The sequence below is a fragment of the Rhinolophus sinicus genome, chromosome 4 (genome assembly GCF_057876585.1).
Source record: "Rhinolophus sinicus isolate RSI-liver-muscle chromosome 4, RSI-T2T, whole genome shotgun sequence".
NCBI lineage: Eukaryota > Metazoa > Chordata > Mammalia > Chiroptera > Rhinolophidae > Rhinolophus > Rhinolophus sinicus.
In genome coordinates, this window is record NC_142504.1 from 62,105,742 (window position 1) to 62,208,143 (window position 102,402).

Sequence of the window (102,402 nt, forward strand, 5' to 3'; positions counted from 1 at the left end):
TTGGTTACCCAACTTTGCCTCTGTGATTGTCACATCCAATCCAACTTTAAAAATGTAAATACCCTTGACTTAAGTCCCCCTGCCCACTGCCCCCCGCCCAAGCCTGGCCCCTTATTCTAGAGACATGCTACCCCTGTGAGCAAAGGCAGTCACGGGGGTCCTCGGCACAGTGTGGCAGCAGAAGGAACACTCTTCCGGAGGGCTGGCATGTGATTAGTATTCCGCACAATGGAACTACCAGGGTCAGGAAATGTCTCCAGTACCCATATGGCTTTCTCAGAAAGATTGTTAAGTGTGTGTATGCGTTAGAATCCATTTTGTGTTGTAAGAACAACATGGTTTGTTTTGCTTAGCATATCCATGGAAATGGCCACAGCGAAGTAGCACTGCTGGAGGCAGAGGCCAGTGGGAGGGACACTGGCTCTTCATTGAACGCCCTTTTGTACTGTTTGGCTTATTTGCTATGTGCACAAATTATACAGAAAAATCTGCTACACTGAAAACAAACCCATGTGACCATTACGGGCCTCTGCACGTGCCCAACTCTTGGCCAGGAATGCTCTCCTATGACTCTTGGCCTGGCTAGACCCTCTCATCCTTCGGGCCTCCTCTTGAATGCTCTCCTGAAAGATGCCTGTCTTGACATTCCAATCTAACTATCCCTCCTGCTTCTCCGTCTTATTCTCTGACTGATTTTCTTTATCTCCATTACAGGTGAGCTTCTTCCCTGACAGGCATTTATATAAATAAATGTTGGAAGCAGGCACTGTGTTGGTCTTGCTCATTGTCCTCTCCTCAGCATCCAGAACAGAGCCTGCCCTTGGTAGCACTTGGTGTCTCCTTGATGCCCTTCCTCGCCCTTTCACCCTGTTTCTCACAGTTCCAGAGCCCAAGGGGTTGGATAGGTCCTCTCAAGGCTCTGGTCCACTGTCACTTCCTCAAGAGTACACCTCCCAAAAAAAATAAAAAAAAATAAAAAAGAGTACATCTTTCCTGGAAGCCCTCCCTCCCCAGTGCTTCCCCCTTCTTCCAACTCTGTCCCAGTGAGGCATCCCTGGGGATGGTGCTTGTGTGCATAGGTAGTGAAGAGGGCTTTGGGGCCCTGCTAGGTGGCCCTGGACAGACCATTCTCCATGCCTGGACTTCAGTGTCCTTATCAGTAAAATGGGGACAAAAACAGGCAAGGATGGTGCGTTGAGCCAGGGGAGGGGAAAAGCCAGTGAGAGAGGGAGAGTTTGTACAGGTCCCCAGGGAGCTGGACATCTGGGGTGTGATGTGCCAGTAGAGAAGAGATGTGAGGACCCTTGCGTGCAAATGCAGTGACTTCCCAATTCTCTTGTCTATAACCCAAGTTAAGGAATCCATTGTCTAGTGCAAGCCTAAAAGGAAGGTTTCACAGAACAGTACTTACCTTATCATCTGTGATGAACTCTGATAGTTTCTTTCCCTTCCTTTTTGATTTTGTCTTTTCTTTTGATTTTTGTTCTTAACAATGCTGATTGGGGTGGCCGGATGGCTCAGTTGGTTAGAGTGTGAGCTCTCAACAACTAAAGATTGAAAACGGTGACTGGACTTGGAGTTGAGCTGCGTCCTCCACAACTAGATTGAAGGATAACGACTTGGAGCTGATGGGCCTTGGAGAAACATACTGTCCCCCAATATAAATTAATTAAAAAAACCCACAAACAAAACAACGCTGGTTGCCCTTTACTAAATGGATTCCAGGACCCACTACTGGATTATAACTTGCAGTTGGCAATATCGATCAAGAGACTTGGCAAGTGACTGGCAGGAAAGCTCATTGTCCAGGCCTGGCCATGCCCCTGCCCCACACCCCTTCCCTGAGCATGTTGGGGTGGTAGAGGTAACAAATGTCACATCTTCCTCCATCCTACTGGGTTGGGGTGGGGAACCCTAATCTGAGCTCTGCCTCTGTTTTTGCTTCTGTTTCCAGAATATTTCAGCATAATCCCCCTTAACCCAAATGACACACCTGGGTGGTGACACACCCAAGATGCCCTGACAAGGATGGAGGAGCTAGGAAAATATTCCACTCTGGGTAAAGAGCGCTACCCTAGCCCCCCAAAATTTCCCTAGTCCCAGCCACTGCACTCTCCTAGGCCAGCTCTGAAACCCAGTAACAGAAGGGGGCACCTTACACTGCCAGCTTTGTTCCATTGTTCTGATGAGTGGGGGCCTGCATCCTTCCAGCCAGTAGGTATTTTGAATGTCATTCCTGCCCACATGTCTATGCTGGAGCAGGGCTTGGCTCCAGGCCTGGTTGCCTTGGAACCTCATATTTCCACTCCTCCCTACCCTGTCTCTTTCTTTGCCAGTTTTGCGTCTTGTTTTTTTCAAAGAGCCACCACACAGGAAACAAAATATTTAACTTACCCATGTCCAAACCACTGGTTAGTTCTGAGGTTCTGCTGTCCATATTCTCAAGGCCACTTACATCTCCACTCGCCACCTCCTCCTCTGCTCTCTGCTGTGCCCAGGAGGCTGACCTTCAGGGCTGTACCCTTTGTGCCTCACTGTGGGTGTCTTGTGGTTTGACCAATAGGAGGTCCTAAGAGGTAGGCAATGGGGGGCAGGTGTGGAGAGAGTTCAGGCACTTCCCCACTCCCTCGGGTGGGAGTAACTGGGAGCTACACTGACCCTCACCTGCCCCATCTCTGTCTTTAATTCATCATTCAGCCCCCTTGATGCATTGTCTTGTCCTTCTGGGAAGCTGGCTTACTGATATGCCCTCTCACAGCCCTTTTTGCATGCAACAGCAGAACAGTCATCTTAAAACCCTTAATCAGTTTCTCTGTTGCCAGAAAACTTCAGTGGACTCCCATTGCTCTGAGAATACAAACAAAAATCTTTATTACCATCTACAATAGTATTCTTTAAATTACCAGTTGCATTCCCTTAGTGGATCAGGAGGTAAATTGAATGGATTGCATTTCTTTCCTTCGCTTTTTCTCCCTTCTTCCAAGGACATTAGAGCAGAGCAGAAGGGGATGGAATAGAGAACATCAGCGCTCTCTGCCAAAGCCCAAGTTAGGGGCTATGTGGTTCAGGCAGAAGTGATGTCCTACTGTGGGCTATGGTGCCAAACGCTGGGAATCCATGGCTTCCCCTTGGTCATCTCCACAGCTCCTACCTCACCCCCCACGGCCACCTGGCTCACAGCCTTAGCCTCCTGTCAGTGCCTCAAACACGCTGGCTCTTTCCTGCCCCAGGGCTTTTGCATCTTCTGCTCCCTTGGCCTGGATGGCCTTTCCTTCTGCTCTTCCCAAGACTTCTTCTCACTCCAACATCACCTCCTTAGACAGGCCCTCACTGGTTAGCCAACCTGATGCAGCTTCCCTCCATCTTTCTGTTCTCTCTCATGGGACATTGTTGTATTAGAATCTCCAGGAACATACAAAGAATGGCTAGATGAGGAGTATTAACTATTCCTAGCACTTATTATCAGTGGTTATCATGTCTACTCATTTCCTTGCTTATGCCCACAGGAGTAAAAACTCCCAGAAGGTAGGCCCTCACTTTTCTTGTTAGTGGCTATATCCCTAGACCAGTATCTGTCACACAGTGAATGCTCAATAAACACCTGACAAGCGAATAAGTGGGTGAACTCTGTCTGTTTCTGGGAAAGGATTGAGTTCAGGGAAGAACAGTCCCAGGATACTTTGCATACTTGGTGACTTTGGGTAGGAGCTGGGACTGAGGAGTGGGTGCAGATGGGGACGGTTGAGGGCCCTTGCCTGCCCTGGGCCCTGTGTGTGCCCTCCCCACCTTCCCTGCCCTGTCAGCCCTGACAGCTTGCAGGGTCCAACTCCACCTGACCTGACAGCTGGAGCTCCCTGCTCCAGGCGACAGGTCTGTTCACTAGCAGAAAGCTCGCAGATGTGCACCAGGAGAGCCTCCTCCAACCTCTGCCAGCTGTGGGTTGTGTCATCAGATGCATCCCTCTTTGCAGCTCAGCCCCTCAGCTGAGAAAGCAAGATTGTAATACCTATTGTGAGGACAGAATGAGGCCATGTGCCGTGCAGTTGACCTGTTGAAAGATTGACATGCAGTTGACAATGATAATCAACCATTCCAAATCATGGGCAGAGCGGGTGCACATTGGTTGGCCAGTTGGAGAAGAAGCTCCTGGTCCCATGATGGCTTGTCCATTATGTGGGATGGTGGCAGTGCCCAAAATGCCATCGTCTGGACTCCTTTACATGGTAGCCTCTCCTGAATCATCTTCTGAATAGCAAATATTTCAGGGAAAGGCTGTGCAATAGGGCTCAGCCTTCAGAACAGGAGAGTTTTTCTCTTCTTGCAGGTTGGGAGCATGTAAAGGGTCGATATAGTATAGAGAAAGTGATGAGGGAGGAAGGGCATGAAGGGAAAAACAGACAGCCAGGGCACGCCGGGCCTTGAATTTAGACATAGATGAGGTCCTCATCTCAGCACATACCCATCAGAATAAATTCCAACTGGAGTAAAGAAGCTAATGATAACACTGAACCATGCATGACAGTACAGAGGGTGAGTTGTGACTATGCAACAGGGTGAAAATCTGACTAATCCATAGATAACCCCGAAAGAGGGGAATTTTCTAAACATGACATCACAGGTATAACCCATAACTGCGTTTGGCTATATAAATATAGATGAATCTTGCAACTCAAAAAACATGGTTGGCCACATATATGATGCCCAGAGTTCAATTCTTCCTCTGCAGGAGTTCATACACCTCAGTAAGGAGAAGATCAGCACCCTGATGCCAGGCAGATGACATAAACAGGCGGTCTGCAAAAGAAATACCTGCCAGTAAAATATAAACAAGCATATGAAAAAACACTCAACTTCACTAATAATCCAAAAAATACAAATTAAAATGATGGCACTTTTTTTTTTTTTACCTGTCACACTGGCAAAAACTGACCAGAAAAGGATCACTTTTATAAAGTCACAGTCCTCAGTGCTGATAAGGACATGTGAAATGGGGATAGGGATCTATCGATGGCAGGGATCTAGGTTAATATAATTTCTGAAGGATGAGTTGGTTACAAACAACAAATCTAAAAAAACGCTTGAATAGAAATCTCACTTTTCAAATTTATCTTTCAGATAGAGTAGGATAGGTATATAAAGATGTATGCACAGGGGAGGTGTATTGTAGTTTTTATATGATAGTGAAAAATTGGGAAAACATAAATGTCCTTCAAGAATGGATTTGCTAAAGTGATGCACCTCCCTCTGTGGAATACTAGGCAACTTTTAAAAACTATTCCTATCAACCTGTCACCATTGGCACAGGAAGAAATCCACAATATATTGTTCTGTTTAAAAAAGACTCCAGAAGCACCCCATGTCTATCAATGGATGAATGGATAAACAAAATATGGTCTATCAATGCAATGGAATACAATTCAGCCTTTAAAGGGAAGGAAATTCTGACTCCTGTTACAACATGGATGAATCTTGAGGCCATGATGTAAGTGAAATAAGCCAGTCACAAGAGGACATGTATTGTATGGTTTCACTTATAAGAGGTCGCTAGAGGAATCAAAGTCATAGAGACAATAGAATGGTCATTTCCAGAGAATGGGGAATTAGTGTTGAAGGGGTACTGAGTTTCCCCTATACCTCTTGAAAATTTTTGGAAATAAATAGTGGTGATGGTTGCGCAACAATGTGAATGTCCTTTACACTACAAAACTTAAAATGGTTAAGATGGTAAATTTTATGTTTTTAACCACATTTTTGTTTAAAAAAGGCATCAAAACAATATGTATAATGTGTTTCTATTTTTGTGATATAGCAAGAAAATGTTAACTACAATGTAATTTTGAATGAGTTTTTTAAATTGTTTTTTTATACTTGTCTGTATTTTCTGATTTTTGTGCAGTGAGAACATTTACTTTTATACTAATAAAGACTATTTCAAAGTAACATACTAAGTTGCACAATCGAAACAGACATACAACAAAACCATATTAAGTGTACCAATTTAACCACCTTCCAACAGTGTCAATTGGATGAAAAGTGTATCTTGTTTAAATTTGTGTTTCTTTGATCAGTGGTGAGGTTAGGAATTTCTCTGTGCATGCATTGGCCATTTGTACGTTCTGTTCATGTTTTTTCCACTTGGGTCGGTGTTTCCCTTACTGTGTTTTGAAGTGACGAGAAATTCCTTCCTGAATCTGGCAAGTGGCTAGTGTCAAGCTGGGGTGGTGGTGCCAGTTTAGTGATCTTGGTGATTTCATGTAAGTCCAAGACTCCTGCACAGACCCCTGCTTATGTGTGAAGCCTGCCCTGCGTGTGCAATCAGCAGTGACTTCCCGCCACCCTGGTTTCTTGTGGTTTGCTCAGAGCCTAGGCATAGCCAGCAACCCCTAACTCACAGGACAGGCACCCTGGGGAAAGGGAATGGGAAATTCAGGCTCGAGGTGGGCCTGAGAAACATGTGTTAAACTTTGAGGACTTTAACCAGGCAGGAGTGACTCATTAACTCACCCATCAACACCTGTCCACCTGAGCTAAGGAGGGGCCAGATTTCATTGGGAGGTGACTTTGATAAGTCTTCATTTCTGAATGTGAATTCAATTCCTTCCAACATACATTGTTGAGTTTTTCGCATCTGTTCTTTTGATTTGGTCCTTTTGATTTGGTTCTCAGGCGTGTTCACCCTACTATTCAATCTTGGTTGAATTTTCATGAGTACCATTAAGTATGGATTTTTCAAGAATTCTTTTTCTCTGAGTGCTCCTTTTCATAGTGGTTAGTTCTTGTTTTATGGATTCACTATCCCCGTGGTGATCACAATTGTGCCTATATCACAGAGAAGGTGAAAGTTATAAAGCACCTAGAACAGTGCCTTGCAATAGTAAACCTTTAGTAAGCTCCATGCTTGGTATATAATAAGCACTTAATATAGTTACCTACTGTATTAGCCAGCAGTTCACAGAAGCTTTTCTGGGGCTGTGTCAATGGCCTGGGGTGCATTGCTTGCCCTAGCCCCATGGCATAGTTGAGGGAGCCACACATAGCCTGATTTCACCTTCCCTTCCCTAAGGCTGTGCCTCAATTGCCTCAGAAGACCCGTGGTTCAGAATCCTCTACTCAGGTCCCCTTGGAGGCTGTTTTAGCCAAACTTTTGGTGCAGAGGAGAAAACAGACTCATGGAGCGTGGGGACTTGCTCTGATCTCTGCAGCCAATTAGAGATGGGACTGGACTCCAGATGTCTGGCATGCCCAGATCTACTGTCAGAGAGTCACAAACCCAGCCACGCACCTCATGCCCTAACTCTTGTTTTCTCACGGTAACAGTGGCTCCTGCATGGTGGCCTTGAAGGGTGAGGGCACATCCTCCCCTCCCTCTTTCCCACTGCCATGGGCTGGAGCTCAGATGTGGCTGTGAGTCACCAAGTGGGAGAGGGCAATGGCCAGTAGTGGAGGAGCCTGGGTCCCTGAAATTGGGACACACCATCCTAGTCTGACAGCAGCTTGGACTGGTGGGTGGGCACTCGACAGACTCCTCTCTTATTTACGACACTGCTATTCTGGGTCTCTGAGCCAGCATAGGCATCTTTGTCCTGACTCCCCACAGTGGGCTGCCTTGCTTGGCTCAACCCCAGGCCTGTGCCCACTAGGCTGTTGGTCACTGCTTGGACCTCTAGAACCATGACAGTTGTTCCTTGACCCCCGGGCTTGGGTGAAGCAGCCTTTTCCAGAGGTGCAGGTATAAGGACAATAAAGACCAAGTGACAGAAGATTCTGGACAAGTGAATGCCAGGAGTCACTGCCTGAGCTGTTGTGGGGACAGAGCCAGGAGAGCAGTTTCCAGGCTCTTGGCTTCACAAGAAAAGGTAGTGGCTCGGTTATTGGATGGCCATCAGCTGTAATCAGATGGCCATCTGCTGTGGCTGGGTGGCCATCAGCTGTTACCGGTTAGCCATTAGCCACTAATGTAACTGCTGTGGCTACACCAGCAGGGTGGTTGGTTGACAGAGAAGTGGATAGTGGATTGCAGCTAACAAGTGGTTTGGTTGGCAGAGAAGCGGACAATGGATTGCGGCCAGCAAGTGTGGTCAGCAAGCAGATTACATTGCGGATCGTGTTGATCCTACGTCCTGTGTCTCGCCCGGCCGCCAGCGAGACTGGGGTGCAGGAGGACCCCTCGTTGGGGTCCTGGCGGATGTTTGCTTCCTGTGTCTCCAACCCAGCTACCATCGAGAATAAAGTGGTGTGACTCCCCTTATCTATGGCTCCGTTGGTGTTCCTTGTTGGCCTCGTCATGTCCTGCGTTCTTGGGCGGGGAGTGGGAGCTGAGACCCTGCATGACAGCTGTGCTTCAGCCATTTCTTGCCTGGGAATTGCTTTGTGTCCCTCTGCCCCAACCCTTTCTTACAAGCTCCCATCTCTACCTTGTTGGGGGCCTCTTCTAGATCCTTCCTCTAACCTCTTCCAGGTTCCCACAGGCTTCTCCAGGAAGCAGCAGACACCACCGAAATTTTCACTACCTTGTTATTTTCTGCGTTGGAACCAGGGCACCACCTTCTGCCAGCTGCGTGATCCTTCCTGTGTAAATGACCTTTCTATGCCTCTGTTCCCTCATCTATAAAATGGACCCAGTAGGAGTGGTGTTATGAAGATTAAATAGAATCATCTGTTTAAAGAGCTTAACAGAGCTCTGGGCACTCTTTCCTGCCCTTCTCTTGTCCACTTAACGTTTGCCCAGGGGGCTCCTGCTGTTTCCAACCATTAAGTTCTTTCGGACATAAAGTTGCAGACTGTTCCCATCTTCTTCTACCAACTTGTGGGGCTAGCAGCTGGTTTTGACAAGGATACCCCCTCCCCCAAACTTTCTGTGACAACAGTTGTGGAAATACTGCACTGATCACCTTGTTGGTCTGATCAGAACTGCAGGTGGAATGAGCTCCGCCTTTGTTTCATCCAGCTGTCCTGGCTCCATCCTGACTCTAGGGGGAGGTCATTTGTGGGTAACAGGGGGGCAGGTTGATTGGGAAGAGCCGTGGGGTGGAGCAGGAATGTGTGCTGTGTCTGGAGCTGAGCTCCGCAGCCTGGTGATAAGAAGAAAAGAATGACCTCTGGAGTGAGGAGATCTGAGTTCTGGTTCTCCCTTTGCTACTGCATTTGCTGTGTGACCTCAGGTGAGTTGTTTCACTTCTCTGGCCTCAGTTTTCTTTTCTGTAAAATGGGAAGAGTTGAGGAGTACGTGGCTATCTTGTGTGTCATTGTGCTGGGCCCGACACACAATGGGTCCTGCCCTCTCCTTCTGTCTCACGTGGCTGTGAGATGCCCAGCATTGGCCTGGAACATGGTGACTCTAACCTTTCTCTGCCCATCTCTTCAATAACTGGGGACTGGGCAAGCTGCTTGAGACCCCTCCAATGAGGCAGATAGGGTCTTCCTCCCTCACTTGTGGTGGTGGGCATCAGCAGGAAGTGATGTTTAGGAAGAGCTGGCCAATGTGATTAGCACTGCTGCACTGTGACATCATTCCCCAATGTGACCCTCACTGAGGGGGCTTGAAGCCCTCTTCTATGTGGTGGACTGGCTTACATGTCAGGGCTGGGGCAAACGTCCACCTGATCTCAGCAGACCACCAATTCCTCCATTAGAGGACAGGGTTGCATTGCACTACATTCTCCTTAGACTTCCTACTAGCTCTGACGTGCACTATCCAATATGGGGGCCACCAGCCTCCTGTGTTACCTTATTGGACAACAGAGATATGGAACATTTCTTTCATCACAGGACATTCTACTGGACAGTTCTTTAGAAGAACTGGGGATTAGCCAATCCCTCACTGCAAAGGCTGAGTGCTACAGGAATTACTGAGATGACTAAGAAATGACCCAGCCCTCGAAGAACTCAATCATTCATTCATCATACATTAATCAAAGACCTCCTAGGTGCCAGTAGGATATTGTGATAACCAAGATGGACATTTTCCCTGGCTTCAAAGAACTTCCTGTCCTTCAGGTGGACAGTTGTCTGCTGTAACAGAGACTCGGTAATATTGGCTTAAACATGCTAGACTTTTGTTTTTCTGTCCTGGAAAGCCCACACTGGTGAGACAGTTCTGCTCTGGGAGGCTGTGTGGGCCTGTATTCCTTCTACCTTGTTGTGTCCACCTCTTCCCCACCATCCCAATAGCATTGTTCAGTCCAACCAGTAGAAGAAGGAATCTGAGAGGAGACATGCCTCTTACCTTCACTGGGAACTCAGCACAGCCAGCCAGCATTTCTGCACACATTCTACTAGCCAGCTGTAAAGGAAACATAAGCTTCTTTGGAGCAACTCTGTGCTCTGCTAAAACTGGGAATTCTGGGGAGGGGAGAAAAGATATCTGAGGACTGGCAATCTTTGACACAGAGAGACAAGTATGAAGGAAATGAACACACAACACACACACATGAATGGGTAACCTTGAAAAATGCTTTGAAGCAGAGGTACATGGTGTTGGGAGAGCATAAAAAGGAGGCTGGGAAGGCTTCCCTGAGGAAGTGACATTGCAATGTGATGTAGAGAACAAGTAGGAGCTGATGGGGAAGAATGGGTGAGGGTGTTCTTTTTTCCTTTTTCCCCTTTCTTCCGCCTCCCCCACCCCCACTCTGGTTCAAGCCATTGTTTCTCAGTCTAGTTGTGTAGGACACAGCTGCCTGGCACATGCTGGTATTATGAGCCTTGCGCTCCCCTTGGGCTGAGGCAGTTGGTCACCAGTCGTGAGTCGACCACTCACGGCAGCTCTCGGCAGCTCTCGCTGGCTGCCGGCCGGTCAAGTTGGCCACCAGCCACTCATGGCAGCCCAGCTCCAGGGAGAGCTGTTGTTCACAATCTTAGCTGTAGAGGGCAGAGCTCACTGGGCCATGTGGGAATCGAACTGGTGACCTCGGCATTAGGAACACGGCGCTCCAACCACCTGAGCCATTGGGCCCGCCCGGGTGTTCTCAACAAAGACAGCAGGGGTGCAGTGCTCTGTGGTCAGGCCAAGCATCGAACACTCAGGAAACCTCCTGGTCTCTGAGAGGACACACAGAAGTCTCCCTGAGACCAATGACTGATGTCCCTGACGATGGCACCAAAGAAGGGGAGCTCCATGGGGCTTAGAGTCAGAGATGTCAGCTCTTTTCCAGTAACTTGTCCAAAGTTCTGTGTGTATTAATTCGTTTAATCCTCGAACAACCTGTGAGGTAGCTGCCTGTGCCAGTTATTGTCTTCAGAGAAGTAGATGGAATGAGATGTGCAAAAAGCTAATGGGGAAAACACCCATGGAGGATGAGAGGAGGAAGTGTGATCAGGAACAGGGCTGACACCTGGGAAAGAAGAAGGTGGAAGGAGGGGGGACTAAGAAGAGCCTCAGACTGCAGTGCAGCCTGGAGACATCTTGTCCATGCTTGAGGGGAGCCCCAGAGCCCAGACTGCACATGGGGGCCCTGGGTCAGCCAGGAGTGGTGGCTCCAGCACCTGCTGTACCATCCTTGGCTTGGATCTAGAGGTGAGGTTGCAGGAAGCTGTCAGCCAGCACTGCTCCCCATAGCAGAACCTTAAGAGGGATTGAGTGGAACACCTCTGTGGCTGAGGCATTACAGCTGTTGTCCCATTTTATAGATGGGAAATAGTGGTAAAGAAGGGAAGACATTTCACCTAGTGTTGATCGGCCTTGATGGGAGGACCAGGCCACCATACACACAGCCCCATGAAGTTGAGAACCAGGATGCTTCCCAGTCTGGAAATTTTGGCAGGTCCCAGAGAGACCACTATTCATGACAGAGATGAAGAAAAGGGAAGCCAAGGGGGCCTCTGTCCCCCAGAGCTGCACCTGTGTGCATAGCCCTGAAACAGGGAATGCGGGAGCTCTTGCCCCAAATTGAGCCCCACTTCTGTCCCTGGGCCTTTGCCACTAGTCAGGGCTCAGGGGACAGGCTCCTGGAATTCAGGCCCTGTTCTGGTTTCTCCTTGACAATTATGTTCCTGGGGCCCTGGGCTAATGTCCCTCAGAGCTATGTGTACCCAGGGCCAGAGGCCTGGGGCCTGGGCATTAGCTATTCTCCCTGGAGTAGAGACAAAACTGGCCTCTTGCCTACACATGAACTCCAGGGACTGGCTTGATGGGGAAAGTGTCCAGGACCCCACCTGTGGACACCGCTGCAGTGTATTTTTTACCCAGCCTCTAACCACCTCCATGACCTTCTCCTTGTGCCTGTCCATTCCTAGCTCCTCAAGACCATTTCCTGAGCCTATAACAGATGGGATCTCCTTAGCACCCTAGCCCTTTACTGATCAGAAGAGATGGACATTGGCCAGAGACCCCTGAGGCTTAGCTGGGGGACATAGGAGCTCAGAGTGGGAGGATTTGTTGCTTCCCATCTGAGAAAGGGAAGGAGGAGGTCACAGGGCTTGATGGCCTTAGGTGGTCCCTTTGTGCCCAGACCACTGGGCCACTGAATGGGGTCCTATAACTGCTCCCTGGCTGAGGACAGGCTGATCTCATATCCTGGGGCAGGTGTGAGTTGAAGGAAAGGCTGGAGATCCTGATGGGGGCAGCAGGGGAGGTGTAGGCATGGGTATATGAGACACGATGAGGCCCAGATCACTGACTACAGTGCTGTGGGACAATGCCAGTCCTCCAGGAACTTTTCAAACACTCACTATCAATATATTAGAAGCTTTAGAAGGAGAGAGCAGAAATGATCTCTTTGTTCAGTTGACAGATTATTTACGGAGTGTCCTAGGTTCTGGGGATATAGCAGTGAAGAAAAAATGCAAGTCCATGTTCTTAAGGAGCTTGACTGCTAGTGGGAGGCATAGGCAATAAACAAATAAGTGAAGAATAATAAACAAGGACCACAAAATAAAATAAACCAAGGCCAGAGAACAGAGCAGTGGAAGTGCTTTTGTAGATGGGGTGATCCAGGACAGCATTTGTGATAAGCTGGCATTTGAGCAGAGGCCATAATAAGTGAGTGAGCAATCTATGCAGATACCTAGGAGCAAAGAAGAAATGATAGATGAAAATTCGCCTGAACTGAAGAAAGACTTGAGTTTTCACACTAAAAGGATACATCAAGCATAAAGCAGGAATAAGAAAGAGACAAGAGTCCAGAGTTAGAAGCATCTTGGTAAAATGTGGGAAATCTAAGAACAGAGAAAAGATCAACACCCTTCAAAAAACGCCAGACCCAAATGGTCTTATAGGCAAGGGCATAAAATATTTAAACAACATAGCTTATATCCTTTTAAGGCCCCTTTCTATGCATGATGATGTGGAAGTAGGGAAGGAATTATTAGGTTGGTGCAAAAGTAATTGAGGTTTTTGCAATTATTTTTAACCTTTTAAACTGCAATTACTTTTGCACCAACCTAATAATTTGGAGGGAAAGTATGTTAGAGGTTTTCACCATTGAAGAGAAATTATTTTTTTCTTTGCCATCTCTGTTTTGAAGAGCACCACCTGGCTTGTTTCTCTTCTTCTTGGCAAGGAATTTCAGTAACAGATTCTCCCCACTATATTGGAGAGTTTTTTTCTCCCTAAATATGGCCTGAGTAAATGCTTTTTCTAGCTGCTCAGGTGGACCTTCAGCTACTTAGGCTGCCAGTGTCCCTATTCACTTATTCATTTATTCATTTATTTACTCAACACAAGTTTATGGAGTCACTACTATATTCCAGGCACTGTGCATGAAGGACAGGCCTGATGTGAGACCTGACCTGTCTAGCCTGGAGGTGGGAGATACGGTTGGTATGGGACTATGCCCCCAAGAAAATTAAATGTGAGATGTTTTCTGAAGGATGTATGGAGTTAACCAGGCCAAGGTGGGTGCTGGAGGGAAGGGGAGAATGAATCAGGTAGGAGGCACCCTGTACAAAGGCAAGCCCTGGAAACTAGCTTGGGGGTATTCTGAGCTCTTTTGGGAAAATTGCTCTTCTAATTTCTCCAGTGACCAACTCCTTTACCTGTTTGGGGTAGGTTCCTCAGCCCTATTTAATTTTTCTCAAGCAGATCCTGTTTGCTTTAAGTCTTTCAGAAATTAATTAATTCAACAATTGAGCACTTACTGTAGGCTTGGTGCTGGAGACAGAGGGACAAATGGACAGAAATCACTGCTTTGGTGGAATTTACATTCTATTGGAGGAGAAAAAAGGAAATAAAATAAAGTGTAAAATATATAATACACTAGCACGGAATAAGCACCAAGAAGGAAAGTTAAACAGGATATGGGAATAGGAAATATTAGAGAGGGTGTTAACATTTTAGATTGGGTGGCTAAGGCAGCAGTCCCTAGAAGGTAATGTCCTCTGTGAAACAAAAGTCAACTAGGTATTTTGTCACTAAATGGATTTATTCGGGAAAAAGAAGGGATTGCAATTAAGTACATGCAGACATGTTGAGCCACAGGTACAAAGATGGACGATGTAATTCATAGAGGGGAAGAAGAAGTTAAGGGGAGGGGCTTACAACCATAGAGCTGTTGTAAACATAGACTTCTTCCTGGAGAGCTCTCACAATGACATAGGTGTGATAGCTCCTCCCACAGGCTCTCCTGATTCCTGTCCAGGTTAAGGTCTCTGTCATAATTTTATCATTTTCCCCTTTTTGATCAAGATCTTTTTCTGGAAGCATCACTGATCAACAGTCAGGTTTTCTGATTTCAGCAGCCTTTTGTCCCTCGATGTCCAGAGGACCTCTTCTGGGTGTCATGTCTCACATCAGAGGGGAGGTACATGAATAAAAAACAGCTCATATCCAGGGTTAAAGAGCATTAGGTACAGAACTTAATAACAAGAAGAATACAACACAAAATTTAAAACAACACAATAAACAGTCTAAAGGGTGATTCTAAATCAAGAGCTCAAATTTGTAGGTAGTGAAATAAAGGTCATTATTGCTTTGGACAGATCAAAGTTCTTGATGTCAGATCCAATAACTGGAAAAGTCTCCCCTTTCATATTAGATTGAGAACTGTAAACAATGATATTTTCCTTCTAGAAGAGAGAGAAATAAAATAAGAAGCAATACCATGTTTCCCCAAAAACAAGACCTCGCCGGACAATCAGCTCTAATGTGTCTTTTGCAGCAAAAATTAATATAAGACCGGGTATTATATTATAATAAAATAAGACTGGGTCTCATATTAATTTTTGCTCCAAAAGACACATTAGAGCTGATTGTCCAGCTAGGTCTTGTTTACGGGGAAACACGGTTGTAAGGAAAAGAGTTGTATAGGCCTGATCTTGTCTTTGGGGGAAAGCTGTCTCCTTCAGAGGCCACCTGCTTCAATTTTTTTTTTAAATTAAAGTTTGTGGGGGTGAAGTTGTTAGTAAAGTTACATAGCCTTCAGGTGTACAATTCTGTGATACATCATCTATATGTCACATTGTGTGTTCACCACCCAGAGTCAGTTCTCCTTCCATCACCATATATTTGATCCCTTTTACCCTCATCTACCACTGCCTCCCCCCGACCCTCTGGTAACAACTAAACTATTGTCTGTGTCTATGAGTTTTTGTTTCTTCATTTGTTTGTCTTGTTCTTTTGCTGTTTTCAGTTTTAATACCACACATCAGTGAAATCATACAGTTCTCTACTTTTTCTATCTGACTTATTTGGCTTAGCATTATAATCTCAAGATCCATCCATGTTATCACAAATGGTACTATTTCATCTTTTCTTACTGCTGAATAGTATTCCATTGTGTTTCGAAGGACATTTTGGTTGTTTCCATGTCTTGGCCACTATAAATAAAGCTGTAATGAACACTGAAGCACACATGTCTTTATGGATAAATGTTTTCAGATTTTTTGGGTAGATACCCAGGAAAAGGATTGCTGGGTCATATGGCAATTCTATTCGTAATTCTTTGAGGAACCTCCACACTGCCTTCCATAGTGGCTGCACCAATCTGCATTCCCACCAACAGTGTATGAGGGTTCCTTTTTCTTCACAGCCTCTCCAACACTTGTTACTATTTGTCTTGTTGATGATAGCCATTCTAACTGGGGTGACGTGATATCTCATTGTGGCTTTTATTTGCATTTCTCTGATGATTAGTGATGTTGAGCATTTTTTCATATGTCTATTTGCCATTTCTTTGTCCTCTTTGGAGAAATGTCTCTTCAGGTCCTCTGCCCATTTTTAAATTGGGTTGTTTGTTTTTTTGTTGTTGAGTTCCTTGTATATTTTGGATATTAGACCTTTATCAGAGGCACTGTTCCAAAAAATCTTCTCAACAAATGACAATGAAAATACATCCTACCAAAATTTTTGGGATGCAGCGAAAGCAGTTTTAAGAGGGAAATTTATCTCATTACAGGCCTATCTCAAGAAACAAGAAAACTCCCAAATAAATAACCTCATGTTACACCTTAAAGAACTAGAAAAAGAAGAACAAGTAAAACCCAAGGTCAGCAGAAGAAAGGAAATAATAAAAATTAGAGCAGAACTAAATGAAACAGAGAACAAAAAGACAATAGAAAAAATTAATGTGACAAAGAGCTGGTTCTTTGAGAAGATTAACAAAATTGACAAACCCTTGGCTAGACTTACTAAGATAAAAAGAGAGAAGACACTGATTAACAAAATCAGAAACGTAAAAGGGGAAGTTATCACGGACACCACAGAAATACAAAGGATCATCCAAGAATACTATGAAGGACTATATGCCACCAAATTCAACAACCTAGAAGAAATGGACAAGTTCTTAGAAACATATAGCCTTCCAAGGCTGAACCATGAAGAACTGGAAAATCTAAACAGACCGATCACCAGTAACGAAATTGAATCAGTCATCCAAAACCTTCCCAAAAGCAAAAGTCCGGGACCAGATGGCTTCACTAGTGAATTCTACCAAACCTTCAAAGAGGATCTAATACCAATTCTGCACAAACTCTTCCAAAAAATTGAACAAGAGACAGTACTCCCTAACTCATTTTATGAGGCCAACATTACCCTGATACCAAAACCTGGTAAGGACAGCACAAAAAAAGAAAACTACAGACCAATATCTCTGATGAATACCAATGCAAAAATCCTAAATAAAATTCTAGCAAATCGAGTACAACAATGCATTAAAAAGATTATTCATCACGACCAAGTGGGGTTCATCCCGGGGACACAAGGATGGTTCAACATACGAAAATCCATCAATGTGATACATCACATAAACAAAATAAAGGACAAAAATCATATGATTATATCAATTGATGCAGAAAAAGCATTTGACAAGATACAACATCCATTTATGATTAAAACACTTAATAAAATGGGTATAGAAGGAAAATACCTTAACATAATAAAGGCCATATATGACAAGCCCTCTGCTAATCTCATAATTAATGGAGAAAAACTGAAGCCCTTTGCTCTACGTTCAGGAACACGACAGGGATGTCCCCTATCACCTCTGCTTTTCAACATAGTGTTGGAAGTCCTTGCCAGAGCAATCAGGAAAGAGAAAGAAATAAAAGGCATCCAAATTGGGAATGAAGAAGTTAAATTATCACTCTTTGCAGATGACATGATGCTATATATAGAAAACCCTAAAGACTCCACCAAAAAGCTATTAGAAACAATCAACGAATACAGTAAAGTTGCTGGCTACAAAATCAATGTACAAAAGTCCATTGCCTTCCTATATACTAACAATGAAATCTCAGAAAAAGAAATACAAAAAACAATTCCTTTTGCAATTGCAGCAAAAAGAATAAAATACCTAGGAATAAACTTAACCAAGGATGTGAAAGACCTATATGCTGAAAACTATAAGACATTTTTGAAAGAAATTGAAGAAGACACAAAGAAATGGAAAGACATTCCGTGCTCATGGATTGGAAGAATCAACATAGTTAAAATGGCCATATTACCCAAAGCAATATACAGATTCAATGCAATCCCCATCAAAATCCCAATGGCATATTTTAAAGAAATAGAACAAAAAATCATCAGATTTGTTTGGAACCACAAAAGACCCCGAATAGCCAAAGCAATCTTAAGAAAAAAGAACAATAATGGAGGTATCACACTTCCTGACTTTGGCTTGTACTACAGGGCTACAATAATCAAAACAGCATGGTATTGGCAGAAAAACAGACACATAGACCAATGGAATAGAATTGAGAACCCAGAAATAAAACCACATAAATATGGACAGATAATTTTTGACAAAGAAGTAAAACATACAATGGAGCAAAGACAGCCTCTTCAATAAATGGTGCTGGGAGAATTGGATAGCCACATGCAAAAGAATGAAACTGGACTGCTATTTGTCACCATGTACCAAAGTTAATTCAAAATGGATCAAAGACTTAAGCATAAGACCTGACACAATAAACTGCATAGAAGAAAACATAGGTACTAAACTTATGGACCTTGGGTTCAAAGAGCACTTTATGAACTTGACTCCAAAGGCAATGGAAGTAAAAGCTAAAATAAACGAATGGGACTATATGAAACTTAAAAGCTTCTGCACAGCAAAAGAAACCATCGACAAAATAAAGAGGCCACCAACTGAATAGGAGAAGATTTTTGCAAACAGTGCCTCCGATAAGGGACTAGTATCCAGAATATACAAGGAACTCATGCAACTCAACAACAAAAAAACAAACAACCCAATTGAAAAATGGGCAGAGGACTTGAAGAGACATTTCTCCAAAGAGGACATACAAATCGCAAATAGACTTATGAAAAAATGCTCTACATCACTAATCATCAGAGAAATGCAAATCAAGACCACAATGAGATATCACCTCACCCCAGTCAGAATGGCTATCACCAAAATGACAAATAGTAACAAATGTTGGAGAGGCTGTGGAGAAAAAGGAACCCTCATACACTGTTGGTGGGAATGCAGACTGGTGCAGCCGTTATGGAAGGCAGTGTGGAGGTTCCTCAAAGAATTACGAATAGAATTGCCATATGACCCAGCAATCCCTCTCCTGGGTATCTACCCGAAAAATCTGAAAACATTTAGAGATAAAGACACGTGTGCTCCAATGTTCATTGCAGCTTTGTTTACAGTGGCCAAGACATGGAAACAATCAAAATGTCCTTCGATAGATGAATGGATAAAGAAGTTGTGGTATATATACACAATGGAATACTATTCGGCGGTAAGAAAAGATGATATAGGAACATTTGTGACAACATGGATGGATCTTGAGAGAGTAATGCTGAGCGAAACAAGTCAGACAGAAAAAGCAGAGAACCATGTGATTTCACTGATATGTGGTATATAAACCAAAAACAACAAAAGAACAAGACAAACAAATGAGAAACAGAAACTCATAGACACAGACAATAGTTTAGTGGTTGCCAGAGGGTAAGGGGGGCGGGGGGTGGGGGGTGGGAGATGAGGGTAAGGGGTTCGAATATATGGTGATGGAAGGAGAACTGACTCTGGGTGGTGAACACACAATGGGATTTATAGATGATGTAATACAGAATTGTACACCTGAAATCTATGTAATTTTACTAACAATTGTCACCCCAATAAAAAAAAAATTTTTTCCTATTCAGTTGATTGTCTCTTTATTTTGTCGCTGCTTTCTTTTGCTGTGCAGAAGCTTTTAAGTTTGATATAGTCCCATTTGTTTACTTTAGCTTTTACTTCCCTTGGCTTTGGAGACAAATTCATAAAATGCTCTTTGAACCCAAGGTCCAGAAGTTTAGTACCTATGTTTTCTTCTATGCAGTTTATTGTGTCAGGCCTTATGCTTAAGTCTTTGATCCATTTTGAGTTAATTTTGGTACATGGTGACAGATAGCAGTCCAGTTTCATTCTTTTGCACGTGGCTATCCAATTGTCTCAGCACCATTTATTGAAGAGGCTGTCATTTCTCCCTTGTATGTTTTTTGCTTCTTTGTCAAAAATTATCTGTCCATATTTATGTGGTTTTATTTCTGGGTTTTCGATTCTATTCCATTGGTCTATGTGTCTGTTTTTCTGCCAATACCATGCTGTTTTGATTATTGTAGTAGCCCTGTAGTACAAGCCAAAGTCAGGAAGTGTGATACCTCCATTATTGTTCTTTTTTCTTAAGATTGCTTTGGCTATTCGGGGTCTTTTGTGGTTCCAAACAAATCTGATGATTTTTTGTTCTATTTCTTTAAAATATGCCATTGGGATTTTGATGGGGATTGCATTGAATCTGTATATTGCTTTGGGTAATATGGCCATTTTAACTATGTTGATTCTTCCAATCCATGAGCACGGAATGTCTTTCCATTTCTTTGTGTCTTCTTCAATTTCTTTCAAAAATGTCTTATAGTTTTCAGCATATAGGTCTTTCACATCCTTGGTTAAGTTTATTCCTAGGTATTTTATTCTTTTTGCTGCAATTGCAAAAGGAATTGTTTTTTGTATTTCTTTTTCTGAGATTTCATTGTTAGTATATAGGAAGGCAATGGACTTTTGTACATTGATTTTGTAGCCAGCAACTTTACTGTATTCGTTGATTGTTTCTAATAGCTTTTTGGTGGAGTCTTTAGGGTTTTCTATATATAGCATCATGTCATCTGCAAAGAGTGATAATTTAACTTCTTCATTCCCAATTTGGATGCCTTTTATTTCTTTCTCTTTCCTGATTGCTCTGGCAAGGACTTCCAACACTATGTTGAAAAGCAGAGGTGATAGGGGACATCCCTGTCGTGTTCCTGAACGTAGAGCAAAGGGCTTCAGTTTTTCTCCATTAATTATGAGATTAGCAGAGGGCTTGTCATATATGGCCTTTATTATGTTAAGGTATTTTCCTTCTATACCCATTTTATTAAGTGTTTTAATCATAAATGGATGTTGTATCTTGTCAAATGCTTTTTCTGCATCAATTGATATAATCATATGATTTTTGTCCTTTATTTTGTTTATGTGATGTATCACATTGATGGATTTTCGTATGTTGAACCATCCTTGTGCCCCGGGGATGAACCCCACTTGGTCGTGATGAATAACCTTTTTAATGCATTGTTGTATTCCATTTGCTAGAATTTTATTTAGGATTTTTGCATCGGTATTCATTAGAGATATTGGTCTGTAGTTTTCTTTTTTTGTGTTGTCCTTACCAGGTTTTGGTATCAGGGTAATGTTGGCCTCATAAAATGAGTTAGGGAGTACTGCCTCTTGTTCAATTTTTTGGAAGAGTTTGTGCAGAATTGGTATTAGATCCTCTTTGAAGGTTTGGTAGAATTCACTAGTGAAGCCATCTGGTCCCGGACTTTTGCTTTTGGGAAGGTTTTGGATGACTGATTCAATTTCGTTACTGGTGATCGGTCTGTTTAGATTTTCCAGATCTTCATGGTTCAGCCTTGGAAGGCTATATGTTTCTAAGAACTTGTCCATTTCTTCTAGGTTGTTGAATTTGGTGGCATATAGTCCTTCATAGTATTCTTGGATGATCCTTTGTATTTCTGTGGTGTCCGTGATAACTTCCCCTTTTACGTTTCTGATTTTGTTAATCAGTGTCTTCTCTCTTTTTATCTTAGTAAGTCTAGCCAAGGGTTTGTCAATTTTGTTAATCTTCTCAAAGAACCAGCTCTTTGTCACATTAATTTTTTCTATTGTCTTTTTGTTCTCTATATCATTTCTGCTCTAATTTTTGTTATTTCCTTTCTTCTGCTGACCTTGGGTTTTCCTTGTTCTTCTTTTTCTAGTTCTTTAAGGTGTAACATGAGGTTATTTATTTGGGAGTTTTCTTGTTTCTTGAGATAAGCCTGTAATGAGATAAATTTCCCTCTTAAAACTGCTTTCGCTGCATCCCAAAAATTTTGGTAGGATGTATTTTCATTGTCATTTGTTTCTATGTATCTTTTGATCTCTCCTCTAATTTCTTCTTTGACCCAGTCTTTCTTTAAAAGTATGTTGTTTAATCTCCATGTATTTGTGTTTTTTCCAGCTTTGTTTTTACAGTTGATATCCAATTTCAAAGCCTTGTGATCAGAGAATATGCATGGTATGATTTCAATCTTCTTAAATTTGTTGAGACTGATTTTATGTCCCAATATATGGTCTATCCTTGAGAATGTTCCGTGTACACTAGAAAAGAATGTATAGTCTGATGTTTTAGGATGAAGTGCTCTGTAAATGTCAATTATGTCCATTTCATCTAATGTGTCATTTAGGGCTACTATTTCGTTATTTATTTTCTGTTCGGATGATCTATCCATAGCTGTCAATGATGTATTTAAGTCCCCTAGTATAATTGTGTTTTGGTCAATTTCTCCCTTTAGTTCTGTTAGTAGTTGCTTGGTGTATTTCGGTGCTCCCTGATTGGGGGCATAAATATTGATGACTGTTATGTCTTCTTGTTGTACAGTCCCCTTCACCATTATGAAATGTCCATCTTTATCTCTTGTTATCTTTTTCACCTTGAAGTCTGTTTCATCTGATATCATTATGGCTATACCTGATTTTCTCTGGGTACCATTTGCTTGGAGTGTCAATTTCCACCCTTTCACTTTGAGTCTATGCTTGTCCTTGTAGCTGAGATGTGTCTCCTGGAGACAGCATATGGTTGGGTTTAGTTTTTTGATCCAATCTGCTACTCTGTGCCTTTTTATTGGTGAGTTCAGTCCATTTACATTTAGGGTGATTATTGATATGTGAGGATGTCCTGTCATTCTATCTTTAGTTTTCTGGTAAGGCTGTGTCTCCATGGTTTCTTTGCCTTTTTGTTGTTGTCTATTATTTCTGTGTGGTGGTATTCTATGATGTTTCCCTCTGTTTCTTCTTTTATTTCAGTATATATTTCAATTCTGGATTTATTTTCAGTGGTTACCCTTAAGTTTATGTAAAAGAAAGTTTGATATTTAGAGTATTCCATTTTCTTCAGCACGCTTACTTTCTCCATTCCCATATTCCGGTTCAGGCCTTTACTCTCCCCCTTTTTGAATTGTGGTTGCCACAAATTGTCCCTGTTGATGGTGGTCGAATAGCCTCCTTTAGTATTTCTTGTAGTGCAGGTCGTGTATTAGAAAATTCCCTCAGCTTCTGTATGTCTGGAAAGGTCTTTATTCCTCCTTCATATCTAAAGGATATCTTTGCTGGATATATTATTCTTGGCTCATGATTTCTCTCTTTCAATAGTTTGAATATTTGGTTCCACTCCCTCCTGGCTTGTAGAGTTTCTGCTGAAAAATCGGATGATAATCTCATGGGCTTTCCTTTGTAAGTTACCGTCTTCTTTTCCCTGGCTGCCTTGAGGATTCTTTCTTTGTCGTTGATTTTAGACAGCTTCAATACAATGTGCCTTGGAGAAGGCCTGTTGGGATTGAGGTAACTAGGTGTTCTATTTGCTTCTTGGATTCGAGGGTACAGTTCTGTCCACAAATTTGGGAAGTTCTCATCGACAATTTGTTTGAATATATTCTCTGTTCCCTTCTCTCTTTTTTCTCCTTCTGGTATGCCCATTATTCTTATATTGCTCTTTCTGATGGAGTCTGAAAGTTCTTGTAGAGTTCTTTCATTTCTTTTAAGTCTCAAGTCTCTTTCTTCTTCTATCTGTGTCATTTCCAGGTTTCTATCTTCGATGTCACTGATTCTTTCCTCCATCTGGTCAACTCTACTACCTAAATTGGCTATTTCATTCTTAATTTCTTGTATTGAGTTCTTAATCTCCAGAAATTCTCTTTGGTTCTTTTTTAAAATTTCAATATCTTTCGTAAAATGCTCATGCTGTTCTTTGATTGAGTTTCTGAGTTCATTTAACTGCCTATCTGTGTTTTCTTGTATCTCGTTGAGTTTTTTCAGAACTGCAATCTTGAATTCTCTGTCACTTAAGTCACATATTTCTGTATTTTTAAGTGCCTTCTCTGGAGACTTTTCACTTTCTTTCTGAGCTATCTTGTTGCCTTGGTTATTCATGGCGATTACTGGTTTACTATTTCTCTTCCTAGACATCTACAGGAGTGACTTCTGCAACAGGTTGATAGGAAGAGGTCTTTCTTTTGTTTTCCAGTACTTGTTGGTAGAATGTCTTATTATTTCTCCAACTGCAATTTATTTTTCTTCTCCCACACGGTAGTGCTGTTTTCTCTGCACTATTCCTGCTTCTCACACAATGGGGGGATTCCCTGGGAGACGGGCTTGTCCTCTGTTAATAGTTCGTCTAGGTCACAGGGCGCAGTGTCCCGGTGGGTATGCGGAGAGCTTTTGATGTTCCAAAGCTCTTCCAGCTCCTGATTCAGAGCCCGTTTGTTTCAGCAGTTCTGTTTACTCCTGCAGGGATCCACCCAGATAGGTGGGGTCAGGGGCGGGGTAAGTTGTGAGAGGTGGCCCAGAGCAATGGCGGCCACCACCACCACAGCCGGTCCTGCTTCCACGGCTCCCTCCCCTTTGCCGGAACTAGTTGGGCTGTGAATTTGTGTCTGCGGCCCACAGTTCTCAAAACAGCATATATTCTGTTGTTTTGATCTGACACTCCTACTGTTTCGCTTCTAGCACCGGGCAGGTGGGGGCGGGGCGAGCTCTGGGAGGGGTGGGAGGGGGCGGCTAGTCTCAGTGCCTAAGGCTCCGTTCTCTGCTCGGCAGTGAGGCCTTAAACCACCGTTTTCAGCCTTTTTCCCTCAGTCTTTTCTCCGAGGTCTCTGCCGTGAGCGTAGGGTTCAGCCGTGGTATATGCTGTCCCCTCAGCCCTGTGGGCCACAAGCGGAGCCCTAGCAGTCCGAGTTCTTCCCTCACTCGCAGCTGTGGTAGTTTCGGGAAGCAGTGAGCTCGGAGCACTGAGCTAGGTCTGCGTCCTGCGCTCGCACGGCTCTGTCTCCGCGCACTTCTCCGTTTCCTCCTCCCCCCACTCGCGCGAATCTCCCACCTGTAGGTGATTTCAGTCAGTAGTGGGCCTCTTCGTCTTGCCTGTCTGCTGTGCAGGGAGTCCTTTGTGGAGTTTTTGTTTTTTGATTCATTGTAAATTCCAGGGGAGTTTTACAGAGGCTCACCTCACGCCGCCATTTCCCCATTATTCTTATATTGTTCTTTCTGATGGAGTCAGAAAGTTCTTGTAGAGTTCTTTCATTTCTTTTAAGTCTCAAGTCTCCCACGTCTTCCATCTGTGTCATTGCCAGATTTCTATCTTTGATGTCACTGATTCTTTCCTCCATCTGGTCAACTCTACTACTTAAGCTGGCTATTCATTCTTAATTTCTTTTACTGAGTTTTTAATCTCCAGAAATTCTATTTGGTTATTTTTTAAAATTTCATTCTCTTTGGTAAAATGCTCATGTTGTTCTTTGATTATGTTTCTGAGTTCATTAAATTGCCTTTCTGTGTTTTCTTGCATCTCGTTGAGTTTTTTCAGAACTGCAATCTTGAATTCTCTGTCATTTAAGTCACATATTTCTGTGTCTTTAAGTTCATTTTCTGGAGTCTTTTCACTTTCTTTCTGAGCTGTCTTGTTGCCTTGGTTATTCATGGCAATTAATGATTTATTATTTCTCTTTGTAGACATCTACAGGAGTGGGTTCTGCAACAGTTTGATAGAGGTTTTTTTGTGTTTTCCAGTAGGTATTTGTAGAATGTTTTATTTTCTTTCCAACTGCAGCCTTTTATTCTCTCTCACACTGTAGTGATATATTTTCTCTGTACTATTCAGGCTTCTCACACAATGGGGGTATTCCCTGGAAGGCAGGCTTCTCCTCTGTGAACAGTTTGCCTGGGTCATAGGGCGCCGCCACCGTTTGGGTTGTGGAGAGCTTCTGAAGTTCCAAAGCTCTTTCTGCACTAGATTCAGTGCCCCTGTGTTTCAGCAGCTCTGTTTACTCCTGCAGGGATCTGCCTAGATAGTCGGGGGTGGGGTGAGTTGTGAGAGGTGGCTCAGAGCAATGGCGGCAACCACCACCACAGCCAACCCTGCTTCCACGGCTCCCTCCTCTTTGCCAGGACTAGTTGGGCTTCAAGTCCATGTCTGCAGACCACAGTTCTCAGAACTGCAAATATTCTGTTCTTTTGATCTGACATTGCTACTGTTCTTCTTCTAGCACTGGGCAGGTGGGGGCAGGGCGAGCTCTGGGAGGGTAGGAAAGGGGCGGCTGGTCTCAGTGCCTAAGGCTTCCATTCTCTGCATGGCAGTGAGAGCTGAAACCACTCTTTTCAACCCTTTCCCTCAGTCTTTGCTCTGAGGTCTCTGTCGTGAGCGTTGGGTTTAGCTGTGTTATATGCTGTCCCCTCAGCCGTGTGGGCCATAAGTGGAGCCCTAGCAGTCTGAGTTCTTCCCTCTTCCACAGGTGCGGTAGTTCTGGAGTGCAGCGAGCTCGGAGCACTAGCTAGGTCTGCACCCTACACCCGCAGGGCCCCTTTTACACGCCTCTCATTTCCCTCTCCCTCACCCCCACTCGCACAATTTGCCCACCTTTAGTTGATTTCCATAGTGCGCCTCTTAGTCTTGCCTGTCTGCTGTGCAGGGAGTCCTTCCTGGCGTTACAGTTGTTCAATTTATTGTAAATTCCAGAGGAGATTTCAAGAGGCTCACCTCAAGCCGCCATTTTTGTAACATCCTCCCCTGCTTCAATTTTTGCCAGGTTTGATTTCATGTCACTAGACTGTGTTCAGTTCCAATGACGGTTTGGTGCCTTCTTTAAATGTGATGCATGTATCCAAGAGTCTACTCCTGGAGTTTAGCAGCACAGGAATTAGTCAACAGTACCTGATAGGGGCTATTCCAGAAAGGCTTTGTTTGTTTGTTTTTTGGTGTTTCTTTCACCCAAAAGGGGTGGATCTGAGATTTAAATGGATCAACAGCTATGCTTTTGGCAAAGTATTTGGAGGGTCTCTACAAATTTTGCTAACTGAATCTTAATAATGCAATTAGTACATTCAACTATACCTGAAAATTGAGGGTCATAAGTGCAATGAAAATGTAAAACTGGCCAAACAACACAGACTTGTTAAAGCACCTGACCAGTAAAATGGGTTCTTCCATCACTATGGAGTTTGAGAGGGGTTCCCCAGGGAGGGATGATCTTCTCTAACAGGACTCTAGCCACAGAGAAGGCAGTACCCTGTCTACAAGGGAAAGCTTCAGTCTAGTGAGAAAACATACGGATCACGATTAAAACATATTTATATCCATGAGATGGGGGAAACTATGTGAACTCTATTTGTCAAACCTCAAATGGTGCATTAGACAATTTAAAATATCCATGAACAGTGTGAACAGGCTTCCCTGGGTTGTACTTTGGACAAGTGGGACAAGTGAGATAGGCACTTTTCATGGCCTTATTAATATTCCCCCAGCAATTTTGATTCATGAATGTGATCATTTTGTTAGTGGGCCAATGGTTTAATGCATGTACAGTAGATAGAGCAGACACTTTAGAATCTCAGGTAGGACTAGGTTGTTATTGGATCTGAACCAGAGCTTTCTCTTTTTATCAAACCAACAATTGTTGGATTTCTAGTCTTGTTTTTCTTTTCCTGAAGACAAAACACTGGGTTCTCTGGGCAGTTTTTCTAAGTTATCTGTTAAGGAACTATCCCTTTGGACCATGACAGAGGTTTGACCTGCTGCTGGTTCTTTTAAGGGCAGCATTCCTTGCAGAAGTGTTAGCAAAGTGATTTCCCTTAGCTTCCAGAGAGTCAAGTTTAGAATACCCTGGGGTCTAAATAATAGCTAAAGCAGCAGGTAAAAGTATGGCATCCAATAATTCCTGTACATATTGGCCATTTTAAATTTTATTTCCACTGGAAGTAAGGAAGCCATGTTGTTTCCATAACATTTGAAAGTCATGAACCACTTCAAACGCATATCTACTGTCATTATAAGTGTTGGCAGTTTTGCCCTTGGCTAAAATACAAGCCTGGGTGAGAGCATAATTCAGCCTGCTGGGCTAAATTAGCCAAAGGTAAAGATGCTGCCTCTATGACTTCAAAAGGGGTTACAACAGCATAACCAGCACAGTGCTTTCCATTTTTATTTTGAAAATATGAACCACTTGTCATCAACTTAACCCAAAGGAGTCTCCTCTAGTTCACTATAAGGGGTCAGGAGGTGATCTGTCAGTGTCAATCAGTCATGAGAGTCTTTGTTGGTATCAGAGAGAAGAGTAGCTAGATTAAGGTTATCACAACATGAAAGAGTGATGTGCAGAGCAGTTAACAAAAGGACTTCATAGAAAATCAGGCAACTAACTGAAATCCTGGGTGTAATGAGACGGGAGAATTTCTACTGCATGGGGTACAAAGATGGTTAAAGGGGATCCCACAAAAATTTTCTCTGTGGCCTTAACCAAAGGACAATGGCAGTAATGGCTCTAAGACAAGGAAGGTATCTCTGTGCCACATGCTCCAGTTGCTGACTGTAATATTCCAAGGGCCTATGGTGGTCCCCAAGTTTTTGAGTGAGTACTCCGTGGCATTCCCTTACTTTTCATATATATATACATACATATATAAATATATATACATATATATGTGTGTATGTATATATATATATATAAATATATATACATATATGTGTGTATAGATAGAGAGAGAGAGAGAGAGAGAGAGAGAGAGAGAGAGAGAGAGAATGAATCTGATAATTGAGATACCCCCAAACAGGTGGATTTTTAAACTATCCTTTAAGACTTTAAAAGCTGTATCATCCTGTTCTTCCCATAATATTGGGTCAGCACTGTCATTCTTTAGTAAAACATACATATATAACATATACATTATGTATTTTATATATATATATATATATATATATATATATATATATATATATATATATATTATATAAGACCTGTCTTTTTTTCTTTTAATTTATTGGAGTGACAATTGTTAGTAAAATTACATAGACTTCAGGTGTCCAATTCTGTATTACATCATCTATAAATCCCATTGTGTGTTCACCACCCAGAGTCAGTTCTCCTTCCATCACCATATATTTGATTCCCCTTACCCTCATCTCCCCCCCCCCCCTTACCCTCTGGTAACCACTAAACTATTGTCTGTGTCTATGAGGTTTTGTTTCTCATTTGTTTGTCTTGTTCTTTTGTTGTTTTTGGTTTATATACCACATATCAGTGAAATCATATGGTTCTCTGCTTTTTCTGTCTTATTTCACTTAGCATTATACTCTCAAGATCCATCCATGTTGTCACAAATGTTCCTATATCATCTTTTCTTACCGCCAAATAGTATTCCATTGTGTATATATACCACAACTTCTTTATCCATTCATCTATCGAAGGACATTTTGGTTGTTTCCATGTCTTGGCCACCGTAAACAAAGCTGCAATGAACATTGCAGCACACTGTCTTTATGTATAAATGTTTTCAGATTTTTTGGGTAGATACCCAGGAGAGGGATTGCTGGGTCATATGGCAATTCTATTCGTAATTTTTTGAGGAACCTCCACACTGCCTTCCATAACGGCTGCACCAGTCTGCATTCCCACCAACAGTGTATGAGGGTTCCTTTTTCTCCACAGCCTTTCCAACACTTGCTACTATTTGTCTTGTTGATGATAGCCATCCTGACTGGGGTGAGGTGATATCTCATTGTGGTTTTTATTTGCATTTCTCTAATGATTAGTGATGTAGAGCGTTTTTTCATATGTCTATTTGCCATTTGTATGTCCTCTTTGGAGAAATGTCTCTTCAAGTCCTCTGCCCATTTTTCAATTGGGTTGTTTGTTTTTTTGTTGTTGAGTTGCATGAGTTATTTGTATATTTTGGATATTAGCCCCTTATCGGAGGTACTGTTTGCAAAAATCTTCTCCCATTCAGTTGGTGGCCTCCTTATTTTGTCAATGGTTTCTTTTGCTGTGCAGAAGCTTTTAAGTTTCATATAGTCTCATTCATTTATTTTAGCTTTTTCTTCCATTGCCTTTGGAGTCGTATTCATAAAATGCTCTTTGAACCCAAGGTCCATAAGTTTAGTACCTATGTTTTCTTCTATGCAGTTTATTGTGTCAGGAAAGACCTGTCTTATAATATAATGTTTGTCAGACTTTTGTGAGCAAGTGTGAATTCTCCAATCAACAGGCTTTGGTAAAGCTACTGTAGTTGCTTGGTGAAGTTCTCGAGAGAGTCCTCTAGCTTCTTTCCAAAAATTAGAGGTTTGTTTTTCTAAATCCTTCCTGTGATGTTCCCATTGGGCAATTCCTGCTGTACATCAGAAAGCCCAGACTGATGGGTCTGAATAACTATAACAAACTCCTCAGCAAATGTGTGAGGATTCTCAGTTACCTTAGGGAATTCTTTATGGCTTGTAATTCAACTTTTGTTGAGGGAACATATGAAAGCTGAAGTCTACTGGGATCCTCAGAGGGCTTAACTTTAAAGGACAGGTACTGATATATTCAGAGGAGAAGGGAATAAGAGTAAGTTCAGAGGAAGATGGCGCCAGAGGTAAGGCAAGGAAGCCAGATAGTGAAAAGCCAGATGGCTTTGGAGGTAGAGCTTGAAACAAAGGAGTTGAGGGGGAAAGGCAAGACAGCACTGGAGGTGGAGATCATGAGGCTTCAGAGGCCATCTTTTCTCTCTTTAAAAGTTCAGTAGCCTCAGTCAATTCTAAAACTTTATTTTGAAAAGAGGCAACTTCAGATTCTTGGTACCATTTGGAAGCCTCAAAATACCACTTGATACAGGCATTCCTTCCACCTTTGGCAGTTTTAGTGCTAATATTGTCCAATTAGATTTTAAGAAAAGTAAGTTTAGGAATCTCAAAGATTCCCCATGGTAGCCATCGATACTCTGAATTACTTTTGCTCAGATCTGTCAATTTAGTTCAACATGCCCATGAAGAGTAGCCATGCCTTTTAAACATAATTTCAACTGCAGTCCCTGGAGGATGGACAGTCTTGAAATATTTAGATAACTGAGATCCCATTTTTTAGAAACTTTTCTCTAGAGTAAGTGCTCAAAACAGCCTAAATATCTCAAGCAACCTGCAGTTTAGATACCAGCCAGTCTCACTCTAGAACAGCCTGGTCACAGAGGGATCAGGCCAAAGTTAAAAAGCCAGTTCTAGTAGAACAGCCTGATCTCAAGAGAGACAAGTCAAAAGCTGATGAGACACAGCCTCCAATGGAGCAGTCTGGTTCCAGACAGAATCACACCAAAACCTAGCCTCAGTTTCTGTGGAAAAAAACCCAGTTCCAAATGGAATCTATCAGAAAGCTAGTGCAGCTCAGTGAAGCAGCCTGGTGTCTCCGGGTAGTCAGGTCAAAGTGTCAACCGAGCTCACAAATGAACAAACAAACAAGCGAGGCCCTTTATCAACAACAACAACAACAACAACAAAAAACAACAACGAATCCTCTAAACAGTTCCTGAATAAAGCCTGGGAAGCTTCCGAATGCAAAATCAGAATCTGGGTTCCAGAAGACGCAGCCTAAGCCCCCAAGCTAGGGAGCAGTGAGCCCAAGTGACTCTGTGGGGTACAAGCTCCTGGTTGCTCACCTGCCTTAAAGCTGTTGGGGTTACTTCTTTGGAATCCCAAATGGGACCTCAAAATGTCAACCATGAAACAAAAGTCGACTAGATATTCTGTCACCAAAGGATTTATTTAGGAAAAGGAAAGGATTGCAATCAGGTACATGCAGACGTCATGAGCCAAATTAACAAACTGCTTTTAAAAAGATGGAGGTAGTACTTTATAGAGGGGAAGAGGAAGTTAAGGGGAGGGATTTACAATCATAGAGCTGTTATAAACATAAGAGTTCTTCCCATGGGGCTCTGAGGATGACATACGTGTGATAGCTTCTCCCACAGCCCCTCCTGATTTCTGTCCAGGTTAAGGTCTCTGTCATAAATTTTAACAGTAACATTTAAATAAAACTCTGAAGGAGGTCATAGAGCCATGTAATTTGTGGGGGGAAGAGATTATACAAGGAGCAGGGATGAGTCCAATGGCCTTGAGGTGGGATTTTGCCTGGTGTGTTTGAGGAACTACAACGTGGCCAGTGTGGCTGGAATGATGTGAGCAAGGGGGAGAGGAGTAGAGGGTAAGGTCAGAGAAGTAATGGGGTGTCAGATCCTGTAGGGTATTGCAGGCTGTGGTCAGGTGGGAGCCACTGGAATATACTGAGTCAAGAAGAGACATGATCTGACTTAGGCTGTAACAGAAGCGTCTTGGCTGTTCTTCAGGTTTTGCACCGTTTTATTGAGATATAACTGACATACATCATTGTATAACGTTAAGGTATACAATATAATGGTTTACTTATGTATATTGTGAAATGATTACTGCAGTAAGTTTAGTTAGCATCCATCATCTCATGTAGATACAACAAAAAGCAAAAAAAGCAAACAAATTTTCCTTGTGATAAAAACCCTTAGGATTTAACAACTTTTCCATCTACCATACAGCAGTGTTAGCTGTAGTCATCTGTTGTATGTTACTTCCCTGATACTTACATATCTTATAACTGCAAGTTTGTACCTTTTGACCATCTTCTTCCAATCCCCCCTCCCCTCCCCTCTAGCTTCTGGTAGTCACAAATCTGATCTCTTTTTCTATGAGTTTGTTTGTTGGTTCTTTTTTTTTTTTTTTAATTCTACATTTAAGTGAAATCATTCAGTATTTACCTTTCTCTGTTCCTCAGTTTCTGACCAGCCATATGCCGAAGATTCCTTGTGTGCCAAAGCTGCTATGAATGTATCTTTGTTTCCAAGCTTCTTCTGACATTTTGGTGTGGTTTTCACTCGGGATGGGTAACATTGGGCTGGAGTGTGTGAGGAGTGAAGGACTGATGGTAGGCAGGGCAGATGGAGAAGTACTATGGATGTGCTGGGCTCCCATCTGCACGGAGACAAGACAGTGAGTCACTGAACCCTTCAGACCTCTGTCTCTTCTATAAAAATGGGTGAATTCCACCTGTTCTGCCAGTGCTGCCATAAGGGTTCAGACAGTGTAGAGTGCCTCATCACCACCCTCATCCTCGACATGAATCTCTTCTAAACCCTTCCGCCAAGCCTGGGCTTGGCTCCTGGTGCTACCAGGAGCTGTATCCCTGCAACTGACTGGGTGCACAAGCAGGGCCCCAGGATCCAGGGGGCAAGAGCTGGCATGGACTTAAGAGCCCAGATCCCCAGCATTCCAGAGAGTTCTAGCTATGAGTTTCCACTCTCTAGCAGTCTCCTCAGAGAAGAGCAGGAGAAAGGCCTCCACTTTCCAGGCCGGGGGGGAAAGGATGTAAGTTCCATAGAAGGAGCTCTCTGCCCTCATGTCTCGGTTGTCAGGAAGTTGTCCACGCTTCCTTACCCTTTCTTTTCTCCTTACCAGTTGTGTGACCTGGGGAGGACACTGTGGCCCCTCAGAATCTGTTTCTTCATCTATAAAATGCCTGGCTGCGGATCCAGCAGCAGTATGGGTTACAGGGCATGAGCAGGGTGACTGGCACCGCAGGCTCATATGTTTCTCTTGGGCAAGTCACTCTGAGCCTCGCTCTTCCTATCTCTGAGTGGAATGCGAAGGCGACCCGAGGTTGCTGCAGACTACAGCAGTCTGTGACGGCCTTTGTGGACTGTAAAGTACTGCTTAATCTTCAGAGAAATGCCCCAGGGTCGGGGTGTCATTGATTTGAGGCAGGGTTCAGCAAACCTCCTCAAACCTCCTTGACAGCCCAGGTGGCAAAGCCCTGAGAGCCCACTTTCCCATGGGTAACTGATTGCTCAGTGGAAAGACTGTACCGTATTTCTCCAGCAATACATTCCCCAAGGCAAATCTCCTACTTTATCTGGCGCTCAACCGGGAGACACAGCGGCCAGTACGGACTGCAGGTGGAGAAGGGTTGGTGGGCAGACCTGGCCAGGGCTGCCCCACGCCCCCGTGTGTGTACCGCACTTCGGGGCGATCTCAGGGCTTTACTCATATCTCGAGGCCTGTCTCACCTTTTCACGTGGGGACCGAGCTTTAGACACGGACCCCTGCAGATGCCGCGAGTCCACGGCTATGGGTGGGGAGTTGGGAGGTGGCTGTGGGCCCGGATCCGGAAGACGACTGGCGAGCTCACGGAGCGGGTGGCTGAGGAACCTGGAGCGCCCGGGCAGCGCAGCTCCCCTTGCAGCTGGGGGCGGGGCGGGGCGCGTGACGCGCGGCGCGGACCAATGGGGCGCGCGCCCGAGGCCGAGCCTCCTGCGAGCCTTCGCAGCGCTCGTGGCGTCACGTGAGCCGCCCGGAGAGAGCGCAGAGTGAGCCGCGGCCGGCTATAGCTCCGCCGCAGTGACCAGCCGGCCAGCGGGCGAGTGAGCGAGCGCAGGACCCGCGGCTCGGCCCGCGGCCACCGCCGGACCGGGAGCCAGGCCGCTGCCCCCCGCCCAGACCGCTGGGCCTCAGGATCACCGGTGCCTGGCCGCGGGCCGGGCGTGCGCCAAGTTCAGGTGGGAGAGGCGCGGCGAGGCCGCACGACCGCGTGGACGCGGCCCCGGGCGCCCAGTGGGCTGGCCGGGACTCGGGGTGGGGGGCACTGGCCGCCTTCTGGGCATGTGGCCGGGCGCCCGCGCCGCTGTTCTTGGCTCCGCGCGCGTGTCCAGGGAAATGTCGGAAGAGCGGGGCAGGGGTTCAGCCAAGCACTTGGGAGAGTAACCCCCAGTTGCCCACCCGCACTTTCTCGGCGCAGGTCCGGGCCGCCTCCTCGGCTCCTGGCCCCGCGTGTCCCTGTGCACTTTGCAGGCCTGCCCTTCCATATGGCGGGCACTCGGCGGGGCCTGGCCAGACGAACGGGTAGGCGGACGCACCCGCCTGCCCAGGCCGGGGAGGCGGGGGACAGAGGGACCTGTGGCGAAGGGGTTACTGTCGGTCAGCAGCCTCGGCCTCCGGGGGAGGGGGCACAGGCCGAGGACATGGTGAACAGCGGGCAGCAATCCAGTGCTCTGCCGAAGGGTCTGATCGGGCTCCCCACGCCTTCCTTTCCTAGTCACGTTCCCACATGAGCGCGGGCACCCACGCTGGCTCCACGCGCGAGTACGTCGCGGACACACTCCCGCACAGCCACTCTGGCTGCCGCGCACCACGCCCCGCACACGCACAGTCACAGGACATGAACTCACACCCGTTTGCGCACACCCGTACCGTTCACACGTCTCGTACTCCGACTCCTCACTCAGAGTCTCCTGGCCCGTTCGACTGAACATTGGCAGAATGATGACGGAGGGGTGGCAGCGGCGGCAACAGTGGAGAGGCCACCCTACCCTCCCTGGCTGTCGGATACCTTCATTCCTCCCCACTGTGGTGTTCTCTATGGAGCCCTTCCCCACTCTGGGGGCGGGGGGGAAGGGGGCACAGAGGAGCTGTTTACTCGCTCCCAATCCCTGGAGCGTGACAAAATCATCAAACGCCTGAACCCCTCAAATCACCACCCCCCAAGGACCGGGTGGTTCCTGAGGCTCCTCAGCCTCCCTATAGGTGCGAGGACGCCGGGCTCGGCGACTTTGGGGCTTGCTGGCGGCAGGGGTAGCAGAGACTCTTATTTTGAAGGGCGGCCCCCACCCGCCACCCCCGTGATTTGCACGCTGACCCAATGGCAAGCCCTTGGCCGGCGCTGGGCTTGTTATCAATTACATGTTGTTCCTGCAGCCGCTGTGTCCCCGGGAGAATAAACAGCAGGCTGGGCCGGGCCGGGGGAGGGGGCGGAGTCCAGTCGCCTGCCGGGGCCGGTGCCCAGAACAGTGTGTCCCCTCCCCCTGCACGCAGCCTGGGCCCCTGGCCGTGCCACGTGCTGCTGTGTTTTAGGGGCTGGAGCCGGCTCCCGCCCTGGTGTGCCCTCTCTCTAACGCCAGCGTCCCTTCTAGGCTTTCAGTGCTGTGTCCAGCCCCAGCCGCTCAGCCCTGCATTAAGACCCTGCTGCCTGATACTGGCAGTTCTACTCCAGGTCTCATTTTGCCCTCTCCTCCTCCTGACTCCACACAGCAGTACCTTTCACTCATTCAATCGGCAAATTCTGCCAGGTCTTGTTTTAGACTCTGGTATATAGCAGTGGACTGCACAGTCAGAACAGCTTATATTGTGGTGGGGAGGTAAACAGAAAATAAAGTACAGAAACACATAACTAAGATAGTCATCGCGCCCCTCCTCCCCCCAGCTGCCCAGAAGAATGCAATGTGGGATGATGTAATAGAGGGTGGTCAGGGAGGCCACCACAGGGAGTGACTTCTGAGCTAAGATCTAAATAAGGTACTCCCAGGTGGAGTGCTGGGGGAAGAGGGATCCACAGAGAGGGAACATCCAGGGTAGTGGCCTGAGGCCCATGAAGCTGGGAGCTTGGTGCACAGTTAGTATGGAGTGGAGCAGATGGAGGTGATGTCCGGGAGAGATGAGCAGGGCACAGGTGCTGGATGCTGGGAGAAGGCTGGGTTACCTTTCCTTGGGAAAGTATTGGAGGTTTCCTTCCACCCCGTCCTATTGTACTTATTTTCCCTACTCTTTATATTGTTACTTCTGTGTGTATTTCAGTTTATATCTCAAAAAGTCCTTTAAAAAGAATGTACCACCACAATACCATCATCACACTTAAAAATATTAACAGTAATTCCTTGATATCATGGAATAGTCAGTTGGTGATCACATTTCAGGGGAGTTTTAACTGGGCCGGAACGTGGCCTGATTTGCCCCCTTACCACCAGTCATGGCCTCTTCCCAGGTTCCTTAGCATTGCAGAAGAGGGGCAGAAAGACGATGTGTTCCTCCATTTGCAGGCTAATCCTAATGACTAGTATTGACCAGTGCCTGTGTGCTCAGCATGTGTTAGCTCACTGGACTCAAAACAACCTGGGAATTGGGCACTGTTGGCAGCACCCCCACCCAACAGACCAAGACAGACACAGAGACATTGTGTCACCTGCTCAAGGTCACTCAGCTGATAAGTTGTAGAGGCAGGAGCAGAGCCTCCTGCTCAGAGGGTGGGCAACAAGGGTGGGGGAGCTGTAGGACTTGGCCCAGCTTCATTGCCCTTTACATTATCCGGCACTTTCATTCCTTCTCAGCACCTGATTTGAATAGTGTGTATTTTTAAACTCCCAGTTTTAAGTCCTTAGCTGATTATTTAAACTAAAAGCCAAATGTCCTGGCAAAACTGCCCCTGGGGATGCAGACTTGCCAAGGGCATTCACCTTGCCTTGTTTCCTGGAGCTCTGTGAAGCTTCCCAGATGAGTGGAGAACTGAGATCAAAGGTCCTGGGCCATTGGGGGCATAGAACAGTTGAGAAAACAGATTTGGGGAGATCCAGGACTTGCCCAAGGTCACAGCTGATGATGACCCTGGCCCTGGGAGTTCTCTGCCTGTCGCTGAGCCTCTTGACCATTGGGCAGTGCTGGGTGCCAGGCCCAGGGAGTGGTCCTGAGGACAGAGCATAGGGATGGGTGCAGGGGTGATGCCAGGCAGCAGAGAATCTCAGCCTTCAGGTGCAGAACGTTCCCCTCCCCAACCTTAGTAAACACTCAGCCGTGGTCACTGAGCCGGGACAAAGGTCTTCAGAAGTGGCCCCGTCACAGCCTGATACTGTTGACTCTCCTTGGACACCGGACCTAGAATGGCCTTCAGAGGACGCAGATTTCCCCTTTCTGTTGAGATTCTCTAAGGCCCTCCTGGGCAACAGCTGCCACACTGGGAACTGGGGACACAGCAGATACCCTACAGCCCAGTCTGTCCTCATGGAGAGCATGGTCTAGTGGGGAGACAGGAGTTAGCTGGGCCTTCCCAAGGTGGTGAGTGCTCCATCGGTGCAGGCCAAGGGTGTATTCTCTACTGCCCCAGTAGGCTAGGCAGTTGTGAAGTCACGTGAGGTAAGAGCTGTGCCAGCTCTCCAGGTTCTGGGTCTACCTCTGCTCCCATGAATTCTCCCCATGGGCAGGGTCTTGTCCGCCCAGTGGTAGAGCCTCAGTAAAGTGTCCATTTATTTAGGCCTGTCCTGCCTCTTCCCTTTCACAGAGGAAGCAGCTGAGCCCTGTGGGGTCTGAGAGCTGGAGGGTGGGTGAGCTGCCCCCTTCAGATGGGGAAATAAGGCCCTTGAGGGCAGGTGCGATGGGTCTTTAATTTTCTGCTACAAACTAGACTTACCTGATTAAAATACAGGTTATCCAGTTAAATTTGAATCTCAGATAAAATAATTTTTAATATAGGCATGTCCCATCCAGTATTTAGGACATATTTACATTAAAAGTTGTTCATTTTTTAAAATATGAAATTCAAATTTAACTGGGCAGCCTGTATTATTATTTGCTCAGTCTGGCAACCCTGCCCAAAGCCCAATACCACAGGGGTCAGAAGGCCAACGGCCATTCACCTTCCCCCCTCCAGTGACTCAACAGGAATGAAGCTGAGGTCAGGTGTCCTCAGAAATCTAGCAACACCAATAAATTGCATGGGTTCCCCGACCTTGGCTGTTCTGAGGTGCAGAGAATTTACGTACAACTTTCTCATACACATTCACACTCAATCATTCACAGACACATGTGTGTTCTTTACAAGAATTGTTCTGGAAAATGATTGAAAGCAAAAGTGCCCTGGGTTGTGCAATGGGCTTGGAGAGCACTCTTGCAAACAGGTGGTGCAATTTTGGAAAACACTCTTGCAGACAGAGTTCTCCCAAGGGACAGATGGAGGCAGGATCCAGGCATTTGGCAATGGGGTGCTATTGGCAGGTGGTGGAGGGGGGTGCCACAGACCCATGATGTGGCAATGGCAGGTGAGTGCGCTGTCCTCTTGACTGGCCCTCCCTTGTTTCTCTCTGCAGCTGCCACTGGCACGGCCAGGCCAGCATGGTGGATCACTTGCTTCCAGTGGACGAGAACTTCTCGTCACCTAAGTGCCCAGTTGGTTATCTGGGCAATAGGCTGGTAGGGCGGGCATACCACATGCTGCCCTCGCCCCTCTCGGAAGACGACAGTGACGCCTCCAGCCTCTGCTCCTGTGCCAGTCCTGACTCGCAAGCTCTCTGCTCCTGCTACAGCGGTGGCCTGGGTACTGAGGGCCAGGACAACATCTTGGACTTCCTGCTGTCCCAGGCTACACTGGGCAGTAGTGGCAGTGGCAGCATCGGGGCCAGTAGTGGCCCTGTGACCTGGGAGGCCTGGCGAAGGGCACCGGTCCCTGTGAAAGGAGAGCATTTCTGCTTCCCTGAGTTTGCTGTGAGTGACCCGGATGATGTACCAAGGCCCTTCCAGCCCACCCTGGAGGAGATCGAAGAGTTTCTGGAGGAGAACATGGAACTGGGGGTCAAGGAGGCCCCAGAGAACAACAGCAAGGACTTGGAGGCCTGTGGCCAGCTCTCAGCCGCACCACATAGGAGCCATGTCCATCCTGGGTCTGGTGGGAGAGAGCGCTGTGCTCCCCCACCTGATGGTGCCAGTGCAGGTGGCACCCAGGGCCCAAGTGGGGGGCCTGCACCTGACGGCCCTGTCCCCTTGCTGCTGCAGATCCAGCCTGTGCAGGTGAAGCAGGAATCAGGCGCAGAGCCCGCCTCCCCTGGGCAGGCCCCAGAGAGCGTCAAGGTAGCCCAGCTCCTGGTCAACATCCAGGGGCAGACCTTCGCACTCTTGCCCCAGGTGGTGCCCTCCTCGAACTTGAACCTGCCCTCCAAGTTCGTGCGCATTGCCCCTGTGCCTATTGCCGCCAAGCCCATTGGGTCAGGACCCCTGGGGCCCGGCCCTGCTGGCCTCCTTATGGGCCAGAAGTTTCCCAAGAACCCAGCAGCTGAACTCATCAAAATGCACAAATGTACTTTCCCTGGCTGCAGCAAGATGTACACCAAAAGCAGCCATCTCAAGGCCCACCTGCGACGGCACACAGGCGAGAAGCCCTTTGCCTGCACCTGGCCAGGCTGTGGCTGGAGGTCAGTATGGCGGGTAACAGGCTGGGTGGTGAGTGTGGCCCTCTCATCTCTGCTCCCCTAGGTATGCAGCCAAGGCTGAGGTCTCCACCATTAGATAAGGCTGATAGGGAAGGGGAGAGGGTGGCCAGATTTCCTGGTCTCTCCTGATCACTAAAGCCAAACCAACTGGTCTCCAGATAAGGCTTGCTTGGTCCTGTGCTGAGGGGGAGGGGCTAAAGCAGGGAAGAAGGGCTCTCAAAGTCATAACAAGGCCAGTGAGAACCACTGGGCTTGGGCTATATGTGCCAGATTGGGCTGTGACAGTGTGCATTGCTCCTTCTGTGCCTTGTAGCACCCTAAATGGTAAATACTACCCTTACTCCTATCTTAATGTTGAGCAAGCTGAAGCTCTGACTGGCTAAGTAACTTGCCCAAGGTCACAGCACTTTGTAAATTAGATTTGAACCCAGGGGGTCATATCAGAACAGAAAACGCTGTTCCCCAGCCAGAGGGCCCAGTTTTGCTTATAGACTTCCCTGGGCCTATGGGCTGGGCCTGGCCCTTGCTTCCCCCGGGGACTTGGAGGTGTGTTGGAGAAGCTGCAAAGGCTTTAACCACAAGGGAGGACTTGGCTGGGGGTGGTGACCCAAAGGTAGAAGACTCCTTCTAGGCTCTACTCTGAGTGGCACAATGGGAGAAACCGACTCTCAAAGGGCAGGGCTCTTGCCATGGTTACCCAGCCTGAGCGTGGCACAGCTGGATGGGACCCTTGTGGATTGCTCTCCACTAGAGGCCCACCTTCTTTGGTCAGGGTGTGCCCACCTTTTCCTGGAAAGCAGACAGCCGGCCAAGAGCGCTAATACTCAGGGATGCCACAGCTGGGCTCTTCCTGGTTTAGGACGCCTACCCCACTGGGATCTCTGACTGCCTGGGAGGGTGACTTGTACTTCAAGCACATTGCCTGGCTTTGCTGCTGCGGCTGCTGGTACATGTGTGAGAGATCAACATGGCACGCTCGTCTGTGTGTAGAACCGGATCTTGCAAGTAGCTGTGTGTGTGCAATGTGTATGCATGTTGCTTTCGTCATGTGTGTCTCCGTGTGCTGCATGACCATAAGTGTTTGTGCACCTTATCCATGTGTGTGCTTCCATGTCGCTGTGGCACATGGGGCAGTTTCCAGTTTTTGTTTTTTTGACCAGACTCTCATCTGAAAGCTCATGAGAGCTGGTCCCAAGGTGGAAGGTGCCACTCCTGGAGTACTGGCTGGCCCAGGATTGGAGCTGTGACTAGAACTGTTTGATGCGATGCTGCCAGCCCCTTTCCATGGTGTGCAGAGCTGGCCATAGAAGGGACTTGTTCCAAATAGTGTCTTGGATTATGGAGGCCCTTCCTGAGTTATTATGGAGGCATCCCCCACCCCTAATACCCAGAAGGTGGCCATCAGCAGACCCGTAGGGCTTCTGTGAAAGCCCACACTCCAGCCCCACTGCTCTGAGTGTCAGTACTATTGTTGCGTGCCTCTCTGAGCCTGGTGCTGCAGTCTGCCAAGTGGGCCCTGAGATAACAGGTACACTTGCGGGACAGCTTGTGAGGCCCGATGTGGTGGCAGGTGTGCAGTGTTGAGTGGTCAGAGCTTGGGGCAGGGTGGAGCCCAGAGACGTGGGGCCTTAGAGATAGGTGCTCAACTGTAGAAAGGATGGGCATTGAGACGCCTTGGTTGGGGGACAGCTGGCAGCAGTATTTGGAAAGCCCAGTCTTGGCCAGCCTCCAGCTTGTTGGTGCCCTAGGGGTGTTTCTCCTGCCCAAGCTTCAGTTTCCTCATCTTTAGAGTGGAGGGCAGCTCACTACCTCTCTCTACTAGGGGTGTCCCCTTCTCATTGGTAGTATTGTCACTTTCATACCAGATCATCGTCTGAGAATGGAAGGTGTTCTGCCCAGCTTTCACACTGGTGGTACCCCTTCTCAGAGGTACCCCCAGACTCACAGGGACTCCTCTTGGATGCATTCTCCTCTTCGTGGGGGGCAGGGCTGGGGAGAAGTTGGGCAGCTGGCTTGGCAGAGCGCTGGTCCGACTCTCATGATAAGCTCATCTTCCTGGACACTGTCTCCTGGATGCTGCTGACTGTTGGCAAATGTCCCCTCCAGTTGGGATAGGGCTGGGTGGGGCCACAGAGAGGAAGGATGTGGTCCTTGGTGAAGGCCACCTACTTGGCTCACTCCACCAGTAGGAGGCACCTGCCTTCTTCCAGGCTGTACCAGAGAGCAGACGGGACCCTCAGCCCAGAGTACATCTTAGATAGGCAGATCTCAACCCCAACATGGTAGCCTCAGGAGATAGTGAGTTTCACTGCTGCCTCTACTCAATACGGCATGTATGTAAAGAAGAGTGTGATTTGTGGAAGGGATTAAGCTCTATCATTGTCTAAGCTCTGGCCCTGGTCGTCTTACTTAGGACCCACTCGGCCGGGAAAAGCATGGTGAGTGCCTGGCATGGCATGGTCCTTGTGGTGTCAACCCTAGAGCCATCCCTGCCTCTAGGCACTCTCAGGGCTTCAAAGGCACCCCCAGCTTCTCCCAAGGTCCCTCCAGAGTGGGGTCTGGCCTTAGTGGGGTCACACGTGGCAGAGGCACTGGGTGCCGAAGGTGCCTAACTCTCAGGAGGGCTGTTTCTCTGAGGATTTGAGAGTCCTCAGTTGGCCTTCAGGGATCCTGAACATGAACACAAGATGTGCATGTCCCTTAAATGTGGCCATAGCCTTCAAGTGAGGGTCAAGGGTTGAGGGAGCCCTGGCAGCAGCCGGGCAGGAGAAGTAATGATGATGATGTTTATTGACTACTTGCTGTATGCTAGGCACTATTCTAAGTTCTCAGAGCTGGAATTCCCTTCATAAATCCCCATACTTGCTTGTTGTATACTTCCTGCCATGGGGAGCTCATACTTCCTGAGGCTACTCTGGCCTTTATGTGTACTTTGGTACACTTAAATTCCTATTCAGACCTCTCATTCTGTCCCACGGGCCTGCACAATCTGTGCTTGCTGACATCCCCTCCACAGGACAGGCTCCCACTCAGGCCTTGGCCCTCTCTGTACTCTCTGTGTCCAATGCTTTCCCCTCAGTGGAAGCTGTAGTTGGTCTTATGATGGTCCCTGCTTTGTTCTGCATACATCACAAGCATTAGCTCACTGAGTCCTCACAATAGTCTTGGAACATGTAGGCCCCAATCTGCATTTCACAGAGGGGGAAACTGAGGCCCAGAAAGCCTGCATGAACAGAGCTAGTGACTGTGGCTCTGGGTGCATCCCCAGGCAGTGCCTCAGCCCCACCCTGACCTGCCTGGAGATGCCAGCAGCCACAGGCTGGCTTTCCCCTCATCTTCTCTCCATGTGCCTGGTATTATAATGGCCAGGTGTCCTCTCTCCCCCACAAGGCCATCAGCTCTTTCAGGTGTTATGCCATGGGCTAGGGGAAAAGAGCTAACAGCAGCATAACAGTAGCTCCTGATGTGTGGTAGGCCAAATACAGTAACTCATGTAAAACTCTGAACAAATCCATGAGGTAGGCATCAGTTCCAATTTTACAGAAGAGGAAATGAGGCACAGAGCATTTAAGCATGTTCTCCATGGTCACACAACTAGTACGTGGCAGAGACAGGAGTTCACCTTGGGCTATGTGCCTACCCTTCTCCCCAGACTCAGGACCTCTCTCCAGCCCCCTCTGCAAGCCTCTCGTGCGGGGTGTCCTGCTAAAGTATTTAGAGGACCTGCACCTGCATCTCGTCTTCACGGTGGCATCCCTGCACAGTTGCTTGCTTCCCCATGTTGGGAACTCTTCACTCCAAGGCCGTCTCTCTTCTTCCTGCTGTCGCTGGTGAGCAGTTTCCTCTTCCTCCTACCAGGCCAGCTCTGGCACTGTGTCCTGTGCCCTCCCCCCCCCCCCCATGAATCTTTGTGTGATGAATGCTGTCCCTCCCCACATCTCCCCCACCCCCGTTGTCACTTGTACAGATAACCAGCCCCTATTTCCTTCTGCTCTTGATTCTGAACCCAGTGTTCCCTCTTGCGACGTGGTTCTGGCACCCTTGATGGGGCTGAAACCAGACTTGGTCCCTATTCCGAGCTAATTGTCTGGGAAGTGGCTATTTGCCTTCCTTCCTAGAAGTTTCCTTGCTTCACTCTCAGATATAGGCCTCCTTTGTTCCCTGCAGCAGAACATCCTGTTCCAGAATAGTCAATCCATTCTGTCTAGAAAGAATCCCCTCCTGCTACAATTAATATCAATGTTAACTTTCAGCAGCCCTCTGTGGCAGGTACTCTTGTCATCCCCAGTGGACAAAGGAAGCCTAGAAAAGGGGAGTTGCAGGCCTGAGGCCACAGAGCCAGGAGGTGGCAGGGACAGGATTCAAGTCCAGTGGTCCCGCAGCTGGCCTGCTCTCTTGGCCCTTGTCACTGCTGCCTCTACTCAATACAGCATTCTCTGACCCCATCTCCATAGTCAGCAGTCCCCAAGTGTGGCTGGGCAATCTGTGCACTGTACAACTCTAGGGGGTGCCATTCCCATTGCAGTCCTTGAGACTTGACTATTTACAATTATGGCTTTTTGGCTGATGGAAGGGAGGCCTTCGCACAAAGGTACTGTGTGTGCCAGTGGTGGTGCTGATTTTACAGGCTGCTCAGGAGAGTCACCTGGATCCCTGTGCTTTCCTGTCCTGCACTTCAGCAGCATGAATCAGAGTAACAACCCCCATACTGCAGGACCTCACCAGGGGCCAGGCCCTATGCTAAGCTCCTTGCAGGTAATAAGAGCTCACAATTGTTGGATGAGTGCCATGTACCAAGCACTGCTGTAAACATTTGCTGCCTTGGGTGGCGGGTTGACTCAGTTGGTTAGAGCGCTGTGCTCATAAGGTCACCAGTTCGATTCCCACATGGGCCAGTGAGCTGCGCCCTCCACAACTAGATAGAAAACAACGACTTGACTTGGAGCTGGTGGGTCCTGGAAAAACACACTGTTCCCCCAAATTCCCCAAAAACATTTAAAAAAAAAAAGAAAAAAGTTAACAGTATATTTAAAAAAAAACTTAAAAAAACAAAAAAATCATTTGTTGCCTTTACAGTCCTCTGAGGCAAATCTGTCAATTCCCTGTCTCCAGGTGGGGAAACAGCCTCAGAGAACATGGAGACTTGCCCAAGTCGCTAGTCAGTACATGGCAGAGCTCACTACCTACAGAGGCTGCATCTCAGCCACTTGCCCCTCTCCCCGCCCCCCCATGGTCCCCAGGCCTCTCCAGTGGCTGCTCTTTGAAACAATGTGGATGAGGGTGTGAGGCAAGAATCTACTGAGGGTTCAGTTCCCTGGGATGGACCCCTTGGGCCATAGGGCCCTGAGGCAGCAGGAAGGGGTCTTGCAGGTGGGGACAGTATCTTCTCAGGCCTGGCTCTCCTTTGGTGTCCCCACGATGGGAGGGCTGCTGTGGCCCTTGTGTTACTGCCTTTGGTCTCTGAAAAAAGTTCTGGAAAGTAGACAGAAATCCCAAGGTTTTCATTGGATGAGTGAGAAAACTGAGGCCTAGGATGGTTTTCTTTTTTTTTTTTTTTTTAAATTTTATTTTATTAAATTTATTGGGGTGACAATTGTTAGTAAAATTACATAGATTTCAGGTGTACAATTCTGTATTACATCATCTATAAATCCCATTGTGTGTTCATCACCCAGAGTCAGTTAAGGGAGATCGAATATATGGTCATGCTAGGATGGTTTCCAAGTTTGCTCAGGACCACACGGGGCTCCTAGTGGGGTAGGGAGCTGAGTAGATCCCACTGTCCCTTGGCTGTGTGACCCTGGCAAGCCCCTTGTCCTTTTTGAGCCCTTGCTGTGGTATTGTCAGTCTGACAGGGCTGATCCTTGTTCCCCAGAAGGTGCAGGTGCCCCCAGTGCCTGGTGTCTGGAAGGCTCTGGCACTGCTGGTGGCATTTTCTGTAGTTTTTTACTGGCCCCTGCTTTGGGCAGGCCCAAATGCTTAGAAGCTATGTGTCCAATTCCAGCTGGGGGCAGGCGGCCCTGGCCAGGAAACACAGATCCAGGCTCTGACTGCCAGGGCATGTGTGTGTTCACGTAGGGACATGTGCATCCCTGTGTGTGATGTGTGCGTGTGCATGCATGTGTGCATGAGTGGAGTGGGTACACATGTACATGTGCAACTGTGTACATGTATGTGCAGTACACCCATGTTCATGACCTGTACATATAAGTGGCATGTGTATACGTGTGTGTGTGCATGTGTGTCTATGTGTGTGAGTGTGTGGATACATGTGGGTGCATGCATGCACTGGGACTTGAGAGGATTGTTTCTGTGATGGCTCTCTATCCTCTTGTCGGTGCTGACTATGTCTATTCTTTCATGTGAAGGCACTTACTGGGCACCTACCATGCACCAGGCAGACATGTCTTTCCTCATGGAGTTGATGGTCTAGTGGCACAGACTGACACTCATCAAAAAGTTGAAAACGAATTTAAAATTGCAACAACAATAGAGGGGCCAGGAAGGAGAGGTGCATTGGGCTGTGGGAGCCTACAATGGGATAATCCTGGAGGGCTTTCCTGAGGAAGTGACATTTGAGCTGGGCTCTAAGGGTTGGGTGGGAGGAAGCAAGGAGAGGAGGGGAGGGAAGAACATTCTGAATAGTGGGAACAGTATATGCAAATGTCCTGTGGCAAGAGGGACCAAGGACAGGTCAGTGTAGGTGGAGCACAGAGAGGAGAGTACGTGTATGGAGGCAGTGGGGTCTCATTGCCAGGACCATGGTCATGGGGTGGAGAGAGCCTTAAATCCCTGAAATCAGTGAGAGCTGTCTGAGCCCTGTGGTCCAGCTGAGTCCTTACCTCTCTTATTAGCATCTGCTCCTTTCCAGTGGCCTCTGGGCTGTGGGAGCCCTTTCTCTTGGGCAGGCTCAGGCCAAGAGAGGGAGGTGGCAGGGGAACCATTTAAACTCTCAGAAGTACCTCCCAGGGGTGTGGTTTTATTTTGGGAAATCTTAGGGGGCCTAGCTTTCAGGAATGTAGAGTCCAGGAGTGGGATGGGGCTCAAGTCTGAGACACCTCTCCTGGGCCTCAGTTTTCCCCTCTTGTTGGGCTTCCATAGAAGCCCATGCAGATTTCCATAGAAGCCCCTAGTTCTGATCTAAGGGGGGGAAGCATGAGGCACAACTTCAGTCAGGGCCAGGGAGATCCCACTGCACCTGGGGGTGGGTAGGAGGTGGGGGGGGGGCAGTAAGTCAGGACTCTAGTAGACTTGAGAACCTGTCCCAATACTTACCAGCTGCTCTCAGCTCTCAGGCTCAGATGCATGAGATTGGCCCCCGCTGTGCTAGCAAAGCCTTTTATTTGCAATTCTTGCCATCCCAGAGGGGCGTCAGGGACACGGGGGAGGGGCTTTTGGGCAGTGGATTCAGAAGTACTTTGATAGTTGAAGCACCGCAGGCCGCCCTGTCAGGCCAGTGGAGTCCGGGGGATCTGCGGCAGGCCTGGGGGTGGGGGTGCGGGGTGGGTGGGTGGGGTAGGGCCGGTCTCACTGATCGCGGTGTCCTGTAGGTTCTCGCGCTCCGACGAGCTGTCTCGGCACCGGCGCTCACACTCGGGCGTGAAGCCCTACCAGTGCCCTGTGTGCGAGAAGAAGTTCGCACGGAGCGACCACCTGTCCAAGCACATCAAGGTGCACCGTTTCCCCCGCAGCAGCCGCTCAGTACGCGCCGCCAACTGAGCCCCGCCCCCTCCCGCCCCCTGGCCGGATCACCCTGATATTTTGTAGCAATAATTTATTTGCCTCCTTCAGAGGGACGTGACAATGTTATCAACCAACCTTCTGAAGCCCAGGACATGTGGGAAGAGGGGATCTGGCCTGGGAGGCAGGAACCCAGAGCCCCCCACCTGCTGCCTTTCCTGGGGAGACCCAACCCCCGACCTGGAGGCGGGCTGTCGTGCCTTAACGCCTTGGTGCCTTCCAGCGTGCCCATCTCTGCTGCAGCGGCGGGGGGCGGGGGGGTGGGGGGCCTGGCCCTTCTCCCACTGGGCTCCCCGCCTGGGCCAGGGCCAGGGCCAGCGCCAGCGCCAGCACTAGTTCTTCATTGCCCAGGAAGATGAAATGTGCAGTTTTGAAATGCCAGTTCCCAGAGGAAGCCACACAGGAAAGAAGGAAGTAGGCCGAAAGTCCTGGGCTGCACTGTGGCATGAGGGTAGCTTTGTCCATGATGCCTCGTCAAGCCTGACTACCAGAAGGTATGGGCCCGGGGTGCTTAGGGGTACAGGACCTGGCCTCCATGTAGCTGTGGTATTGGGGTGAAAAGACCCCTTTCTGGGGGGCTGACAGTGCATGTGCTTGAGTTAAATGTACAGGACAGGCAGACAGATGCAGGCTAGCTCTGGATCATCTGTGCCCAGGGTCGCTCATCCTTTCATCCTGTTTCCAGACAAATCCAGACACTAGCCTCCAGGATCACCTTTGGGAGGAGAGGGGAGCAGGCTGCAATGCATGTAGAAGAACCAGATAGAGCCCCCAGTCCTGATTTAGAAATGCATTCCTTATTTTGTCTAGAAATTAATATCAAATGAACTAGCTTGTTTTGACAGGTTTATTTCACATCCTATGAATGTATGTAAATAAACTGTACATAAGTACATCTACATAAAATATCTTTTAATAACATATCAGCATTTGTGTAAATTTGAAATTTTAAAAATCTATAAAGTGGTGTATATATGTTACAATTATGTATATTTTCTTTGGTTCTTCATAAGAATATATTTACTTTGCCAATAAAAAGAAAAAATAACTCTAACTCTATGACATTCATGTGCTGCTTTCCTCTGCTCTGCCAGGAAATAGGGGCTATTTTGGGGGCCGAGTCTCAGGGGACCTTGATTTGTACCTGGAAGTATACAAAGGTGCTTTTGGGATCAAACCTCTGGCCAAGCGGTGCAGGGTTCCCAAACAGCCTCACTTCTAGGCCACCTGCTGTATTTCTGCTTATTCCAGTTTCCTGGAGGGCCAGGAGCTTCCTCTCGTCTTCTCTGCACAACCCCAAATCCAACCCCTATCCCGGTGTCACCTAAGGGAAGCCACCGTGGGCCAGGCCAGGCCCACAGGGGTCACTACTCCTATGATTTACTGTTGGAGACCCTTTGTGCAATCCATCAGGCATTTATTGTGCATCCACTGTATACACTGTGTGAGGGTGGGAGGGCACATCATTTCTCCTCCTTCACTTCCCTGGGAAATGGCATATTACTTCCCACTTGCACAGCTGATGGTGAATGGATTAGGAGTCTTGACCAGGCTGAGGCAAGACTCAGGGGGCTGGTGTATGGAGTTCAGCCACTGCCTTCACCCTCCCCAGCTGCTCAGAGCTCTGGGGAGACAAAGCCTCCTAAACTACCCCAGAAGCTTGAGGTCTCTTTGAGCACTTGCACAGTTAGGGTTTGGACCCATCCACATGTTCTGGGCAGGCTGGGACCTGGGGACGTTGGGGACCAGAGAGCAAGGAGAGGCCATGAGCTATCAAGATGGGCAGGAAGGCCAGACTCAGTGGCTGCAGTTCTCCTGTCATGTGAAGTAGGAAGTGAGGACCTTTCAGAGGTGGTTCTCTTCCTAGGAGCCTGACACAAGTCAAGGCAAGTTTTTCTCAGTGACGCCCCTCAGAGACTGGCCCTGGTCCTGGGGAAAGGACTTGGCCTTGTGACCTCTGCCCTTTGCCTCTGACGGGATGTACCTTCTGTGGCCAAACATGCTCTGGGGAAGTGAGGCATTGATTTCCAGGTGCATCAATATAACCTTTCTTCATCCATAAACAAGCAATGCATCTCAGATAAGAGGGACACTAGAGGTCAGGACAGTCATTTTGGAGAGGCCTGTGAGCACATGTGTCCATGGTGCAGGGCACTGACCGGGTTGCCACTCCCCTCATCTCAGTGAATGTCCCCACCAGCCCACTTTCTCTGAGCCTGCTGCCCCAGCTGACCCTATGTCCAGGCCAAGGCTAAGCTGGCTGTGTGTGGTGGGGTGGTCTAAGTCATCACCCTCAGTCTCGCTTTAGACTCTTTACCTTGTCGTGTACTTCCCCTGGGTGGGTAGCACAGCAGAGTGATCAGGGCATGGAAGGAAGGGCCATGAGTGAAGGGGACTGCCTTTTGATCCTTCCCCCTCTTTGGGGGGGTTTATTAAACCTCTCTGGATTTGAGCTTCTTCACCCTGCAGAATGGGATTGAAAGTCCCCAGGTTGCAGCTTGGTGATGAAGGGTAAGTGAGAGTGCATGTGTGACTTTGAACAGCAGAAAGGACCTTTTCCAGGGTGTGAGCCTGCCTCCAGGCCAGATGGAGAGCCTGGGAAGGCAGCACTTCTGGTCTTTTGCTGTAGCCAGTGCTACCACAGCAGGACCCATGGGAGCACTGGGATTTCTGTTAAGGTGCTTGGCTTGTCTCTTGCCTCTGGGAGCCCCCCATGCCACCACCTTTGCCACCCTTTGTCATTTCTGTGGCTGGAAGAAGAGTGTTTGTCTTGGCTTGCCAGCCAAGAAAGCAGGTGATGTGAGCCAATATGTCCACAATTGTTTGTAATAGGGGAGGAGTCTAGAAGGTTGCTGAACAGATATCTGGCCTTAATCCCCTAATACCTTGCCTTGCACGATACCTTTTCCCAAAAGCACACAGAGGAGAGGGAAGTACCATTTATTGAGCACTATATCAGGCAGAGTATCGGTTAGGCTGCCATAACAAAGAAACCCCCAAACACTGGCTTACACGAGGTACAAGTTGTTTTTTTGTGTGTTTTTTGTTGTTGTTTTTTTCTATTTAAACAGTCTAAAAATAAGCAGTCGAGGCTGATATGGTGGCTCCAGCGTGGGGCACCTGGGTATTGGTCCAAGATGGCTCACCAGCATACTGGGCCAGCTTGTGGAAAGCTCGTGAGGGACCATGTATTCCTACCCTCCCTGCAAGGGCATGGGCTGGGATTTGCACAGTCCTGTCTACTCATGTCCCATTGGCCAGAACTTAGTCACATGGCCTCATCTAGTGCAAGGAAAGCTGGAAAATGTAGTCTTAATCTGGAAAATGTAGTCTTAATCTGGAAGGTTATGGGCACAGCTAAAATTTGGGAGTTGTATTATAGGAGAAAAGAGGGGAGAGTAGGAGTTGAGTTCACTGCAAGAATACCTGGTGTCATGCACACAGCATGCCGTTCACCTCCCAGAACCTGGCAGATCAGCACCTGCACAGCATACATAAGTCATGGTGGGGCCCGGTGGGTTTAGCTCATATGGTTTTGTCCACATTCTCAGAATGGATGTCACTGGCAGGTATGGGACCAATGGTTAGGCTTCTAGGATCCACAGCAGGGTATCATGAAGGGGAACACTGTGGGAACAGAGGTGCTACAACACTTTGGCTGACAAGCCAAGGCTGCAAATGACAGAATCCCAACTCACACAGACAAAAGTAGACAAAATCCCTTATAAAGTCACCAGTGTCTCCTCTTGAATAAGGCCCGGAATCTCTACAAAGTACCATGAGGGTTAGTGGTACAAGTGCAGAAAGACCTGGGGTCAGGCCTTTTAGGGAACTGCAACTTTTCTTATGCTCTTTCAGTTCAGAGTATCAAAGGCCTGGGCAGTGGGTATAGGGAGAAACTGCTGGGAATGGGCTTGTTAACCTGCACAACTGTCGATGTGATGAAAGACTTGGAACATCACATAAGGGGACGAAACATGGGGACAAGGTCAGTCCTCTTTGTGACAAACACCACGTCTGAACAGACCTTGCTTTATTTGAAGTTAGGCAAAGATGACCAACACCATGGAGGTTCTTAAAAGACTGCAGATGGAGGCAAAGGGAGCAACATTCAGAAGACTCAAAGAAACTGCACAGCTGAGTGATCCACTGCAAGACCCAGAAAGGCATCTTCAGAAATTTCCTGTTACCTTCGACAGGTGAAAAAATTCCTTGTGGCTCCTGGAAGTCCACAAAGGGGGCCCTGGCTGAAATAGAGCAACAAGACATCACACAGAGAGAGAGACAGAAGGGATGAAGCAATATCACAAGAGAACGAAATCTGCAACAGCAGAACTAAAATCTGTCTTGGAGACAGCAAGGAGAAGGTGGGGCAGGCTTCCGAGTGCTGCCATGGAGGACAAGCTCATGAATCTTCCAGAATCTAGCTGGGAAGGAAGGATGAAAATGGGACAGATAGGTATGGAGGACAGAAAATATAAAACCAGTAGCTGAATACTGGGGTTTCTGGATCAGACTCCAGAACAAATAACATATACTAATACTGTACATAACATATGTAACGTATATACTGATATGTAACACATACACTATACTAATACATAACATATACTTATATGTAACATATATAACACTAATATGTGACATATATAACATACTAATACATAACATATACAAATATAATTAATACAATGATATATAACTAAATAATATAATATATAACTATATACACACATATGTAAGTGGAGGACTGGGCAAATACACTACCTGTGGAGGACAGGAGAGCATAGCAGGTGGGTCTTGGAGGCAGAAAATTGGAATCAAGCCCATATGAGCATGTTGGTCTCTCTGAACTTCATGGTCCTTATATAGAATCTCAAGGTCTTTATGTGACTACGTTGATCCCCCAGGCTGTGTGAAGATGGAGTAAGTTCACATATTTAAAATAGCAGATCCACTGCATTATGGACAAGAGGCAACAAGTGATGAGGCAGAAAGGAAATAAATGCAAAAAAACCAAAGAAAGGCCTCCCAGTAGAAACATATTTGAGATAAAGACTTGGAAGCTCAGAGACAGCTCATACCTCATGAGGTCAGGCCTACACAGGAAGGGGCACCTGTGGGGACTTGCAAGAAGGAGCCCCTCATGGAGTGAAGTAAGCTTCCAACCACCATTGATCCTTCTGCATCTTGACTCATCTGTTCTAACTCTGGGAGCCCTGCAGGCACAAGGACACACTGGCATCACTGTCCCTGCCTGTTCCCAACATCTGGTTCTGTGAACTGGGCCTTGACTCTGAGTTGAGCTAATATTGAAAAATATGAAAGAGATTTCCAGTCAAGAGGGAAGAGTAGGTAAACATTGTGCTTGCCTCCTCTCATGACCACATCAAAATTACAACTGAACTACAGAGCAACCATCATTGAGAATGGCCTGAAGTGTAGTTGAACAGAAGTCCTATAACTAAGGACATACAGAAGCAGCCACATCGAGAATGGTAGGAGGGGCAGAGATGGGGAATGGGCTGGTCCCACATTTGCATGTGGTGGTTGAAAATAGGGAGAGATGTCTCGGCTGCAGGGGTCCCCCATGAGGAGCAAGGGGTCCCAGCCCCACACCAGGTTCCCTATCCTAGGGTTTCAGTGCTGGGGAGGGAAGTCCCCATAACTTCTGGCTGTGAAAACCAGCAGAGAATGTGGCTGAGTGAGACAGCGGACTGCTGGAGTCCCAGGCATTTCTCTTAAAGGGCCCGCACACGAACTTACTCACTGACCTACTCACTCACTCTGAGCTCCAGTGCTGGGGAAGCAGCTTGAAGGGAGCTGGGCACATATGGGGAGGAACTGAATTGTCTGACCACAGGGCAAGGGCTGGAGGGGCAGCTTTCTCTCAGATAGAAGTTCTGGCAGAAGTCATTGTTCCTTTGTTGGGACCTCCCACCACCCAGCCTACATATGCACAAGGCTGCCATATCTGAGTCTCCATTGGCCTGGCTAACACTATTCACCCCTCCCTACCCAACTCACGGGCCCACCCCAGCTGCTTCCAGTGGATTTCCCATACAAATGGCCTGTATTGGCTCATGCTACAAACTTTCCTAAAATCTCTCAAAGGTTCACAAACCCCAAACAAGTGGCATCTGGCTTCAGCATGCCTTGTACCTCTTGCTAAGCAGCTCCAAGCCTGGCACTGGCAACAGCCAGCCTCAGTTCACAACTTAGCCTCTCGCAGGCACCTCCAAGCCCAGCACAGGTGGCAGCCATCTGCAGATTGATCTGAGGCTCATTTCAGGTGGCCCTGGGCAGGGCATAGACTATAGCTGAATTTGGCCTGTGGTGGGGCCCCTCCCAGGAGGCCTGAAGGCTGGCACACCAGAGCACCACCCAGCTGTCTTCACAGATGACACACTCAAGAGGCAGACTGGGCAGGCACCAGAGCCCTGCTAGAGTGAATCCTGCTCCGTAGGATCAGCCCCTGCACAACAGCTCCTCTACTATAGTCACAGCCAGTCCTCACAATCAATCAACCTGAGGGTTGATACCTCCCATTGACATGCCTACAGCAGCCAAGGCTCTACTACAACAGTAAGGCACACACAATCATACAAGGGACACTTCTATAGCACCCAGCTCAGATGACCAGGGAAACTGCGCCACTGGGCCCCACACACCTACTACATAAGGCCACTATACTAAGACTGGGAGACATAGCAGCTCTACCTAATGCATAGAGAGGAACACAGTGAGGCAGCCAAATGAGACAAAGCAACATGTTTCAAGTGAAAGAACAGAACAAAGTTCTAGAAAAAGAATGAAACAAAATTGAGACAAGCAATCTACCAGATATAGAGTTCAAAACATAGGTTATAAGGGTGTTCAATGATCTCAGTGAGAACTTCAACATAACAATAAGAAACATAAGAATGGAGATAGAAAACATAAAAAAGAACCAGTCAGAAATGAAGGATACAATAACTGAAATAAACAATACATTAGAGGGTATCAACAACAGATTAAATGAAGCAGAGGATCAAATTAAGATTCAGAAAATAAGGTAGTAGAAAATACCCAATCAGAGAGGAAAAAGGAAAAAGAATCCAAAAAAATGATGATAGTTTAAGGGGCCTTTGTGATAACATCAAGTGTAACAACGTTCACATTTTAGGATTACCAGAAGAAGAAGAGAGAGAGCAAGGAATTAAAAACGTGTTTGAAGAAATAATCATGGAAAACTTCCCTGACCTGGTGAAGGAAATAGACATATAAGACCAGGAAGTGCAGAGAGTCCCAAATAAGATGAACCCAAAGAGGCCCACACCAAGACACATCATAATTAGAATACCAAAAGTTAAAGACAAAGAGAGACTCTTAAAAGCAGTAAGAGAAAAGCAGTTTGTTACCTACAAGGGAGCTCCCAGAAGACTGTCAGCTGATTTCTCAATAGAAACTTTGCAGGCCAGAGAGATTGGCACAAAATATTCAAAGTGATGAAAAGCAAGGACCTACAACCAAGAATACTCCACCCAACAAATTTATCATTTAGAATTGAAGGACAAATAAAGAGCTTCCCAGATAAGAAAAAGCGAAAGGAGTTCATTACCATCAAATCAGTATTACAAGGAATGTTGGAGGGGCTGTTTTAAGATGAAAAAAAAAAAAAAAAAGATAAAAATATAAGTAATAAAATGGCAATCACTACATATCTAAAAATAATTACTTTAAATGTAAATAGGTTAAATACTCCAATCAAAAGATAGGGTGTACCAATATGACCCTGAAACAAAGCATCAAACTGCACAGTAGAAGTCAGTCAAGCAAACAAGACTCTTAAATATGAGGTCTGCCAATTAAGTTCGCGAAATTGCCGCTGTGTGCTTACATTGGCAGCATTGTACAAACAGCTTGGTAAGGTTTCATAACCTTGGTATCAGTGACTCACAGCTGTGTTCGTGTCAACATGTGGTGGTCGACATGTCGACCACTAGTGGCATTCATTATTGTTGTTGTGTGTTTTTGTGTGCCATGGTGAGAATGTCTGAGCTTGAATTAGAGCAATGAACAAACATTACATTTCTTGTTAAACTTCTCAAGAGTGTACGTGCAATCAGGGACATGTTAGTCCAAGTTTATGGGGATAATGCCATGAAGAAAACAGCAGTGTAAAAATGGATTAAACCTTTTTCTAAGGGGAGAGAATGCGTCACTGATGAAGAGAGGTCAGGGCAGCCAGTAATGAGCAGAACTGACGAAAACATTGCAAAAATTCATCAAATTGTGCATCAAAATCTTCGGCTGACTGTGAGAAGCATAGCAGGCTAAGTAAATGTCAATAGAGAAACATTAGGAAAATCTTAACAGAAAAATCTTGGCATGAGAAAGGTGTGTGCAAAAATGGTCCCAAAAGAACTCACCGATGAACAAAAGCAAAGGAGAGTCGAAGTTCACCAAGACCTTTTGGAGAGGCAACATGATGTTTTGGGCCATGTTATCACTGGTGATGAAACATGGGTGTATCAACATGACCCTGAAGCAAAGCATCAAATTGCACAGTGGAAGTCAGCCAATTCTCCACAACCAAAAACATTCTGTCAGTCCAAATCAAGAGTCAAAACTATGTTGCTAACCTGTTTTGATATCAAGGGGATTATTATTCATTATGAATTTGTACCAACTGAGCAAGCAGTTTACCAAGTTTACTATTTGGAAGTGCTGAAAAGGCTGTGTCAAAAAGTTAGATGAAAACGACCTGAACTTTTTGCCAACAATTCATGGCTCTTGCATCACGACAATGCACAAACTCACACAGCCCTGTCTTTGACAGAGTTTTTAGTCAGTAAACAAATAACTTTATTGGAACACTCTCCCTACTTATCTGATCTGGCCCCCAGTGACTTCTTTCTTTACCCAAAGATAAAGGAAATATTAAAAGGAAGACATTTTGATGACACTCAGGACATCAAGTGTAATACAACGACAGCTCTGATGGCCATTCCAGAAAAAGAATTCCCAAATTGCTTTGAAGGGTGGACTAGGCACTGGCATCAGTGCTTTTCTTCCCAAGGGGAGTACTTCGAAAATGACCTTAGTGATATTCAGCAATGAGGTATATAGCACTTTTCTAGGATGAGTTCGCGAACCTAATTGTCAGACCTCGTATGCTGCCACTGCAAATCGAAAGACACACGCAGCCTGAAAGTAAAGGGATGGATACAGATATTTCATGAAAATGGAAGCAAAAGATAAAAACCGGGGTAGTAACACTTAGACAAAATAGAGTTTAGATCAAAATCTCTTGAGCTGGCCATTCTTCTCATCTCTCATTCAGGTGACTCATGTCTCTGCTGTAATCTTTTTATGATTACCTCAAAATAAATAATAAATAAAAGTAAATAAAATAAAAGTAAACAATGGAAAACAAGAGACAAAGAAGGACCCAATAATCCCAATTTTGGTTATTTATCTGAAGAAACCCAAAATCCTACTTTGAGGGGATGTGTGCAGGACGGATATGGAGGCTATCGTGCTGAGTGGAGTGTATCAGATAGAGGAAGATGGTGCAATGTGATTTCACTTATATGTGGAATCTAAAGAACAAAACACATGAACAAACAAAAACAGGAACAAACTCATAGAGAACACTTTGAGGGTTGCCTGATGGGGTGGGGGTGTGGAGATTGGTGAAGAAGAGGGAGGGGTTAAGAAGTACAAATTGGTAATTACAAAATAATCTTGGGGATGTAAAGTATAGCATAAGGAATATAGTCAATAATATTACAATAGCTATGTATGGTGTCAGATGGGCACTAGATTTATCAGGGTGGTCACCTTGTAAGTAATATAAATGCCTAATCACTATGTTGTACACCTGAAACTAATATAATATTGTATGTCAACTGTAATTGAAAAATTTTAAAAATATTTTTAAAAAGAAAAAGAAAAAACAAGTGCAGTCTCAGGACAAGATGGTGCTGGTACTGGCGAGGAGAGGCATGGCCAAAGCTCTCCTCAAAAGATTACAGCAGAGACATGAGCCACCTGAATGAGAGATGAGAAGAATGAAGGGCCAACTCAGGGGCAGGGCAGTTGGAGCTGGAAATATATCACTATAAGAGTGAAAATACATTTATGTAGACATGAGTCTAAAGGATGGCAAATGGATTTAAAAATGTAAATGCAAATGCAAAATATTGTTACCCAAAGAGAAGTAAGGTTTGCCATGTACAAGTAATAACATAATACCAGTCAGGCTCTAAAACCCCAGGTTGTGCAAATAGACAAGAAGTAGTGCAAACGCTCGAAGCTCCTCTCCTAGGACCTGCCCCTTTCCCAGAGAAGGCTGTGCCCTTTAAAAGAGCAATTTTGACCAGTCACATTTTTTGATATCTGATTTTATATTTCCCTCTTCCATGAGAAGTCTCTGTCTTGTGCACAAAATGAAGAAATGAGGCTGGATACTTCATTTCTATGGGGTAAAATGGCAACTGGTTGTACAGCTGTCCCCAGCGGGCTCAGCTGGAAAGAGGCATGAGGCCAAATGTTTGGTGCTCCCACAAAGTGGTGGTGGGTGCTCCTTATCCCACTGCAACCCTGGACAAAAAGTGGACACTCACACTGGCTTGGGGCTACTGGCAGGGCAAGTAGGTAGATAACTTCCCCCTCAGAGGACACCCAGGACCCATGAATGCACCATGCAGAGGAGTTCTGGTCCCTCTGTATGTGTCAAGCTTGAGGGAGGACTTGTGGGTGGTGACATGGTGAGCGATTGGATTCCTTCTCTTCCCCACTCCCAACCATCCTGAGCTGGTGGACCTTACTAGAAATCTGGGTGCACAGCTAGAAATTCATGCCCCTCCCTGGGCCGAGGGCTACTGGCATCCCAGTTTCATATCATTGGACATGTCTTCCAGGTAGCAAGGATGCCTCTCAGCACCTCAGCAGGCTCTGTTTTCTCCCACAGCACCTAGTTCTCACACTTGACCTCTCCACTTGTCCTGTGAGCCCAGCCACTCTGGCAAGAACCACCGTGTTTCCCCAAAAATAAGATCTAGCTGGACCATCAGCTCTAATGTGTCTTTTGGAGCAAAAATTAATATAAGACCCGGTCTTATTTTACTATAAGACCAGGTATTATATAATATAAGACCCAGTCTTATGTAATGCAATACAAGACTGGGTCTTATATTAATTTTTGCTGCAAAAGTTGCATTAGATCTGATGGTCCGGCTAGGTCTTATTTTCAGGGAAACGGCATCTGTGCCACTTTTACTGAAGATTTGCGGGGTCCCATGGCCCCAATGGTTTTTGTTGAAATAATAAAATAATATAATTATAATATTTACTAAGTATGGATGGAAAAGGTGCCACAAGTTAAACCTGATAAGCTCAGGAGACTGAAAATAACCACATAGCATGACATGAGCAAAAGTATTCCTAACTAAGGTAGGCCATGGTGGGAAGTCACATCTTTAGCTTGCAGCTTCCTTGATAAAGGTCAATCTTTACCTTAAGTGAGCCTGTCTATCGTCTTTTTGCATCTAGGATAACATGCCCTTAGAATGGCAGTAATCCCTTTTTCTGGACCAGAGCAGGAAATTACAGAATCTCACATTGTTATTCTTGTCCTCTGATTACCATCTTTAGGTGCTGTAAAAAGTGAACTATTAACTATCCTGTACCCGCTTATGTAGAAGTACCTGTCTTTTCCATTTACTTTTATCCAATCCCAGAGATTTCCTTGCTTTGCTTTCTCCCACCCCCTTAACCTACCACAAGCGAATTTCATGTAACCCTCCTCCTTTGATTCTACATACAAAATAAGCTGCAAACCACCATTTTGTGGAGCATTTTCTCAACCCATTGAGATTTTGCTTCCTGGCAATTGTCATCAGTTTGGCTCAAATAAACTCATAAGCTTTCTCTTAGGCTGGATGTTTTTCTATTGACGTCAGCAGGATTCCACAGAAGCCCCCCAGGGACACTCCGCAGACCCGGATTTGGTGCTAGGTACCAGCAGGGGCTCATTGTGCTCCACCTGCTCTCTGCTCCGCATGAGGTGAACTTGGGTGAGTTTTTCTTAGAATTCCGGACCTCCCCGTTTTAAGAAGATCCTGACTTTATTTGAGCTGTTAAAAAAAAACAAAAGCAATCCTTGAGGTGGCATTAAGGGTTAAGGGTTGAGATAAACCAGGTTAAGGACAAGAGTTAAGATAACTCAGGGACAGGAGAAAAAAATGGGTGGCTGGTTTTAATTTCGGCTTTTCAATTGGAATTGTTTACTGTGAGTCTGAAAAAAACTTTGCTGAATAAGAGTCGGAACTTGTTCAACTCTGAAGATAAGGGGTATTTACTCCCTCCAGCTCAAATTTTGGGTATTCTTAGGTGACTAAAAATATATATGGAGGTGTTTGAGGGTACTCCTCAAAACGTGCAGTGGCCCCATAGGGATTTCCAACACAACTGTAATTAAATATTTGACTCGTCCGGGGACGCACACATAAAGGCTGGTTACCTAGCGCTCTGAGTCCTCATGGTTGTACTAGATAGCTGGGGACAGAAACTGAGGCACATAAGAGAGTTGGAGCGACTCGGGAGGTGACAGCCCCTTGGAGCTCAGCCCATAAGCAGCACACTTCAGCCCACTACACAATATCACTAGGTATTTGTTCAGACTCTGCAGATCTCAAAAGAGAACTAAAAATTAACATGGGCAATTGTGCCTCCAAGGCTGACAAGCTCTCGGCCCCCAGTCCCATTAATACTCCTGCAGATGTACAGCTCCTAGGGAGCCTTTACTTGCAAGTACTTACAGACATGGAAAGATTTAACTAGAAGTGATATCAGCTTAAGATGGCCAAAATGGAGCTCTTTTGACATCTAAATGTTTTGTGTGCACCTAAAATCAAACTGAATGAAATGGGAGGCTTATCTCAACTGGCAAATAGAAGCCTCTGACATGGTGCAGAGAGATGTTCTTCTCTCCAGGAAGTTAGTGAGAAAATTTAGAGACTGTCTCTGAACTAAAGAAGGTTTCTGAAGCTGATCAATGCCAACACTCCACTCTTTCCTCTTCTCCAACTGCCCCACTGTATGCTTTACTTTTTTGTCTGGACTTATTCTTCTTTCCTCTGCCTCTCTCTCTTCACCTCTATTGCAGCTCCCTTTAGAGAAAAGCTGGTTTCAGGCAGAGGGGAATCAGCAACTGCATACAAACAGGACTAAGGAATCCCCTAAAGATTCCCCCAACCCTCTCTAGGACCTTGATGAGTTCACAAAGGAATTTGAATTAACTGTTAGAACATATAATCCTGACTTTTCTGATTTATTCCAATTAATGCACTGGTTTCTGAGAGCAAAGCAACAGAATTATTAAAGGTTTGCTAGGGAAACTCCTGTAGAGGAATCTGCTTTTATTTTAAAAAGTCATGTCACCTTAAGTATTGTAGAAAACTAAAATTGGATTTAGAAAAAGAAAATAAACAGAGGCAAGCATAGGACTGCTTCAAGGACTATGAGGGCATTTTCCCTTGTCACTAACACTGGGGTACCTTCATCTGTTAACACTATCCGACTAAGTTGCCCTCTCCATTGGAGTAAAGCTTCTGTACGAATGGTAGGGACATCTAACCAACCAATGTCTGTTTAAGTCAGAGCCTATTTCTCTCCAGCTAGGAAATGTTAAAGGGCAACATCTATTTTTAGCATTCAGATCTGCCCCAAGTCACCTGATAGTGTGAGACTTTCTAACCAATAATGCTCATACTGGGTGAAATGTATTTAGAATCAATGAATCAGATTGAGAAAATAATGATTTTAAAATAAACTACATGAGAGGAAATTCGTCTTGAGACCGACTGAATGTTGCAGGATGTTACAACTTTAGGCTTTTCCCAGTACAGAGATTGGCGAGATTAAGTCAGCCTCTTTTATTAAAATAACTATTGATAATACTTTGCCTCTACCTAATATTTGCCAATATCCTTTGAGGCCTGATGCACTAGCTGGAATTAGCTCATTACACAAGATTACCCTTAAAAGGGGGGCTTATAATTCCATGTATGAACACCTGTAATTCTCCTATCCTTCCAGTAAAGAAACCCAGTGGGAAAGGATGGAGATTTGCACAGGATCTCAGAGCTATAAATAGATATCCTGTGGTCCCAAATCCACATACCGTATTATCAGCTATTCCTGTGTGTATTGCCAATATTTTTCAGTGATAGATTTATGGAGTGCTTTTCCAGCATTCCTGTGGAAAAAACAAACAAACAAACAAACAAACAAAACAAACAAACATAGAAAAGGAAATACTTCTTTGCTTTTCCACCTGGGAAGATCAGAGTTTACTTGGACAGTAATGCATGTCCCAGGGGTATACAGAGAGTACCACCTATTTCTCTCAGATGCTAAAAGCTGATGTGAATAATGTGGAACTTCCCAGAAATTCTACTCTAATCCAATATGTGGATGATTTACTCTTGTGCTCTAGGACATAATACTGTGTTTCCCCAAAAATAAGACCTAGCCGGACAATCAGCTCTAATGTGTCTGTCTTTTGGAGCAAAAATTAATATAAGCCCGGTCTTATGTAAGACTCGGTCTTATATTATAGTAAAATAAGACCCAGTATTATATTATATTATATTATATTATATTATATTATATTATATTATATTATATTATATTATTTATTATATTATATTATAATATTATATTAAAGACCAGGTTTTATATTAGAGTAAAATAAGACCGGGTCTTATATTAATATTTGTTCCAAAAGACGCATTAGAGCTGATTGTTTGGCTAGGTCTTATTTTTGGGGAAACACGGTAGATTCCTAAGAGGACACAGCTTATCTATTACAATAGCTAGTCATAAAAGACATAAGATCTCAAAGGACAAGCTTTGATTCTGTTTACACCACATAAAATACCTTGGTTATCTCATATCTAAAGATAGGCTACTAATTAACCGTGAAAGACTGAGAGGAATAGTATCCTTTCCTCTTCCAAGAACACAAACAAAAACAGCTTAAGGAATTCCTGGGTCTGGCTAGATGCTGTCTCAATTAGGTTCCAAATTTTTCATTAAGGCCCAGCCTCTATATATCTTATTAAAATCAGATCTATCTGATCTAATTCAATGGAACCCTGAAGGGAAAGAACCTGAAGAAGCTCTAGACAATTAAACTCAGTAGTTAAAGGGCACTCTCCCTGCAGGACAGCCATCTCTGCTACAGTCATGTTATGCAAACAAACAGAAGAAATAGTTAGTTATAGGCACTCCTATATTTACTCATTCTGTTGAATCAGTGCTGAACTCTCATCACATTCAACACTTCTGTCAGTTGACTGGCTTCTCATAAAGCACTCTTGCTTTCTGCACCTGTTACTTTAAGTCAATAACGGTCTTAACCCAGCAACTTTATTACCCTCTTAACAGGATGAAGACATCCACAGTTATGTTTTGCTTACTGATCACCCTCTTGTTTCTAGGAATGATTTATAGAAAACCCTTATTGATAATGTGGACTCTTATCTGAAAGATGAACGGGGACATTACCAAGTTGGATATGCAATAACTTCCATGGTAAACATAAACTAAAGTTTCTTATTTACCTGAATAAGATTGGCCCAACAAGCTGAATTAATTGATCTAACAGGAGCTTGTAAATGAGCCAAAGATCAAATTGGCAATATTTATACTTACACTTGCGATACCTTTGGTGTAGCTCACAACTTCAAAATGATATAGAAGTGAGGCTTCTTAACTTCCTCATGGCAGCCCACAAGAATGGAAAACAGGTTGCAGAATTAAAAATATATGTCATACAGCAACCGAAACAATTGGCAATTATCAAAATTCCAGGACATTCTAAGGCTGCCACCATGGAAGCAAAAGAAAATAATTTAGCTGATATTGCAGCTAGACCAGCAACAATAAACAGCCGAATTATGCAGACTTGAAAATGTTTCTTCTCCCTATTAAATCAATAAAAGATTCTCTTTTACAGTTCCAATGGACAGCTGCAGTAGAAGAAAAGAAAATATAGCAACAAAAAGGAGGACACTTTATTTAAACCCAAACAGATATAACTTAGCATGTACATGAGCTAATTGCACTGGGGTCTTGAAAAGACGATTTCATGGAGTAAAGAATATTGGAAACCTTTTCCTACTGTAGCTCATAAAGTGTATAGCAGATGTTCTATCTGTCCAAGATATAACCCTGGAAAAACACTCCATGGGTCCCAAGGACATTTCCCACTTCATTTAGGTCCATTTGAGGTATGGTAATTGGATTTTATCCCAATGCCAACCATCTCAGGATAGAAATATGTGTTCATCATGATTTGTATGTTGTTTCACTGGTTTGAGACATTCCCTTGCAGGAGAACAACAGCCTTAATGGTAAGTAAGTTATTTAAAATATAATAATCCCCAACTGGAGAATTCCCTGTGAGTTGCATGGTGACAAAGGGACTCATTTCACTGGGCCAATAATTCAATCTATTTGTAATATTTGGCCTATTTTACAGCATTTTCATTACGTTTATCACCCTAGTCCTCTGGATTGGTGGAATGTACAAATGGTATAATTAAAACTCAACTATGTAAATTTTCAGAAGCTTTTAATCTCCCTTGGCCAAAAGCTCTCTGTATGAGTGTTTCTCAACCTGAAATACACTCCTTTTGGTAAACACAGGCTTTTTCCTCATTAGTCATTGTTCACCCTATGCAAAATGACATATGAACCAACCTTACTAAAAGGAGACATTCTACTTTATTATCAAGGACTTATCTTAAGGAAATTAATAAATTAGTAACTGATTCACTTCAGTGTGCTTTTGGGAGACAAGGACTTCAAAGACCACGACTCACAACCAGGAAATTTTGTCCATTGAACAAGACGTCAATTAAAGACTTTCTAACCTTGTTGGAAGGGACCTATCAGTGGATATCAGAGACTCCTTGAGGATGAGAAGCCACCCACATCAGGATTAGACAGCTATCCCAAGACATCAAGAACGCCTACATAATTGATATTGAACTTAAAATAACCATTTGTTTGATTGTCTTTACCTATCTGCTAATAATATTAGTAATAATGATAGTTATACTTGTTCTTTAGGTTTTTCTCAAACCCTATACTTATATAGCCCAACTGTTAATAATTGCTAAAGTTATATAAGATAACATATTATCAATAATACTATCTTCATGGTTTTGAAATTTAGAAGGAATGTTATTGTAGAAGGAAGAAAAGGGATGTGTTGTGTTTTTGGGAGAAGTTTAAAGGAAGTAGTTTGTCCTATAAGCTGATTATTTCTGAATGAGGAAAAGGAGACAAACTGAGAAGGACAAGTGAAGTTGTAGAGGTTAGTGGAAAAGAAATATTGAGAAAGAAATTGTATACATACATATTAGAGTTCAATTATGCTTACCCCCTAACTCAACAAAGACTACTAACTATATTAATTCAGATAGAAGCTGAATTTTATATATATATATATCCCTCTATAATGGCTGCTGAAGTACACAAAATTTATTTATGAAACCCTTACTGTCCTCCTGGTAGAAATTTTTAGGTAGTAATTGTAATTTACACCATTGTGTTCTTACAGCCTTGGCCCCTATTAAACCTTAAAGTTACAGTTCCCAGTGATACAACTAGCAGAAATCAGATTAATGAATGACACTTGAATGCTGGTGAGTAGACAGGCCGTATTAACTAAAAAAGGTGAATGGTTATGTCTCCAATCTATATGGAATTCTCAGTTCACCCAATCCTGGCCTATCATATCCACCCCAACAAACAGCAGTAAATGGTATATGTGAAGGGGACATTTTTGTTGGGAGGGGTTAGAAAATTTTTCTGTCATACTAACTGATTTCTATTGTAATAACACCAGGTTTACAGTAAATGCTATAGGAATATGGTGTAATATTGAAATCATAGGCAAATTAACTTTTCCTAAGGTTAATGAAACCTATGATAACATTGATACTGAAAATCCAATGTATTGGGAAGTTGAGCTTAATCCTCCCCATGAAGTTATTTCTATGGAAACTAATTGGCCAGAAGAAAAATTAGAACTTCTATATCATGAAATAATAGAGAGTCTGAATTCATCTGGCCAAACTTATCATAAAGTAGAAATAGCAGTAGACGAGGGAAGAAAACATAGTATTAGCTTACTAATGCATATAAAGGGTTCTTTGGTTGGTTAGGATTTTTGCTTTCCTTACAGTCATACTTGGCTAATAGTTGATTTTTCTGCTCTTAATCGGTGTTACTGGTTTAATACTATTGCTATTGTTCCTAGTTTGTAAATGTTATACTCGATACGAAAAGCAACATAAGACAGACAGAGGAAAAAACTTGGATCATAATAGCTCAAAGATTAAAAATGATCCAGAATTAAGATTGCAAAGTTTTTGGAACACTGGTGCTAACCTTTTTTAATATCACAGGTATTATGCATTATGAATTTGTACCAACCGAACAGTTAACCAAGTTTACCATTCGGAAGTGCTGAAAAGGCTGTGTGAAAAAGCTAGACGACCTGAACTGTTCACCAACAATTCAGGGCTCTTATATCACGACAATGCGCCAGCTCACACAGCACTGTCTCTGAGGGAGTTTTTAGCCAGTAAACAAATAACTGTATTGAAACACCCTCCCTACTCACCTGATCTGGCCCCCAATGACTTCTTTCTTTACTGAAGAGAAAGGCAATATTAAAAGGAAGGCATTTTGATGACTGGTAACCTACAGAAAAATAAATGCAATTGACAAATAAGTACATGATAGGATGTTTGATCTTATAAATATTCAGGAAAATTAAAATAACCATGGATTCTATTTATGCTGGCTAAATTGAAAAAATGTAAAAGATGGATCACATCTAATGTGGGGAAATGGCTGCTGTCATCACTGTTGATAGCAGCACAGTTGTTTTTCAGAGGATAATTTGGAAGAATTTATCAAAATTTAAAATGTGCCTGCTCTTTGACCCTACAAACTCATCATTTATATCAGTTTATATCCATTGCCCATTTTTCTACTGAAATTTTTATCTTTTACTCACTAATTTATGTAACAATTCTATTCATTCCAGATATATTTGACTTATTATGTTTTACATTTCTCTTCATGCCTAATGCTTGTCTTTCTAACTTTATTTATGTCTTCTTAAAAAAAAGTTTTTAAAAGTTGGTGTCAAACATATCTGTCATTTCCATCATGTCTTCTGTTTTGTTGTTTCTTATACTTTAATAATCAAGTGTGTATGGTTGGCTCTTCAATCTAGAATGAATTTTGTGTGTATGGTGGGAGGTAAATCTCTTATCTTTCCTACTTTGTCATATGAATAACCAGTTGTCCTACTGCCAGGTATGAAAAGTATGTTACATTAAATCCCCATATATACTTGGGCCCTTTTCTAGAATCTTTATTCTGCTTCATGACTTATTTGCCTTTGTCTGTTCTAATACCACATTTTAAAACTTCGGTCAGCAGAGTAACAGCCCCCCAAAGATCTCACATCCTAATCTCCAGAACCTGGAAATATGTTCCCTCATATGCAAAAAGGACTCTTTGCAGGTGTGATTAAGGTAAGAATCTTTTAAAAAATATATTTAATTACAGCAAACATTCAATATTATATTAGTTTCAAATGTACAGTATAGTGGTCAGACATTTATATAATTTATGAAGTGATCCCCCTGATAAGTCTTGCACCCACCTGACACTATATATAGTTATTAAAAAATTATTGGCTATATTCCCTATGCTGTACCTTACATCCCCATGACTATTTTGTAACTACCAATTTATTCTTCTTAAACCCTTTGCCCTTTTCCCCTAACCCCTTAATCCCCCTCCCATCTGGCAACTATCAGTTTGTTCGCTGTAGCTATGAATCTGTTTCTGTTTTCTTTGCTTGTTTATTTTGTTCTTTTGATTTCATTTGTGTGTGGAATCTACATATAAGTGAACTCATATGGTATTTGTTTTTCTCTTATTTCACTTAACGTAATACCCTTTTGTTGCTTTCTTATTCTCATGCTCTCTTCTCTTATTTGTTAATGACTGTCTGTAGTATTGTATTTGGATTCCTTTCTCTTTATTTCCTGTCTATCTCTTGTAAATTTTGGTTTTGCGATTATCATCTGCTTCATATATACCAAGCTGTTTTTATAGCAGTCTATTTTAAGTTGAGGGTCACTTAAGTTTGAACGCATTTTAAAATTACAACCATTTTTACTAACCCTTCCATGTTTATGTTTTTGTCATTATTTTTTAATTCTTGTGTGTGTGTGTATATCCCTTAATTTACTGGTGTAATTACACATAATCTTTCTACTTTTGTCTTTTAACTTTTGTAATAGCTTTAGTGTAGGTTGATCCACTGTTTTTACTGTGTGTTTGCCTTTGTCAGTGAGAATATTTTTCTTTGTGATACTTTCTTATTTATATTTAAATTCTTTTTCTTAAAGAAGTCCCTGTGTATCCCTTGAGATACTGGTTAGATGGTGATGAACTCCTTTAGCTGTTTCTTGTCGGTGAAGCTCTTAATCTCTCCTTTGATGCTAAATGATAGACTTGCTGGGTAGAGTAATCTTGGTTGTAGGTCCTTCCTTTTCATAACTGAATATTTTGTGCTAAACTCTTCTGGCCTGCAAAGTTTTTGCTGAGAAATTGATAACAGCCTTAAGGGAGCTCCCAAACTGCTTCTCTCTTGCTGCTTTTAAGATTCTCTGTCTTCGAGGGTTACATACAAGGGAACTCCCATAAGAATATCAAATGACTTTTCTGCAGAAACATTGAAGGCTAGGAGGGAGTGGCAGGAGATACTCAAAGTGATGGAAAACAAAGGCCTACAAGCTAGATTGCTTTATCCAGCAAGGCTATCATTTAAAGTTGATGGAGAGATAAAGAGCTTCCCAGAAAAGAATAAGCTAAAGGAATTTATAACCACCAAGCCAGCATTGCAAAAAATACTAAAAGGACTTCTGTAAATAGAAGAAAGATGAAAACAATCTAACTACAAATTTAAAAATGGCAATAACTATGTACCTATCAATAATCACTTTAAATGTAAATGGATTAAATGCTCCAATCATGAGACATAGGGTGGCTGAGTGGATAAGAAAGCAAGACCCTTGTATATGCTGTATACAAGAGATTCACCTCAAATCAAAAGACACACACAGGCTGAAAGCGAAGGGTTGGAGTAAGATATTTCATGCAAATGGAAATGAGAAAAAAGCTGGAGTTACAATACTTATTTCTGACAAAATAGACTTTAAAATGAAGAAACTATTAAAAGACAAAGACGGGTACTATATAATAATAAAGGGATGGATCCGACAAGAGGACATAACCCTATTAAACATCTACGCACCCAACATAGGAGCACCTAAATATATAAAACAGATATTGACTGACATAAAGACAGAGATCAACAGTAACACTATCATAGTAGGGGACTTCAACACACCTCTGACAACAAGGGACAGGTCTTCCAGACAGAAAATCAATATGGAAACAACAGACTTAAATGATACATTGGACCACTTGGATTTAATCGATATTTTCAGAGCATTTCACCCCAATGCTGCAGAATACACATTCTTCTCAAGCACACATGGAACATTTTCCAAGATAGACCATACGTTAGGCCACAAAACAAGTCTTGATAAATTTAAGAAAATTGAAATCATACCAATTGTCTTCTCTGACCACAGTGCTATGAAATTAGAAATGAATTACAGGAAAAAAACTGGAAGACACACAAATTCATGGAGGCTGAGTAACACGTTACTAAATAATGAATGGGTCAAGCAAGAGATCAAGGGAGAAATCAAAAGATATCTCGAGACAAACGAAAATGAAAACACGATGGCCCAAAATCTATGGGATGGCACAAAAACAGTCCTAAGAGGGAAATTCATAGCATTGCAGGCCTACCTAAAGAAACAAGAAACATCACTAATCAACAGTTTATCTTCACACTTAAGGGATCTGGAAAAAGAACAGCAAAATAAGCCCAAAGGGAGTACAAGAAAGGAGATAATAAAGATCAGAGCGGAGATAAGTGAAATAGAAACCAGAAAAACAATACAAAAGATCAATGAATCCAAGAGTTGGTTCTTAGAGAAGATAAACAAAATCGACAAACCTTTAGCCAGACTCATTAAAAAAAGAGAGAGAGGACCCAAATTAATAAAATCAGAAATGAAAGAGAAGTGACAACAGACACTGCAGAAATACAAAAAATTTAAAGAAATTACTATGAGCAACTATATGCCAACAAATTTGACAATCTGGAAGAAATGGACAATTTTCTAGAGGTGTACAACCTTCCAAGACTAACTCAAGAAGAAACAGAAAACCTGTATAGACTGATTACCACCAGGGAAATTGAATCAGTAATCAACAATCTCCCAACAAACAAAAGCCCTGGACCAGATGGCTTTACAGGTGAATTTTACAAGACGTTCAAAAAAGAATTATCACCAATTCTCCTCAAGCTCTTCCAAAAAATCTAGAAGGAGGGAAGACTCCCAAACACTTTTTATGAAGCCACTATCACCCTGATCCCAAAATCAGACAAAGACACCACAAAAAAAGAAAACTACAGGCTGATATCGCTAATGAACATAGATGCAAAAATCCTCTACGAAATATTAGTGAATAGAATTCAGCAATACATTAAAAAGATCATACACCATGATCAAGTGGGATTCATCCCTGGTATGCAAGGGTGGTTCAACATCTGCAAATCAATTACTGTGATACACCACATTAATAAAATGAAAAATAAAAATCATATGATCATATCAATAGATACAGAAAAAGCATTTGATGAAATCCAGCAGCCATTTATCATAAAAACCCTTATGAAAGTGGGAATAAAGGGATCATATCTCAACATAATAAAGGCCATATATGATAAACCCACAGCTAACATCATACTCAATGGAGAAAAGCTAAAACCATTCCCCTTAAGATCAGGAACAAGACAAGGTTGCCCATTTTTTCCACTTCTATTGAACATAGTGCTGGAAGTTCTAGCCACAGCAATCAGACAAGAAAAAGAAATAAAAGGCATCCAAATCGGTAAGGAGGAAGTAAAATTGTCATTATATGCAGATGATATGATACTATATATAGAGAACCCTAAAGACTCCACCAAGAAACTATTAGAGCTGATAGATGAATTTAGTAAAGTAGCAGGATACAAAATTAATATTCAGAAATCAGTTGCATTTGTATATACCAATAATAAAACATCAGAAGGAGAAATTAAAAAAGCAATCCCATTTACAATTGCTCCAAAGACTATAAAATACCTGGGAATAAATTTAACCAAAGAAGTAAAAGATCTGTATTCAGAAAATTATAAGACACTGAAGAAAGAAATGAAAGAAGATACAAATAGATGGAAACACATACCATGTTCATGGATACGAAGAATTAATATAGTTAAAATGTCCGTAGTGCCTAAGGCAATATACATATTCAACACAATTCCTATCAAACTACCAACGACGTTTTTCACAGAAATAGAACATATAATCCTAAAATTTATATGGGACCATAAAAGACCCTGGATAGCCTCAGCAATCTTGAGAAATAAGAACAAAGTGGGAGGTATAACAATACCTGACATCAAATTATACTACAAGGCTACAGTAATCAAAACAGCATGGTACTGGCATAAAAACAGACACATAGATCAATGGAACAGAATAGAGAGTCCAGAAATAAATCCATGCCTATATGGCCATTTAATCTGCGACAATGGAAGCAAGAATGTACAGTGGGGTAAAGACAGTGTATTCAATAAATGGTGTTGGGAAACTTGGACAGACACGTAAAACAATGAAGCTGGACCACCTCCTTACACCATATACAAAAATAAATTCAAAATGGCTTAAAGACTTGAATGTAAGATCTGAAACCATAAAATTCCTAGAAGAAAATATGGGAAGAAACTTCACAGACATTACCCGGAGTAAGATTTTTACTGATATATCCCCTCGCACGAGGGAAGTAAGAGAAAAAATAAACATGTGGGATTGCATCAAACTAAAAAGTTTTTTCACAGCAAAGGAGACCATCAATAAAACAAAAAGGGATCCTACTGAATGGGGAAAGATATTTACCAATAATATATCAGATAAGGGGTTAATATCACAAATTTATAAAAAACTCACTCAACTCCAAAAAAACAAACAACCCAATTAAAAAATGGGCAGAGGACATGAAGAGACATTTTTCTAAAAAGGACATACAGATGGCAAACAGACATATGAAGAAATGCTCAACCTCACTAACCATCAGAGAAATGCAAATAAAAACCACAATGAGATACCACCTCACTCCAGTCAAAATGGCTATCACCAATAAATCAACAAACAACAAGTGCTGGCGCGGATGTGGAGAAAAGGGAACGCTTGTGAACTGTTGGTGGGAATGCAGATTGGTTCAGCCACTATGGAAAACAGTATGGAGGTATCTCAAAAGTGTGAAAATGGAACTACCTTATGATCCAGCAATCCCACTCCTAGGTATCTATCCGGAGAAATCCAAAATTCTAATTCAAAACTCTTTATGCAGGGCCGGCCCGGTGGCTCAGGCAGTTAGAGCTCCGTGCTCCTAACTCTGAAGGCTGCCAGTTCTATTCCCACATGGGCCAGTGGGCTCTCAACCACAAGGTTGCCAGTTCAATTCCTCGAGTTCCGCAAGGGATGGTGGGCTCTGCCCCCTGCAACTAAGATTGAACCCAGCACCTTGATCTGAGCTGCCTTGGGGATGGCTCAGTTGTTGGTTGGAGTGCGGGCTCTCAATCACAAGGTTGCCAGTTTAATTCCTCGACTCCCACAAGGGATGGTGGGCTCCACCCCCTGCAACTAAAAAATTGAACACGGCACCTTGAGCTGAGCTGCCTCTGAGCTCCCGGATGGCTCAGTTGGTTGGAGTGTGTCCTCTCAACCACAAGGTTGCTGGTTCGGCTCCCGCAAGGGATGGTGGGCTGTGCCCCCTGCAACTAGCAACGGCAACTGGACCTGGAGCTGAGCTGCGCCCTCCACAACTAAGACTGAAAGAACAACTTGAAGCTGAACAGAATCCTCCACAACTAAGATTGAAAGGACAACAACTTGACTTGGAGAAAAGTCCTGGAAGTGCACAGTGTTCCCCAATAAAGTCCTGTTCCCCATCCCCAATAAAATCTTTATGCACTCCTATGTTTATTGCAGCACTATACACAATAGCCAAGACATGGAAACAACTGAAATGCCCACCAGTAGATGACTGGATTAAGAAACTGGTACATTTATAAAATGGAGTATTACGCAGCCATAAAGAAGAAGAAAAATCTTACCATTTGCAACAACATGGATGGACCTAGAGAACATTATGTTAAGTGAAATAAGTCAGACAGAGAAAGACAAATACCATATGATCTCACTTATATGCGGAATCTAAAGAAAAGAATAAGTGAATGAACTAATTAGAAACAGTTTTGGAGACATAGAGAAAAAACTGAGGGTTGCTAGATGGGAGGGAGGTTGGAGATAAGGGGGAAGGTGAGGGGTTTAGAAAATAGTCAGTATCCACAAGATGGCCATGGGGTTTTGAAAATTAATTTGGGGAACGTAATCAATAATGTAAAGATTTTGTAGGGTATCCGATGGACACGTGTCCCATTTGGGAGACCACCTCAGGGATGATGTAGATGCCTGATCTCTGCACTGTACACCTGAGGTGAACAATAATGAATGCCAACTGTGATTTTATATATATATATATATATATATATATATATATATATATATATATATATATATATTTATATTTATATTTATATTTATATATACATACATATATATGTATATATATATGTATGTATATGGTTACAGGAAGCGGAGTACAGCATTAGGAATAGAGATAGTGGAAATGTAATGGCTCCATGCAATGTCAGAGGGATAGTGGATGGGGGGAGGGGGGTTCACACAGTGTGAGGGATATAAATGATAAATGTCTAAGTATTGCTTTGTCTTGTTCACCTGAAACTAATAACATAAAAAAAAAAGAGATTCTCTGTCTTCAATCTTGGACGTTTTAATTATGATGTGTCTTGGTGTGGGCCTCTTTGGGTTCATCTTGTTGGGACTCTGCACTTCCTGGTCTTGTTTATGTATCTCCTTCTCTAGGTGAGGGAACTTTTCAGTCGTTATTTCTTCAAATAGTTTTTTTTTTTTAATTTATTTTTAAAATTTATTGGGGTGACAATTGTTAGTAAAATTAGATAGATTTCAGGTGTACAATTCTGTATTACATCATCTATAAATCCCATTGTGTGTTCACCACCCAGAATCAGTTCTCCTTCCATCACCATATATTTGATCCCCCTTACCCTCATCTCCCACCCCCCACCCCCCTTACCCTCTGGTAACAACTAAACTATTGTCTGTGTCTATGAGTTTCTGTTTCTCATTTGTTTGTCTTGTTCTTTTGTTGTTTTTGGTTTATATACCACCAGAATATACAAGGAACTCATGCAACTCAACAACAAAAAAACAAACAACCCAATTGAAAAATGGGCAGAGGACCTGAAGAGACATTTCTCCAAAGAGGACATACAAATGGCAAATAGACATATGAAAAAATGCTCAACATCACTAATCATCAGAGAAATGCAAATAAAAACCACAATGAGATATCACCTCACCCCAGTCAAATAGTTTTTTAATTCCTTGCTTTCTCTCTCTTCTCCTTCTGGTACCCCTATGATGTGAACGTTGTTATGCTAGATGTTTTCCCAAAGGCCCCTTAAACTATCCTCATATTTTTAAAATTCTTTTTTCTTTCTTCTGTTCTGATTAGGTGTTTTCTGCTACCTTATTTTGCAAATCACTAATTCAGTCCTCTTCTTCATCCAATCTGCTGTTTATTCCCTCTAATGCATTCTTCATTTCTGACTGGTTCTTTTGTTTTGTATTGCATCTCCTTTTTTATGTTTCCTACCTCTTTGCTGAGTACTCAAAGAGTTCATCTACTCTTCCCCTAAGTTCATTGTGTATTCTCATAATCAATGTTTTGAACTCAGCATCTGGTACATTGCTTGCCTCCAATTTTTTTGTTTGTTTGTTTGTTTGTTATTTTTCTGGAGTTTTGTCTTCTTCTTTCATTGGGGAGATGTTTCTTTGTTTCTTCATTTTAGCTACCTCCCATGTTTGTTTCTATGTATTAGTAAGTCTATTACATGTCCCAGTCTTGGCAGAGTGGCCTTATGTAGTAGGTGTCCTGTGGGGCCCAGTGGCAAGTCTGCCTGGTCACCTGAGCTCGGTGCTCCAGGTATGTCCCTTGTGTGGGTTGTGTGTACCCTCCTGTTGTAGTTGAGCCTTGATTGCTGTTGGTATGTCAGTGGGTGAGACTGACCCTCAGGCTGACTGGCTGTGAGGACTGGATATGAGTATGGTAAACAAACTGTTGTGCAGGGGCTGACCCCACAGAGTAGGATTTGCTTTAGCAGGGCTCTGGTGCCTGCTGAGTCCACCCTCTTGGTATGTCATTTGTGATGCTTATGGGATGGTGCTCTGGTATTATCTGGAGCCAGCCTCCAGGTGTGTTGGTTCTGGGGCCTCAGAGAAGGAGCTTTGGTGCAGGCCAAGTTTAGCTGCTGTCTGTGTTTGGCCTGAGGACATCTACAAAGTGATCTGCAGTTGGTAGCTACCCGTGCTGGGGTTGGAGGCATCTGGGAGAGGTTATGCTGTGAACCAAGGCCAGCTGCCACTAGTGCCAGGTTTGGGGGTGTTTAGCAAGAGGTACAGGGTAGGCCAAGGCCAGCTATTGCTGGTTTGAGGTTTGTGGGCCTTTGATTTTAGGAAAGTCTACAGCAGGCTGAGGCCTGTGGCTTTTGAGGAACAGTGCTAAAAGAGGTTGGGGTTGGTGTGTGAGTTCAGTAGGGTGGGGTCTCAGGGAATCACCAGGGTGGGGCAAGAGTGGTGTCAGCCAGGTTGATGGAGACTCAGATTTGGCGCCTGCCTGCACCTGCAGGCTAGGAGTTGGGGAGGGCTCAACAAAGGAACAATGGCATGTCTGTCCCAGAGGGAGCTGACCCTCCAGTCTTGCCCTAAAGCTGGACAATTCAGTTCCTTCCCGTATGTCTCTGGTACTTTCCAAGCTGCTGTCCCTTTGCTGGAGCTCAGGACAAGTGTTTGTGAGTAAGTGAGTCTGTGCTCCAGCCCTTTAAGAGGGCACCCGTGACTATACCAGCCCTCCACCTTACCTGGACAGTGTCCTCACTGATTTTCACTGCCAGCTGTTTTGGTGATTCCTCTTCCTGGAACTGGTGTTCTGGGCTGGGGAGTCTGGTGTGGGCCTGGAACCCCTTGCTCCTCAGTGGGGACCTCCACTACCAAGATATCCCTCCCAATTCTTAATTGCCATATGTGGGTGTGGGATCAGCTTGTTTTACATCTCTGCTCCTCTTTCCAATCTCAATGTGACTTATTGTTTATATCTTTTATTATAGGAGTTCTATTAAGCTAGTCTTCAGGTGATTCTCAAGTGTGGTTGGCCTGTAATTTGTTGTAATTTTGATGTGGTTGTGGGAGGAGGCAAGCACAGTGTTTACCTACTCTATCATTTTGACTGGAAGTACTTAAGAATTTTGACCTAGGGAGATGATCCTGGAATATCTGGTGGGTCTGATGTCATCACAAGGTTCCTTACAAGAGGGTCAGATGGAGGTGTGACAATGGAGACAGAGAGCTGAGGGAGAGACTGGAAGATGCTACCCTGTTTGCTGTAAAGATGGAGGAAGGACCATGATCCAAGGACTGCAGATGGCCTCTGGGAGCTGAAAAAGGCAAGGGATTCTGTTCTAGAGCCTCTGGAAGAAGCATTATTCTACTGATACCATCATTTTAGGACTTCTGGCCTTCAGAACTGTAAAAAGGTGAATTTTTGTTGTTTTAAGTCACCATGTTCACTGTAATTTGTTACAGCAGCAGTAGGAAATTAATCTAGGTACCAACAGAAGAATTTTTTAAAAATGTAAGTCCCAAACCTGATTTGTAGAAGAGATGGAAGAAGGGAAGAAGGGATGGTAACTGAAGCTCTTTTCTAACAGGGGATCAGACATAGATTACTTCACATTTCAACTATACTTATGGATGGAATCATTGGAAGGATTAAAACCCAGGAGTTTAAAAAGGCATCCCCTGGATAAGTGCTGGGAGAAGCTGGCAGAGCTGTCACCATACCACATTTGCTCTTTGGTACACATGGGTTGGTTATCATCTGACCTCCAGAAAATGCACTTTAAAACATGATCTTCACAAGTGCTCCAGATACGTGCACAGTGTGCTCTTGGGATGGGTCCACAGAAGCCTGGAGGCCATGGAACAAACAGCAGGCAAACCTGGGCTGCAGCCACCCACAGAGAGAACATCATGCCTGGGCCCCCAACAGCGGGAAGAAAGTCCAGTGGGGCAGGTGCAGGTATGTATATGGCAAGACAGAGATATCCGGACAGGCTGACACCCCTCCTCTTTCCCAGGGAGACTTTTGTCTCCACCCAGACCTGAGGGATCAGAGATGGTCCCGGCCCCAGCAACCTGCAGCCCTGGACTACCTGTGTACTCCTTGGATAACATTCTGGAATTATGCATGCATGTTTTATACACCTTCTGTATGCATTCTAGATCTCTGTGTATGCTGGGCCGAGCTCTGATCAGAGCAAGAGGCCAGGATACCCCCAGATGTGGTTTCTCAAGTGTTTCCCTCTCCTCAAAAGTCTCAGTTTCTTCATCTGTCAATAGAGGGCACGGGTTGACAAGGACACTTGGTGATACAAACTTTAGGTTCTTAGGGAGTCAAATGGAGATTATTCCTCTGTGGACCTCCCCAATGGACATTGAAGGACTTGGTTCTCACCTGGGTGTCTGATGTTGAGAGTTCTGTAAAGACACAGACAGAGGCTTTGCCACAGTTCCACTCTTTCTGGCTGTCTCATGAGTGGGACAAATGCCTCCCTGAGTTCTAGTTTACTCACTTGCCCAACGGGATGCTAATAATACCCCCTGGCCTTCGTTATAGGGCTGAGAGTCAAATGAAGTGATTGCAGTCCTTCCAGTGTACACTGGAGGTCTGTGTGAACAGAAGGGGCCAGGTGCCACCCATCCCCAACCAAGTTCGCAGGCTCACCTGTGGAGAGTCTGAAGTCATATCCCAGATTTCATCAGAGGCTCTTCTCCAAACTCCACTTCCAGCAGAGTTGGGAAAGACCAAGGAAAATGGCCCCAAAGAACATCTCTGGATTTCACCAAGATTGCTTGAGAGAAAGGGTCCAGCACCCACTAGGTGGCTTTGGAGGTCCAGGGAACTTCCCTCTAGGCATCTGCTGCAGGGTTCCAGTGCAATGCTGCACACAAATGTGTGTATGTGCCTATGTGTGTGTAGTACTTGTGGCATATGTGCATGGGTGTGCATATGCATGCATGCCTGTGTGTGTGTGCAGCCAGATGATCTCAAGCATGTGTGCACAGGCATACATGCTCATCTGTGTGTGGGCACCTAGGGCTGCACTGAGTAGCCTACAAGGTCTAACAATTAAGTTCATGAACTTGTTGCAACGATGTTGCTAACTTTTTTTGATATCAGAGGGATTATTCATTATGAATTTGTAACAACTGGACAAACAGCTAACCAAGTTTACTATTTGGAAGTGCTGAAAAGGCTACATGAAAAAGTTAGACAACCTGAACTTTTCACCAATAATTCATGGCTCTTGCATCATGACATTGCACCAGCTCACATGGCACTGTCTGTGCGGGAGTTTTGAGACAGTAAACAAATAATTGTATTGGAACACCCTCCGTACTCACCTGATCTGTCCCCCAATGACTTTTTTCTTTACTCAAAGATAAAGGAAATATTGAAAGGAAGATATTTTCATGACATTCAGGACATCAAGGATAATACAATGACAGCTCTGATGGCCATTCCAGAAAAAGGGTTCCAAAATTGCTTAGAAGGGTGGACTAGGTGCTGGCATGGGTGCATAGCTTCCCAAGGGGAGTACTTCGAAAGTAACCATAGTGATATTCAGCAATGAGGTGTGTGGCACTTTTTCTAGTATGAGTTCATGAACTTAATTGTCCGACCTCATGCATACAGGTACACGTAGTTGCATGGACATTCATGTTTATGTCTGTGTACATGGAGAGTGTATGACAGCTTTGCTGCTAATTTCACCTCATGGTTACATTTTCTTTGGCTTTCATGATTTAAAACAAAATCAGAACCACCATTTAAAAACCAGATTTCATGTAAAATGTAAAAACTTACATATTCAGCTTCTTTTGAAAAATGAGAAGGCAGTTCTTAGCCCTGTTCCTGAAGGGCACCCACCAACTATAGCCCATAGGCTCTGGCCCGCCGTACTCCTCTGGAGGCGTCATGTGAATTCCAGCTTGTCAGAAACCTCACGCTCCACTCATTTATGTTACCTCCCTCCTTAACCCCTATGGGAATTTGAATCCTTGGATAAAATCCCAACAATTTAGTAGCAAGCTTAACCTTATTCTACAGTGTGCCCATCCCAACCTGGTTAGGTTCCCCAACCCTGCCTCTATTCACCTTTAGCCACTTTGCCCACATTGTCACTCCATCCCTCTCCATGCTTCTTCTGATACTGTCTTCCTGGTCTGCTGTGCCCTTCTCACCCTCTGGCTTAGGTGAAGTCTGACTCTACCTTCAGTTCCACCTCTGAGAGGCCTTCCATGATCTCCCAACCACCAGTCACCCCTCCTCTGTGCTCCCTGGCTGGCTGTGTTTCATTGCTGATCCAACTGCTGGCAGGTGTGTAAAGAGGTTATTATCTAATGAATTGGGGCTAGAAGTCTTCCAAGGGAGAGAAATATCTTTGTTTGGTTAAGCCATGGTGTAAAAAGTGAGAGCATAATTGTGATCAGGACCCAAATAACTAAAATCAAATAAAGTACTCTTAAAACTCAACAATAAGAAAAAATTTAAAAAGCCTGATTAAAAAATGGGCCAAAGACCTGAACAGAGACCTCATCAAAGAAGATAGACAGATAGAGCAAATAAGCATATGAAAAGATGTTAACATCTTATGTCATCAGGGAAATAAGATTAAAACAACAATGAGATACCACAACCCACAAATTAGAATGCCCTAAATCCAGAACACTGACAACAGCAAATGCTGGAAAGGATATGGAGCAATAGGAACTTTCGTCCACTGCTGGTGGGAATGCAAAATGTTACAGCTACTTTGGAAGACAGTTTCTTACAAAACTAAACATATTGTTACCGTGCGATCCAACAATAGCACTCTTTGGTATTTCCCCAATGATTGAAAACTTATGTCCACTCAAAAACCCACACATGGATGTTGATAGCAGTCTTATTCATAATTCCCAAAACTTGGAAGCAATCAAGATGTCCTTCAGTAAATGAATGGTTAAACAAACTGGTAAATCCAGGCAATGGAATAGTAGTTTGCGCTAAAAAGAAATGAACTATTAAGTCATGAAAAGACATAGAAGAAAGTTAAATGCATATTACTAAGTGAAAGAAACCTGAAAAGGCTACAAACTGTATGATTTCAACTATATGGCATTCTGGAAAAAGCAGAACTATGGAGACAATGAACAGACCAGTGGTTACCAGGGGTTGGGAGGAGGAGGGATGAATAGGTAGAGCACAGAGGACTTTTTAGGGCAGTGAAACTAGTCTGTACAATAATACAATGGTGGATAAATGTCCTTATACATTTTTCAAAACCCAAAGAATGTACCACACAAAGAGTGAACCCTAATGTAAACTATGGCCTTTGGATGATGCTGACGTGTTGGTATAGGTTCATCAATTGTAACAAATGCAGCACTTTGGTGGGGGATGTTGATAACAGGAGAGGTTGTATGTGTGTGGGGGCAGGACATTTAGTGGAAATGGCTGTACTTTCTGCTCAATTTTGCTGTGAAGCTAAAGTTGCTCTAAAAATAAAGTTTATTAATTAAAAGACCATAAAACAACAACAACAAAAAATAAGTTAAGTCATGCCTTAAAAGGGAGTTACATTCAAAAAACCACTTCAGAAGGTGAAGTCCCAATTAGCCAAAATTGCTTTTGAAAGAGTTCTTTAATTATCCATAAAGCAGAGTGCACCATGTGTACTGGCCACATTAGACACTGAAATCCGGTCTCTCTGTATGCCCATCATAGACACAATTCCCTTCACACTGAGTCAGATCCCATTTGCATTTTTTTCTTTTTTTTCTTTTTTTAATTTATTGGGGTGACAATTGTTAGTAAAATTACATAGATTTCAGGTGTACAATTCTGTACCCATTTGCATTTAAATGCAACTAATCTTGTATGATAAACATGTCTTTCAACACTAGGATCACCATAAATGAGGGTGGAAATCATGCTGTAAGAACTGGTGTCAAGAGTGGGAAGAACACATCCAAGACACGTGAAAAGGAATAAAGGCAGGGGTTATCCCATACAATCTAAATTAGTATGTATTTTCTCTCTCAGAATCTCCCCAGCCCAGAGAATCTCCTATACATTTGGGTGACAGCAGGAAGAGAAATCCAAAGGGAGGAACTAGAGACGTAGAAGAAAGAGACTAAGTGATGGAACAATATTTCCAAGAAGGCAGAATTAGGAATACTGAGAGGATTTCTTCTCAAATAGGAGGGACCTGTCTTTCAGACAGTGGAGGAGGAGGATGGGTGCAGATGAAGACTGTGCACAAGTGGTAGTGGTAGGAAAGGGAGCTGAGTGTGTCCTTCCCTTGCTGTGACTGTCCCTCCCACCTCCATCCCACCCTCTACCCCCAAAATAAAGCCTCAGCTCTTAGGCTTTGCATGATGGGGATACTTCCAATGATGCTCTCACCACTCTACAACACACAATCTGGGCTTGGCCAGCTAGTCTGCTCCTCTCTTTTCAAGCCCATGTGTACAGGGCCTTTCCCACATTTGTGATTTTGTTCTGTTTCACCTATTTGGAATGCTCTTCACAAATGCTTTAGCCTGGCTTTCCCCCAAAACCTGGCCCCAAGACGAGGGTTTGAGTACAAGTCATTTATTTGGGAGCTGGTACCAGAAAACAATGGTAGGGGAGTGGGAAAAGATAGGGTGGCCTAACACGTGGGCAACCAGGGCTCCATCCAGCAGGGGGATCTTGGGAAGAGGGCATGGACATGCGTTGGTCTCATTCACAGAGGGCTGAAGACACTAGCTCTCCTCACTTGGTGAGGGTCACTTAGTAGGCATTCATCCTGTGGCACTTATTTTTTTTAAATAAAAATTTATTGGGGGTGACAATGGTCAACAAAAGTACACACATTTGAAGGAGTTATATGTTGGATTTACAATTATAAAATCAGATTGTGTATTTCATTATTAAATTCATATGCTCATAAAGCAAATGTGTCAAAATATTCCATCTAATACAAATATAAAGAGAAATAACATAGGCTATGTGTCAAAAGAAAAAAAATACATAGGTTTCAAGTGTACAATTCTATAATACATCATCTACATGTTGCATTATGTGTTCATCACCCAGACTCAGTTCTCCTTTCATCACCATATATTTTACCCCGTTTACCCTCTTGTACCATCCCCCTACCCCCTTACGCTCTGTAAACCACTAAACTGTTGTCTGTGTCTATGAGTTTTTGTTTCTTTACTTGTTTGTTTTGTTACTTTGTTGCTTTTAGTTTTATATCCCACATATGAGTGAAGTCATATGGTTCTCTACCTTTTCTGTCTCACTTATTTCACTTAGCATAATAATCTCAAGATCCATCCATGTTGTTGCAAATGGCAGTATTTCATCTCTTCTTATGGCCGAGTAGTATTCCTTTGTGTATATATACCACATCTTCTTTATCTAATCATCTTTCGAAGGACAGCAAATTTTGTGCACTGTAAATAATGCTGTCATGAACATCATAGTGCATATACCTTTACGGATAAATGTTTTCAGATTTTTGGGGTAGATCCCCAGGAGAGGGATTGCTGGGTCACATGGTAATTCTATTCGTAATTTTTTGAGGAACCTCCACACTGCCTTCCATAGGCACTGCACCAGTTTGCATTCCCACCAACAATGTATGAGGGTTCCTTTTTCTCCACAGCTTCTCCAACACGTTATTTGTCTTGTTGACGATAGCCATTCTAACTGGTGTGAGGTGATATCTCTTAGCGGTTTTGATTTTCTTTCCCTGATAACTAGTAAAGTTGAGCATTTTTTCATATATCTGTTGGTCATTTGTATGGCTTCTTGGGAGAAGTGTCTGTTCATGTCCTCTGCCCATTTTTTAATTGGATTTTTTGTCTTTTTGTTGTTGAGTTGTATGAGTTCCTTACATATTTTGCATATTAGCCCCTTATCAGAGGCGTTGTCCCATTCGGCTGGTTGCCTCTTTGTTTTGTCGATGGTTTCTTTTGCTGATCAGAAGCTTTTTAGTTTGCTATACTTCCATTCATTTATTTTAGCTTTTACTTCCCTTGCCTTTGGAATCAAATTCATAAAATCCTCTTTGAACTCAAGATCCATAAGTTTAGTACCTATGCTTTCTTCTGTGCAGTTTATTGTTTCAGGTCTTATGCTTAGGTGTTTGATCCATTTTGAGTTAATTTTGGTACATGGTGACAGATAGCAGTCCAGTTTCATTCTTTTGTACGTGGCTATCCAATTCTCACAGCACCATTTATTGAAGAGGCTGTCTTTTCTCCATTGCATGTTTTTTGCTTCTTTGTCAAAAATTATCTGTCCATATTTATGTGGATTTATTTCTGGGTTTTCAATTCTATTCCATTGATCTGTATGTCTGTTTTCCTGCAAATACCATGCTGTTTTGATTATTGTCACTCTGAAGATTATTGTACAAGCTGAAGTCGGGGGTGTGACACCTCCAGCCTTACTCATTTCTCTTAGGATTTCTTTGGCTATTTGAAGTATTTTTTGATTCCATACAAATCTGATGATATTTTTGTTCTATTTCTTTTAAAAAATGCCATGGGGATTGCATTAAGTCTGTATATTGCTTAGGTAATATGGCCATTTTAACAATGTTGATTCTTCCAATCCATGAACACAGAATGACACAGAATGTTTTTCCATTCCTTTGTGTCTTCCTCAATTTCTTTTTAAAATGTCTTACAGTTTTCAGTGTATAGGCCTTTTGCATCCTTTGTTTAGTCCTAGGTATTTTATTCTTTTTGCTGCAATTGCAAAAAGAATTGTGTTTTTTTTTTAAATTTCTTTTTCTGAAATTTCATTGTTAGTATATAGGAATGCAATGGATTTTGTACATTGATTTTGCAGCCAGCAAATTTACTGTATTTGTTTATTGTATCTAATAACTTTTTGGTGGAGTCTTCAGGGTTTTCTGTATAAAGAATCACGTCATCTGCAAAAAAAAGTGACAATTTAACTTGGTCATTTCCCTCTTATTACTGCTTTCACTGCATCCCAATAATTTTGATAAGATGTATTTTACTCTCATTTGTTTCTGTGTATCTTTTGAGCTCTCCCTTTGTTTCTTCTTTGACCCAGCCGTTCTTTAATAGCATGTTGTTTAATCTCCACATATTTGTGGTTTTTCCTGCTTTCTTTTTGCAGTTGATATCCTATTTCAAAGCCTTGTGATCAGAGAATATACTTGGCATGATTTCAGTCTTCTTAAACTTGCTGAGGCTAGTTTTATGTCCCAATATGTGGTCTATCCTTGAGAATATTCCATGCACAGTAGAAAAGAATGTATAGTTTGATGTTCTAGGATGAAGTGCTCTATAAATATCAACTATATCCATTTAGTCTAATGTGTCATTTAGGACTGACATTTCCTTACTTATTTTTCTGTTTGGATGATCTACCCATAGCTGTCAATGATGATTTAGGTCCCCTAGTATAATTGTGTTTTGGTCAATTTCTCCCTTTAGTTCTGTTAGTAGTCGCTTTGTATATTTTGGTGCTCCCTGATTGGAAGCATACATATTGATGTGTGTTATGTCTTCTTGATGTATTGTCCCCTTATCTTTATAAAATGTCCATCTTTGTGTCATGTTATCTTTTTTATCCTGAAGTCTGTTTCATCTGATTTAAGTATGGCTGCAGCTGATTTTCTCTGGATACCATTTGCTTGGAGTATCAATTTCCACCCTTTCACTTTGAGTCTATATTTGTCCTTATAGCTGAGATGCATCACTTTGAGGCAACACATGTTTGGGTTTTGTTTTTTGATCCAATCTGCTACTCTGTGCCTTTTTATTGGTGAGTTCAGTCCATTTATATTTAGGGTTATTATCGATATCTGAGGATTTCCTATTATTCTATTTTTTGTTTTCTGGTGGCTCAGTATCTCCATTGTTTCTTTGTCATTTTTTTGCTGTCTGTTATTTTAGTGTGGTGTTAGTCTATGATTTTTACCCCTGTTTCTTCTTTTTGTATGTTCTATATCTCCGTTCTCCGGATTTTTTTTTTTGAGTGGTTCCCATTAAGTTTATGTAAAAGAAAATTTCGCACATACTGTAGTCCTTTCTTTTCAGCATGCTTCTTATCTCCACTCCTCTTTGCAGATTCAGGCCTTTATTTTCTCCTCTTTTATGGTTTTGTTGTCACAAGTTATTCCCACTTATGCTGTGAGTTGATTTCTGAGTTGCATAGCAAGTTATCTTTTTCTTCTTTTTTTCCTTTTTTTTCAAGTTTTTTTTCTTCTTTACCCTTTATGTTATGTTTAAGTGTATAGTGCCCTATTTTGCATAGGGGTTGGCATTTCCTGCATCTGTCTGTCTGTTCATAATACTGCTCATTGTTTTGTATTCTTTTGATTTTTTGTTTCAGGTTGAATAGTCTCCTTCAGTATTTCCTGTAATGCAGGTCATGTGCTAGAAAATTCCCTCAGCTTCTGTATGTCTGGAAAGGTCTTTATTCCTCCTTCATATCTAAAGGATATCTTTGCTGGATAGATTATTCTTGGCTCATAATTTCTCTCTTCAATAGTTTGAATATTTGATTCCACTCTCTCCTGGCTTGTAGAGTTTCTGCTGAAAACTCTGATGATAATCTAATGGACTTTCCTTTGTAGGTTACCGTCTTCTTTTCCCTGATGCCTTGAGGATTCTTTCTTTGTTGTTAATTTTTTATAGTTTCAATACAATGTGCCTTAGAGAAGGAGGTTGTCATTGAGGTAATTAGGTGTTCTATTTGCTTCTTGGATTCGAGGGTCCAGTTCTTTCCACAAGTTTGGGAAGTTCTCATCGACTATTTGTTTGAATATACTCTCTATTCCCTTCTCCCTTTCTTCCCCTTCACGTATGCCCATTATTCCTATATTGCTCTTTCTGATGGAGTCAGAAAGTTCTTGTAGAGTTCTTTCATTTCTTTTAACTCTTAAGTCTCTTTCTTCCATCTGTGTCATTTCCAGATTTCTGTCTTCGATGTCACTGATTCTTTCCTCCATCTGGTCACCTCTACTACCTAAGCTGACTGTTTCATTCTTCATTTCTTTTCTTGAGTTCTTAATCTCCAGAAATTCTATTTGGTCCTTTTTAAAAATTTCAATCTCTTTGGCAAGATCTTCATGTTGTTCTTTGATTGTGTTTCTGAGTTCATTAAACTGCCTATCTGTTTTCTTGCATCTCGTTGAGTTTTTTCAGAGCTGCAATCTTGAATTCACTCTCATTTAAGGCACATATATCCATGTCTTCAAGTTCATTTTCTGGAAAGTTTTTATTTTTTTTTCTGAGCTGCCTTGTTACCTTGGTTATTCATGGCAATTAATGAATTATTATTTATCTTCTTGGGCATCTACAGGAGTAGGTTCTGCAGCAGGTTGATATGAGGTGGTCTTTCTTTTGCTTTCCAATAAGTGTTGCTGGAATGGTTTATTATCTCTCCTGCTGCAGCCTTTTATTTTCTCTCATGCTGTAGAATTTTATTTTCTTTTGCTCTCTTCTGGCTTTTCACATGACAGGGGGTTTCCTGAAAGGTGGGCTTCTCCTCTGTAAACAGATACCTGGGTCTCAGAGCACCACCTCCATGGGAGGATGTGGAGAGCAATGGAATTCTGAGCTTCTGAAATCCCAATGCTGCTCCTGCAGTCTGGTACAGAGCCTCTGTGTTTCAGTGTCTCTGGTTGCCCTAGCAGGGATCCATCTAGAAAGGTGGGGGTGGGGTGAGCTGTGAGAGGTGGCTGGTACATTTGTGACTTTGAGCAATGGTGACTACCAGCCTGCAACTGTCTTGCCCCTACAGTTCCTTCCCTTTTACTGGAATTAGTTGCACTGTGAGTCTGTGGCTGCGGGACCATCACTCCAGTTCTCCGGGCTGTAGATATTCTGTTCTTTAATCTGATACTGCTACGGATTCTTCTGGAGCTTGCTGGGGGAGTGGTGGTGGGGTGAGCTCTGGGAGGGTGGGGGATGGGGTGAAGGCAGCCAGGCTCCATGTTTTTGTTTTCTGTTTTCTGCGTGGCAGTGAAGGCTTAAACCACAGTTCTCACCCTTCTGTATTTGGTCTTTCCCCGAGGTCTCTGCCGCGAGCACTGGGTTCAGCTCTATTACATTCTGATCCCTCAGGCAGGACTGTGGGCCACAGTGGGTGCACCCGCAGCCTGAATTCTTCCCTCTCCCTGCAGTAGGCTCTGGACTGCAGTGAGCTCTGGAGTGCGTCATAAGGCCTGCATCTCTGCACTTACCCCTTCCCACCTCCCCTGCTCATCAGATTTGTCCACCTTCAGGTGATTCGATGCGTGGATCTCTCAGATGTGCTTGTGTGATGTGCAGGGACTCCTTTGTTGAATTGTAGCTGTTCAATTTCTTGTAACTTCCAGGGAAGATTTAAGGAAGCACTCCTCATGCCATTATTTCTGTGATGTCGCTCCCATCCTGTGGCACTTCTGCCTGCCCTGCCTGCCAGACCACGTGTGCTGCTGTGGCCTCTGAATGCCCACAGGCAGGGAGACACAGGGAGCCACTGGCAGGAAGGGGTTGTCTGAAGATGGCCTCTGGGTCATGCACAATAGTGCCTGCTTCACCATCCAAGGGTTAACTTGAAGAAAGGAGTAAAATGAGGATTCTTGTTAAATTCTTGTTGAATATCTATGATGTCTACATGCTTTATTAACTCCCTTAGTCTTCACAACAGTTTTATGAGGTAGGGATGACTATGATTATCCCATTTTATAGATGAGGAAATTGAGGCATAGGGAGGTTAAATGACTTGCCCAGTGTCACCATTTCAGTCATTTATTATTGCATAACAAACGACTCTAAAACTTGGTAGCTTGAAACCTTTAATTACCTCTTTGACTGTGCATTGACAGGGCTGGGTGGGTGGACATCCTGCTGTCTCTCTTTGACTTATTGACATCGTGGGCTGCATCCCAAGGGTGAAAATGGCAGCTGCTGGGCCCTCTTCAGGCTTTGGTTGGAATTGGTGCTGTACCATTTCCATCCTTCTATTGGTGAAAACCAGTGGGCAGCCCAGAGTCAAAGTGTAACTACTGGAGGGTGGGGCTCATTGAGGGTCATTTTGGGAAATAAATCACTACAGTCATACAGCTAGTGAGAGATAGCCTCAAGATTCTAACCATGGATCCTGGCTCTGGAGCCCATGCTCAGGGCATTTTGCTTATGGCTTCACTGCCCACAGAGTCACCATGAAAATACTGTAGACTGTGGAGGGCAACCTGTGTGATGTGTGGGAAGGGTGTGATTGTTTTCACACATGCCTCCAGGGAAAACTCCTGGAATGGGTCAGATGATGGCCCCCCCAAAAGATATGTCCATGACCTAACCCCCAGAACCTGGGAATGTAACTTTACCTGGAAGATGTAATTAACAAGGGTCTTGAGATGAGATCAGCCTGGATTATTCAGGTGGGCCCTAAATCCAATGACAGGTGACCTTTCAAAACAGAAGAGGAGGAGACACAGAGAAGAGAAGATGGCTACACATTGGGGTGATATGGCCCTGAAGAACACCTGAAGCCTGGAAGAAGCAGGAAGGACCCTCCCACCTCAATCTCAAACTTCTGCTTCAAGAACTGTGAGAGGATACGTTTCTGTTGTTGTAAGCCACCCAGTTTTGGGTACAGCCCTAGGAAGTGGCTACGCCCCCATACCCCATCCAGGTCAAAGTGAATTGATTTGCTTAACTTGTGAATGTCTTAGGCCTCCCAAGTCTTTCCAGTGCCTTCTGTGGAGGCTCCTCTAGTCCTGCTGCGGTGAAACTCAGCCTCTTCTTGACCCCAGGCATTCCTGACTTCATATCTGTAAGTAGGGTGCTGAGGCAAGGGAATGGTATGGGCAGCCTCCTGCCTTCACCCCACTTTGCTCCCCTTCTCCCACTTTTTATATTCTGCTGGAGTCTGACTTTTCCTATAAAGGGCCAGACAGCGAATATATTAAAGCTTTATGGGCTTCATCTACATATGGTCTCTGCTACAATTCTTCTCCTCCTTCTCTTCTTTCCTCCACCCCTCCTCCTCCTTTCACATCCTTTAAAAATATGAAATCATTCTTAGCCTGCACACAAATAGGTGCTGGCTGGCTTTGGTCCTTGAGTCCCTAATCTAGAATTTAAAAAACATTTTCCTCTCTTATGTAGTGTTCCTTCCCACTTACTAGAGATCTGGAATCAGTTGATGGCCTATCTTCAGGGCTGTCCCATGTTGCCACTCCTTTTTTCCAGATAAGAGTGTTTCCCTTTCTGAGATGATGACATCTTCTCCACCTCATAAAATCATGGCTTTTTATTCAGAATTGACACAGCCCAGGGAGGTATGGGCAAAAGAATGTCAAAGGATATCTCACAGAACCCCCTTTCGTGAAATGATTTGGGGTCAGACAGGCCCTGTCTTTCAGGGGGTATGGGAGGCATGGTGGGTGGGGTATGAGGACATGGTGGGTGTGGGCTACAGGGAGGCCATGAAGGGGTCAAGAAGGGGGTACCCAACTCATCTCCAGGCCCCTTCCTAGAGCTTTGCCCCTGGCTCTGGCCCAGATGAAAATCAGTATTTGTTGCTGAGCTGGGCCGTGATACAACCAGCTATGAAATAAATGGATCTGGGCCCCTGAGGGTGACTTTAGGAAATGTAAACCTCAGCTCTCAGGTGGCTAGGAGTAGGCAATTGGAGCTCAGAGTTGGAAGGAGGCAGGAAGTCTCTGTTGAATGGAAAGAATGCATGTGGTAGCTCTGAGCCTAAGGACACCACAATGCCACAGTGAATGTCACTCTGGATGATATTCTATTCTCCCCATGTGGTCAGTGAAGCTTTGTCAAGTACCTGGGGCTGGACTTAGCTGTGCTGGGGAGTTCAGAAGAAAACACTTGTGGGATATTTGTAATGATGGTGGCAGCTCTTTCCACCCTTTGTGCATGGACCTTAATGATGTGGCTGCCATGCCTCCAATCAAAGGGGGTCTTTTTCCCCATCCTTTGAATCAGGCTGTGGTGGGACTGATGTATGATTTCTGAGCCTGGGCCTTAAGAAGCCTTGCAGCTTGTTTCCACCCTCTTGGGAGACCAAGACCTCCTTGAGAGGAAGCCTGGGTAGGCCTCCCTAAGGATGAGAGTCCCTAAGGGTTAGTGTCACACATGGGAGTGATGCTGCCTGACACCAGGGGTCAGCAAGCATATCTATAAAGGGTAAGATGGCAAGTATTTTAGGCTTTGAGGGCCATATGCAGTTTCTGTCCAACTGCGTGAAAGCAGCCATGAACAATATGTAAAGAAATGTGCCTGCTGAGAGCCTTAATTGAGATCACAAATACAGAAACAGAGGGTTGCTAGAGGGGCGGGGGGGTGGGGATAAGGGGAAGGTGAGAGGTTTTGGGAACGTACAGAGGGATAGTGGATGGGGGGAGGGGGGTTCACACAGTGTGAGGGATATAAATGATAAACGTCTAAGTTTTGCTTTGTCTTGTGCACCTGAAACTAATTAATTAAAAATAAATAAATAAATAAATAAATAAAAATAAATAAAATAAAATAAAATTAAAAAAAAGAAAGAGAGGGACCCTGCCAATGAAATCAATCTATGAAAGTGCTAGACTCAGGTTCTTAGACTAGCAGCTCCTGTGAGCTCTGACAGGCACAGGCATCTATAACATGCGTGTCTGACAGTAGATGCTACAACAAGAAATAGGGTGGGAGGGATTGCAGAACTGGGGACTGCCTGTGGGGTCCAAACTAGCCAGTGACTGGAGAGCCACCATCCGTTCCTCAGGAAGGGCTGGAATATAGCATACGTATAAATCGCGGATCCAACGGGGTAGGGCGTAGGGTGGGGGGTGGTTGACCCAACTATTTACTGCTGATAGGGAACTGGTTGGACCAGCTGAGGCCCCACATTAAGCAAGCTAATAAGAAAGGGAAATGGGGCTTTGCCATTTTCCTGGCTTACTCAAGACTCCTTAGTAAACAGGAAGGGGGCTCAACAAACACTGAGCTGAGCAGGTTCAGGCTGGGGTGCGGGGGTTCTATACTCATCTCCACATTCCTACCTTGTCCACTGTCCTTGGACCTGGCTGACCTTCACAGAGGTTAGTGAAAGTCAGGAGAAGTAAAGTTCTGAGCCCTGGGAGAGAAAAGCATCAGCATATAGAAGGTTCTCTCCCCTTGAAGGAAGCTTGGGAGTATGGTTCCAGAGGAGGGGTGGGAATACATGCTGTGGCCTGGAGCATGACCGAAGGCAAGAGAAGGCTGTGCTGTTCCAGCTCAGGCCTAGGGTTCTTTCCCCTGTTCTGAGTTGGGTTGATGGGAATGGATAGAGAGCTCAGGAAGGGATAGCCGTGACTTTACAAGGTGGGAGATATGCGTGGGAACCGTGGGCTGGCAGAGCTCCGGAGCCCAGATGAAGTGCCTTCCATGACTTTCCCAGGGTCTAACTTACATCTGCTTATACATGGTGGAGCTTATACATCCCTCCAGGGGGAAGACCCTTGGCTTGGGAAGAGGACGAGGAGGAGAGAGCATACCAAAGGCCCTTTGGCTTGGGCTCAAACTTCTGAAATCTGCTGTGGGTGAGATTCTGGAGCAGCTACAATGGCTGGAAGTGGCAGACATGCATAGCAGGGACCTTGAAGATGTGGACCAGGTGAGCTGTTGTGAGGCTCATGACACAGTGTGGCACAGAGCCAGGGGAAGACCATCATCCTCTGCCTTAACCCAGGACTCAGCGCTGCCCTGGCACCATGAGGGTGGCCATTAGAGAATGTGGACACACCTAGCAGAAACTGGCCTCCTATTGTGGGTGGAGGTGGCAGTAGACAGGGGGAGCCTGAGCAAGTGCAGGAGAGCAGGGTGAAAACTGCATGAGGCCTTGCCCACAGAAGGAGAGTGACTGTGTGGGAGGCTCCTGGCATGGGCTAATTGTGCCCCCATCCCATTCATGTGTTGAAGTCCTAATCCCAGTACCTCAGGTATGATTGTATTTGGAGATAGGGCCTTTAGAGAGGCAATTAAGTTAAAATGAAGTCACTAGGGTGGGCCCTAACCCAATAGGACTGGTGTCCTTATAAGAAGAGATTAGGACACAGATAGGTACAGAGGGAGGACATGTGAGGACACAGAGAAAAGAGGGCTGTCTGCAAACCAAGGAGAGAAGCAACCAACAATGATGGTACCTTCCAACCTCCAGAACTATGAGAAATAAATGTCTGTTATTTAACCCAGTCTGTGGTATTTGTTATAGAGCCTACACTGACTGATACAATCCTTGTGAGAACTCCTTGAGCTTGGTAGGTCACTAGGGAGGAGCTGTGGTAGCACCTCCCAAGCTCTCAGACGCCAGGGTTACTCTCGTTCAGTAGCCGGTGTGAAACAACCCCTAAGTTTGTAGTTAAGGGCAGAGCCTGCAGGCCTGGGGCAGGAGGCTTCTCTGGAACATGAGTCCCAGAACTCACATGTGTATATTTTATACTCTGGTTGTAATCCAATATTACATTATTTTGTCGCTCAAATTTTTCCAGTTTTTGCCATTGGGAGCTCCTTCAGTTGGCTCCTGGGTCCCTGTAGTATGCCCTCATCATTGTGGCTTTGTTTTTGAGCACTTCCTTACTTTCTGGCACCATAAGAGGTCCCATGGTCATTCCCATACATTCCCTGCCCCAACTCTGGAATAAGCCATTTTCCCAGGGAGCCCTGTTCCTTCTGTTGGAGAAACCAAGGTAGGGTGTTGGCTGTGCTAGGAGAGTGCCGTTGCTTCTGGACCCTTCCAACTAGCAGAACAAAGAAATATATATGTGTCTATTAACCTGGGCATATAGATATATCTATAAGTATTTCTACAGATGTGGCCATCTGTATATTAAGCTAAACATGACCTCATCCTGATGTCTCCAACTCTAATCCACTAGACATGGATCATTCTAGCCTTCTCCCCTGGCTTGTCTGTAAACTCTTATGTCAACAGTTAGAAACCTGGCTCTCACTGCCTGCTATCTATTTACTTAGTTAACTGTATAGTTCCAGGTACATGTACAGGGGCGTTAGACTTGTTCACCCATAGCAAACAATGTCACCAACTGACGACTGTGCTAATGTGCTCTCTTGCCATTATTCTGAGTCTCCACTTATTTCCAAAGTTATTTAGGCCAGAACCATTTCCCTCATTCCCTTCATTGAGGTTCTTATATATTTTTATTATAGATTATTTAATTATTCCATTAATTTCTGATAGCACTCTTTCCTCCCAAGTTTATTCCTTTTTAAAAAAATTTCAATTACAGTTGACATTCAATATTATTTTATATTCGTTTCAGGTGTATAGCATAATGGTTAGACATTTATCTAACTTATTAAGTGATTCCCACCATAAGTCTAGTACCCACTTGGCCCCATACATAGTTATTACAATATTATTGACTATATTCTCTGTGCTATACTTTACATCCCTGCAGTCACTACTAATTTTGTAACTACTAATTTGTACTTCTTAATCCCTTTGCCTTTTTCACCCAACCCCCAACACCCATCCCATCTGGCAACTATCAGTTTATTTTCTGTATCTATAAGTCTGTTTCTGTTTTGTTTATTTTCTTCTTTAGAGTCCACATGTAAATGAAATCATATGGTATTTGTCTTTCTCTGTCAGACTTATTTCACTTAGCATAATACCCTCTAGGTCCATCCATGTTGTTTGCAGATGGCAAGATTTCATTCTTCCTATGGCTGAGTAACATTCCATTGTATATGTGTGCCACCTCTTCTTTATCTAATCGGCTATTGATAGGCACTTAACTGCTTCCATATCCTGACTATTGTAAATAAATGCTGCAATGAATATAGGAGTGTATATATCTTTTAGAATTGGTGTTTTGGACTTCTTTGGACAAGTACCCATGGTAGACTTCTTGGGTCATAAGGTAGTTCTAGTTCTGTTTTTAATTTTTTGAGGAACCGCCAAACTGTTTTCCATAGTGGCTGCACTAATTTGCAATCTCACCAACAGTGTATGAGGGTTCCTTCTTCTCCACATCCTCGCCAACAATTGTTGTTTATTGGTTTATTGATGATAGCCATTCTGACAGGTGTGAGGTGATATCTCATTGTGTTTTTAATTTGCATTTTTCTGATGATTAGTGATGTTGAGCATCTTTTCATTTGTTTATTGGCTATCTGTTATGTCCTCTTTGGAGAAATGTCTATTCAGGTCTTCTGCCCATTTTTTTTTTTTTTTTTTTTTTTTAATTAAATTTATTGGGGTGACAATTGTTAGTAAAATTACATAGATTTCAGGTGTACAATTCTGTATTACATCATCTATAAATCCCATTGTGTGTTCATCACCCAGAGTCAGTTCTCCTTCCATCACCATATATTCGATCCCCCTTACCCTCACCTCCCACCCCCCACCCCCCGCCCCCCTTACCCTCTGGCAACCACTAAACTATTGTCTGTGTCTATGAGTTTCTGTTTCTCATTTGTTTGTCTTGTTCTTTTGTTGTTTTTGGTTTATATACCACATATCAGTGAAATCGCATGGTTCTCTGCTTTTTCTGTCTGACTTGTTTCGCTCAGCATTACTCTCTCAAGATCCATCCATGTTGTCACAAATGTTCCTATATCATCTTTTCTTACTGCCGAATAGTATTCCATTGTGTATATATACCACAACTTCTTTATCCATTCATCTATCAAAGGACATTTTGGTTGTTTCCATGTCTTGGCCACCATAAATAAAACAGCAATGAACATTGGAGCACACGTGTCTTTATGGATAAATGTTTTCAGATTTTTTGGGTAGATACCCATGACAGAGATTGCTGGGTCATATGGTAATTCTATTCGTAATTTTTTGAGGAACCTCCACACTGCCTTCCATAGCGGCTACACCAGTCTGCGTTCTCACCAAGGGTTCCTTTTTCTCCACAGCCTCTCCAATACTTGTTACTGTTTGTTTTATTGATGATAGCCATTCTGACTGGGGTGAGGTGATATCTCATTGTGGTTTTTATTTGCATTTCTCTGATGATGAGTGATGTTGAGCATTTTTTCCTATGTCTATTTGCCATTTATTTGTCCTTTTTGGAGAAATGTCTCTTCAGGTCCTCTGCCCATTTTTCAATTGGGTTGTTTGTTTTTTTGTTGTTGAGTTTCATGAGTTCCTTGTATATTTTGGATATCAGCCCCTTATTGGAGGCACTATTTGCAAAAATCTTCTCCCATTCAGTTGGTTGCCTCTTTATTTTGTTGATGGTTTCTTTTGCTGTGCAGAAACTTTTAAGTTTGATATAGTCCCATTCGTTTATTTTAGCTTTTACTTCCCTTGCCTTTGGAGTCAAATTCATAAAATGCTCTTTGAACCCAAGGTCCATAAGTTTAGTACCTATGTTTTCTTCTATGCTGTTTATTGTGTCAGGTCTTCTGCTTAAGTCTTTGATCCATTCTGAGTTAATTTTGGTACATGGTGACAGATAGCAGCCCAGTTTCATTCTTTTGCACATGGTTTTCCAATTCTCCCACCACCATTTATTGAAGAGGCTGTCTTTTCTCCATTGCATGTTTTTTGCTTCTTTGTCAAAAATTATCTGTCCATATTTATGTGGTTTTATTTCTGGGTTCTCAATTCTATTCCCTTGGTCTATGTGCCTATTTTTCTGCCAATACCATGCTGTTTTGATTAGTGTTTCCCTGGAGTACAGACTGAAGTTGGGGAGTGTGATACCCAGCATTGTTCTTTTTTCTTAGAATTGCTTTGGCTATTTGGGGTCTTTTGTGGTTTCAAACAAATCTGATGATTTTTTTGTTCTGCTTCTTTAAAAAATGCCATTGGAGTTTTTAATGGGGATTACATTAAATCTGTATATTGCTTTGCGTAATACGGCCATTTTAACCATGTTGATTCTTCCAATCCATGAGCATGGAATGTCTTTCCATTTCTTTTTGTCTTCTGCAATTTCTTTTAAAAATGTCTTATAGTTTCAGCATACAGGTTTTTCACATCCTTGGTTAAGTTTATTCCTAGGTATTTTATTCTTTTTGCTGCAATTGCAAAAGGAATTTTTTAAAATTTCTTTTTCTGAGATTTCATTGGTAGTATATAGAAATGCAATGGACTTTTGTATGTTGATTTTGTAACCGGCAACTTTACTGTATCGTTGATTGCTTCTAAGAGCTTTTTGGTGGAGTCTTTAGGGTTTTCTATATATAGCATCATGTCATCTGCAAAGAGTGACAATTTGACTTCTTCATTGCCAATTTGGATGTGTTTTATCTCTTTCTCTTGCTTGATTGCTCTGGCGAGGACTTCCAACCCTATTAACATAGAATTTTGTAGGGAACACAAACATTCAGTTTATAACACTCTCAGAGCTTCAGAACACTGGGCTTCACGTAGGTTGTGTGTGTCTATGTGTGTGTGCACAAGTATACATGTGTTTTTTAACATATGCATGTGTATGTTTGCAAATGTGCATGTGTATTTGTGTGTGCATGTGTATATGTATATGTATGTGTGTTTGTGTGTACCTGCACTGTGTGCTTGGTGTTTATGTACATATGCGTGTGTATTTGTGTGCACATGAATACATGTGTATATGTATGCCTGTGTGTGTGTGTTTGTGTGTAAAAGAAAATGACTATTTAATGCCAAAATGAGAGGCCAGGTTGCTGTGAGATTTTAGATACAGGGGAGCTTTCTGAGGACTTTGGACTTCAGCAGGGTATGGAGTGAGGTTCAACCAGTCAACATCCGGGTTACACATTTATTTTCGTGGAGTAAATATTTTGGGGGTTGGGAAAAGCTGCCACAATGTGGCTTTTCTCAGTGTGACTCCTAAGCAACATTCATCAGGATTTCTATTCATAGGCTTTCAAGGGGAGTAAGGATTACAGAACTGTTGTTAGTCTTTTGAAAGAAAGTGCAGCAGTGAGAGGTTGGAAAACACCTCTGAGTCTCTTTGATGCCCAAAATAATCAGCCTCCCAAGGCTTTTGACTCACAAAGTACAAAACATGAGAAGAAAATTTCTTCTGAAACTGAATGAATACCTGATACCTCGTGTGCATGAGAGTTTAATGAAAAAATAGAGTTAGGGCTATATCTTACACAGCAGTTAGCATCTAAATCAGTAAATGGAGAAATAAAAAAAGTATATATAGTCAAAGTTATCCACAAAAATCTCTTCAGCCACTCATAAAGTACAAATAGCTTTATTTCTCCATGCAGATCTCATCAATAACTCCTTTGCACACTCAAGTTTGAGAATCACAAAGATAGTCTAAGAGACACATTTCCCCCCACTTTTTTTTCTTTTCTTCCTAACCTCCCAGGAAGAAAGTGTCTACATTCAGCTATGTGGGTTTTCAAATCGTTGTCTTTTTAGATGACTGTAATCCCTGTCTTGTGGGGCAGAGAGTGTTGAGTTGCCCAATCCAATAACCATACCCAAACACTTTCTCACTTGCTTGCTTCCCATGAAAGAGACTAGTAAAGCAGACGGTCACTTTCCCAGCCTTCCTTGCAGTAAGTGTGGCCGTGTAGTGTGGTCCTGAGTCATGAAGTGTGAAAGGGGCTCTGAGAAGGCCTTTTCTTTCTTGATAAAATAGACAGATGCCATATAAGAATAGTGGGAACAGTTCTCTTCTTTTTTTAATTAAAGTTTACTGGGGTGACAATGGTTAGTAAAGTTACATAGGTTTCAGGTGTACAATTCTGTAATACATCATCCATATTTCCCATCATTTGCTCTTTTCTTCCTTTTTTTGTCTTGAATACAGATGTGATGCCTGGATCTGTGACAGCTAACTTGCAACCCTGAGGAGCCAAGTATGAAAACGAAAAGTCAACATGCTAAGGAGGGCAAAGCATAATTATGAAAAGAGTTGGGTTCTTGATAGTATTTCTGCATCATGGACCAACTCTGAAATTCATCTGTCCTTATAATTCTTGTGGGTTTTTTTGTATTTGTTAGAAGGTTCAGATGTGAATAACAAAGAACCCAAATTAAGCATGTTGAACAAAAATAAAATTTTAGTTTTATTAAAATTTAAAAATACATAAAATAAATGCACTCTCCCTCCCCCCCAAAAAAATTCCAGAAAATAATAAGTGTTGGTGAGGATGTGGAAGAATTGGAACTCTTGTGCATTGCCAGTGGGAATGTAAAATAGTGAAGCTCCTATGGAAAACAGTGTGATGAATTCTCAAAAAATTAAAATAGAATTACCATATGATCCAGCAATTCTAGTTCATGGTATATACCCAAAAGAAGTGAAACAGAGACTAGCACAGATATTTGTATATCCATGTTCATAACAGCTTTATTCACAATAGCCAAAAGGTGGAAGCAACCAAGTGTCCATCAATGGATGAACAGATAAACAAAATGTGGTATATACATTTAATGAATATTATTCAGTCTTAAAAAGAAGAAAATTTTGACACAAGCTACAGCATGAATAAACCTTGAAAACATATCCTAAGTGAAATAAGCCAGTCACAAAAGGACAAGTATTATATGATTCCAGTTATATAAAGGTCCTATAGCAGTCAAATCCATAAAGACAGAAAGTAGAATGGTGTTTGCCTCAGGTTAGGGGAATGGAGAGTTGTTTAATGGCTACAAAGTTTCAGTTTGGGAAGATAAAAAAAGTTCTGGAGATGGACATTGATGATGGTTGCACAACGTTATGAATGTATTTAATGCCACAGAATTGTTCAACTAAAAATAGTTAAAATGGTTAAAAAAATGTTGATACATTTATTAAAATAAAAATACGCGTCTGGAAACATAGCTGCACAGATTTCTGGGATCAGGTTCAACATGTGACTTTCTTATTGTCTAAGATGGGTGTTTCAGCTCCAGCAATCACACTTGGTTCCAGCCAGTAAGACAGAGAAAAAGAGAAGAGATGAGCAGGTCTTCTCCCTGCAGCAAAACTTCCTGGAAGTTGCAAACACTATTTCTATTTACAGTAAATTTGACAGAACTTAGTCACATGACCACACCTAGTACCTGGTGGACTGAGAAATATAATATGTCCAACTTACATTTATGAGTTCTATATTGAGAAGGGAAAAGAGAAAGGAGATATTGGTGAATGACTAACAGAGTCTACCTCATGGGTAAACAGTAAATGATTTAGGCATAATCACATTTTCTGCTATTTGCAGCCACTAGTATTCTTAGCTCATACTCAATGAATGGAAGGGCAAAAATTTCAAAAGCATTTCTCAGACTTTCTTTCCAACCAAAATGGAGTAACAGGTACTTAATTTGCCCTCCTGCATGAATAATTACAAACATACAAAAAATATGAGAAACAATTGTATTCAAGACACTGGATATGAAGTCGTAAAGCACAGCAATCCCTGAAAAGTGGGTAACAAATGAAGTAAGACCAGCTTATTGCCTTGAGAGAGTTTCCAGGCAGAGATGCTGGGAAGAGGAACTCAGATAGAATGCTACGCAGAAGAGAACCCCGAAGATTGGTAGAGAGTCTCTCCAGTCCTCAACAGTAAAGTGGTCAGTGCCAGCAGGTGAGGAAACTAAGGCTGGGGGGAGAACCAAAAGAAAAGATTAAAGGGAACAGTGCCTGGTACTCATAAATGTCTGGAATTAGTGCCTATTCCCACAAGTCAGACTGGAAAACCTGTAATTCACAAAGCATTAGATACTGTACTCAGAATGGTCTTGCTTCAATAAATTAAATGATGCTCTGGCTCCACTTAACAAATCTGAAAGACAGTACATGAGATGATCAAACTGTTTCCAGGTACATTAATTCAGTAACAGAACTACATTTACAAATATTTTTAGAATGCAATGATATCCAGCATTAACATGGAAAAATTCACAATGTCTGGTACCCAAACAAAATGATCATCAGGCATGCAAAGAAAAAAAAAAAAAACCCAAACAAAAAATCCTCTACCCATAACCCTTAATAAAGAAAAATCAGCCAATCAAACTAATCCAGAACTGACACAGATGTTAGAATGATCAGACCAGAGCCTTACAACAATTATATAGTTGACCCTTGAATAACACAGGTTTGAACTGTGTGGATCCATTTATATTCAAATTTTGAAAATACATATGTTGGAAATTTTTTTGGAAATTTGTGACAACTTGAAAAACCTTGCAGATAAACTTCGCAGTGTAAAAATATCAAAAAAGGAAGAAAGAGAGAGAGAGAGAGAGAGATAAAGAAAGAAAAAGAAAGAGGAAGAAAAAGTTAGGTAGCTCATGAATGCTTAAAATATATGTAGATACTAATCTATTTTATCATTTGCTACCCTAAATATACACAATTGTCTCTAATTTAGCCTTTAGATCAAGGGCTCATAAGGACCCCTAAGGCTCATTACACATGGTACTCTATGGAAAGGGTTGCAACACTATGGAAGAGACCTTGATAGAGAGAACATAATGAAATTCTGGAAGGATTACACCACTGAAGATACCATTGTTGTTATAGAAAAATCTGTGAAAGTCATCAAGTCTGAAACAATAAATTCCTGCTGGAGAAAACTGCATCCAGATGTTGTACGTGGCCTCATAGTATTTACAACAGATCCAAACTCTTTCAATCATGAAAGAGATTGTGGATATGGGGGAAAAAATGGGGAAGGGTTTCAAGATATGGATCTTGGAGAAATTCAAGGAGTAAGAGACACCACATCAGAGAAATTAACAGAAGACAACTTGATGGAGATAAATGCTTTCAAACCAGTGCCAGATGATGAGGAAGAAGATGTGGAAGAAGAAGCAGTGCCGGAAAATACATTGACATTAGATATTTGGCAGAAGGGTTCTGACTATTCAAACTCCTTTTGACTTCTTTAGTGACATGGACCCTTTTATGCTATGGGCACTGAAACTGAACCAAATGGTGGAAGAAGGATTGGTACTGTACAGAAACATTTTTAGAGAAATGAAAAAGGAAACAAGTCAGACGGAAATTATGATGTATTTCCATTAAGCTACACTGAGGATCTGCCTCTCCTGCCTCCCCTTCCACCTCTTCCATCTCTGCCACCCTTGAGACAGCAAGACCAACCCCTCCTCTTCTTCCTTCCCCCAGCCTATTCAGTGCGAAGACTATGATGAAGACATTTAAGATGATCCACTTAATGAATAGCAAATAACAATCCCATGCCATACAGTTAATAAACTTATCTGTTGTGTATGTGTGTGAGTGTCTTCATGTGAACATCTAATAATTGTACAGAAAGAAATGTATGAGACATTTTTGTGTCATCATCACTATCACCGCCTAAAGATTCATCATGTAAATCATTGTGTGTAAAGACTAGTATGGAAGTGGATAGTCTATCCTTACACAGGCATAAAGTGAATGATATTTCATATAAAGTTAATAAAGTATTTTCTTACTGTTTCATAATCTTATTTTCAAAGAATTATATTACTGTATATAGTACGTCTCTCTCTCACTGGAGAGAGAAACTGCATTTCGAGCTATCATCACAGGTAAGTCGTTTTAAACAATGTAGCAATGTTTCCAATACTGTATTTTGAATATGACTATAATACTGTGTGCCCTAGGAATTTCATAATGATTTATTTACTAGCATATAGGCTAGGCTACCGTGAAGCAATCATACCAATTATACTAGCTATTATAAAGCAATCATATTGCTTCTTCTTCATTATCAATGTATACCTGTAAAGAAATATAAATTTCTTTTTCACATTATCTTTTAATTTATTATGTCTAATGTTAGTGATGCATATAATATCTAGAGTGTTTTGTATCATATAAGACAATATTGATGTAAGTACTGACAAACAGATGATTCATCTTGTAAACAGATGAATTTATAGTATCAATAAATACAGTACAGAACTGTAAATGTATTTTCTCTTGTAATTTTCTTAATAACATTTTCTTTTCTCTAGCTTACTTTATTGTAAGAATACAGTATATAATACATAAAACATACAAAATGTGTCTTAATTACTTATGTTATTGGTAAGGCTACCAGTCAACAGTAGCCTATTAATAGTTAAGTTTGGGGGAAGTCAAAAGTTGTATATGGATATTCAGCAGCATGGGGGCTCAGCACCTCTAACCGCCACATTGTTCAAGGGTCAAATGTATCCTATGTGCTTAAAAGTTGAAGTAGAGACCCAAATCAAACTTTTATTGGTGAAAACTACAATATCTGAGATGAAAAATATAACTAATGACAGATTATATACATTGCAGAAAAATAGATTAGTGAACTTGAAGACAAAACAATAAAAATCATGTAAAATGAAACACAGAGATAAAAATAAACAAACTAAATGAACAGTGAGTGTATCAGTTAGCTATGAGAAAACTTCAAATGGCCTAATTAATGTGTAATTA

General features: G+C 43.5%; 2 protein-coding genes across 10 annotated transcripts; one reads left to right on the forward strand and one right to left on the reverse strand.

Annotated features, from left to right (window-relative positions):
• Positions 1-2,842: 2,842 nt before the first annotated feature.
• On the reverse strand, positions 2,843-35,349 carry LOC109439156 (uncharacterized). Of its 4 annotated transcripts, XM_088797885.1 has the most exons (4): positions 33,816-35,349; positions 32,511-32,724; positions 10,226-10,282; positions 2,843-4,794 (listed from the first exon to the last, which is right to left on the reverse strand). In XM_088797885.1, exon 1 carries the CDS (start codon positions 35,055-35,057, stop codon positions 34,263-34,265), a length of 795 nt encoding a protein of 264 aa, XP_088654011.1. In that variant the 5' UTR covers positions 35,058-35,349; the 3' UTR covers positions 2,843-4,794; positions 10,226-10,282; positions 32,511-32,724; positions 33,816-34,262. The 4 variants fall into 4 exon arrangements, with proteins under 4 accessions (XP_088654011.1, XP_088654012.1, XP_088654013.1 ...); XM_088797886.1 differs by lacking the exon at positions 10,226-10,282; XM_088797887.1 differs by lacking the exons at positions 2,843-4,794; positions 10,226-10,282 and adding an exon at positions 14,337-14,718.
• On the forward strand, positions 34,164-98,815 carry KLF15 (KLF transcription factor 15). 6 transcript variants are annotated; one of them, XR_012498811.2, is made up of 4 exons: positions 34,164-34,304; positions 38,655-39,752; positions 59,462-59,572; positions 97,804-98,815. XR_012498811.2 is itself a non-coding variant. In XM_019719394.3 (3 exons), exons 2-3 carry the CDS (start codon positions 38,680-38,682, stop codon positions 97,829-97,831), a joined length of 1,101 nt encoding a protein of 366 aa, XP_019574953.2. In that variant the 5' UTR covers positions 34,164-34,304; positions 38,655-38,679; the 3' UTR covers positions 97,832-98,815. The 6 variants fall into 6 exon arrangements, 3 of the variants coding, with proteins under 3 accessions (XP_019574953.2, XP_088654009.1, XP_074196552.1); XR_016021122.1 differs by lacking the exon at positions 97,804-98,815 and adding an exon at positions 63,002-66,963; XR_012498810.2 differs by lacking the exon at positions 97,804-98,815 and adding an exon at positions 63,520-66,963.
• Positions 98,816-102,402: the final 3,587 nt, after the last annotated feature.

Excerpts from the sequence above, each read along its gene's own strand:
- LOC109439156 (XM_088797886.1), bottom strand. The coding sequence starts at position 35,057 with ATGTTCAGTCGAACGGGCCAGGAGACTCTGAGTGAGGAGTCGGAGTAC.
- KLF15 (XM_074340451.2), top strand. The coding sequence starts at position 38,680 with ATGGTGGATCACTTGCTTCCAGTGGACGAGAACTTCTCGTCACCTAAG. Across the intron at positions 39,753-47,320 it reads TGGCCAGGCTGTGGCTGGAG|GTTCTCGCGCTCCGACGAGC; the intron begins GTCAGTATGGCG and ends GGTGTCCTGTAG.